The 144,179-nt window shown below is 36.0% G+C and overlaps 1 protein-coding gene and 1 long non-coding RNA gene across 3 annotated transcripts; both read left to right on the top strand.

Moving 5' to 3' along the window:
- The first annotated feature begins 39,182 nt into the window (after positions 1 to 39,182).
- On the top strand, positions 39,183 to 122,895 carry LOC110828210 (limbic system-associated membrane protein). Of its 2 annotated transcripts, none has more exons than XM_022060706.2 (6): positions 39,183 to 40,043; positions 94,087 to 94,313; positions 100,565 to 100,669; positions 107,424 to 107,532; positions 108,762 to 109,052; positions 119,133 to 122,895. In XM_022060706.2, the coding sequence occupies exons 1-6, from the start codon at positions 39,959 to 39,961 to the stop codon at positions 119,294 to 119,296; spliced, it is 981 nt and encodes a 326-aa protein (XP_021916398.1). In that variant the 5' UTR covers positions 39,183 to 39,958; the 3' UTR covers positions 119,297 to 122,895. The 2 variants fall into 2 exon arrangements, with proteins under 2 accessions (XP_021916398.1, XP_087200318.1); XM_087344192.1 differs by lacking the exon at positions 119,133 to 122,895 and adding an exon at positions 109,150 to 109,229.
- Positions 122,896 to 139,361: 16,466 nt separating this feature from the next.
- Positions 139,362 to 141,436, top strand: LOC147874598 (uncharacterized). Its single transcript, XR_015533923.1, has 2 exons — positions 139,362 to 139,699; positions 140,710 to 141,436. It is a non-coding gene; the product is annotated as an uncharacterized LOC147874598 (long non-coding RNA).
- The last annotated feature ends 2,743 nt before the right edge of the window (positions 141,437 to 144,179 follow it).

Below are 144,179 nucleotides of genomic sequence, written 5' to 3'. Positions count from 1 at the left end.
TAATTTAGTTTGCACCTCAAAGAAAACACTTCATCATTAAAAAGATAATTTTTTTAAAAGCTTTTGAGAAAATAATCGCTGATTATTCTGAGAATGTTACGAAACCCATAAAACCCACGTGACCGAGCAAACGATCGGCTTTTGATTTTACGGCATTTCTTTTTAATGTGGGCGACGTTTTCATTCTGACATCGATAACTTAGAATTACTATGGGAACTGCAATTACTCAATTCGCTGCCTTTACTCAAGATCTACAGAGCTTTAGAATTTGAGTACTCTGCTACCTTAAAAGCATTGTTTTCTGTAATGAAACCTTTAAAGTTTCCCAACACATTCTTCCACTCAGATGATTGAAAGAGACTTTTCCTCTACTTTTCTCTATTTTTCTTCGTTGATTCTTCTTGACTCTTTATGGAGTGTTCAGCCAGCCTCCTTTCAGTATGCAGTACCAATCAGGGCCAATATTGTTTACCCGGAGAACGACTGATTGATTCATCTGCTGTTTTAAAGGCGACCTGCCGATGTAAACACAACTAGTGTCTAATAAATTTCCTTAGCGTCTAGTACAGAAGTCTCCAAACACCCTTCGCTGCGCCGAAAGGACTGACGTTAATGCTGTATCCGTCGAACACTACAATTCACTTCGCCTTCGTAGACCTGACAGTAACAGGGTTCTGCGCTGTGCTGTGCTGTGACGTATGCATACGGTTGAATGAAGGAAAAGGATCTGTAAATCTGAGACGATGATAAAACCGAAATCTTACGTAAAAACGGGTATAAACTCGTCTTTAAATTTTACAGTTGTAAGATTTGAGGTTTCCACTCGTCGCCCTGATGATGGAACCAGCAAGGACCTCTGAAACGTCGGTAAACTTTTACCAGACTATAAGGCGTAACAACACAGAAGACAGCAATCTTATAATTTTATACTTGTTAGAACATTAATTTTCTGCCTCATTGTTTACAAATATGATTCCTAAAGTGCGAGCGTAATGTTTTTTCTGAATAACATATATGGGAAATTCACATCCCATTTTGAAATTCCCATAGGACTATCTATGGGAAACACACCCCATTTTCATACTATGACGAAATCCATGTTTGATGAGAATTAGTCAAGGCTAATCGGGTTGAGCAATGTAAAGGTTAGTGGTTTTCAAAGCTCTTCCCTGCATATATAATTCAAATTTGAGACGTGTTAGCCTATGATATTGTTCGTAACATGGACAGGACGTTCAGACGAATACTCGAATAATGTTGTAAATTAACATCGAAGATTATCTTTCCATAACATGTTTTGTGCTAAGTTACAATAACCCTATTTTTACAGATAGTGATATATTCATGTGTATTATTTCTAAAGATTTAAACTATGTAACTGGAACTTCGTAAGTTTATTCTGAAAGATTTCAGTCAGAGAAATGTCCGCATTTTTGGACACACAAAAATTACCGTTATGTTTTTAAAATATCCGCATACGTGGAACGAAACGTGCATATACAACGGTCCATTAACTATGTCTCACTACGTGTTATAGCGCTTCAGTTAAACCGCTGATAGTAACTTTGTTTTCTGAGATATTCCCTCTTTTACTAGACTCCAAAGTTTCTTAAGAAATTTGTAAAACGTATCTTTATCAAGGTGAAATCTAATTGTAAATTTACTGATACAGTAATCGTGTCACATCGCATTCTGTGATAAATAATAAGTTTAATTTAAGTTTTGTTTTTACAAGATTTTCGAAGTTAAGTTTGTTGTGGGATGTTGCGCCATGTACTCATTTACAGGCGGTTCAGAGATGCTTGCTGTCCGTATCATTACGGGTGGTTGGTACTAAGCCCCAGCTTAGCACCTGAAACGTCGGTAAATTGCTATCAGGTTACACGGCCCTACAACCCACAAGATAGTCACTTTCATGAGGACATGTAATCTTAATAAGTATTGAAACAAATTTTAAAGAGTCTAAATTACCTCCTCAAAAAGTTTATCATAGTGAGGTTTAGTGTGTGTATTTCATACTACATGCGACATTATGTTGTTATGAGACTTTGAGAGTGGAGGAAATATTAAAATGTTAGACAGGAAGATCACGAAAAACTGTACCAGTTTGGATCAATTTGAAAACTTCGAAACCAAAACGTATTCTAAACTTTAATTAGATTGGGGGTGAAATTTTATAAATTTTTGCGTACAGAATACCTAACTTAAGGACTTAAGCAAATATGTCCTAAATCTTTACAAATGCTCTTGATTATAAACATCGAACAGAGAACGCGTCACTGAAATTGATTCGTCGTGTTAGCGATGTATGTTCATATTTATATTTTTCTGAAAAACGTTATCATTAAGGTAACAGATTGTGAGATATGTACTTTCATAAAATACCCTTTGCTCTTTGGAGCTCAGAAAGAGTTATGGTAGTCCATAAAGCTGGAACTGATCTAAGACCTCCGCAGACAATTTAATCTCTTTTTGCAATAAAAGGAACCCCACCACTGGCCTCGCGAAGGCGCTTGATAGCTGAGAAAGTCTTTACCAGAAGTGGAAAGAATCATCAGACATCGCTTGCCGTCATCTTGCTAAAGTAGAAAGTCGAGTGACCTCCCCCTCATTTCTGGTAGATAACTTTTATTTGTTATATTATCTGTTAATTACAACTTACACTATTTATTATTACAAAGTATATTTTTATCTAAACTTGCTGTGTATAAACTATTTATTATTTGCATTCAGATCATCAAGGGTTTAAATTTCAGTCCGAAACGTCGCGGTAAAATGATTTGTGTACAGACGTATGGAGTTTAAATACCTAATTGCAGAACGCCTATTGCAACCAAGAGGTTTTCCCCAGTCACTCCAAATAAATGCTGGTTTAGTGCACTGGCAACAAAGCCTTTCTTCGACGCCCTTTCAAATAAAATATTCACCAATCATTATCGTGGTCGAAAGCAATGGCAGCGTTGTTGCAAAAAACAATAAATGGACTGGAGATCCTGCTTCAGTGATTAAGGATTCAATACTTTTGTTATTTAAATGTCCCTTTACGTTTTATAGTTTTACAGCAATAAATATCCTGACTTACCATAGAAATATAAAACCAAATAAATGTGCTTATTTGTCCTTAAATCAGTGTACAGAAGTCTAGTTGAGTAATTGTCATCTCGTTTTTTAATCAAATGAAATAAATGTATTCACGATAATTTGGAAGAAAATTTTATAAGACAGGGTTGCAGCCTCTTATATCCAGACATTCTCTTGGAGTGCCTTTCGAAAGCCATTGAGAATACTGAGGCATGATACACTATGTTGTGGCCGAGACTGATGATACATTTATAACTTCATTGGTAAGAAAATAAAAATTATTTTTTGAAGGTATAGTATTACGACACGATTTTAAAAATTCTAGCAGCTTGAAATAAATACGTAGTTGTCTGATGAACAAAGTTCCTTTATGAACTATTCTTTAAGCCCTTTCATGCCTCTTTCTTTAAGCTCTATCGTAATTAAAAGTTTTTGAAACAAGTGCTCTTCTGACTTATCACGTACAAAATGGTATATGAAGCTCTAGCCCGACTTGGTCAACAAGTGCATCAAAGTACGAGCAGCTTCGTACTTTTACTTAACTCTAAGAGGTTCTGTAGAGTGAGGACAACTTAAGGTGGCTCTGAGATGAGGGGGATTCTTCAATTTGTTTTAGTTATAGAGGGAATCTACAATACATGTTATCGCCTTGAAAAAAGCAATTACAAGCGGACGAAGAGCGAATTAGCGTTTCTAAGATTTAATCACTGAAGAAAAATAAACTAAAATAAAATTAGATTTTGACTTTTATATAAACATGTATGTTCAGTTTCTATGGAAACTTCTGAAGACAGGCTTCCCTCAGTACAATAATTCAGTGTGGTATATACAAGCAGTAAACCACTTCATGCTGTTACAGAAAGGCATATTCATCCACATAATGCAGAATACTTTTTACAATTGAAAATTATACAACATTATTTTTTGTTAAAGTTACTAATGAATTACAGACGTCCTGTCAGAATTTTTACAGCAAATTATAAGTACATTTTTAATTGCATTTAATACTTACGCGAATCAGTAGAAAGTCGCGTTGTATCATTTATAAATGGCCAGCTATTAACACACCATTCAAAGCATGACGCATTTTATTTCAGTGTTCAAAAGTGATCATATTAAAACCTGATTTCTTGCCTAAACATAAATATTACAACAAGGTATAAATGATTATACTTCGCAGAAAGAAACTTATTTTTTTAGCACCACATCAAGAAAATAAAAATTACGTTATGCGCTTTTAATTGAAATATTTCCTCTTGTGCGGTGTCCAGTAAATATGACACAGCTGCTTAAACCCTTCATTCAAACCGCAGAAATCTCTGTCCTCCACCCTCTCTCGAAGAACACATGGTTTTCGCATCACTGGCTCTTACCCCTTCTAGCTTTTACCCCATTACTCCAAGACTCGAGAAGTAAAGCTTCTGTGGCATGTCTGATAAAGCTGCTCATGGATTAATGCGTTCTCTGTTTATTCGAGCATGTTAAGTAGAGCCAGCAAGTTTCAGGTCAACAACGAAACCTCTTCTAAGTAGATTCAAAATAAACACGGGGTGCCTTCTTAGATGAAGAAGAAGGCAATATCATACCTCACAGATACCTCCACACCCTCGATAATTATTATTTGTATTTCATAATCACCGTTAGAAAGATAATCAGTTAAAACGAACCATATCAACGTTTGAAATTTTATGGACAGAAGGTGAAAAGAGAATCACATAAACCATAGAACCTTTTTGTTATAGTGAGACTGTATTTGTGGAAATCAAGCCTCTAACAGGTCCACTGTTCATCCGCCAGATGACGCAAGAAAAGATATGGAGCAACGGTGAAATGATACTGACAGGGAAAACCGAAGGCCTCGGGCAAAAATCTGTTCCAATATCACTCTGTACCACACATTGACTACCCTGGGCAGGGAACCCGGACCATCGCGGAGAGAAGCCAGCGACTTACCGCATAAGCACGTCTGATATGACGTACTTTATTAAGACCAACAGTGGAGTTCATTGGTAGTTACTAAACTATTACGATCTGGTACCTCTTAGTTACACTGACACGTAAACTACAGCTGATACCACACTGTAGTAGGAGATCTTCTCAGCTCCCTGAAAATGAGATCTTCATGGGAATAAAACGGGAGCAGACTTCAACAACACTTCTTTCTTTGTCCGCTTTACTATTTTACTTTACCAATGACCGGCATCTAACGGGTGTTTCTAGCAACAACACCGCCCTCTGCTTTAACCTCGCTCTGTGTTAAGTACGCCTGGTTTAATTCCACAGTTTCTCAAAATCCCTAACCTATCAGAAAACTTCTTCTATTCTAAGCTCGTTAAAGCCGTCTAGTTTGACCTCAGTACAACACAGACTATATATATATATTTTTTTTTCTGCAGTTAATGTTCTGTCCGTCTACAGTTTATGCGGGAGATGTGACGGAAACACACATTATATCAACGAGAATACGTAAAGAAGCTACTTGTTTGACCTAGAAGTAGAAATTAAAATATATCTAAAACACACAGAATGACAGGTTAGACTGGATTCAACTGGCTCACGATACAAAGAAATAATCTACCTCCATAAAAATACTTAATTTTAAGACTAGTTGAGCAACTACTAGCTTCTCAAGCCGGAGCATATTAAATATAGTTAGTTATCAGTTACTTAACTTGATGTTTCTAAATTGCGTAATTAATTAACCTGGCCACGTGTAAGTCGCGTCTGCCTTAGCACTGTTGAATTATTTCAAGAGGATGAAGCGAATGTCAACCGTTTGCTACATAAGTAATGAAGTGAATTACCTCACCATCCTGTCTAACCCCAAATGCTCCAAATAGACTCGTGAATATTTGAGAGAATGAGATGAAATTCGCTGAAATATGACTGTGTAAAACACAAGAAATGAGAAGAATTTACCACCTCGAATCCCTAGTGTCACCGTGTATGAATGATTACCAGGTTGCCTAGAGCCAAGGCTGAGACGTGTCTCACTCTCCTTCATTAATCACTGCACAACTCACAGCCCTCCCGTTACATACGACGGGCTTTCAGACAGAAGCCGAGGACAGAATATAATCTCTCAAAAAAATAACGAGTACTATAAAAAACATACCTTAAAATGGACAATAATTATTATCATTCCGATCAGGTTATTACAATAAATAATTTAGAATCTCTCATAACGACAAAAATTTTATTTATCCACATAATATTCTTTTGCAAAGATAAAGGGGGACACAAGGTGTGCGTACAGAATTTTGGTAGGAATCCTTCAGGTAAACGACCACCGGGCAAACCAAGAAGACGAAGGGAGATTAACATCAAGATGGATCTTGGAGAGGTGGGCTGTGAGGATGGCAAATGGATGGAGTTGGCTCAGGATCGTGGACGGTGGAGGGCTTTGGTGTTGTCGGTGTTGGACCTGCGTGTTCTGTTACCAGGGAGTTAGAAAACTACGATGGGATGGGCACCGGAGTACAATGTTCCAGCGTTATTCAGAATGAAGCAGAGCCGTTTCAAGAACTTACGCCAAGTGGATATTGCGGTAACGAAGGCTGTAAGAACAGGCCCAATGCTCTTTAAATGGTGCAGTGAAACGAAACCAAAAATACTAAAACATCCAACATCAGACACGAAGTTCATTTTTATTAAAGAATACTTTTGAACGCCCGGTAAAATAAAGCCTTTGGGGGTTGAAACATAGGTACAAAAAATATTGAAATTTCTATCACAAAACTCACGTAAATCATTTCATTTTGAGTACTGACGCTATACGTTCTAGACTCCAATTCTAGAACAATTGTCCTAAAGTGTTAGGCGTATGTATATTAATCGAATTACATGCGCGTAGTGCTTTTAGGATCGTCAACCGTGTGTTGTTGATTCCCAATCAAACGCACCTCAACGAATTTTGTGCATCAGTCATACACTTGATGTTGTACAATAGCCAATTTCAGATATGAAAAATTAAAGCATTATTTATACAAACCGTGCTTCAGTTTTTTGAGTGCTATCACAACTTTCACTCTCTGGGTCCCGGCTGGAACTGCACGTCCCATCACTAGGCCCTACAAGGTATTTCCAACACAGTCTAGCACTTCTCCACAAAACAATAATATCAACGTTCCTTTGTTATAAGAGTTCCGGGAAGAGATAGTTGCGTTCAACTTTATCAGTGAGAATCATAATTACAGGAACGAGGTATCATCAATTTATCACTTATCTCATAAATACCTGAGACTTCAAATGACAATTTATTAAATAGTTAACTAAGGTAACAGGCTAATATTTGTAGGAGCAAATACTTGTCAGTTATAAAATTTAGCCGCATCTTCGTTTATAAAATTGGATATCTTATTTATAATAACGCTCTAGAATTAACATATTATGGCCTAAAAACTTCACAGGAATATCACTGTGGAATATATGTCTACCGAAAGTGTTTTCTGTTATCATGCATTTATCCATACTTTTTACGATGGACTCCGTGGCATTGAAGCCACTCAGATGATACATAAGTGAACATCGAGCAGCGTTGATATGATAGTGACAGAGGAAAACCGAAGGATTTGGAGCGAAATCTATCCCAATGTCACTTCGTCCACCACAAATCCCATATTTACCGCCGTGGGAGCGAAACCTGGCATCAGTGGTAAGAACCCAGCGATATTTACCTCTAGCTCAGCAATGACCGTTTATTATTTTATAGTTCCTGTTAGTTTTAAGGCACCCTGAAAGAATGTAGCGTCATATATTCTCTTTTGGAGTTCTTGTTTGATATCAATGGAAGAAGTGAAAGTCTGTAGATGAATTATTACTCCTACAAACTTAATTAATCACGCTACAGTTGATCTCGCATGTCATTTCAAGGTCACCGTCCAAGTCTGGAGGAAGAAGACAACGTTCCATAGTTCTTTACAGCTAACTTGTGGCTTTCATATAAAAGTTTGGAGGGTCATTTGTGAAACTTCACATGGACTTTTGAAAACTCTTCAAAAGAAGCCTCCGAAATGTGCCTCACACGTCTCACGTGATGCAGCTTCAAAATTTAAAATATGAAACTTTCGTGTACTAGATAACAGTTGAAGGATGTACTCTTTTCATATCTCATAACAAATTACTTCCTTATAGTTCACGTCAAACATCTAAGTAATGATTGTGACATACAAAACATGGGCGGTTTGTCGCTGGCTTCTCAACGCTTCCAAGGAAGTTCATATGGGATTTGTTGTGGAAAAATAGGCATTTGGACTGGTTATGCGGCCGTAACGTAAATCTATTATTCACATCCATCTAACGTCAAGGTTAAGAATTAGTGGAGCTACACCTCCACTGTCATTTTCGTCCTCATAGCGCGGTGTTTCTCTCACTGACGCAGATTAAAATTTTATTTATGTGATTTAAGTCTTTGTAGTCTCTGGTTCAATGACAGTTCATTCTCTAAAGTGTCGTAAAAAGACCGAAAGTTACAGATGAATAAGATACAAAGCGAAGTTTTGCCCACTTTCGGATGCGGAAATGTTTCCAAGTCAAGCCTTCTGGTACAAAGAACATGTGACAAGATTTAAATTGCTACGTAGATAAATTGCACGCATTGGATAAGCCACCTCACCAGACCAATTGCAATTTAGGTTTGTTTACAGAACAGAATTCCCTTTTCCTCTCCTACTACTGGGGTTCTGCCAGAATGACATCCGGTATAAAATGGCGGAACTCAGGCTTGGACCCATTGACTTACTCGTTCTCCTTTCTAGAAGGATCGAACTTCCTCTGTTCGCTTCCCTCTTGTATTCTGATTCATAACGAATGGACCATCCATGTGCTGGGAGCCACATATTGAGATAAGACTTGCCAACGAGGACGAGAGGAAAGTGACGCAACATAAATACATACTAGACGAAAGAAGGACTGTGGGAGAGGAAGCGAGAAAGAAGAATGGGCACAAAGTATAAGTAAAGAAACCATTTCTTCTCTTCCTTGGCGTGGCTTTATTTGGGTCGAATGAGAAGTCATAGAGCAATCTTTCTTTGTTCCGGCAAGAAAGAGTCAACGGTGCTGGAGTGGAAAAAAGCATGGTGGACCACTTTTAACGTCCACTCCTCCCTTCACGATCCACTCACACGAGCTTGCCCATTCACCATATGCCCCCTTATCACCGTTCGAAACCCCCCCCCCCCCCCCCCACACACACACACACACCAAACCGAAGTTTTTGGGGTTGCTTATAGGGCAAGCTTACACCGTGGCTTGCCAGAATTTCTTGGCACAGATTCAAATTTCTGGAAGGGAATCAAGCCAACCGGAAGCACCCTAAACCCGGAATAAACCACAAAGGCAAAAATTCACCTCACTGTTCTATGTTACCATTCTTAACACTGTCTCCTGAAAGACAAACATTCGCTTACATATAACGGCGGTCGATAATAAGTCCGAGTTGATTCTTTTATTTCATCGAGAAAGGTTTATAGCGCTAATAGTTACATAATCTCATAACAGAGGGTCAGTTGCATATACTGAGGCCATTATCCAGCAAGTAATGTATTCTTCTGGACAGTACCACAGTTTTTTTTTCCTACCTCAGTGTCAGCTGTTTCTTACTACGTGAAACGCGGGCAATACGGAAATGAACCTCTGGCTTTCACAACAGTAGCAAAATTTAAATAGCTGAGAGACTGCTAAATTCTCAAGAAGAACTTCAATTCACAGATTTGAACAGTTGGTTCAGACATTCTATTTTTATCGCTGTCTCTCATAACTATACTGTCACGCACAGACCAATTGTACTGAAAAGAAAAAAAATGGGTGTCTATAAGCGAGATAATTCGTCCTTGGGAAGGAACAAACAAAACATTATATTCAACGACTTATTGTTATTAAACAAATATATAAAACTTACAATAAAATATCTTTAAGTGTCGAGTTTTTTCTGAATTTTGACAGCGTGTGGACTGTAGGTAAATTCCAACACCGTATTCGTCTTCACCCTGAAGATCCAGATAGTATGTTTCTCTGTAACGTTGATTAACTATCTACGAGTCCACAGAGCGTCAAAAGCCACCACATCATCATCATCAGTATGTAGTCGAAACTCCATAGATTCACAGAAATTCTTCAGTTCAGTTCCCAACTTCAAAACCAATTTCTCTAAAATGCATTATATATTAGCTTAATATCTGCAGGTAGTGTTCCGAAACAGTCTGATCACCTGAAATTGTTTGACTAAAATCTTCTGTGTATTTCTTTGTCTCCCTCACATGACCTACATGCCTTCACATTTCACCTCCCTTAACATGAATAACAATTTTCGTGAAGAATTCAAATTATCACGCTCCAATTTATGCCATATTTTCTATCCTCTTGTCAATTGCTTTTATTAGGTTCGCGTTTCTGCTCACCTTCCTTCTAATGCCAAGTCACGACCTAACAAACTAATAAACTAACCATCCTTTTAAGTCACAGCTCTCGTTGGCAATACACCAAAAACATATAGAAAGGCGAAAAACACATAAAAGGAGTATTGAACTCGTAACATACTTTGACGTCAACCCGTTAAGGCAGCGTTAGTTACATTTAAAACTGAAATTCTACTGAATAAAACCTGAAATCTCATTTTGTATCTTTAATAAAGACACGGAAATAAATCTCAAATATTTTTACTTTAATATCAACGGTTTTACGATTCATTCAAATGACACAATTTAATTCATTCGGCTCATAAATTCACATACTATTTATCTAAAAGCCATTTTAATATTACCTTCGCAATATTTAATCTCCTGAGATTTTTAGACTAAAGATCTCGTAGTTTTACCATGTTTTGGTGTACGTTGTGTTATAAGCAATACGATTTCAACTATAAGCATCGAAATACGACATCACACATTTTTAAAAATACACAATAGCATATCCATTTCCTTTAATCCAGTGGTTTTTCTCAAATTCGGATACACGCATAGCCCTTTGTACCTATAAGGGTTTCCAATTTCTCTGGTCTGGCTGACAAGTACAACTGAAATATATGTGTCTGTTACATGTAAATTTGAATTCGACTATTTCTGGTCTATAAAATAATAACCAAATAACCAAAAGCAAATTCTGTGCAAAGTACACCAATTAGTACTGCTAGTTCGTTAAAAGGTATTAAGCTGAATCTGTTTGCTTCGCTGGTAAGAGAAGCTACGGAGATTTATGTTATATTGAATCACTCCTTCTCTTTTACCCTTCCGACTTCTCTCTCTCTCTCTCTCTTGTGGATGATTTTTAATGATCGACTTGGCTGAGCCTTATTCCACTGCAAACAAGAACGAGTGTTTACAATATGCGCTCAAGAGTTCGAAACGCCGTTCTATGTTTCGTACAAACAATGAGAAATTTACAACAGGCAAGCAACAGAACTGAGACAGGGAAACATAAGGAAACAGAAGACATAAATCTGGACCAATATATATGTTAAGTTTAGGTATGTAGGACTACACGAACAAAATACCTTCCTGCTTCCAATAAACATTGCGGAAACTCACTCTCTGTTTGCAGGCCTATATTCAGGGAATATTAAAGAACGGCAATGATTAAGACATAAGCAGGAAAAAAGCTGAAAGCTGATTAGAACTGAACACAATGGTGCAGAAAGGGGGAAACTGGCATAATTTTTAGGAAAGACAAAAACTGTTTCAAATATTCAGTATTTCATGTAGACCAATTGCCAAATTTTTGTTACATTAACAAGATAATGAAATAATTATTATATTTGTTTACCGTCAAATCACAATAAAATAGTAAGATAAGATAATTAAAATGATTAAAATATCATCTTATTTTCCATATCGAGCATTCGATTTACATCGGAACATTCACAACATGTTTCGGTTTATCAAACCGTCATCAGGTGTAAATTATAAACTTTTAAACTCAAATTACAATTATTTATAGTTTTTACAATTTTATAATTTTATCATCTTTCTCAGTATATTTTATGGAAGTTGTGTCTAGATATTATTAATATAACATTATTGTTGACGTGGTGTTATTGATGTTTATACCAGTCTGTGAAGTAAAGGATTCGAAAACATTAATGAAATATGATTGAATATAGAAAACAAAATGAACTAAAATAATAAATAATAGCAAATAAACATACCATATATGAAATAGCAAACGGTTCAGATGTGTTCAGAGGAGAGATCCAGAAGTGTTACCATCTCGGAACTAGGTTCGTTATTGACTTCGGTGTAAGTGGGTGAAAGGTGGTTTGTCAGGGTTGGGGTCAAGGTACTGGAGTGCATTAAAAAAATCAAAAGACACAGAGATACAATAGAAACATATCACATACAACAAACTTATAAACAAAACATCTGCCTAAACGACAATAACATTTTTCTTAATAACCCCATTTTTGTTTCAAGTTACACCCTTTGTGTACCAAAGCTTTCAACTCGTCTCGAGGGACTGCTATATATATGCGTTTTTCTGTTCTGTCATGCTTAAGTGTAGACCTCGCATTCGGTCATCCTACACACGAAGATGCTCTACCAAATGCCTACCGGAAATAAGTTCATGAAACAGAAGTCTCTGCTCCGTTAACTAAGCGCTAGATGATGACAGAAAACGTGATAATTGTTGAAAGAATTAAGATTTCGTTGCGAGAAATAGAGAAACCATTTCGATAAATCGAAGTTGGCTGGAAAGAGACAAGTTACTTATTTAACAAATATAATATGATAATGGTATCCCAAGTAAGGATGTGACGTGTCTGAACAAGTAAATGTAAAAAATAGCTGTTTCATTTCGAATTATTCAGAACTGTGTAAGCCTGCTTCATATGCAACCAGTACAACAAAATCATTTTGAAACCGTTTCTCATTCGCGTCTTAAGGCGCCATCTGAAGACGTTGCAAACGTCCAAAGTGTTTGCGTTATTTCAGATGAGTTGGTAAACAACACAAGTAAGTAAACGTGGACCTCGCCACGCTGTCAGACACGATTAAAATAAAGTAGAACTTATCGTAGGCTCAAAACCAGAGTTCAAGGCTTGGCTGTGGGGACAGACATACGAGAAACGAGTGTGTAGGAAGTTGCGAATAATGGCGAGGTCAACAGAGCGGAAGAAGGAGAAAGCAAGATTTGGGACACAGGGCTCGCAAACTCAACCTCAGACAAGAGCAATATTCCCGGAGGCAGATCCAGCCTCTGGGAAAGGCCATCCCTGAATCTAAGTGGAGCCCTCTGGTCCTATGACGTTTCATTAATAACAGCGAAATATCTGGCAGTCGCCCAAACTGCAAGTAACAAAACGCAACTTACAAGAATTGAATAGTTTGTGTCTGCCTTCACCCCAAGGACGCTGCCTCTTGGAGCCATAGTGTTGCCTGAGGATTAGGCTATCCTCTGAGCCACCGTTTAATCGGGTATAAAATTATGACAAAGAGGTACAAATCTTGGGCTGTAAATGCAAGGCTAATCATGCATTCACAATTTAAACTGTATTTTGCAGCCTATATTTCGGCTAGCAACGTACTTTAACTAAATGCAGCTTCGATGATTGAATCATTACTGCCTAAACATTCCGACTGATTGGAAAACAATATTATTTCATAATTACTTTAATTTATTCATATAAATGCATCCATTCCATCTCAAACAGGAAGAGAAATTACAAATTCAATGCCAAGTGCCTTTTTTATTTATTTCAAGAAGGTTCAGTTAATCTTTTTTGATGACCTTGAATCATATCCTTTAACCCAGATTTATTTTTTTCCTTTGTGGTTTATACGAAACCATATAAAGGTTCAAGAACTATCCTATCTCTGTCTTAATTTCGTCACCTGTCAACCAATTATGTATATATCCAGAGTTATTTCTTTGATTGGTGTCAATTTAACGCATCAAACGATCACTAAGCATCGCTGCGTCGGTTGATAATAGAACAATAATCAATGGAAATATACATATTTTTATTTGAATAAAATCGACGGGATTTCCCTTGGTCGATACCAGTAAACACCGGCCGCAGTTTAAATCACTTACGAGGAAGGAACACGGAGAGAATTAAAAGCAGTACCAGTCTTACAGTCCAGAAAACACTGAAATCGCGGTAGGGAGGAAGAAATTCTAAAATAAATTTGTTACGTATTTTCCCTATTTTTCGAAAAAAATACCGTAAAATGCTTTAGAATATCACTACGGACCTACGGACCCCTTCGTCTTCTATCCAAATCGTCGTTCACCACACCCCTAAAATATATAATTAATCCCTACATAAATTAAACAATTGGAGCATTGGAGCAACAGTACCGACGGAAATTAACTAATCCGGGCCTTTTAACCATTGCACGGAGATTTGGAAGTGCGTTGTATCAACCGCAGCTGTGAAATTAAATTGGAACAGAGAGACTGTAAAAGAAACGTCACACAGGTATTAGCATGTCCCAGGCAGGATTAGCAATCCAAACTCCGGAAACCTAAATCGTTAACGCTGCGCTCTGCGGCTTTGCTTAGTCAGTAATTCAATATCCTGACTCTTTGCACGGTTTTATCCTGCTGAATGACACGCCACTTTTCATTCCACTCGTTACTACTGTAAATAGACCGACGTTCCAAATCAGAGGTTCCGAAGGACAAAATAGCAGACACCGAATTTTTGAACTGCTTTTGTGCAGCTGCATTTGGGAATACCTGTAAAATAATATTAAAACAGATCTAAAACAATTAAATGCTAGCTTGGATTGATACACGAAAATAAGCCCGGATACTTTACTCAGTGTACAGAGATTCGATTCTCGACAGGGTATGATTTTTCCTTCTTCGTAACGTCCAGATCGGATGTGGATTCACACAGCCTTCTATCCAGCGAGTACCAAAATTCTTTCCTTGGAAGTAAAGCGGAGAGCAATTCTTTTAATATTAAACCTATTCAATTTATATTTGACTGATATAACAGTACAGTGGACCGTCATAAACTAAAATTTAGTCTTTGGTCAATGAGTTCTGTTAAGCCCCAGTGACAATTTAATCGAAATATATTAAGTTTTTTTAAGGAATGAAACACGTGGACGAACATCATAAAAAACACAATCACTTCATAACGCGTTCATTTTAAGAAAGCAGCTTTGTGTAAAGAACGCATGAAACGAACATCCGACTTATTTTAATTCTGACTCATATCAGAGAGCGCTTGATAAGTTCGTGATTTGGAAAGAGTCCCTGAAACACGCAAAACTTCACTGGCTGAAATATTACAATCCACTGTCTCCTGATCGCAGTTTAAGCGGATGAAGCCCTGGATATTTTATTATTATCAGCTGCGTTAATTTCGTTTCGTTTCACATTACATTCATTTTCTCTGTTTCTAATTTATGTAAATTTTCTGCTTTCACACTCCACCTCCTTCCATCACAGGTTCTAATACCATCCTGTTTCCTTTGAATTCCCTTATTCTTGTAACCTGCACTTACTTTATTAAGGTGAGTTTCTTGTTATGTTTTCCCTCGTTCGATATTTCATACTTCATATCATTTTCTCGTCTCTCTTTTACTGTCAGTTTCCTATATTTTATTCTGTTACCAGGTTTTCCTATTGCCTGGAGCACTATATATTTCTTTACAAGTCCCGCATCTTTAACCCAATTGAAGTTTTCCCTACAAAAAAGTCCTTACGGCAACTGAAAACGATCGATTTCAACAAACATAAGACGGATCTTGGTACGAACTGTTATAATGCAGAAGCAGAGGCAAGCAAACCTCGTCTATACACGACTCAGGCCTGGAGGATTAGTCAAGGAATGAGGAAGGAATGGAACGAACAGAATTCATTCCTACGGGATAAAAAAGAACAGCTGTAGCTTTACAGTTCCCATTTTCATCGAAAACGGAAATGAAATCTCGTCACCAAAACACCATTTCTTGAAGAGCTATTGCTATGCTTCGAAGCATCACAAACAGCCCAGAAAATAGGTCTAGTGTTATAATCCTGACACCGATTGCACTATTTTACACTCTCCCTAACACTTTAAACAAGCTCTTATAAAACATATTTACATTTATCTAAAAATTATCTCACTAATACACTTACAGGAATTGACGTATATGATAACCAGGAATTAAAAAGTAATCTCTGTCTTTCTTAATCAAGAAAAACATTCTCTGACTAAATGATACAGTTATGCAGAGATTACGAAGATAATCTGTAGGTTAAAATCAAGTTAACATGAATGTCATGCAAGCAATAACGGGGACTTGATCGCTAACATCATATACTGATTGATTAAGGTAATTTGATGTCACGTACTTCCGTAATGGCGCTAATTTACGTGTTGTATGTGAGTTTCATACCGCATACCGTAGAGGTATCCGTGACATGGTTACGGATCAGTTATCATCTACGTTTGAAGAGCCAATTTCTGAAAATGACGACACATACTAAAAGAAAAGCGTATGAATGCACGGTTTCTTCAAAGACAGTCATTTGTCTTCAGTGATTATAAATTAAACCACTAAAACGATCGATTGCATGGGAATGAGTAAAATCAGGGGCGGAACTATTAACCTTTTGTACGACGTAACAAAGTTAATATTGGCCTACATATCGTTGATATGCCAGATGTATGACTGGTTTAACTTTTCTAATGTTAGCATATTAATACTATCTTTTATAAATTTTCAATCCCTTTCAATTGCGTCTAATACGAATTGCATTATTCAATACTTGCAGAGACGTAAAAGAAATGTCAGAGGTTTTTCATTTTTAAACTATCTTCCTCAGAACCAATTTCACCACACACACTGCAATTAAGTACAGATGTTTCTGGGAGGATATGGGAGTTTGTTCAATAGACTCGATATCTGAAGCAGAAAGAAACAAACAGCGAACCTTTGATCAGTTCTGATAGAGATCAAGGGGAGATTCTTCATTCACATTTACTCTCTCCTACCTTAAGGCATCGATTGAAGCCTCAAATCAATATACCAATATTTGTAACAATGTTTAGATTAGTTGAACGCAAGAAATTCTACAGAAGCATACTGATAAGAGTTATAAGAAAACGCGATATAATAAATTTATATTTTACATTTACATTCCATTTTTATGTACTTTCCTACAAAATGAGAAGTTATGTCGCTCGTCTTCCTTATTTAACATTTTTAGGACTTAATCAGTGAGCACTTAATGGCGGATGCTGCAGGAAGAATGGGATTAACAGAAAGAGAGGAACAGGAGACGAATACTACACAGTGAGGACATTTACAGTTTACATCAGACTCCATATTCATCAAATATTACTAGTGTTTGGAAGTCAGAGAGGATGAAATGTGCTAGATATTCCTCACGCGTAGATGTTACGACAAATATGTACACAATTTTAGTCGGAGAGGCTTAGGAATAATATTAAATCTGATCTTAAAATAAGAGGCTGTGGATTTGTGTAATGGATTCAAGTGGCGCAAGGCTGGGTACGATGTTATATTATATACCAACACGCTAATGAAACATTTTATTACCAACCGCAGAGAATTCTTACAACATCTACTGACGCTATCAAAGTTTCAATATGTCCCTTCATGCTCGGTTTATATGAATTATTAGAACAAAGCATATACAATTAAAGTATCATGCGGGATGCTGCCCGCCTATCAGCACGTTTAACATATTTCCCATTCGGCATATTTCGGTGAAATGTATTAAAGGTCTTATTGAATTTACCTACGGTTAATACATAGAGTAATAATTTCAAATTAATTTTTGGAATCTTGTTAATTATGAATCTGCATAGATCTAAAATACCAAAACGCCTTCTACGAATCTCTAATTTATTCTGCTAAGGAATTGGGTGCGTGCTTAATATTACATTTCGTGTTAATGGAGAGGCTGGCTTACACACCACAGAAGCAATTACGAATAATTAAGTTCACTGAAGGAGCCGCTTTACGTCGAGCTTTGAATGTCTACATATTCATAGGCTAATCAACAACGCTGGGTCAGGTACAGCGCGTATGTAGCTTCAAATGACACTAAAGGGTAGTTATTCTTGTTGAATAACCCAGAAGCAAGCGACAGTGGCCTCAATCAAGACGCTCATTTAAAATTTGCCTAGGCTGGAGTGTCCGAAGATCATCATCGCAGAAAGGACAGATTCGAACTGTTTACTTCAAATACGTTAGTCAGATGCTTTCTCGCCTTCTCTGTGTTTAGATAAAACGCCACGGGCTGCGTTTCAGACCCGAAGTCATTAGGAAGAAGCCAACTTCTATGTGGAGTGATACGGTTCTGAACAACACGCCTACAGGTATGATGACGCTATAAAACAAGCACAATTTTTTCTTCTGCCTAACTTGATCATCATATGTTCCTTCTCATTCTATCTACTTTCCTTTTCCACGCTCTTTTCCTATTCTTCTTGTTTCCCTTCATACTATTTCTTCTCTTTTTATGTCTTTTCTTTTAGCCACTTTAAGATCTTCGTCTTCTCTTCTACTTCTTCTTCTTCTTCTTCTTCTTCTTCTTCTTCTTCTTCTGAGACTCACATTTCCACTCCTTTATCTTCCTCATCCCTTTATCAATTCTACTTTCGTATCTTCACAACTAATTTTCTCCTCCGTTTTATTCGCTTCTTCCAATTTTCTTCTATATTTATTTATTTCCTCCAAACCGAACGTCTCGACTAAATGGTTAGCATTCCATGTTCGTATTCCAGACTTCACGGGTTAAAATCTCGGATCGGTGGCACATTATCCTGACTCAAGTCCCTCGTGATTTTTCCTCAGTCCCTCCAGGAAAATGTCCAGATGAGATCTTGAACAATTCCACGTTTGTTTCCTTCTATGCTCTTTCCGATTCGTTATTAATAATTCAAAATTTTTAAAGTCTGAGCTATTGGCAGCGTAGTTACATAAACAATATAAATGTTATTTTTCCTTTCACATTTTCCTTTCTTGTTTGTATTAAGTGTCACGTCCCAAACAACAGCATTCAATGTCTTAAAAGGTTATGGTTCCGACTGTATCTGCTCGAATATCAAGCGACATCAGACTCCCCAGAAGTCAATAAAGCATATTTATTGTATACCAGCTTGAGTATCATCTTTTCCATCATCAGTACCTTGAGATCCTATCAGAAGTCAGTTGGCCAATTCCCGTCTTATCTTCGGGATCATTACAGGAACACCGAACCGTTCAGCATAAAGGTAGAACTGTGGACTTCCGTTCGGGAGAATCCGAGGTAATTGGGAAGGGAGATTTGTGTCTATTGTGTGACAAACATGGCCGTCATGAAGCCGTCTATTATTCTGCGCATTATAATCAAAGCTTTAGTACTGATTCAGTTGTATGCATAATACTACGACATTTCATTTCCAGACATTATTAAATCCAAGGCACAGAATCAGTTTAACAGGAATCTGCAAAGTGTAAATTCAATATAACAAACCCACGGAGGGTATTTACAAAATCCAAATTACATCCACGTGGCTTGTTCAGACGTCTGCAGTTTGCGAAGTCGCACTCTTGTCAAAGCACTTATATCTCTATAATACGTAGAGGTGAAGAGGAAATGTTTTCAGCATAATTTACTAAAATGTGAACTACCAACATGATTTCGCAGACACGTTTCTTGCAGAGAAATATAACTAACTAACTAACTAGATGGCTTACCGAACCCGAAGGTTCATCACCGAATTAACCAAAGCCCTCCACCGGACCCTGTCCTGGGCCAACAAAATCCAGTTTCCTTCAACTCCTATCTCCCATAGATCCCGCCTGAGATTATCCTCCCATCTACGTCTAGGTCTCCCCAGCGGTCTCTTCCCTTCAGGTTTCCCAACCAGTACCCGGTGCACACCTCTTGTCCCATCCATGCGCGCTACATGTCCCGCCCATCTCACTCTTCTCGACTTAATCACCCTCACAATACTGGGGGAGCAGTACAGATTTTTAAGCTCGTCATTGTGCAGTTTTCTCCACGCCCCATCGTCTTCCCTCTTAGGCCCAAATATCCTCCTCAACACCCGATTCTCAAACACCTGCAATCTGTGTTCCTCCCTCTGAGTGAGAGACCATGTTTCGCACCCATACAAAACAACAGGCAAGATTATTGTTTTGTATACTTTAATTTTCAGGTTCTTAGAAATCAGACGGGAAGACAAAATATTTTGGACTGAGAAGTAGCAAGCATTTCCGGAATTTAGTCTCCTCCTAACTTCCTCACAAGTATCATTTTGATTTGTTATTGTTGTTCCCAAATATTTGAACTTTGTAACCCTTTCAAAGGATTTATTAGCTACCCTAAGATAATTTTGCCCGCCTGTCTTCTGATGACGAGATACTAACATGTACTTAGTTTTTTCTGAATTTACTTCCAGCCCCACTTGTCTACCAGCCTCTAGTAAAACTTCTGCGTTCCTCTTTATTGTATTTATATCGTCCCCCAATAAATTAACATCATCAGCATATGCCAATAGCTGATGTGTCCCGTTCAATTGCAAACCCTCCTGCCTACCTTGGACCTTCCTGATGGCGTATTCTAGCGCAAAGTTAAAGAGCAAGGGAGACAAAGCATCTCCTTGTTTTAGACCGTTCTTGATGAGGAATGTCTCAGATACATATTTACCTACTCGAATTTTGCTGCAGGTTTCATTTAAGCACATTTTTATTAGACCCACTAGCTTCTTTGGTATACCAAATTCAATAAGAATATTATATAGCACTTCTCTCTTCACAGAGTCATAGGCTTTTTTGAAATCTATAAATAACTGATGTACAGTCCCACCGAACTCCCATTTTTTCTCTAGTATCTGACGAATGCAAAAGATCTGATCAATCGTTGATCTGTTTCGTCTGAACCCACACTGATGATCCCCAATAGTTTCATTCGCATATGGGGTTAATCTTGCCAAAAGAATGTTGGATAGAATTTTGTATGAGGTTGATAGCAGCGATATTCCTCGGTAATTACCACACTCAGTCTTGTCCCCCTTCTTATAAATAGGAATAATTATGGATTCCTTCCATTGATGTGGCATCTCTTCCTTATCCCAAATTAACTGAATAAGCTTATGGATCCTCATATGCAACCCTTTGCCACCTGCTTTAATTAATTCGGCCGGAATCTGATCAATTCCTGGAGATTTATAACTTTTCAACTTCCCAATGGCTAGTTCCACTTCATCTAAGCTAGGTTCTGGCACCAACAGTTCAGCTGTATGCATTTTAATCTGTCTAATATCACCAGTATTATGAACATTTAAGAGCTCGCTAAAGAAATTTTTCCACCTATTCACAATTTTTATTGGATCTGCAAGCAAATTGCCACTATCATCCTTTACCAAATTAGTCTGGGGTTGATATCCTTTCTTAAAGTTATTAATGCCTCTGTACAGGTCTCTGATGTTTTTTTCCTTATTATTTGTCTCAAGTTCAGCAATTTTGCCCTTCAGGTATTCCCTTTTCTTAGTCCTAAAGGTTCTACTAGCCTCACGTCTCACGTTACATAGATTATCCGCATTTGTTTTGTTTGGGTTCTGCAACCATTGAAATTTTGTTTGCTTCCTTCGATCTATTAATTTTGAACATTCTTCATCAAACCACGGTTTATTTTGCTTTCTCCTGTAGTATCCTAGTTTCTCTTTTGCTGAAATTTTGATGCAGTTTCTGACATTTTCCCACTCCCTGTTGATGTCCACACTTTCATTATCCTCATTTGTCTCTAAAATTTGAAACCTATTCGAAATTTCAACTTGATATTGTTCCTTTGCCTCTCCCTCACTTAATTTTTTCAAATCAAATCTTTCTGTGTCAAAATTTTGTTTAGTTCGTCTACTTACTGAAAGCCGCTCCCTCACTTTTGCTACCACCAGATAATGATCAGTGTCGCAATCTGCTCCTCTGAATGATCTCACATCAATTACATTTGTCTGCCTTCTCTTATCTACTAAAACATGATCTATTTGATTGTGTGTTCTGCCATCTGGGGAAGTCCAAGTGTATTTATGAACATCACGGTGTGGAAATTTTGTACTTTTTACAATTAAATCTTTTGACGTAGCGAAGGTCACTGCTCTGACGCCATTATCATTACTAAGTGCATGGAGACTCTCGCTGCCTATTGTGGGTTTGAAGACATCCTCCCTCCCAATTTTTGCATTGAAATCTCCTAGCAGAATTTTCATGTGATACTTGCCAAATGTATCAAATACAAATATAATGGTCTGAAAATAGTTAAAATATTTTACACAGAGATATCTTTACAAATCTGTGGACTGAGACATTATCCTAGATATATTTTGGACTATAATTAATATTGTGTACTCCTATATATAAATCCATTAAATTTTAAAAAAAAACTTTAATTTACTGTCGTGTCATTTACAGGTTATTATTGGCAGCTGACTGAGATAATTGCGCGCGTGTCTTCGCTCAGAACATTTATGAATCTATAAGTAGTCACAAACTACCCAAAGACGCAGTACTATGAAGCACAGTTTTCTTGAGAAGCTAACAGTCGCTCAGTTAGTAAAGAAATTCCCATCCTTCTATGGAACCGTACAGTTGTGTTTACTAACCCCTATTACTAGCCAGATAAATCCAGTTTACTGCAATTTTTAAAAATCCTTTTTAATATTATTCTTTGGCAAATCGCGTATGATTCATATTTGCTTTCAAAACAGCAAAATTTTGATAGAGGTAAGATGAAAACAGAATACAAGTTGGAAACATTTTAATTATCTGAAAAATTCACTTGTTCCCAGGAAGAAACGTAGTAATGCAAGGATAAACAAAATGTGTAATATGAACACAGAGTACAATGTTCTTTGTAACGTAAAACGCACGACCACAAAAGCATATTTTTTTAGAAACTAAAAAACAGAGCGTTACATATGATAATGCTTCTTTTGACTCACTTTTTACATTTTATACTACATGACTTCTGAACAATGCTTTAACATATGCCACGTATGAGAACAATGGAAAATTGTTCACACATATTTGGACTAAGGAATATCAAGTTATAACATTATTGTTAAATAAATCACAAATGAATAATAAACCAGGTTTAGAATATGTTTCTGTGATTTCTTTTTGCGAAACGAATCCAAAGAACTAGACACAGCAGGAATTTGGATCGGGTCTGTAAAATATCTGCGGCCTCTTCGTATTCCGGTCCACAAAACACCGGCTTCATGTGTAGAGCACGGACGGACAGACGGACGTACTGGAATTTTCGAGTTACTGTGACTTCGCGAATTGGAATTTGTTACAGTGCTTCAAGCATCCGAGTCACTAAAACGAAAATACCGCCTGTTCGCCTTTCCAATACCCAGCCCTTTCGCATTGCAGGCAACAGAAAGGAACATGCAAATACAGATATACAGAAGGCCTTAAGATCAAACTGAAGATCAAAGAACAAAAAAGCTTAAATTTATGACAAGAATCTACTTTTCATTTAAATACAAACTCAAATGTTCTTAGAATTTCATCTTCTCATCTTCTGTTTTTATTCCGGGAGCGTGTAGTCAAAATAACAACGTTGATTTATTTACCAATTTGTTCTGAACGAAAGTTTCACTAAAAAAAAAACTTTTACTGTCCGTGGTTCTATCTCACGATCTACCACCGCCTGAAGACACGTGTTTTTTTGCGACGTATTCTAGTTAACAAGTTGTTCGTTTGTTATATGGCATTAACCTCTTTGTCAATGAAGAACATAACAAACAAAGTATCTAAACATGACATTAAAAACAGCTAAATACTTACTCTCCGTATTAAAGTAATAAGTTTTATAGATATTACGAACGTTAATATAAAATAGGTAACATATAATTAAGACTTTTCATACTAACTAGACTTATTCCTAACTAACTAACTAGATGGCTTACCGAACCCGAAGGTTCATCACCGAATTAACCAAAGCCCTCCACCGGACCCTGTCCTGGGCCAACAAAATCCAGTTTCCTTCAACTCCTATCTCCCATAGATCTCGCCTGAGATTATCCTCCCATCTTGCCTGTTGTTTTGTATGGGTACGAAACATGGTCTCTCACTCAGAGGGAGGAACACAGATTGCAGGTGTTTGAGAATCGGGTGTTGAGGAGGATATTTGGGCCTAAGAGGGAAGACGATGGGGCGTGGAGAAAACTGCACAATGACGAGCTTAAAAATCTGTACTGCTCCCCCAGTATTGTGAGGGTGATTAAGTCAAGAAGAGTGAGATGGGCGGGACATGTAGCGCGCATGGATGGGACAAGAGGTGTGCACCGGGTACTGGTTGGGAAACCTGAAGGGAAGAGACCGCTGGGGAGACCTAGACGTAGATGGGAGACTTATTCCTAGCTTTACAAATACAGAGACACACCTCAGCAACAAAATATATTCCAGAATATGACGAATCTAAGTAATCTGAAAGTATAGATGGTTAAAACGAATATAATGGAAATAGGTTTTGGGAGTGTAACTGGTTCAGAGTCATATTAAACAGCGGGTTTGGCAATGGCGGTGTTAAACTTTCGGGTTCTGCCACCAGAGGTTTAGAAACATCGTAACGAAATTTATGCATTACTAAACTTATAGGATTCGTAGAACATTCTGCTCATCACTGACATAGACAACTTACTTTCCTTGCTTGACGGAAAAATCGATTAAGCACACAACAACATTTACACAAAAGGAACATCACAATTTTCGTTTTGCGTGTCTGGTAACCATCTATTCTCACTGCACGGATTCCAGACACAGTCTGGAACTATGATGACTGTAAAGCATGGCAGAGGGCTTTTAGCCAATTCCGCCATTGCTTAGGCTGGCATCTAAAGGCAACAAATTTACGTAAAGGCCTGTAGTAGAACAAATTAATAATCTTCTTTCTCCTTCATATCTCCTTAACAAAACACAGTTAAACTCTATAAATGCTCTTGAAACAAGACATGGTATTCCGTAATATGATATATTAAAGTATATTTTTGTCTACATAAGAAATTTTCATTATATATTAAATAAAACAATTACATAATTAATATGTAATTAACATTTATTATGTAGAAGAAGTAAGTACTTAGTGTATCTATAAATGTTGTCAAGAGAGAGTTTCAAATTTATTTCCGACCGAAAATAAATTGTTGCGGTAAATTTGCTTTGATATTCTGTTACGATCATTCTACACTATGGTTATATATGAACAACCCTTGAAAATCGAAGCCCGTTTAAGTAACATTTAAGTATTCAGTCCTGATAGCATAGAAAACACAACCGTTGACTATTAAGAATATCGACTTGCTAATGCAATTTAAGGAAATTACTACCACTTATTGCCAAAATCATACGAAACACGTATGTACAATATAAAGAATTTTTGGTGGTACATATAGTTACCATTATGTTTTAAAGTATTCATTGTCAGTTCACCATTTTATTCTGAGAAATAAATTATGGCGAGAAAATACGCGGTAAAAACGTGGATATGTGATTAAGAATAAAAACTAGGAGGCCTGTAAATACGAGCAAATTTGAGGCATATAAATTCACCTGGGAAAGAAGTAATATCTTCCCTTTGTACATACATGCTTTAATATTTTAGCTAAAATATGGTTATAAACAGAAGCATCAGTGCATTTGTTTATGTGAAACAAGAGGAGTTGTGGTGATTGGTCTCCGTGGAGACGTTTTATTCCTCTCTTAATTTAGTCCGTGTGATGTTGTGACACCCGGACAGCGCGAAACCTCCCAGGGAAAACTCAAAATTAGCTTCTGCTTTTATCAATGCAATTTCGACTCGTCCCTCCCTCTCACTAGCCACATGACCCCCACATACACACTCGAAACTCCGCCTTTTATGGACAGTGTTCAACCAGATGGAATGCGATTTGGGAAATATGCCAACACTGGAAACAATATATTTCATACTTCATTAACAAAAACAATAAATTAAAGTGAGAGAGTATGAAGCTAGCTATTCATGTAATTCTTCAGTCTATAATTAAATATGACTCCCTAGGACAGTAAATAATTAAAAATGATACAGTTTGTGTATCAATATTTACTGTCCTTTTCCAATTTTCTACTTTAGAACAAACATTTTTGTGCATTTTTTAATCTCCTCCACGTAAGTTAAATGCATTATTTATCCTATTCTCTATTATTTGATTATAATAATAATAATAATCGGTTAATAGTAGGACTACACGTTATGAAGCTCCTCGTTATGCAGGTGTTCATAAAATTTAGTATTCTCTTAATTTAATCATGAATGATCTTCTAAAGTTGTTCCTAAATGTTAACTCTGCTACATTTTCAAACATCCAGAATGGTTCTATTCGTCTTTACTTAATTTTTACCGAATATCAGACGTCTCTTCAGTCCAGAAATTAACTGCACCTATCGAGATTCTTAATAGTCTTCTCAGACCCTCCAGACAAATAATGCGACAGTAACATGACTTTATTTGGACACTCTCACTTATTCTATCATTCTACATTAAAACTGATGCAATTAGATCAATGTTATTTAAATACCCCGAAAATCAATTTGCATTGAATACAAATTATTAAATCATACTTTAGGACTATTGCTATTCCTTTACTATCAGCAAAAATAATAGGTTCATCTAAACATTGCATGTGAATTTTATCTATCCATCTCACAAATACTGAATTAAAACGACGATGGTGGTACAACTGCCACCATTTTTCATTTCTGTACTTGAAATATAATGACAATCTACCGTGGCAAACGGAAGACATTTAATATAAAGCCACTACAGTTCAAACACGGTCGACAAGTGTCAACAAGTTCCCGTTTTCGTCTGTTTATAGCGTCGAGAAGCCACGACAATTCATCCCATACAAGAACGCGTAATCGAATATTTCTCCCATGCCCAGATCAGTAAGAGGTTTCGGAATTTCAGTTATTCAGCAGTCTCACCAAAATACCACGTCCACTCTTAGTGGCCATTCAGTGCTCTTATAATAGAGGATCACCCCCCCCCCACACACACACACACACCGCCAAGGAATGTTGAACTGCTCATAGGTCAAAAACGTACTTGAAAGTCCTTACTGTTGTCACTTTTTAGTTCGTAAATTAGAAGGTGCATGATTTCAAAATATCATTCCAGACCATAGTGTGGAGATTAAAACGCAAACCAAAATCAATCATATACTAAGGTATAAAAATGCCGCCCCCGTGCAACCGACTTCCCAAACACTAATGTTAAAGTCACCTTTGTTACTAGGCCGCTGCTCACGTCAGTTGCGCAAAAGCTGTACACTTGCGAAACATCGTCTATTCTCGAACATTTTTTTCGCGTCGATACAAATTGTCTGCTGTTCGTGAAATGTTTGGTAATGCACGTATCCTGACATAGAAATACCGAATAAAATAGTAATACATTAACTGACAATAAAATTTCGCGATACAGATCCTGTTTGTCTGCTGCAAGTGCTCAGTGAACCGACAAAACTGCTGAAATTATGGCCATGTCGATCTATTTGATGCTACATGGATTACTTTTTTACAATTGGTTTCGCCTCTCCTGCGTTAAGTGTTTACATGTAGTAGTCGGCGCTGCGTTTTAAATAAAAATAACTGTGTTGGAATATTCCAATTTACGTTTCCAACTAACATACCCTTAATGTATACATTGAGTAGTAATAGTAGTAGTAATAATAATTCAATTCATTTCTTTATTATTAGAGTGCTGCATCAAAAGCCAGATGGCCAACTACAGATACAGCACAAATAAAAGAAAGTAAATATAATAATCATATAATAATAATAATAATAATAATAATAACTACAGACATGAAGAGCATTATGAAAACAGAAAAATCTACAAATATACCTATAAATCAATAAATGCATTGCATCGAAATATATAATAGTTTTAAAATGATAAAAACGACGATATAAACCTGAAGATGATGTCATAAAACATCGAAACATGTCGTGCAATTAATAATAAGCCCCATAATAAATGTAACATCATACTACGATAAAAGCGCCATAATATAACATAATATAACTTATTGTAATATTTTATACTACAGATGTTATAGTGTTATATAAATTTTAACAACAACATTTTAAATACGTTTGTGTATAGACTGCGATAATAAATATATAAATAATAATAAAGTTCCTAGCAAACAGACAGGTTAATAATTAAAACAAAGCAAAAAAACATGATTAATTATAGATGAAGCAATACCATCTACTTTGGGATAGCCTAAGAGTAAGCAAATGGTTACTAAAGATGTCAAAATCATTGCAAAGAGTATTCGCAGCTGGTGCGCATTTAGCAACAACAGCAACAAGAATACATTCAGACGTGAAAGTTGTCTCTCTAGAGGAACAAAGCCTAACCACGGCTCTGGACAGATAACTTCTTCGTTGTGCTGCAAATTGAGTTGTAGGAAGTCACGAGCGGCAGACACTGTAGCAGCTCGTGTTCATCATACGGATATAAGTGTGACATAAATAAAATTTACAGACATACTCAGTTATCTGGGGTACGTGAGAAAAATACTGAAAAGTAGCATCAGCATCCTACGTCACGCAGCGAGCTCTGACACCTGACAAAACCGCTGAGTTAGACGCTTAAGGAACAGTTCAGCTCATGAAATCTGATACTTACATTTCACAGATTTCTGTATACACTACGCGAGTGATGATATAGCTTCTATAATGTAGCACACACCTCTGAAACGTCGCTAAAATTCAACCAACAACACCGCTTTCTTTATACACGATGTCGTGAGAATCTCAAATCTACTCAGTATTAATGTTTTGAATTCAAAAGGCCTCGGGTTCAGATCGTGGTCAAATGAGATATTATGACTGAAGAAATACTGGTTATCATCAGTCATTCCAAAAGAATTATGTTATAATACATTAAAATAAACCACAATGTCTTCATTACGTATTCTTCCCAATTCACGATTTATCAGTTTGTCTGTATGTAACCTAAGCTTTTGATAAAGTGTCATTAAAATAAAAAAGAAGAAATGCAGACACAACATCGAATACCGGCGCCGATACAATATCAAAATTATCGTACACCGCTTCTATCAAAAACATAAAATTATTTTAAAGTGATAATTATGAAATAAATTTAGCATTGTAATTTTATTTAACGTATCGACTTGGGTAACACCTTTTATCTTAACGTAAATTACTTTAAGCTAATATTTAGAAAATAAATTTTTACCACACAGTATGGATCTTAACATGTACAAACTTTATTTGAAATATGTTTAGATAGATGAATATTAACGATTTACAAGAAAATGTTTAGTCGTGAGTTTTGATATCTGTAATTCTAGTAAAGACGAATCTGTGTCTGCAATAACAAAATTCGAAGGTTAATGATGTGCGAGTAACAACCAAAAAATGTAATGTAGTATGCTTTTCAGTTTTGTGTAAAAGTTAATAAAACAGAGACATACAATTTAAAAAAAACAAATGAACTGTGCTATCCGTCAGTATCCTGTCTAATGGCGGCTTCGTTGTAATTATTGTAATGGTTAAATTCTGGCTTTTGCTTTCAAAGTGTTAATTTTGTTAAATCATTTGGTGTGAATGTGGATATTAACGTATATTTTTCCAGTAAATATCGAACGATGAAAAGTACTTTAGTTGCAGACTGAAACTTGCTTCTTGAAGTTAAAAATTAATCTCTGATATATCTGGTTTAGAGAAGAAAATGTAATGTCGCCTTACATAAATCATAAGCAGATGAGATACTTTTGAAAGACACGTAATTAATTTTAAACGTTAAATGCCTAATCCATTATTTGTATGAGGCTGTTACTTGACACTGAACTCGCGTGTCTGTTTCTGCCGACCCAACTTGTGAATTATGGTTCCGGCTCGCAGTCCCTCTTTAAACATTTTATCAGCTTACGTGCACGGGGTCGTGACTGGTAGAGAAAAAACTCCTCTACCCACCTTAGTCACCTCTGTGAACACGAATTTTCCATTCGTTTTGGAACTGCGGTAAACTACACTTTTACAATGTATATTTGTACTTGTATTTATTTACGATGAACCTAAAATTTGGTATCGTATGTTAACCAAATACACGTGATGATGCTTTTACAGAAATTCAGTTATCAGAAATACTAACATGATTGAATATATATATATACATATATTTTTTGTTATATATATATATATATATATATATATATGCAAAACACATTACTGAAAAAAGGAAATTTATATGTATACTGCACATCTTGGCTGTAAAATCTCAAAAGAATGAACCATTTTGGAGACGCTGTATTTGAAACGTAATACAAAACTTGGATAAGTTTATGTCATAGGTATCTGGTTAGCCTATTTACCCCACTGCACAGAGATTCCAGTAGTATTACAAAAAATACTCGTTTTTGGCAATTAAATTTTCTGATCTTTAAAATAAATTACCGTGCTTGTATTGAGTAGGGAGATGTGTTACAAAGCCAGTTATTATAACATGTTGAGTTAAGTAATAACACCATTTAATTACAATGAAAATTCCTTCCTCCTATTCCTGTACTTTTATTTGGTCATTTGCAATAACGTGTCGGTTGAAGTAGATAGTATTCTGTGCTACTGAAATAAATGGTATTAAAGTTATCTTGGATCGGGTGAGATGTGTGGAAAAGGCAATTCGGTAATGGATAGACTTCGCAGTACGGCATGAATTAATATGATTACAGCATCTCAGAAAGACCGTTCTGTAAGAAATATCCTCTTTCCGTTGTAATTCTCTTTTCTTTTCTTACAATGGTATTAGGTTCTTCTGTATAGAAGAAGGGCAATTCACCGGGTTTCTGCTTCTGGGAGAAGTAAAACGATGGTCTCGGAGACCAAGAAAACATTTGAGAGATTCGTGGCATAAAAGAGCCATTTCATAGATTGTCCACGTCTTGCAGGGAATGAAAGAACAGGTCAGCATACCCTCCTCTAATAATTTTTTTATTCACAACCTAGTAGGTACTTTTATTTCAAAGTAATGTTCCTTAAACTTTGCCATCGGTAGACGAATTAAAAAATATTTATATTGATTTATATTATACCGATTATCATCATATAATAATTGAGGTTGCTACATATTATTCTTTTTAACAAAGCGTAGGTAAAATATACGTATACAACGAATTCGTTTAAGATATGGTTTAATTTCTTAATTTACGTCCTGGTTACGGCTACACAAATTGCTTCTCTTCGCTTTAGGATTACCCTGAACGTATCACTGCAATTAACAAAGTGATGCAAAAAAAAAGTCTCTTTCGTAAACATTTTATACGCGATAGCGCCCAAAGTCAGTACCAGATTCCAAAAATACGAAACAGATAAAAAGTTAGGTTAGTGTTTCTACAAATATTAAAAATATAAGTGGAAGTGTGTTTATATATTGTGTGTGATTACGAGATAAAACATCCGTCTGAAATACATGAAACTAAATGTATTACTTTTAATAGTAGTGGAAAATTACGCTTCACGGACACATGACTATGCCCAGTGTCGTGATGAAATATCAGGGTTTAAAAGTAGTTTTATAATTAAAGTCAGAATGAGAAGGCAGTCATGTTATATTGACAAATATTGACGGGTAAAGGTAATGTACAAGTTCACGATATTATCATGGTATTTACTCGGAAAATACAAAAGAAAATAGCTTGAACTCAAACCGCAGCTAGTGGCGGGGAGGGCTAGAGGAAGTGTTGACGTTATCTGTTGGTCCCTTGGGATTTCTAAATTCTAACTAAAAGGGGCTAAAATGAGAGCAAAGTTCCTGATAAATTTTGTATGCGTATAAAAGGAATTAGCTTTTAAATAATCGGTAGATTTAATACGTAGTCATTAAACAATAGTCTGTGAAACAAAACCTCGTGTTCCAGGTTCTTTCCATTCTACGAAACGACCATCTGCACGTGACATAACATAATCGTCTGAGACATACTCGTCTATGTTTCAAATATATGACAAGAATTATATTATTTCGTAATTAGGCCCAATGAACGCTAGAAGCCACCAATCATTTAACGAAATGTATACACATTACAACAGCATGTTGCTTTAACGCGCCGCGAACATTATTTTACTTTAAAATTTGTAATAATAAATAATTATAACATAAGTACTGATTAATATAGTTTTATTTTACATCAAATCGTGTACAAGAACTATAAAACGACAGTTCCCAAGGAAACGTTCAATAAACATGCCTTCATTTTAAATAAAACTCTATGGCTGCTACAAAATACACACTTATAGAAAGCGTCAATCGCTGTTCATTTACACAAATATCTGCTGCCTTTCTTCAAGATATGAGAAACAACACGAAACATAACAAAACTTTACATCTGTCCTGCTATGAGTCTTATTACGATTAATGTAAATAGCTGGTGGCCATAGTTGAGGACTGGCTGTGAAAAATACTTGTAATTTTCATACGGCCTTCGTTTATAAATTAAACACACGTGTTATTACTGTGTTCAACACGGAAAATTAGAACAGGCAACAGTGCACTTGGACGTGCCTTGCAGTTGAGTGCGCTAATTTTGCAAATTGCATTCAGACAAAATTTGCATTTTTACAAAAAAAACAATGTCTCATTTAAAGGCACTTTCTCTGCTCTGTGTAGTGTTTAGATTGATTATTTATATTTAGATTACATTAGTTTTCATTTGTTCTTGTTTGATGTCTAGAGTCCTATTGTATATTGCTTGCCCGTCATAGGCTCTTTGCTGTTGAAAAACACTGTACCCGTTCAAAGTCGAGTGGTAACTATATGTACCATCTACCTCAACAACCAGCAATAATGCTCTTTGCGTTTATAGGTGTCATCAGTGTAAAAAGATATTATTTCCTTTAAAGAGTATTAATCCATTTAATGTCTGTAACGTTGAAGAGCTGTGTTTTGTTTGTTGTAATAATTTACAAATACTATGTAGACGAGTTGAGGCTTAAGAGGGTTTGTAAAAAAAATTGAATTTATTTATCACGAGTTTTTATTAATGAACATTGCTCTGAATGAATAGAAGAATTGAACTATGCAAGATCAAACATATGCAAGTTAAAAAATTACAGTCGAAATGTGATTGCTATTTCATAACCTACATTTCATATTAACTTTAAATTAAGAAAATTATCATTTTGGCCAAAGTTTTATAAATTACGTAATCATATTTGTGCATTTCCTTGAAAATTTGATGCATGAGAAATTTCTGAAAATTGCCAAAATTCATTAAAATCTGTTCGAATTGTTTCATCGGTATAAACAGAAGAACAGCGATATTACTAGGCAATTTATAAGGATCCAAACGCGTTTATAATGGAATATAACGCAAAAGAAGTTGGATAGAGTAACATTAGTAAATGTACTCTAGCATTTTATGTATCAAAGTAATAAACTTCTTAAATTAAAATTACATATGTAATAACAGTGTCATAAATCAGATAATTGTTTTATTATCAATAAATAATTTTACGTGCGGCATTGTGACTCCCTCTGCTAGGGTTACAGCTGAACCAAGGAATTCCATTTGAAGCCAGCAAACGAAGCGACATGTAAGTTTCAATTCAACGTGAGGCGAGATAAGACTGCTCCTGAGGGTGTCGGAAAGGGTTAGACACCGCGACATGTTTATACCTCCATATACCCCTTTAGTCCTACTTCAGTCCTCTTCAAAAAACATTTGATGCCAGTTTAGATTTGCAGTTTCGACCTACGTAATGCACAGAATGTATAAAATTCCTTTCTTTCCCGTTCATTACACCCAAAGATTAACAGAGAACAGGTATTTCTAATATAAAACATCCATACAAACAAAACTGTTTACACTTTGAAATTTTCCTTTAAGCTAGATTGATCGATATAAGTTAACTGAATTGAAATACGGTTCGAACTCACAAAGTGTACAGGAGGTTAGCTGTACCTTGGGCATGGCATGTCCGAAGGAACCAGCAAGTCTTCTTTCCTCAACGATATTTCCCGTCTGGTTAGAGATGGCGCCAGTCGATACTATAACACAAAGTAGATTCTACGTGGAGTGTCCGATCCATTTACCTGAGTGCCTTAATTACCTGAACCAGCCCGTAAGAGAACCAAAACCCGTTTGATGAATTTTGCTCCTCCATTAATTTACTCGATTCCACGTTCAAAGTTCAAAGAGAGAATAGGCAAATGTGTGGGACGAACGACCAAATTCCTCAATACTAGGAATACAAACGACGAAGCCAATATATTCTTGAAATATTGTTTTTTTGTGAGCAGCTTATTAATGATGATGTACGATAATAGTAAAAGAATGACATATATATCGTAACCTGTAAAACTACAAAAATTCCATTAAGAAATAGAGTCAGTTTGAAATTTTTAAACATAGATATTATTATATTATATAATCCTAAGAACAAAAAGATATATAAAATATTAAGATAATTCGTAAAGTAATCTAACCTATGTAACAAAACAACTAAAAATTGAAATTCGCTTGAGTAAAATGTAAAATAATGTATCAGAGTAACATGTAGTGGGATCGACTCCAGGAGACAGAACATCACGGAAAAAAGCATGTCACAGACAACGCTTCTAGCAGAAACAGAATATTCGTGATCATGGGTGTACAGCCGTTGGAAACAATGAAAAAACAATTTGCCTGCGGTTGTTTCTACCTCCAACTTCGTTTCTTTCCAAGTTGATAAATTCACAGCAATGTGTATTTTTATTTTAATGCGATTTCGTTGCTCTACATTAAAATCGCTGAGAGCCATATACATACACGCCTAAAGAGTCATCTAATTACAAACTGAGGTATGCTGAGACCGACTGTATTCATTTGAGCCACGAGGGAAATTAGCATGATCACATTATACACAGCTCATTTATAATTACGTTCAAACTGCAGTCCATAATCCGTTAAAATGAGAATAAATTGAGCAATAGCAATTCTATAAGCATCAGAAAACCTAAATATAAACTCGATGACAATTAACGTAGGACAGAGCCGGTTTAATAATAATATCGTGCTGTAGGGATTTGGAAAAATCCCCGCAGCACAAATAGGACTTCAGTCTGACAGTATGTAGACAGAACGAGGGATTCATATGGCTTCCTGCAACTCACAGTATGTTTCATAAGCAGTTTTTATTCTCACGCACTCGGCTGTAAAACCGAAGTATTAATAAGATTTCTACATCCAAATTAGTTTCTAATTTTATCTTTTTATGCAATTTTCATTATGACGCAGTGTAATTTAGTAATTAACGTTTGGGAAGAACGTACAATCCCAATCTTCGGGGTTGACTGTATCTGTACAATTACGAAATCTAGTTCCCACCCGGAAATCAAACCAATTCAATCTTAATGACAGTCATACCAATTACAGAATTATAGACCACCTCGTTTTAAAAACAAAGCAAATACGGGTTCGGAGTAAATATTTCCAGGCAAGCGACACTGAAGTTAAAAAAATATTCGAAATAAGTCTTCTGAAATATTTATTTTGTTCCTATTCTCCTTTTCGACTGTCATTCGCAAACTTATGGTCTCTCATAAGCATACGGTTCCATAAAATGAGGTCATGTTTATGGAAATCAGACTATATACAAGAAACTGAGAAGAGATTCATAGAGGTTTATCTGTTTGATGCAAAATATGTGTAGTCTGTGTGGGGGGTAAAGAACTGGCTAGCAGTAACCATTACACCACCCTACATTTCCAGTCGACTGCTTCACGGTAGTGGGTGGAAAGTCGATAGGTATCGAATTACATCGCTGACATGAGAGCAGAATATTTCTTCATGCCCACACAGACCACCGTTTGGTGTTCAACTCCTATGGACATTGTCCTCAGGACTAACGTTAAGATTCATGATTAACCCTTTGAAGCAAAACTCAACTAAATAATATTTAAACAAAACCATATACACATTATGTGGGTTCAATATAGAGTCACTGAATTTCAATATTCTGACAAAGAAGCCTCACTGTCAATACACACCCCTGAAAAATTATGCAGTGGTTCATGATGATAAAGTATGTAACTTTTACTAAGGCCGTTTTAAAATGTCAGTATGGCAATTGTGAGAATAACGCATTTAATTCAATTCAATTCAATTCTTTTTATTAAATCACACTGATAATGATAAATGCTGGAGAAACACGTGACACAGTAATGTCGTATACAAAAAAAATATCCATAAAAATTTATTATCAGAACGACCTGCTATATGTTCTTTCTAAGTTCCTTGTACCCAGTTTAAAATTCTACAAACAAATCTGGAAAGTGTTGAATGTAATACGCAAGATTCAACTGTTCCGGTAACAGAGTTGTCAGCGTATTGTAACAATACTGCACCAACTGCAAATTTTTTTGGCTTAATCTCAGAACTATTATGCAGACGGGGTACTTAATTAAGTTTAATATTACATAAGAACTCCTTTTCAATCACATGTATTAAAATGAAGAATGAAATGGAAGATATAAAATTAATGGCGTTTAGTTACGAATTCTAAATGTGGGAGACATGGCCTATTTTATTGTCCTATCCAGCAAGAGACTTTGGAAAACCACGAATGGACTCTTTGTGGACAGAAGGTAAAGCGAACAGTTTTCGACGAGAACACCTCCGGAACTTAAGGGCACTACTGCAAGAGGACGAGACTGATATTAAAGGAACATCTCAGTGCCAATACATGGTTACAAAGTGATTATTGAAAGAACGTAGAGAAAACTACTTTCATTACTCCACAAACTTCGGAACTCCAAAATCTGTTATTTTATCGTAAATCGGATTGATATCTGATAAAGATAAAGGTATTACACTATAACAATTTGTTTTGCCAAGATTGTAGATCGGTTACAACATGATTTTTAAAAAGTGGGACAAAATTTACGAACCTCGAAAGATTGCCTCTATATTTCTTTGAAAATGACTTAGAAACAAGCATTAAGTTTATACTAAAACACTGTCACAAAATCTGCAATGCCATTACTGTAAGGTCCTCAGTCGAGAACTTCCTTAATGACTCTCTTCCCCAAGCGTATATCTTTATTCTCTTTCTACACTTCCTTCTAACTTTCCTCCTTGTAATATCCTACAAAGTAAAATTCCATTCAGCAGAATAAAGACATAATTTCAATCAGCAATACCAATATTACTTACGCTTCAATAAATACGCCTAACTTCCAACGACTTGGCGACAAAACATACATCGCAATATTTAAAATTTCTTTACGAAATACAGATTGCTATCGTGGTTCACTAAACCAAGAAATATTACTTAAATCACAAACTGTCAAGCGTAAAACAGAGTTGATTCGTCACTCGTGAATGAAGAGACACATTTTTTTCATATTAGTGAACATTTCATGGCTAAAACATCGTTGCAAATTACTAATATAGTTACAAGAAAGCTGAATAGAATTTTAAGGCATATGAAATACGAAGTCAGAGTGTCTCAAATACTGTTTAATACTTCAAAATTTAAAGCCAAAGTTTATCAACACAAGCAATATTTAAGGATTTTAGTCCGTACCGCAAAGAAAACACGATACTTTACAATTACAAAGATCGACAGGTTAATACTGTTTTATGAAACTCGTGAGTGAAAAATGCAAAGTCGTTGTACTTAAAAATTTTACACGGAAATTTACAAATTTTTCTTTCTTTTTTTTGTAATTCTAATGGCTGAATCTCGTTAAGGTAATGTTTGATGGGGCGTGTATCTTTATCAGGTTGAAAGTAGAGCAGACGACCTCGGGTAGAGGGCAGATGCAGTTGCAATACATAAGTAGTCTCGAACAGAGAAGCCGATGAGAGGCGGTCATCCGTCATGGGGGGGAGGTTACCGTGTTACACAGTGCCTCGGACATGATACTGCGTCGTGTTTCTGTTACAAATATCAAGCGGTAAACAATACTGATGATAAATCCTAATGTAAAGTAGATAATAATCCTTCAAAAACATGGAAATACTTGTGTGTCCAGTAACGACAACAAAAAAGAAACAAAACATTCACAAGGAAGTTAAGAAAAATTTCTATGACTTCAGGTTCTCAGGGCGGATATTTTGAAGACTACTTCTGGTTTAGTCTGATAGCAATTTACAGAAGTTTCAGAAGTACTTACAGCCTCAATCATCACTCATCGCCCTGAAGATGGAGACAGTAAGCACCTCTGGAGCGTTTTTAAACTTCTACCAGACTGCACGGCACACCAGCTCACAAGACAATAGTCTTCCAAGTAGTTTGTGTTCCCAAAATTCTTGCTGCCATTTAGTCCACCACGCGCGGGGGGAAGTCACGAAATGCAAGCAAACTTTTAATCGGGAAACCCAAAGAGAGAAAACCTTTTACGAAATCTAGACGTAGATAGTAGAACAATATTAAAATAAATGCTGAAGGCAGAATGTGGAAGGATATGGACTGGATTAATCTGGATACGGTTCAGTGCCCGGTGGTAAACTTTTGTAAACAGTGTAATGAACCTTCAAATTAAATAATAGGGCAGTTATTTTTTGGCCAGCTGAGCGACGATCATCCACTCAAGAAGAATTCTTCAACCATCATGCATGCAGATGAATAAACGACCCATAATTTATTCTGAGAACCAAGAGAATATCTAAAATTAATTCTGTATGAAAAGCAAATAGAACTAATAATCATCACCGTTATATATAAAAAATTAGGTTTAGTAAAAGACAGAATATAATAAAAAATAACAGAGTGGTTCCATGCAATATAACAAGAGAAATAATTCTCATAAGAAGAAACGATGTTTTTTCACGGAAAATTTATGATTGCTCTAAAGAGTCCTTTACTCCCGTTTTAAATAGGCAATTGAGAAACGCCGATTAACCATTCATATGACAATTCGTGTAGAACCACGCTGGAAAACACGCCATGTTCTAGCCGTACTGGAAATTGGCGATTGAGTAATCACTCCATCGAAATTGGCTCTTGTCCGAAACTGAAGTGGTCCACTGTACCCATGACTTGACCTTAAATCGCCACAGGTGACCTCTGTTCCGAACCCTGATGCTGCCGATTCGGCAGCGTCTGCGCAGATATGAACACCGAGCCCCTCCCGAAAGACGACCGGATTGAGGCGCCAGTCAGACCTCGTGGTGCCTCGTGTGAATCAAGCGACATGTGTGACGCATACTTCGACAATGGTCAGGAACTCGCTGTAGCCATTATATCTGAAGTTCCCTCACCTTCCACTGCATTTACTTTCATTCTGTATTATTTCTTTACCCTCTTCTTTGAGAACTAGAGTATTTTAGAAAAAAGAAAGTTACAACTTACAATTGACTGTGTCTAAAGTAATTTCTAATCTTTGTAAAGCCTGTACTTTGCATTTCTCCTTGTGATATAATGTAATTATCTTCGTTACGTAACTTATTTCTCTCAGTAATTGTGTTAACGTTTACAGTGGCAAGAAATGTGTACAATTTTCTTCTCTGGCATCAACACGTAGAAATACTCCAGTACATGGTTCTTCTAAGGAAACGGGTAGTGAATCCCACGCGCCAGAGATTTTATAAACACAAAGTGGACTATTTAAATTTGCGTTACGCTGAGAATTTTAGTACGCGGAGGACATAGACTAATCTACGGGAACATTTACTCGATACGTGCAACGCATAATAATAATACTACTACTAATTATTTGTTAGTGCATCGGGAAAGTAGATCAGCTACTGACTGCTTCACGGTGTGACAAGTGTACTGATGTGTTGTGTGCTTAGTGATGTGATGTGATGTGTATCCGCCGAGATGGATAGATGTTTCTGGATCACAGTTAAGGATGTTATCGTGTTCCGATCACTTCCCAGGTGACGTGGACCTCAAGCCTGTGACACTACTCAGTTCTTAGTCCGCCAAAAACCTGGCAGTGGCAAAAATGGGCCGATGGACAGGAACGGCCACACATCTGCTGGTGGTCTTCGCCATCTACTACGTTTCCGTGATGGACGCTACCAGTCAAGGTAAGGGATTTAAGTTCAGCGACGTATAATTACGTGTAATTCACTGAGGGATACCCTCGGTCTCTTAAAAACCACAGACAAATGGTGGATATGTTTCGGTGAAGAAGTTAACACGCGAAGCGTAAAAAAAACAGTGCCCCACGTAACTCGGAACAACCTAGCGCCACGCCGCCTTCTGGCTGACTCATTTTCCGGCAGGTCCCTTGCTTCTGCTTCGTCGTCCGGTAGTGTCGGGTTCCACGTTAAGTGGGACATTCCATATATGTCCAGCATTCTCCCGGCAAAAATATTAAATACACATATACGATATATCAAATCCCTGTGCTAATTAATAGTCCTTTAAAAAGCGTATTAGAGACAGTCGATTATGCTAATTACCTCAACAAATATTAAGTTTTAATATTTTAAAATGTATGCATATTTTATACTTCGATTCCGTAATGGCGGTCTGTTATTTGTGCATGAATCTGTAATTTTTTTCCACATACATTTGAAGATTTTTTTACATTTTAAATTTGTATTGAAAGATTCACACAAATATTTTCATATTAAAATTATCTGAACATGATTAAATAAATTTCCACCCTTTTTATTTTGTCAGCAACTTCTTTGAAGAAACAAGCCTTATGCAAACATCAATAAAAATTATCTTACTTAATTTTTCTGAGCAAGATTTAATGTAAGCGACTCTTCTATTGGCGGTTATTATTAGATAATACCTCACACATTAATTAAAAATATTTAGGAAAAATAATGATTTTCGGTCAGGGTGAAAAGTGTCCGGACCAAGATTCGATCCCGGAGCATTTTTGAAACGAAGTTAGATATCCATAAACAAACGGATTCTCCTTTGAGCATCGTGTGCATTAGTTCGGTGAGCAGAGCCTGGAAAATATCGCTGAAGTGGAAATGTAAGGGTTTTAACTAAACACATTCCTATCTTTGAAGGTGTAACCTAAGCAAAGTAATTACATTCCCTTACGTAATGCAACTGCGCGCGAAGCAAGAAAATACTAGAGGAATTGGAACAGAGACGGTCTACAGGGAATTTCATATCTTGAATTTAATGAGTCTTTTTCCTTTTCTTTCTTTTAATGAAGTTAAACATGTTTAAAACAGTTTGGTTTTCATCCTCCAAGGAATCTGTCCATTAATAAGCCCCATGTTATCAGCACTGATTTTCTTTTGCCTCTAGATTTTTAATTCTTAAATATTAATTAATATTTCTTCCCTATAAATACCATGGAACATGGTGGCTATATGAACGAAACTTAAAAAGTAAAGTAAAGTTTGTCCCACTATACGCCATGTAGGCGTTTGGGGTGAGAGGACGTATAGCTCCTCTCTTCCTTGACCTCGGCACTAGATGGGGGTGAGTGGTCAGCATCACGTCCCGGCCGACTTTACCCCCGGGAAAGGACCCCGGTACCCATTGTAGAGGAGGGATCGAACCCCGGCCGTCCAGCCCGTAGCTAGTCACTATACTGACTGAGCTATATGAACGAAACGTACCAGGATAAAACGAGATGAAAGTAATTTTAATTATTCTGCAGATAACACTGCGTTAATATGACTGTTATTTAACCACATCGAAGAAATGGAAATAAAATTGTTTTCGTATTTCCTTAAGACTTCTCTATCAATCCTTATTATTTCCATAAATGGTCCATAACTTCACATGTGGATCTTCAAGTAAAGTAGCCGTTATTTTATTTTAACAAAAACAGAAATGTAGTAATAAACTTTAAACTGACGACATAGCATAAAACTTCATGAAAATCCATTCAGCAGGTCCCAAGATGTTAAATGCTGACAGACAAGCTGGCAAGAAAAGAGACGACAATGCAAATAGGCGATTTTTTGAAACAATTTCTTCCCCTTTTTTTTCTTTCCCGGACGCTCTAGAAAGAACAGCTCAAGAGATGAAAAGAGTTTCTTGGTAGTTCTCATAGTTGACTAATTTGGTTCTCACTTATTGCTGATAAAATATGTTGTTGATACGCAAATACCATTGCATACATACTGAATTACATTCCATAAAACCAGAAATAAGTATTCCTGGTATTTAATTAAATCTAAAGAACGCTGAAAATTTTTCAAATGCTTGTTTTATGACTTTCATGAGACCTGCATTTTATTTCACACACAAATATTCTGTGCAATGCGAGATTTTGTACGAGAATTAATAACTTCGATTTGAGATTCATACAAACTGTTGTTGCATCAGACGGATTCCTTCCAAAACAAAAAAAAATTTCGGCAGATATTAGTGTGTACAGCACAAAAGCAAATGTGACTGGACGCCATAAAATAGAGTGATTAAACAAGCTACTAAACTGAGAGGCGGAGAAACTTCCACTAAGCGCAAAGACAAAACATAAGAAAAAGAACAAATTAACAAAGAAAGAACAACAGAAAATATCAATGAAGGATTGTTTTAAATATAACAGCATGGGGAGACAAAGAAGAATGGTTTAGAGTAGGATATGATTTGTCTTGAACTATCTGCGGCTTAATTTTGAAATTACAACTTCGGATTTAGGGAATCAGTCACGTCGAATACCGGAAATTATACAACACTTCGCCAAATATTATATTTTCCATCTTCAGGGTGATTATGTTCATCAGATTCGCCTTCTAGTTGCCTAATAAAATCTTTAATAAAAATAATGAATACTTCTAAAACCTCGACGCTGGTCATCCCCGAAAGTCGAAGTTGTACACTGAATTAATATTAACAAAAGAGTTTAATTTTCTTAAACTTTGGATAATTTTTCTTTCACACAGATAACTAACTAAATCAATGGTGAGTAGTCTTTCTTGCGAATTTTATGTTGTATTTATTCATCCACTCCACAAAATTTATCCTTTGGGAGATACGATCGATTATTGACGTTGTTCAGAGAATCTCAACATTTGGGTTTATTACAAACCATTTCAAACAGGTCCATCACTTCACGACCAATTTATCTAAGATTCGTTACAGTATTATATTCACAGCCACAAACAGATCTTCTATATCATGTACACTAAAAATCCCTATTTTTTTCATAATTTTATTACCTATCTGAGGGGTTTATAATCTTCAATGTTCTCATTAAAGTGTGAGTGTTCATGACAACCATTTGAGGGTTTGACTTAACTTTGAAATTAAATCGCGATGTTATCACATGTATGCATTATATCAGCATTTCGTTCAGCTGAATAGTAAAAGACTTCCATGCTGATTACCCTTTATACAGAAATTTGCACGCTTTAGAATGACTATGAAAAACTGCGACCGTGTTAGGTTGAATACATTCAGTGTGACGTACATAAACCCAGAACTGGATTCATCAATCATTCTTTAGCGAGCCGTCCTTAATTTTCATGTCGTAGAAAACACCATCCAACATCACCAGTTTGTCATACGACACGGTATAATGATATGAAAAACATAAACAATTATAATCGTGTACGATATGGTTGAAAAAGCTTACAATGTTTAAGCATTAATAACTGAATTTCTATTTACGTTTATACAGGTTTTTGAAAGCCAAAAATTTGTATAGGATAGACCCTAGTCTACTTTAAAAGTTTTATTTTAGGACTCGGAGCTCGAAAATCATTTTCAGGTAATTTACTAATTACAAACCAGACACAGGGTTTCGTTTCCCGGCAGGCGAAGATAATTTTATCTTCGCAGTGACGCCCAGAATATTATCAACTATTATCATACGAACATGTGTTGGATAACAGTTGCGCTTTCTAAGAGAATAAAGCCATAAGAGCTTGCAGCTAGCTACTTATTTCTAGAGCAGAGGTTAGGTTAGGTTAGGAATTCGTGAATATCTATTGCAAGACCGCCTCAAAACACGGTGATTAAAGTAATCCTACCAATTACAACTACGTCTCCAAATATTTCTCTCCTGTTGAGATTTTCGGACTAAAATACTGAATACCTTTCTCATTTAATCTCTGCGTCCTACATGTATCCCAAATCTCTTTCTGCGTTTTATCAACATAATTCTATTTGGTTTAGGGAAAAAATTATAAAGCTCCCGTTCCATGTTACATTCATCTAGTCGTTGGATTTTTTTATGCGTAATTATGTTAGCTAACCATCCTGTAAAATGCACGGAACCTTTTCGAGCGCGCTGCTTAAAATGATCAGCCAACATCAAACTGCGACAGAATATGCAGCCCCTAGTCGCAAACTCTCTTTTGAAACAAAAATTTAAAACATGCAATATGCTTTATATCCTCTCGACTGAGAAACGGTGATTCACGAACTGATTTGATCTCAATCACTACACACATACACACAATCCATTGTGTCATCGGCTCATTCATTCGAACATGCCAACCTGACACTGTCGAGTAGCTGTTTTAATGATACGCGATGCGGATGGTATCAGTAAACACGGATTTAGCGCACAGTGATCAAAATCATTCCCTCATCCTACTACTGCCAACAGTTCATTACCCGCTGCAAAAAACGCAGAATCTGCACAGTTTACTCGTTTCGAAACGAACGTGTTCTAGTCGTGATGCTATAGAATTATAAATTCAAATTAACTGTTTTTTTTAAAACTCCTGCGTGTTTAAAATCGCTTCACGATACAAATAAAAAAAATTCTGTGAAATTTGACACACAATATTTATTTAACTTATGTGTCTACATACTGATGATAATAATAATCCATTGTTTAGAACACGGCAGTCGTCTGGGTTGTTAGGTCGTGTAGTCTGGTAGGATCTGTCGACGTTTCAGTGGTACTTGCCGTCTCCACATTACACATTGTCACAATCGCCACTGCTAAATACAATTTGTAAAGTAAATGAGATTTATAAAAATGTAGAAATTAAAAATACTCGAAGTGAGTACAGATTTCACCTACGATTAACTGATTTTATAACAGCTGTAAGAAGGTTTCAACATGAATTACAACATAAAAAAGATTTTATGAACGTAGGTACTAAAATTTACAATCGTTTCTGTTTTATTTCTGTGACTTTGTAGATATAAAATGTATTACTAAAAATGTGGTTTAAACTTTTTTATAATGAAATATTTCTAAAATCAATTTATTTTGTTAAATGACATATTTGTGCCTTATTTAGGTGTTAATATATTCCGTGATGGTTTTAGTATTAAAACACTAAAATAGATCTGTTTTATTTTTATCTTTAGAAATTAGGTGATTAATACTCCATGTGACCATAAAACACGTAAAATATATGAACAGTGAATTTTATTTTTATGTCATGACAAGTTTACTCTAATAATAACACTGTGTCAAATAAACTAAACACTTGTTACTCTCAGTGTAAAGCAGAGGTATTCAAAATATTTATACACACTTTAAAATACAAATAATCTCAACAGAGAATACGACTCCATAAAACTTCTGCGCAATTTCTGAAGACATGCTTACATTCGCTGTCACATTTACAGACTTGTAGCAAAACTAAGTTCTTTCAGAGTATGAAAACAGATATCTGCATATTGCCAACTTAACTCCTTAACTTTCATAAAACTGCTATGTCCCGAGTGATGTAATAAAAAAGCTTGTATTCTAGGAAAGCCAGATGAAGCTTCATGTTATGTGGACTTTATGATGGTAGTTTAACTTGTCACTCTCTGCATCTTATAAGGCAAAATGTGATCCAATCTCCCTTCTTTTCTTCTTTATACATATTTGTTATTACTTTTCATGTAGATGGATATAAAAATATCCAGTTGAAGTACAGGCTTCACTGTGAGATAAATGTTAAGTATGTATTCTCACCGAAAGTTATTTTACCTAGCAACTTGATGTGATAAGATCTTGCCTCCCCTCACCAGTGCCAGAAATTTTAATAGCGTAAATTTAATACGACTTTTGTATTGTTACAGTATCTATTCTTCTTTTTTGTTATTTTAATTTAATTTTATGTTATATGAATTATAGAAATGTTAGTTTTTCAGTGCAAATAGGTCTGTCGGCCACGTAGTTCGTGATGTGGTCGGTTTGATTCACGACAAGAAAATATTATTCACTTTGCTGTCTTACATTCAATGACTATTAAACCACGAACATTTTACTCAGCTTCGGTTTAATCGGCACAAACATCGAGTTAATGAATCTAGATAGGTTACATTTTGTATAAAGATGTTATAAATACACAACTTAAGTATCAGAGTTGCTTTTATATCCTTGCAGTTTTACATATGGCGACAAAACAAGACTTGAAGGCCATGTCTAAGAAATTTAAGGTAATTCCTTAAATCTGGAATCAGAGACAGTCTTAGAAATGTGGAAACTAATTCCGTAAGACACCGAAGATTACGGAGAAACCTTCATCTAATCCATTTGCCGTAAATGATTCGAATTTTTCAAATAAAATTTATAATACATACTAGTTAAAATTCTGCTCATAAACTGAGCAGCAAATTATTTAATTAATGATTTATAGTTTTAATACTGAAAAATATATTTGAACATAAGTGTCATAATTTATTTAAAAACTTATTTGAATTTAAGAAAAGGACACGTTATGCTCCTGATAGTTAGATTAGGGCAAAAACTTTAGAAGCAATGAGTGTAGTGATTTAAGTATGTGTATTAGGTTCGAGAAGAAAAAACGTGTTTTGGTAGCGCAGAAATTTAGTGCATAAAATATTTAATAATCCAGCAGCATTATAAACCGCTAGAGTAGGTGGTAGTAATAATTGATAGAGCCAGAACTTCGAGAAGAGGAAAATATAATAAGCATTAAAATTTATAATATAAAGAGGAAATGAAACGAGCTTAGACTAATGGCCTCTAATTTAAAGTACAGAAGTGCACATCTCAGCGTCAAGTAGAATTAGACAAAGGTAACGGTTAGGGAGGATACAACCCAAAACGACAGACGAGACGCAAAAAAGCTACGACAGTTACCGGGAACAACAAAGCAGTGGAGAAGTGAACGTGAAATAGCGCGGAACAAATGTATTCTGAGGGCTGTATTTGGGCCCCTTATATGAGACCAGTCCCATTCCAAAGAGCAGGCATTTTCACTTGAAGGCAGGAGCTCCCGAAACATAATGGTCTTGTTTTAAAATACTGAAAGAAGCGTTGAATCTAGTTAACAGAAACAACGGTTTAGAGGTACTTGCTGCCTCCATCATCAAGACGATGATTGCCAAAGTTGGTAAACTTCTACGAGACTACGCGGCGCATACAACCTAAAAGACAGCCATTTTTAATCCATATACGTTTATTTCCAATACTCGTTTCGTTACGTGTTAATTCATTCAAGTACATAGAATAAGATGTAATAAAGATGAAACGTATGTCCGTCCGCATGTCTCCAAATAATCGTAATTATCACCAAACATATTAATATATGTTACTACTTGTTAAATTTCATGGAACTTGAATTTGGAAGGACGCAAGAATGTAAACAAATACATGATAAATCTTTAAAAAGTCCTAAAAATTCTAATTATGCTGAGATTATTATCATTGACGGTGTGCATACTGTACAGTTTGATTTTAAGAAAACTTTTGAAACAACATGAGACACAAAACTCAACACATTTTTTTACCCCTTTAGGACCCAGTGGTAACTATATGTACCACCTGATTCACACAGTTTATAACTCTCCGTTTTGTATGTATGGGTTTCGTATTGTACTCAGTGTAAACAGGAATTATTTCCTTAAACAGCGTCAACCAGTTGTCATTTGTAATGGTGAAGTGGTGTGTTTTCTTCGCGGTACGGACTGATTTATTAAATAATATTTAGACGAGCTTCGGCTTCAAAGGGTTAACATACACACCTAGAATAAAATTGATTGAATGAAGCGCCTTTTCTGTGTTAATAGGAAATTTGTTATCCCTACACTCAACCACGTCGCTGCAATGCAGTGACTTATGACCATATTCAGACTGCATTGAGTTTTCTGAACACGCACAGTTAAGTTATCTCTTAAATGTCTATGTTTAAGCAACATGTCAGAAGGAAAAACTCAAACTCGAGGCAAATTAAAACATTTACCCTGAAGTTGTAGAAAACTTTACTACCTGTAAAATCGCAAATCTACGCTGCAGCACGTGAAAATTTACACAGAGTAAGAAATTCAAGAAATTTTCATTGGTTCAGTTGTTTGAAAGATTTGTTTTTGATTTCCCACAAATTTAATTTTGAACTCATGTCGTTTAGACCACAAACCCCCTCACTTAAAATATAATCAGATATTACTTAATTACAAAATGCTATACACGAAACCATACTAGGCTGAAAATAAAGTATACTGTAACAAAATATATGTAGAATCGATTGGCGATTGGATGGAGGTGGTAATGAACATAAGCACAATATGACATAGTGGATTAACTCCTTGGTATAACGCGATTCGCTCTGAAATGTAATCGGATTATGCTGTCCATGAAACCAGAAATATTGACTGTCTAGTATAAAATATGATCCACATTAAAATACAAAAAAGCACAGGTTTTATAGCTATTGCAATTTGTCTTGCTAGAGAGTTGAAAATATTTCATGTCGGAGTTGAAATAATGTTTTATTTCCATGCAGGACCTACTGACACTAAAGATACTAACATGAAGCATTACAGATACGTATTGCCTTGGCAATCATAAATTATAACTATTGAGGTTACACCTTATGTCAGAGCATCCACATTCAAACTATTTTCAGAATAACAATCCTTTTTCAAATTCTATAAACTTATTCGAAGTAATTGATGACAACATATTTGGTCAAGATTTGCCCTTCCCACTTCAAAACATTCGAACACACTTGAGCACTTAACTCTTCAAAAGCCAGTGGTAATTGTAAGCTATGTACCATCACAATAACTAAATCTTAAATACGTCTACAAAGTGTGTTTCTAAGTTTTTTAAATCTTTCAAAATAAACTGCTATTATTTTGTTAAACATCATCGACCAGATGATATTTATAATTGAGACGTAATGGGTCTTCTTTGAGGTAGAAAGTAAATTGTTAAATGTTATTAAGATGCTCTTATTTTCACCACTCCCAAAAGTCTTTCTCTGCACCTTTCTCAGAATGACAAGCGGGCACTTCCTGGGAACCTTCACAGCCGAAAATTTGTCTGTTTTCGCCATTAAATGTAGCTTCTCTCGCTACTCTATCTCTCTCCACTTTTTCTTCTCTCATTAACTAATTTAGCTTCAAAAGGTTAACCAAGCTAATTAATTTGCTTACAGAAGACCACTGTATGATACCAAAACTTAAAGTTAGTAGAACCTGTGTATTTGACATCCAGAGCTCAGGAATAATTCTAATTAATATAAATTTAAATAGAGTGGTGTATTCAAAGGGATATCGTAGAGGTATATAGTTCATAAATGCTTTATTATTTTTCGTATCTCACTTGTCTCTGTGATCATTTATTGCAGTTACTAGAATTATTCCGATGGTAACATCGCTAAAACACGTAGCACGAAGTAAGAAATTATTCTTTGTGTGCTAAATATTTTAATGGAACATCGCACTACAGTGTAATATTACGATCGTGGCTACGAAGCAAATTCCATAATACAGCTTCGAACATTCTCTTCATCACGAAATGAAATCCTTTCTGTAATAGAAATTCAACCGGAATTGCTTCACACGGACTAGAGAAGTGAAGAGAAGGGAGACCTCGACATCATAAGTTCGTATAACGTTCAGAAGTCGTTGATAATGGGACGCTAGAACAGGCGACGACGCCAAAGGAAGGATATGGGTAGACAAGGCAGCAATTTCGTAGTGCACGCTGTATGTTTGTATGACGAGAGCAGTAGATAATAAGAGACGCGATGTTATTGCAAATGGCTGCAGCAAGCAGTGATCCGAGAGCAGGGAATTGGTTACAGAGGAGGTCACAAACGAAGGGAAGCCAAATTGCAAGGTTGACGATATCAAAGGAATGGGAATTATATGGACTGAGCTGGCTGCTACCTGACAGCCGTGTTTGATGCAGGCGGGATGGACGTCCGGTGAGGATATCTTTCTCGCTTTAAATAAATTATTTGACGAGAACTGAAGCCATATGAAAATGGATGATGTTAGTCTGTGTTCTGGGACCGCGTACACTCATACGTAGATTCCAACTTTTCGGAGAAACGTAAGGGTTACGGATATCTAACGTAGAAGAGAAAACTTACTGATAGATACAAAGGAAAGATGAGTTTATTATTTAGCTTACATTTTATCCACCACACACTACGATTACGTTAAATTTTAAAATATAATTTGCACGCACAGATGGAATGATGATGTTACGTGGACATTAAACAGAGTGGTTGAGGGTATTCTGAATATAATAATAAACATCTGAATTATATTAAAATAAACACGAGAAATATTAACTGTTAAATGAAGAACAACAGAAAATTGAGGGAAATTAAGGGATATTCATTGCTTTCAATACTCCAAAGAACACCTTGTTACTAAACACTGACAATAAAAGTAAAATATAAACTCCTTCCACCGCAGTTATTTTCTACGTAAGAAAACTACATGATAAATGCCCTATTTCTCGCCGCTTGGTAGACTCAAGTGTTTAAATGAGAGAGAAAATAACAATACTTTTTAACATCATGGGCGGGAACCGTGTTAGCCAGGCTAACACGGATTCCCTGCCGGAAAATAAGATAAAAATTATTTGAAGACATCATCACATCCACAATAGTCTCAAACATATTTCATGTTCAGAAAATTAATTATATTTCTCTCTAGACACTACGTGACCATTGTGTCACAGAATTTTTTTTTATTTCCATTTCAATTTGCGGCAATCAATGACTACTACCACTTCAACCGTAGGCCGGGTCAAGCTGCTTTTCCTGGGGGTAGCTCAATTGCCCACCCTTTCAGTACGCCGGAACTGGTTGAGCTGCAAACCTTGGAGTAATAAAATACGGCAGCTTGCGGAACAAAGTCACACGAGATGCGTGGACCTGCACTGTCCGGTTGGGGCTGATTGGGTCCCCCGGCTTTCCGCCCACAGTACGATTGTGATTTACCGGGCAAAGCAACGGGGATGGACGTGCTGTCTCTGATTGGACTCCACACTACATCTCCCCACGTCTGAAACTAACAGCCTACCTAGTGGCACAAGGAAGGAAGTCAAAAATTGAAAGAGGGTTTATTTACACACAAAATGAGAAGTCTCAGACACAATATCGATGTAACAAATAATTCATTAACACAAATGTTAAAGAATCACAGTAGACAGTGACATGGGATGTCTTAGCAATTGGAAGTTTCTGACTGTTCTGCCATTGTCAAAGTTTTTATGACGTCAGACTTCTTTCGCTAAGAGACTAAGCAGGCGAGAAGCAAGTCGAAAGCAGCGAAGTGTGTGCGGGGGGGACAGCAAATACTAGTTTCTGGGTGGCATCGCCACCTCCAGTATTGCTAACCGAATTACAGAGGCGACGTTCTGAAATCTCGTTAAGACGTCTCTAGCAGAAGCAGCAGTTTTGAGAATCAGAACAACTGCACTGCTTTTCGCGTTTCCGTGATGACTCCTAAAACGCAAAGAAGCGGTTTCAAGTAATTCAATAGTTTCGTTAAATTTGCAACAGGGGATTTTAAGCGCGTCTTACTTAATATTTCGTGTCGTATTGTCTCACAACAAAGTGGGTTACTACCACCGCAATAAGTCGTGCATGAGTGAGACAAATAATGAACAGTGTAGGATTTGAGGTTCTTACAGCGGCGTATATAGATGGCTGTCTCGACTTGCAGTGTGGTGGAAGTTTACTAACGTTTCAGAGGTACTTTATGCTTCCATCATCACGGCGATAGCTCACCGACCTTATCGTCGAGGTAGAATATGAAGCTTCTCATAATGTCGTCATTTTTCTTGTGCAAATATGTGCATTATGTTTACCACAAACTTCCCCAATCTATGCCTATGTTCTTCCATGAAAGTAAAATTAAATTTCACGCCGGTAAAAATTCGTTATAAGGCTACAAACATATGGATATTTATGAATGGTTAGCTCGTACGTAACCAGCGTTTGAAGAAGGAGAAAAATAATATATACGTATTTGTGTCCGTTTAAATATTTATTTCATTTGAAAGTTTATTTAAAAGTTTCACAAATGAACTGCATAAAACATACATAAAACTTTCAGCGATTCAACAGCAGTTACTTAAAATTCAGTTTGCGTGAGTCAAAATTAATCGTAGCGAGTTTATACTATGCATTTGAAGCAGTGTACAGACGTTGGCAGAAAGTTAAGCAACTGTATAAATCACCACAAACTTCAGCATTGTTGTGTGAGACACAGAAGCGTATAAACGTGGGCTATCATCATGGGGTAAACGAATTAATTACAACATTCAGACTCAACGTTTCTCCGTCCTACTGAAAACGAAGTCCACATCAAAATTACGTACGTATATTTCTTAAACATGTCGTTAATCTATTATAAACTCAAGTCAGAACTGTAGCGTTTTATTTTAACAAAATCCGTAATATTTCAACGATATAACGTGTTTCTGCATACCTTTGTATGTTTTATACATTTATAAATAAAAAAATTAGTGTTATGTGCTACATAACATTGGTTTTAGCCTGGTAACGAAGCACGCACTTCGAGATTTAAAAAAACTACAGTAGCGTGTTATAAGCAGAACCACGTAGAGCCGTCCAGTTCTGCTGGTTTACCCGTCAATTTACGGGTTCTCTGGTCTTTCTGAGAACGGGAATAGACTACAGTTCAGCATTCTAATAAAATGTTTCCCAAAACCACAATGAAATGTGCATATTTTTTTTGTAACAAATTCTCGTGAAATAGCAGAAGGGATTAGTATTGTTCCTATTTCCAACAGAACTAAAAGAACTTTCAAAGGCAAAGAAGCGATAAATTTTGTTTGATATCACAAAGAAACTGTCTTCTAGATCAACCTTCCCGAAAAGGACAAGAAGCTGTTGATGTTTCTTGTGAAGTCTAGAATAAAAGCTTGACGCATTAATACTGTTCTGAAGCCCACAAAATAAAGCTAATCTACTATCAGACACGAAGAGAATAACGCAGTTTTTTAATGTCGCAAAAAAACGCTGCGTTAACCTGTAATGAGCTGCTTCCCTTTAAGGGTTTCTTAGTAGGTGTGGAAAGGATTCACTGTTTCAGAACCAAGTCTGAACAAGCCAAAAGGCCAAATTTCCAAAGACTAAGGAACAAGAAAAATGCCACATTCTATATGGTTACGGTTCAGTGAGGGTACAGGGTTAACCCTCGCTTTCTGAGTCTCTTTTATTTCGACACAATTCATAAATTTGTCAGCGGGGAAAAGAGAGTTTTGTGCATAGAGAACCCCGCATAGCTGCATCGTTTATCGGCACAATTTGACGCGTGTGGTCACCCTGGATCGACCTGAAAAACCCATGAAGACCTCAGTACGGTGTCTGGTGTTGGGGTGGGGGAGGGGGGGTTACAGCCCATTTACTCCCGACTGGACAGACCTTTAACCGCCAAATTTAGTGATCGTCGTAGCAGCAGAAGTGGCTAGTTTTGCTTTATACTCGTGAATTTTACGCACTGAGTCAGGTAACAAAAACAACTTTTTATGGCGTCTTCAGAAGCTAGGATTTTATTTCATTTCCAGCAGTGTATTTTATAATGGAGTACTGTAAATCTTGTTAGCGACACAGCGAAGGAACTTACGTTATGCATAACTGAGATTATAAATTTTTAAAAATAATGCAAAATGTTTTCGTCATTCTCGTTACCGGCCCATTGATCTTAACATAATATCACTTAACTAGGGCCTAGTACCAGGACTGACTTATCTTCACTTTTACATTAGAGCTCCACATAAGTTTCTTTATAAATTACAAATTTCTGCTTAAATTTGATAGATTAAAGAAAGTAGTGCCGTTGCTCTCTGTATTTGCAAATTTCAGTTTTGTTTTATCGCTTTCTTACGTTTATGTCATTACAAACATCTTATTTATTGTGTACTTCAGCAAGGAAGAGACCTCTGGGGAGACCTAGACGTAGATGGGAGGATAATCTCAGGCGGGATGTATGGGAGATAGGAGTTGAAAGAGACTGGATTTCGTTGGCCCGGGACAGGGTCCAGCGGAGGGCTTTGGTTAATTCGGTGATGAACCTTCGGGCTCGGTAAGCCATCTAGCTAGTTAGTTAGCTCCACACATGTTGTACGCAGTTCATGAATACGTATGTAGAAGAAAAGGCTAATACCAAGCGCAAAAAATAAATCTTATATAACATTTACCGCGTGAAATTAAATAAAATAAATAATGCAATAAAATTAACTTAAATAAAGTAATATTAAGACAAGTAAAATAAAAGATAAAATCAATAGATACACGACATTGTGGTTATAAAAAAGACAGTGTTTTAATTACCAATTATAATTTTGGTTTAATGCGCCTGTAATGACGTGTTATGGGCTGAAAGTCGGAGTTCAATTCCCATTAGGGGTATGCACACATTTGCTTCAGATGTTATGTTTACTTCCAATGGAGTAAGTATGCCTCGTCAACTGAATTAAATAAACTATATGTGTAAATGTGCTACGAATGTGCTGGATGCATCAACGCTTTTGAAGTACAGAAACATTAATTCTAGAGGGATTATAAGTTAAGGCGATTAAGTACTCATTTGCTCATAAGACTTAAGTTCATTCATATTACACCATACTAATGCACTAAAACTGTAGATACAATGCCAAGACTCAGTGCACATTATTTGTTTCTCTTGAATTTGATACAAGAACAGTTGCTTTCCTGTAACAGAAAGCATACGAAATAATCTGGTTCAGACAGAGTGCAAAGCTTTGCTTAAAATCATATTTGCTTCGCTATGTTGCTATGGTTACACAATTATAACTGAACTTTTATGGTAATGATGGCGAAATGACGAGAACTAAAAATATTTACGAAGTTTATCGCGTTTTCCTTCACATTTGTGTTACCAGCAGTAATGGGTGGTACCATACACAAACAAGAACAACATATTCTAAGAATTTCAACTATCGACTTCATTGTGATGCGGAATCGATTTCGAAAACATACTTTTCTATGCATCTATTTATTTATCAGGCAGATCATTCTGACGATGGAGACAGCAAGAACCTCTAAAACGCTGGACAACTTTTACCAGATTACACGGCGCAACAACTCATAAAACATCCAATTTTAAGGCAGGGAGGTTTACTTAATTCTTCCTTGTGCCAAGAAAGGTTTTCTGTTTGATCCTGAAACTATTTTTAAAACTTGTTTTTATTCTATTTTGAACAATATTTATTGGGAAATTACAAATTAAGGTAGTAAGTACCTGCGTTCATATATAATTGTATTGTAATTTGCACAAATTACTACATAGTTACATTATTTTAAATTTCTTTCCTGCTACATCTGGTATCTTATTTATTTTTACCTTAAAGATTTAACTTTTACGGTAGGCGTGGCGCTTGCTTGTAAAACAGCTGTCGAGTTACGAATCACAATTATATTCAGACCCTTCGAGGTAGAAAATAAACGAACTTATAGTAACTAGTGACAAATACACAAATAATTTTGAGGAAATTGTCAGAAGCGGTCTCGTGCCGACGTGACTAGCGAGCCGCCAGTTATATATACATTATGGATTAAGAAAATTATATACGGTGAACGTAATACCCAACGGTAGCCATAATCAAGGCTCCTTCAGTGTTCATAAAACAGAGGTAAGGGTTGAATTACATACAGGCCTTGTGCATTCGTGTTAGGAATTTTATTTAAAGAATTTTATTGAACGAGTTACTCAACTGGAGATAAATTCCATCAATCACATACTTAAGTACCTTTCAATATTCATCCTTCAACATGGTGTAACACTCAAGAAGAGATATTTTTATCAATTGTGTCTGGAAACAAGCTTAAGACGTTTTTTTATCCAACTAAAATCTATGTCCTTTCTTAGTCTTCCACTCCGTTTATTGTATTCACATGTGTGAATTTCAAGCATTATGTAACGAAAGTAAGTCTCTCCAGATAATAGAGAAGACATCAGAGATGGAGCGTTGAACAGCCGACAACGCCAAAGTGCCTTTCATCACCAAAAGCTTCATCCATAAATCTGGATCAAGAACCATGCGTATTCTGTACATAGTGTCAGGTATAAATTCTAGTCGGGGATTTCGCTTCCATTTAAAAATGAGAGAAATATGAAATTTAAACTCTTGTATTCAGACTAAGGTAAAAAGATATGTACATCGAAATTCGCTAAACTTTGTAATGTATAACATTTTTACAACCTGTTATCAGAATGTGCCTAATTTATTCAGATAATAAATAAATTTAAGACCTTGTACTTGTAATGACTCACTCGTTAATTGATTTTGTGTGATTAAAACTCGTGAGAATTATAAAGTTACGTGTGAGTATGGACTCACAAAACAAAAACAATAAACAACAACAAAGAAATCTAACCTCCAAACCCAAACGTTTAATAACCTGAATTTTGGCAGAAAAATTTCTCCTTCATAACAATTACATGCTACACACTCCTCAGACAAGAGTTTGACCGGTAATATATAAGGCATGATTTGAGGTCCAGAGAATTACGAAAACATTTTAATTTAGAAATAGATTATTGCAAGCTACTTAACTGACTTTACTTTCACCACTTTTACTCTTATTTGAGCTGTACAGAGCTGCCATCAAATCTTGGTTGTATTTAATGGCGTTTATTTGAGAGGCTAATTAATCTACAGAATAAGCGGCCTCTAGAATTAAGGTCCACCACGATAATTGCTGCAAGATTACACGTTATTATGTTAGCACCTAGGCATAATCGCTAGAACTCATAATTGGATCTGTAGTTGCTTTAGATTCCTGGTACAGTTAAAATATACATATATAAGGAAGGCGAAGGGACTGTTTTCAGAAGCTGGCTTTCCTAAAAGTAGAAGCAAGGGTCTTCTTATGGCTGGATATCAATATATATAACGAGCTATGTGTTGTTATTCTGCTGAAAGGTTTTTTTTCCCGTGGGTTGAAGTAATATAAACTGTTTTGTCTAGAATACAATTTTATATATGTTATTAGCAAGCCTTGTTAGCGAAGGTTACATTGAACTGAATTCTGAGTCGTTTGTATAAAGACAGTTGTTGGTTTTAATGTTAATTTTCTGGCTCAATGTAGCAGCGGACAAATTTACGCATACTGATAACGTAGTTAGTCTTTTCACATTGTTGAAAAACAGAAACAAACGACGAAAAGAAAGCGTGTGTTTACGCTGAAGTGTAGGAAAGTGAGGTGACTTTCATGAGAACAAAGTAAATGTTAAGTTACTAAATCAATGGACATCTGAGCTGGGTTCCGTCCTAGGTAAAATTCAGAAATGAATATCACGATTAAAGTGTGTAAATAGTTCGAAATATTGCTTCTTCGCCAAGTGGTAAAAATGCTCAGTTCATTTTAAATAAAAAAAAAATTTGGAAGTGAATATAAATGCTAGTGCGAACTTTAAAACTACGTGTTGCTTCTTTTATAAACCAGGGTGTCTAAATTAGGGTTTTAAATTTTCACTACGGTGGGTAAGAAGACAATCATCAGGGTATATTAAGATTTATGTATTTTATTTTTTCCGTTAACACTGATTATATTACTTTTCACATGAATTTATCTTACATTTTCATGAGTATTATTAATCAATAACATTACAGTTAATCTAGTTTATTTATTAAAATCTACTCTTCACAGCTAGAAACAGTATACTCTGGCTCGTCTATCTCATATGTAATGTACAATAGTTTAAATGTAGCTGAAATATTTCATGTTAAAAGCTAACAATTCATTTTTGCTATACTAATTCAGCATCAATTTACACAGACAATTAACATACAAAGTCTAAATTTATAGGTCGGAGAACACACATTAATTTGCTAAACTAGGACAAACAAGATATCCATTCTCACACGGAGTACTATTGCACAGAACGTTGATTCCAAATGGAATAACAAGTGATAACAAACCAGACGTTCATACATTTAGCTGCACATTTTGGTGCATAAATTATGCCCCGAAATACGTACAATAATTTAACAAATTTTAACAGATTTTGTTCGGTCGTAGAGAATCATCAAATCGTATTAATATGTTTTTAACGTGTAGGCGGATTCCATATTGCAGATGATAAACTTTTACACTTTAATATTATCATTTTGTAACGAATATTAAATACAAAAACGTATATTTTATTGAGTGAGATTTGAAATTCTTGCGGCGGCGAGAATGAAGTTAACTATCCCCTGGGTTACTGTGCCGTGTAGTCTGGTCGCCCTGATGATGGAGGCGGCAAGGACCTCTGAAACGTCGGTAAACTCCGAACAAACTACACGGCTCAACAACCCAAAAGACAGCCATTTTCGTGTTTTTTTCTTCTAGCAATGTTGCCAAGTAACACAAACATAAGCAATACGATTTACTACAAACATCAACCGGAGAATGCTATTTATATAAGTAACAGCTGTTTATTTGTAGGCTATTACGTAACACATGAATATACTCTGTGGACAAAATGCAAAGCTTGTGATTTTTAAAACAGGTTGTACATATAGTGACCATAGAGCTTTAAAAGTTTAAAGAAAATTATTTGACATTTTAAATTTTATATAACGCATTTATTAGTTAACGTAATAGCTTATACTGTCGGAAATATTGATAAGTTCAAACTGTTTTAATTTGCTGTGGTAGACTCTGAACTCTGTGATGAGAATAAGAAATGATTTCCTCATCAAAAAATTTATTTCTATGTCGGATGATACGCAGTGGACAGGAAATAATGTCCCAAAGAGAATGACTATGTTTACAGCGTTATATATTAGCACAAGAAACATCTGACCATCCCTATGGCTATGCAATTATGCATAACACGACTATTTATGAAATACTGTGATCGTCGTTAGCCTCTGTAAAGAGAGAGAACCTTGTACGGCATTCAAATTCTCCAGCGTAATAGTTCTTACTTAATTACACGTCTGCAAAGTAGGTACAAGAAACCGGAATAAATTTCACACAATTTCTATGACGACTACCAATTCATGGAAACTGCGTTGCGAATTCAGTGCCACAGCTGGAGAAAATGCATATTCCCACCGACTACCATTTTCAAGCAGAAGTTCTCGGGAGTCGTGTGAACGCGAATGGAAAGCTTAAGTAATGTGGAAAGTGGTCGCTATTACAACCCAGAGGCTTTCTCGACACAAATATCAATGGGTACAGGTCATATACATATTCGTTTCCTCCTTCTTTTCCTAGTTCTTCTATATCCTAACCTCCACGTTTTTCAACCCGTCCTAAATAGCCACCTGTCCTCTCCTCATCACTCCTTGAAAGCCTGGTTGTGCGTCTGCATTAACCAAGTCAAGTACTCACAAAACGATAAATAATGTAATGTAGTTTATATTTGAACACATTTTAACACTATTTATAATTTTCGTTAAGACTTGTAATATATCTTTTATGACTCACGAATGATGATCAGAGTTTATTCCACTTAAGACCCGTTACTAAAACGACTAATCCACATTTAATTTCCTGGTCCTTTCGAGAGCATTTTCGGATTAACACAACTAGATAGCAGACACGTACTTTGAATAGCACGTATGAAGAGTGGCTTAGCACCTTCTTTTGAGTGAACGTGTACGAAGCTATAAATCTGCTAAAAGCATATAATTACTACGTATAGGGTAAGCAATGTGTTTAAAAGGATTTACCTACCCCTGCTTTGTTCTGCATGCCACATGGAGGAAAGACACATAAATGTAATAACTTTATTACCGTTAACATAAGTGTAACAACATTTATATAGAATTGTAGCCATGATTACTTCCCAACAGAATGTCGAAACCCTAACTTACCTTACTTTATACAAAAATAAACTTCATTCTTTGAAATTTGTAAATAAAATAAATATAATATCATTCTAAGAAAAATGTATTTTCTAAACACCAATGTATGAATTCTGAATCGTAACAAGATTAATTATTTTTAATAATATTTTTTCTGTGATGTTTATATTCAAAGAAATGCAAAGAAAAATTTTAATGACGCACGAAACACATTATGAACGTAAAGTATGAATTAAAATGGAATGTGGAAGAAATTATTTGTAGCCCCTTTTAAGTGACTACCATAACATCTGCCTAAATAAAGTGCAGAAAACCACAAACAATTTCCATCAAGATATCCGGTGTTTCCGCCCGGAAACATCCAAAAATAAATCAGAGGTATAACTTCGAAACTGTGACGTACGGAGAAGTAAATTACATTGTAGGCTTATGGTTCTCGAAACAATGTTTTCCTTTATAAGTACAGAACGTGGTGAACATGGAAACGCACAAATAAAACAAACGCTATCAAAAATGCGATGCTGTACAAAATTACTCTGCAGAGATCATGTTGTTGTCTCTTTGTTTCATGCAAAAGTTGCGAATTTAAGGTAATAGAATTAATGACAATAGAACTGACTAGGACACAGGGAATTAAATTCATGTTGACAGTGTTACAGCGGACTTAAAATGTACGTCGTTTCAGTTATTATGGAACGCTCGTTGCGAAGTCTGTAAAATAACACAGTCCCGGTACTTTGAACTAAGGCTTATCAAAAAGTAACAAGTTGTTTTTTTTTATTTGAGGTAAAAATGGCTACTTTTTTGTTTAATTCCAAATATTATCGTAGCTACAAATATGTTATATGCCTATACATCAAACATTTCATTTTTGCATTTTTAATACATTCTCCGAATTGTCATGCATTGGGGTAAAGTGATTAAGAAATTTAAATTTCCTGTACTATGGCAGTATTTTGGATTTTGAGTCCGTTATTGACTTGTAATTCTTGCCCGAAACATTAATATTCTTTAATGAAAACAAGTATGTAACTTTTATTAACTTCATGGTGCTTAGCTATTTTTTTAAATAACAAGATATTTGTTCACGTAGAAGATACGAACCCTAGACGACAGCACCAATGATATGCAATATGTCAAGGATAAACCTTCAGAAAACAAGAAAACATCCAGTCAACAAGCACAGAGGTTTAGAGTAAAATATTTACGTCATTAGACCGAGTATAATTTCATATTTGCTTTAGGCACCATTAATTCTTAGTTAACAGATTTCGAGATATCTATTTCTCTTCTGCAGTGTATTTATTTCTCCCTTCTAAAAAATAATAAGCTGTGTCACAGCGAAACGAGGACTCTGTTTAACGTAGCGATATATCCTGAAAATCCCTGTTGTAAAATTATGACTACATACTTCTCAAGACAGAGTAGCTAGGAGCAAACTGGTACTGTTTCCTGTCTACTAAACTGGTGATGATGGCGTTTTGAAAATATTGAACGAAAGAAACGAACGTCCTAAAGTAAAATAGTACTAGTGGCACTTCTTGAAATGCTACAAGCTCTGAACTCAGGGGAAGGATAAAATAAACACGGGCAGGTAAATTTGTAGAGGTAGTTTTCCCTTATGTGTATACACACCTTTTGTTTCTTCTCTACATTCTATTCAAACTCAAGTTATCTGGAGCAAGTGAATGTCTACGGAGCGGTTTTTTTTAAAACAATACACTTACGGGAATACCTTAATATAAAAGCAAAAAACTGTATTTGTTTTTATGGTGTTATCTTTCATCTTTATCGTCTCTTTCTATATCCTCCGTCTTTCTCCGTGTATTTAAACCCTTCCATTGTTCTTCTGTGTATTCGTCAATGTCCTGGCCTACATAATTGAGCTTACAGAATCTGTAAGAGCTATAAAACACCAGTAACTAATATATTCTCCCACAGCCCATTTTAAGAGGTGAATATAAAACAGTAGACTGTCAAATACAATAAACACAATAATCTTGTACTGAACGTGAACCAGTATCTCGTCTTAGTACAAAGAAGACAGTAGAAGACTTTAATGCGATAACTAAAACTATTATGTTAATGTGCATAAAGTAACCAAGACTAACGACCGCTGTTATAACTATGATACGGGATGTACATCTTCCGCTTTCGGAGATTAACCACGTCGAATGTTGATAGTTATACAACGTTTCGACAAATATTTCTGTTGCCATCTTCAGGGTAAATATGTGTCGACTGGGCTTTTTGGGGGCGGCAAATGGGTATGATAGATCTGATTAGCGAATATGAAGAACGGGATGCAGGTGACTGAGGAAAATAAGTGGCGATAGAACTTTTGATGACAATGTGAATTGGGAAAGGTAGTGACCAAAAGATTTCAGCGAGTACGTGCGTAAGTAAAGAGGTGAATGTTTCTTTTTTTCCGTATCAATAATAGCAGGCAATGCGCATGTCCGTTTGCAGGAGCCGCTGTAGGCGATAAGTCACGTTTTCTCACGTTAATGAAACAATTAGACAGCGTACATTAAGAATTCACGAATTAACTCACTCCGAGCTAGGATCAGAGATTGAAGGCGTATGAGAACAAATTTCTAAGTAGAATATTTAGAACGAACAGAAGTGAACTAACAGGAGAACGGGGGAACGAAGAAAATGTATGACGAGAAGCTTCTAAATTTACAGCCTTACTCTGAACTAAGTTATTAGATATATTAATTTCGTGATACAGTGAAGCATGGACGTGTAACACTGCACGCGAAAGCAATTACGTCATACAAAAGAGAAATGGAAACAATTATGCGATTAAACTGCCAATAGTGTTCTTTGGTTTTCGGAGACGATATGTTCTTCCAAAAAAGTTGATAAACGTATAAAACCGTACTTCTTCGAAATGATCGATAACAAATATTCAAGCCACAACCGTGATATTTATTAAAGTTAATATATTTCTATGATAATGTATAAACTTCGACTGGGTAACGTCGGCAATCGATGTTTAATCCGATCGACCGCTGAAGGTGTTCCAACGTTTCAGAAAATAATTCTGTTGATATTGCTCATTGAAGCATAATGTCTGTGGGTGGTAAGTATTTAAAATTTTATACTGTTGAAAGGCCACGATTATAGCAGCCGTCAATAAAATGCATAGTTCAAGGTCACAGCAAAATTCTATAACGTTTGAACACGAACAGAGCAGACAGGCGAGTAAAGACAGCTCAGAAATTGCAGCTCAGCAAAGATGTGCTGGTAACTTAGAGGCAGGGCGGTAACCCGGGGGGGGGGGGGGTTGAAGTCCTTCCGTGGTTTTGAGTAAAACAATTTGATGACGGCCGGCGTAGTTTCTGCTAATAGTTGAAAGAACGCACATTTCATTGACCCCAAAAACGTAATAAATTCAGGCCAATGTAACATTTACTTCTACGTGAGTGAGTAACATGGAAATTGATAGTTGGTAGACATAAAAAATTCTATGTCCCTATGGTAAACGTCTACAGGTTAGACGGCTAAAGTTGGGTTATAAATCATAAATGAATTAAAATTGTGTTTATGACAGGACTCCTGCTTTTTGCATAAAATTAGGAGAAACTCAGAATTACTTGATCGTCAGTCACCTAATCTCCCTGATGATGCAGACCTCTAAAAAGTCGGTAAATATCTACCAGACTACGCCGCGCAAAAAACCAAGAAGACAGCCATCTTCAGGAAGAAAACCAGAGCCCTAATCTTCAAGTTGAACAGCCGCTGTAAATTCACAGGACATTTTGCTGTTCATTGTAAGGCTTCGTATCAACAAGGCTTTGAATTTCTTAATTTTAAATTGAACTCGGCTTTCCGTAGTTACATTCGGAGGACTGCATGTCAAAGTGACTCCCTCTGAACACAAGCTGAAAGTAAATAGCAAACGAACGCGATCGCTTCTCCGAACTGAGACTTTTTTTTTGAACTTTTGAGACTTGTCTGTGAAGACGCTTTCTAATGGACTAGCGATGCAGAAAACAGCTTCAAAAGGGCATGCAACTCGTCCTAACAAGCCCAGCATTAAAGGATACAGAAAGAAACAGAAGACGAGAACCCCCACGCAATTTCCGGTAACTGACTTTATTCAGGAACGCAATAGATGTCACAGAGTAGGATAAATGTTTTATATATAGGCTTTATTCTTATCCTGTATTTTTTTTTGAAAATGTGTGTTAATCGCTAACTTGCCTGAAACCGATTCAGTCAAAAGCAGATTTTACTTATAAAATGGCTAATTACGTGTGTTTGAACACGTGTATTCATATTTACACTACAAACGTTTCCACTCACTGTTCTTCGAAACGTAATATCTTCACTTTGAAACAGCCCCACCGGCCCCAAAGTAAAAACGATTTCACATCTCTGAACTAGAAGAACTGAAAGAAATGTATTGAAATGAACGACAGTTATGGAGCACGGAAACGGTGAAGCGATAATAATGGGTGAAGTACAAGCAGAATATCAATTCCTTTCACAAGGAAATGCGTTCAACATGCAAGCTTCTACGAGAACAGTAAATTACAGAACGGGGCAGAAATCTCTCTGGCACTGTATCATATAGTGATGTTCATGAAATTCTGTGTGTTGTTCGATACGAATAATTTTTTCTGCGCCATTTTATGGTTAACAAATTAAACATTAACCGCGAATCACGCACCTAACTATAGAACAATATTTTCGCATATCCGGGATTCAAAGTGCAACTTTTTCCATGTGACACATCTTGTGTGTCTTATGCAGAAGTTTCTAGACAGTGCAAGATGATTTATTACGTATATCTAAAGCTTTCTGACGATGGTATATCATTATAATGACAAACTTTTTGAACATTAACCAGTGCCTTAATTTTAATTAAAAAACGACAATGGATGATGTCCAAAACGTTTGTCATTGCTAATGATTTATTACGGTTTATTTGTTCACGGTACATTGAACGGCCGGCCAGTAACATGCAGGATTAAGAACAGAATAACAGGTGTGAGTTCTAGAAGCATCATTAGAACGTATCTCTTCACCGTTGAATAAGAATGACATCACAGCCCACACTCTCTTAGACATGGCGGTTAAAAACGTTGCCTCCACGCCCCCTACTTCTTCAATGGCTGCTACTTTCTCACAGGCATCCATTAATGTGTTTTGAAAGTTTTCATCAGAAAGAAACCGCCAATGGAAAAATGCCTAACATTTTAAAGTCCGGAGATCGTTTAAATAATATTTAAAAATTCAGTCCGTACCTCAAAGAAAACAATACGCTATACCGTTACAAATGTCAGATGTCTGATGCTGTTTAAGGTAATTATAAATGTTTATTCTAAGCATCATACGAAACTCATAAACATATTCTGCGGGCAAAAAGAAAACAGAGTTACTGACTGTTAAATTAGGTGGTCTGTATGCAGATGAGTTTTTCTTGAGAAAATAGTATTCACTCAAACGTATCCAATTTCTTTTACATCCAATTTGCTATTCAATTCTAATCTGCACCTACATCTCCCGCAAGTATCTTCTCATCAGACTTTCGCACTCACATTTATAGAAACCTTCTGTTTCACCCTGTGCCTTATGCCTCGTTCCATGCTGACGTCATCGTCCGTTACGTGCAGTAAAGGAAACGTATGGAAGTTTAGTTACTCCAGAGAGTAAACCGTTTCAGTCTTATTCATTAATAGCCCTATATTTCAATGTTTAGGTCTGAGCATAAGACAGTGTCGTTACAAAAATCATAAATAACATAATTATTATACATTATTTATCCTCCTATAGTTTTAATGATTATTTCTGTGTTTCTCGAATTTGAAGTATCGAAATTTGATTATAAACACATGTCACTTGACACATCTGTAATTAGAAACAAACGTAATAAGGAATTTTGAAACTTCATTTAATGATTACGATTTATTTACGAAATAAGAAAAACTGTGGGAAAAATTACGGTAAAAACACAATTCATAACAAATCACCAGTTAATGAATAAAATAAAATTTATTCGTTATTTAAACTAAGAAGATATTTTGAAAATCAAACATGAATGCCAATTAAACTTCAGGAAATAAAAGGATGAATTTTCGCTGCATTCATATAACCTATAAGCCTGTAAACATTCAATCCCTACAGAAGGACATGTTTGTGTCTTGGTGTTACTGTGTGTGTGAAGGAATATTGATCGTGTTCATTCCGTCTACAAAAAGTCACCAGTAATTTTTGATCTGTGTGGTCAGTGGCATGGCTTTATTATCTGAGACGGTGGGGTTGGATCGGGTTGGAAAGGAACAGGAGAGTAGAGAGACTCATTTACATCGGATGCTGCAGTGCGGATTATCAGTATCTTCGTATGATTTTCATCTGTCGCATTTTTAAGATTCACTCAAACCAACGCGGTTTGTGGGAACGGCAAATGAAAATCTGGGTTGTCACGTGAAGGCGGAGTGATACAAATGAGTACGCGGTAAAGAATGGTCACATAGCTGAAGGCTTTCTTTTGGATTACAAATGTAAATAATTTTCATCCAAGACAGAAGACATAATCTTCATCTGACAATGATTTTTGCTGGCGCAACTAGAAAATAAAAAAGCATCAGGTTTAGTAAAAATTGTTTTAGTCTATTATATTATACTGCACCGTAACTAATTATCGAATACTTAGGATAGACGATAAGTCACATTCTTGACGCGACAAAAATCCCTAAAAACATGGAACAGAGTTCTTGAAAATCTAACATTAACCTCAAATACCTAGTCGAGAAACTGCCCGAAAAATTATTACAATGTTCACAACAACAAAAAACCTGTGCCAGCTAAAACCAATCCACACCCCGAGCCCTGTTTCCTTAAGATCCATTTTAGTACCAACTTCCCATCTACGCCAAGGTCTTCCGAGTGGTCTATTCCCACCAGGCTTTGAACCCTCAGGGTTACGAACGCTATAAATTCTAACCAGTATCGAACATCCAACCATTCAATGTCTGTTCAGGTGTGTTAGTTCTTTCCATTCCATTTAAAATTATGAACCAATAAAATAAGAACGGCTGTTCAGAACCGCAATACAAGGTTTACACAGTAGAATAGTGGGGTTTTATGACCTTGTCATGAAGTTCCTACTACAATACCCAGCTTTAGGCGCGTGTTGACTTAATCAGTTATTCACATATTTTTCTAAAAAGTAGAATTTCTATATTTGCAGGGCTGTGTTGCGATGAGATCCGATTCAGAAAAAGTATCTGCGTTTTGTGGTTAATGACTTACATACAGACGCTGTGTAATACCGTTACAAAAACCTTTTGACATGAATAGAATCAACAATAGTACCATGAACAAAAACTTTTTTTGAAATTGCGATTCATGTAAACAAAACTACAATGTACAATGAGAAATTATTTTCACAAATCCGCTTACAAAACCCCACCATTTATTTTTACAACTTCTGTGTATTTTTTCCTCGATAAATTTATAAATAGTGTATTTAAATGACTCGGGGCTAAACTGAATTTTTCCTAAGTCACTATCTTGTGGGTAGAAGGAAAAAGGATATGCTATGTAAACCAAAAACATTACTAACAAAGGCGATGAAACAGCAAGCTATAAACTATTGTCGCTGGATTATAATGCTATTGTATCAGCAGTACATGCTACCCCTTACACCCTCTAAACCCCTTGTCATATACTTCTACGGACATGGAACGCAGAGATTTGCCCCGGCTACTGTACGTGTTTTCCTTTAAGTTTTATACCGCAAAACACAGAAAGGTATTCGTGATGCGCTGACAATGGATTAATCGTTATAAGATTACATACACTCGGAGGCTTCATTTAAAATTTCTTTGGCACTCATGGTTTCGAGTTTACGAGCAATTAATATTAAATTTCAATATTTTGTTAAAGGGATATCTCGTTTCGAATGTGGTATCAAATCACGACATGTACTGTAGAACGTAAAATAATTAAGATCACTTGCAGTAAATAACGACCATTAAAAGTGAAAGGGTGGGTTTCCGTCTGAATATTTAGAAAAGTAACAAAATATAGCATTATTCAAGCTACAACAGTGGGATGCCAGAAAGGCAATATATAAATTCGTCTGTCAATAAAGTAATGTGTTTTTGTAACAGCTGTGCCCAGCAATTTAATTAGGAAGGAATCTAATAGTGCTGGAAGCAACAGTAATTAATTTCACTGACGTCACTAGGATCTACAAATACAGGAGCGGTCAGTATCACTGACAGACCCTATAATGAGGCCATCTTGTGTCTCTGACGTAACAAATCGAATCAAACTGCCACCACATTATTGTGATTCACTTGTTTCCAGTTCATTTTACTAATAAATACGTCTAAGTCTTTTACTAATAAATATGGCTTATCCAGTTGTGGAATCAGATCTCACATTACAGGAAAAGAACCAACGTATTGAATATTTTTTTCTATTTTTTCTAAACAAACACTGCAGCGTGATATAAACATTACTGTACTGGATTCCCAGAGAAAATCTGTTTGTAGAGGACTTCCTCAGTCTATCCAAGCAAATACTGCAATATAACTTTGTTCCAAATTCCTTTCAGATAATCATTCAGATCACTGATGTATCAGGATCACTTATAGTACTTTGCCATTAGTCATGCACTTCCAGCCAGGAGCCGGGAGGTGTCAGTTGCATTCAACTTTATCACTGAACGCACTCAACTTCGATTACATACAGATCTGAACGGCAGAATTATTGTGAATGATGAATTAGAAAAGATGTAGAACATAACCTACTTTTACGTATTATCCCAGGCATAGAATGACAAGGGGAAAAACACGACAAATCTAAGGCAGGATGAGTCATATTCGGACTGAGGTTCGAATCCGGAATCTACCGAACACTAGAGACACATTATACCTCTACGTTCTGTGTTATTTTGCCATGGCACATTTAGTAAATGAACAGAGCGAATACTAATCCATCAAAAGTCTAATGGTAACTGCTTAATCGACTTCCTTGAATAATCGATAACTAAATATTTGTTTAGGGGAGTGGAAAGTACGAATATGAACCTTCTCATTATTCACTAGTTTAAGTACCGATGCACATTTTTCCAGATTACGTCTGATCGAGGAGCCAACTTGTCCAACCACCCTGCCGCTTATAATTTATGTATTACCGAAGCCCTTGGCACCGCAACCGGTTCATGATTAATGGGCTTATCTGTTCGAGAGGCAATTTCCCGGCCCTTTCCACGCCAAGGATGTTAAAAGAGAATTTGCCTCGAGTACTTCGTAATTCACCTACGCGTTCAGACGCATCATGACAACCCGATATGACCTGCTTTAGGAAAGACATTATCGCAAATTCGTCTCATAAACGCGTATTATTATTTTTTCAATCTGACGTTTCCGCGGCGGTGAGCATGTTAATGTTATTCTTTGGGATTTCGGCGCCGTGTAGACTATGTCGTAGATAACAACGTTTTGTGAAAACATACTGCCTCCAACTTCATCCCTAAAGACAGAGGCGGAGAAATTATCCTAAATGACAACACCTATCGACGAGTTTACACGGCGCAAAACCAAACGATTATTTTGTTGTTATTATTATTATTTTTCTATTTTTTTCCCCAGCAAACATTTAAATTGCAAGAATAACCGCCTACATAACTTCGGCTTTTAAGAAATCAATTTACTTTAGGCAACATGTTTAGATCTAACCAGGTCATCTTCAGGCATAGAAACTTAGATGCAAACGGTCTGCAAAATAAACATATTTATGCACGTATTTAAGTGTGCTAACCGGCGCTGTAACCCATGTTTGGGATTTACGTTCTTCTGCGTATGTATTGCAGTGGAAATTATTGTGTCATATGACGTGAAGGTATATACAGTTCCACGTTACGTAGGATTTTCAACTGATCACTTAATTTGCCCTTATTAGTCCAAACGTTTTACCGACAATTCGTGTTCAATCTACAAAGCTAATTATTTATAGATATGATATTGTTATAGTCGATATTAGATAATTATTTGTTGATGGTTGTAGCTCCTTGATATTCACTACCTTAATTTAATATAACACACAATTAATTAATTCAATTACATAGTCTATGACGTAAATATTTTAGACGGCATTCCACACACACACACCATTTGAAGCTGGTGATTCAGCATTATTTCCATGAAGCAACAACGTCAGGGGATAAATGTTATCGGTACAATTTCATCAGCTAAGTTTACTGTTACAGTAGATAGGTTCCAATCACGTCGCTGGGACCGCTCTAAATGCGCGTGTTTTCTGCTGATACGTACTAGTGAGCTGGTCAAGCAAGATAAATTTGAACGATCATCCACAAAAAATAATATATATATATATATATATATGTATATATATATATATATATATGTGGCGACAGCAGAAATTTTTACGAACTGTACCAGTATCACAAATGTAGCATCACGTAAGCTACTAAATTATTCCATCTGGCTTTACACGTTAACAAGACTTTTGTAATTTACTTCACCGAACAAGATTCTCGGCATGTGGAAAGGCTGAATGACATTTTTGAAAGATTTCATTTGTTTTAGAAAGAATTTTCACCAATGTTAATTCATTTTACAGTACGTCCACAGATAAACCGGAACACAATTGTGACCTTTTATTCAAAGTAAAACTGATTTCATTGCCTTTACGGACCGATACTTCATTCGAATCGGGGAAATCTTGTAGTCCTTGGCAACGATTCTACACGTCAAAGAGTATTTTTTTAAAATTCACATGATTATGTAAACAATAGCTTTGTGTAATCTACTGAAACATCAGGTATGGGTATAGGGATTTATGGACTTGCTCTAGATGTAAATGACCCTGGATGTGGCAGAACAGCGACCTCTTGCAGGTGAAAACGTCTTGACACGCCGCGTAATATCGGAGGTGTTTACCAAACACCACATAAACCCTGGCAAGACTACGCAGTGTGACAACATAGAAGACCACAAACTAGGAATGACTTCAGTAGCCATTACGTACTTAAACAAAATTCTGCTCCGCACAGTTAGTTGGTTAGTTAGGCAGTGGTTAGGGTATTCCAGTGGTTTTGCTGCCTAGGGTTAGAAATACTTCCATCACTTAATCGTTTGCAGTCTACTGGTAATTATATGTACCGCACTAAAACATTCACTAACACGGCATTTAAACCACAGGGAGTATTTATTGGTTTCGTATAATTCTCAGAATAATCGTACGATTATTTCATTATAACATTAGCGTATTTTTGTAATGCATACTTGATGTGTTTTCTTTTAAGTACGGGCTCAGTATTTAAATGTTATTTAGATAAAATATCAACACCTTTCTTCCAAGGTTAATAACAAAATTCAAAATTCTCATTTATGCTTAGCATCTCTCCTTATTTCACTTCTTATCGCTCTCTGTCTTATTTACTTTCGAACGCTGTATCTTCCCGTCAGCTAGAAGGACGAACGGGCATTGCCTGAAAATCAGCACAGCCGAAAAGTAATTTATGCTCCATTCCGAAAAAGTCTTGAAATTACTAATCCCAAGATGTTAAGTCATAAAACCTGTCTGAATATAATTTAGATGCACTCGAGCTAGCAATAAAGCTAAGAAGATTATTCCATTGTCTCTTTTCCTTACGTGCAGTTTAATAAATCAAATAAGGACGTGGAAGAAATCAATACTTAAACAAAAACGGGGTCATTTCATACTGATATCCATAATGTTACGCCTAAGAGCTATTTGTCATGCACTTCTAAGTGAAGAGCTTTTTGAATGTCGTAAAAATAATTCAAGTCTCTCGCCAGAATGAACCAAGTTTCTCAATCATCGACTTTGTCACATTTCACCTACTTCCTCTGTTCAATCTTTCATTCTCTTAATGTATTCACTACGCACCCTTTCTGCCAATGACATCAGCGTCACAAAAATATTGCATTTTACACATGACAGATTAATCTTTCAGATCGCAGCCGTCTGGGTAGTGACACAATTTAGCCTGAATTGGTCACAAACTTTTTCGAGGAATATATCTTTTCCATCTTCTACATACGAGACGGAGGCAGCATGTTCCTCCAATATTTGGGAGTTACAACCGCGAAGAATAAAAATGTAACTCCAGCGAAAAACTCAAATTCCATAAAAATACTCAGTACAGTAATACAGATGCAATGTTATTTACAACTACATTATTTAATAATTATGTTTTAGGGATATTTAATTTCAGATTAAATGTGTATCAGGCAGATAAAACAGTGGTAATATGACAGCTACAGACCCCTCTTCAAAACCATAAATTACGTAATCGCAGTAAAGTGAAAGAGTAGTACATAAAAATTCAAATTAGTTTCGTTATAGCATGCTAAAAAAATCCGTGTTTCATCACAAACATAAAGAGTGTAATTTTTAAATTCAATTTGTATCCATATGTTAATTTGTTTGATTAGATGTGTTCGTCTAACGCAATGGAGTAAAAAAATTAAACAATATTCAAATTAGCCTTGTTATTGTATGCTAAAAATCATAAACGTGATTTACCACAGTCAAATAAAGTGCCAGTTTCTAATTGAATTTGCATTTATGGCTAATTTTGTTATATAATTTTGAGTGAAATTATATACTTCAGCTTGTTTTTTCATCATCGTGCAGAGTCAAAACTACATGAAGTATATAAATCCATGTACGAGCCGTACGTAATTCAATACATTTCGGGTTAACATCTCGTCGATTCCGTAATAAGAACTATCTGATAAGTTTGTGTCAGAAAACGAAACAAACTAGTAGGAAAGTTTTTAATTTCGCTAGTTATAATAGTGTAGACTAAAAGAGAAATACAGGCTAGTGGACGAGTTTTCTGAACACAATTTAGTTAGACACGTACAGTAGCGAATAAAATTACCCCAGTACCGAGTGGTACATGAATACTTTACTGCATCGGCTCATCAATCAGCTGACGTGCATCACAGACGAGCAGAACGTATCTTGTCTGAAACAGTTCTAACACTTTAACGTGACAGATTTCTGCCGCACTTTGATATTTTAATTTGATTAGTACTTTGGGACTAAGCCAATACTTTCTAGTATTATATTATGATAAATAACGGAGGACGAGTATAGTCAATTTTGTTATTACATTCGTCAGTAGCACAGAAAATATTAATAAATAATGAATTGAAAAGGATATGAATGGAAACGTGGTCTATTTTAAGGTTCTACGTAGCATATGTCAGGAGGTACTGAGGAAACCCATAAAATTTCAGTCAGAAAGGCGGTCTGGGGACACACTTTCACCTGGAATGCCCGAAAATAAAGATGTAGGTATAAATATTAGGCCGTAAATTGTTTTAAATCAGAATAGTTCAGTTTGATTAATAGACACACAAAATAACTGCGATTACACAAAAGCCCACGTAGGTTAAGTCATGTTGCCTGTCAACAATCGAACTGCAAGGATGTCTATTTCTCAAGTGAAGAGTGTCCTTTGTCGAAAATGTCCTAGCAGCACGTTCTTTCTTAACTTTTCAGAACGAGTTTTGGTACACATTTCCCAATTCTCCAGTGCCGAAGAAATCGACAACATCTCGCCTGGCAAACAGTTTCCATGACACAGAACTCTTTAATGGAGTTGCAGCAAACATGAGAAAAAGAGTAAACGAATTCATCCCTGAACGCGATGGACATTTTCGGCTGTTTACATAACATTGTTTTTATTTCAGTGTAATTTATTTTCTGACAACAGAACATGTATTAGGAATGGGTTACATGACTTCCGAATCAACTTACATAAGGTTTAACTACAAGCGAAAACAACTACCGAATTTCATTCAGGTTTTGTCAGTGACCAGCAATTTTAAAAATTTATTCTCAAGGTACAATATTCCACTGTTAATTATATTTTAATAAAAATTCGTCGTATGAAAGAAAGAAAAAAAACATTAAAGGAATATCAGTCTTAATTAGGCACGCATTTTAGGACGGGTTAAATATTTCGTGAGATAAATCGTCTTTCAGACATTCTATTATGTATTATTTGAGCTTTATGAAACGTAGAAGCTTTATTGCACTGGGTCAACGTAAAATTAAATTAGCTTAGCAGCATTTAATTCTGATCCAATTATTAATTTTTTTTCGGAGTCCTTTTACTGCTTCTGGAGTTATAGCGTGCAGTTGTAGAGATACAGACGATCAAACGAACAGTCTTCAAAAATTCCTACATTTAAGTATTTGCTGCAAAGAACACATCAATAAAATCTCTATCTGCAACTCACATGGATTTTGAAAATAAGGTAGTGAGATTTGGATTATATTCTGAACATAAATCACTTTTTAATTCTATGAAAATTTAAGATAAAATAAAAATATTTGGCGATGATCGTCAGATATGTTACACTGATAAAATTATTTTACTGTTTTACAGAATTCTTGCGTATCGATACATTTTAGTGTTGCTTGAATGAGACCGCAACTGTTCCACTGATTGCTTGAAAAATGCAGTGGAATATCCGAAAGCAATGATGATTAAAAATTGCATTCATTCACATGTTACCGAAACGAATATTGGTTCTACGGTGTATCAAGTGGTTAGTTAACCTTCATATGTTTACGGTCATTTGGCCATGTAAAAATTAAATTCAACTAATCTATATTCAAAATATCCACAGTTCAGTGCACAAATTTTTGGTCAAACATTTTACGTACTGGTTCAACGCGTTAGCTACATGTACATTTGTGTATTATTAGATATTTCACGCGTTCGTGGCTACAACGATATGATATATATTTATGTATAAGTCAGACCGATATCAACACGAATATATGAACTCTAGTAACGTCAGACTTTTTATCAGTGTATTTGATAGGTGCAGTATTGACCAATTTAAACATAAAGCAGATTTACGCACAGTGTTAGATCATTTTATCATAAGAAATGATCAGATGTGAACTCAAATTTAGAGCAGGAATGCAAATTTTCGAAATTCCATTTTTTTTTACAAAAACACGTCTATTATATTACTTTATTTATTTATTTATTTAAGTTAAGGCGTAATAATAGTTTTAGACCAAAAATAGATATTTTGAAGCTTCTCATTGCAAAAAATTCATTCCCTAATCAACTATTTCCTCTCTCAACGAGAGGAATTACCTCAGTTATTAAGAGTAAGTATATTTTACTGTAGCACTTCACATAATTGTACTTGTTTAATCAAGACTGTGAATCCGACATGTTCCTTTAATTGTCCCAAACAAAACAAAGTATCGAATAACGATGGCTGAAGTTCATCTTCCCTGAAATGGCGCTGGTTTACAGTGCCGTCGCACCATTTTGTTGTTAACTTGAAGACACTTTCTACTGTAGCGATTACCTTAATGGATCAAGAGAGTCAGGTTAACATATTAAGGAGACAGTGAAGTTTCATTTACCTTGAACAAGTATCTTATCTGGCACGCTACTTAGTCGGCGTTCGTGCTTATAACTCTGTTATAGCATCAGCATAAACTCTAATATCTCACAGCTATTCCTACTTTCATGTCTTACATGCCTGTGGGTACGTCACAGAAACACACTTGTGCATTAATAGGTTCACTGTTTTACTCAGTCGGTAATCTTCTACGGCTTTAATTAACATACTTATTGAATCTATTAAACATTTGTTCGTCCCTGGGTCGTCAATTTAAGGGTATCTACAGTACGTCTCATTTAACTTGGCGTCGGATAGACGTGGTTTCAGAAGGTGGGTCAGAATGACTCACTCTACGCATGCTCTGCTCAGTGCCACCTACAAAAATGAAACATCTCCGTTGAACGCACTTTAAGGGCAGGGATCAAAAGAAAGGGTGCACCACCGCGCACAATGTCTTTTGACCGGTGAGCACGTGCAGACTTCAACTACACTGACGCAAACAACATGAACACAGGATAAAACACGAAACAGAGTCAAAACTTTATGACTTCAGTAAGATTTGAACAAAAAATCCATTATATAAGACGCCTTATAACCGAATAAATGTACATTATAGAAACATGGGTATGATATTTCAGAATCGATTTTGCTCTTCATGGTAGCATTAAAATTTAATAATTTTTCTCCTACGTCAAACAGGTGGCAGGACTGTTTATATAGTGGTATCAGTGCATCTTAACACTATGAAGTGGAGTTGTTGTACATAATATTTTAGAAATAATATCTTACCTCAAATAAAAATTCGTCTCCATTAGAAAGATCGGTTGGAAAATGACAGTCTTTTCGGTTATGACACAGTGTAGTTCAGTAGAAGAGTACAGACGTTTCAGAGGTGCTTGCCTCCTCCGTGATTAGGGCGATAAACACCTACTAAACGTCTGTAAACTTCAATGATACTACACGGAGCAGCAACCCAGAAGCAGTGAGAACCTCATATCCCTCTAAGTTGCAGATGTCTTTTTCTGGGAACTTGAGAAAACATATATAACCTTAAAGTTGGTGGTAAATGAAATTCGAAGATTCAACACGTCATAGGAGAACTCAATAAAGGGACTTAAAATCCCATCTGCTTTTTCCTGTCATCTCTCAAGATTATGACGACTTAATCACAATGGACTATCAAACGGCCAACAGAATTACTAAATATTAGTATAACTAGCTTGAAATCCAACAGGTTAATTATATTAACAAAAGGTGTCCACAAATGTTGCTCATACGTGTAACAACCACAATTCAGAAAGAATGAATCATTTTACATTGACACCTAAAACCACGAGTTCATTTCCAGCGGGGTGTAATTTATTAAAGTGTCTTTCTAATTACGGCATTTAAGTTGTAATAATTGATCTAAATGGCGTCAACTGACGAGTGTTACATCTGGCACTGTCCGCTCATTTCAGCGCAAATTAGATTAAGCCAATTGCATTGACGGCTTCTCTCCACACAGGACCCGCTTGTACGAGAGGTAATTGCTAGGCTGCGAGCTATTTTGTGTGACCAGCATGGGGTTGTTAACGTACTTCAAAGTTCAAAAATTAAACGCAAAACACAATTATCGAGTCTGGCTTTTTGTCACCATGCTCAAAATCCATTGATCAATTTTCTATAGCTTTTAGTATTGCAGTTTTTCAACGACTTTTGACAGAGTAAAGAGTTGTTTCTTGTTCAGTGTGATATAACGGACGCAAAAAACTTGCGAGACTGAGCTACGTCATAGATGGTAAATGGGAGATGGAAAGGGTAAGACTTCACTTCCCCTCCAGCTCCGTACCTTAGCTGCCTGTTCACCAACGTGTGTATGAGTAAAGGTCCACGAAGCTCGGAGATATATTGTGACACTTATAATTTGATTACATCAGCGTACATTGAATAAATTTCATTACATCAGGACACAAAAATGTCACACTTAAATAACAAACTCAAAATTAAATAATTCCGACGTTTTCACCGCCAGGTCCAGGAGAAGAGTTTATTTTTAAAAGATAATTATTACTCGATTATTCAAGACACTTTTTATCTTTTACAGAACTCAGCGTTTCAATTATCGTGTCCGTAAGACCCAGCCTTCAGTCCGACAAATCCAGCCCAAGAGTACATAATATGTGTAAGGTCCGTTTTCAAAGCCTATTTGGAAACACAACGTTATTCTTACAAAATTTCCTTACTCAATTACTGCTGCCTCGTTTTTCCACTTCGCCCCGTACCTCATCTACCCCACACTGTCTCTTTCCAAGAGGATTATCTCGAAGCCAATTCACCATACATGGAGCAGAAAGCAAGGCCCATATTGGCTGTCGCAAACACACAGTGCGGTAGCCACCAGAACCACTACCGATTTTATTTCACTCGAAACAAATTCCCTGTCCGAGATCTCGCCCTGAGCGTAGGCACAACCCCGAACAACCAACCCCCACTATCTCTTCGTTCTCTCAACCCCATCTCGCTGAAACGCTATCAAAATAACTCAAGAGCTTCCAGTGAATCACAGTCTAAAAGCCTTCGACATTATAAATATACACAAATAAAAAGTTAAACGGATACTGCTATTAAAATAAACAATGGCAGGGTATATTACACATGTTCGCTACATTTTCGCTGTAATTACCTGAAATCAAGTAACATAAATGAATAATTAAATGATATTTTCCGAGACACAATGAATTGGGGTACATCATTTTATGAAACGGCTTTACGTTCGTGGTGTACTGAGTTTCTCTCTGAACTTCTGTTTATCATGATTCTGCACCAACAAGGCAATTTTGTTTCGAGGACCGAGGGAGTTGTACTGACCTCACTGTGTACAAGATGTCTAACCCGATTATAATACAGTGCCTGTAGGCAGGAGGTGCTTCCCAGAGACTCAGATAACAAGATTTGCATGGTAAGGAGGCTTGTTACGAACATTTTAACAGTGTGTGTACAAAGTTCACTTGTATGGGGAAAATGGGTCTCTGTAAAGAGCCTGTTATCTAGTTAAGAAGATAAATGTGGCTTTCGGAAGTTAAAAATGACAAAGATTCTTAGGTAGAAGCTCTGTTTATGGGGAAACGTTACGTACGAATTTCTATGAGGCGCATTGCGTTAATATTTAAAGTCTTCTAAATTATTATTCTATAAAATACTTAAATTTTCAGTTCTTACCCCAAAGAAACACAACAGTTTCTCAAGTTCAAGTCAAGTGGTCAATGATGTTTAAGGAAGTAATCGATCTTTATTCTGACAATCGTCAGAGTTCCATAAATACACTTTGTAAGATAAATTATTCAACATTAAGGCACATAGTTCATATAGTTAGCGCTTAAAAGGGTCCAAATATAAACACAAAGTTTATGATAATGGAAGTAAATTATATGAGCACACAGACTAAATCCGTAGTTCTGGAGAATTCAATGTTGATACTGAATATAAAAAAATAAGGAGCATCATTAAAGAAAAAAAATTAAAATTAAAGATGACTTGTGTCTTAAAGATATTATTCTTACAAAAAGTAGACATCGTTAAGTTCTCCTATTCATAATGTAGGGATCATTAAACAAAGCTTCAGGTTTTACAAAGTGCGTTAATTATTTATTTATTTATTTCAAACGATAACAAATTACATTTCGATTTAGAGACGAGACGGAATAATTCGGTGACTAAGGCTAGTATTTCCATCTTAGTTCATATAAAGATGCATTTTCAAGTGCATGGTTTATATAATGTCGATTAGAATCAGATTTTTTAATTATGAAGTGGAGAAGTGTAGGTCTACAGATGGAAACGGTTGTAACTTATTATAAAATAAATTCAATATTTATTTAGCGGTACTGAGGTAAAATACCGAAACGTAACAATAAGGACATCTGTTCTGGGAATCAAAGTCAAAATGTGCTGAAAAAAAAATAGAATAGCAACATCTGGCGATATAGTTTGGGAATACGACAGTGAAAAATATTTCCTTTCGCTATTACAATTAGTCTGATATTAGTGACTAATTCCTGAAGGCTCAATGACAAGATTAAATCGGCCAGAGCAGGAAGCTGTCAACGCAATACACTGCCATGCCTATGCATGCAAATGCTAAGTGACACACCCACGTCCCCTACACGCCTTCTTTTTATGGTACATTTATTTACGTCTACAGAACCACACTCCTAAAGAGAGATAACAGATCAGTATGGAGAATTTTTGAACGGTAATTGGCACAGTTAAACCGTACCACTCGGAAGAATTTGTCAAATTGACAGCGCATTGATTGAAACCGGTGCTCCAATATGAGAATCTGGCATCTGACTACCTGACTTATAGGATGACGTCGTGTTATTTAGTCCGTGATTATTATTCTCATTTGACTAAGCTTATTACAGCCGAATTTGCATTTACTGATTGAATTACAGCAGGAAAGTGCGGTTCCAAATTCCATTCGAACACAACAGCGCGCTAAAGCAAGCCTTTAGAACCTGTTGACCTCAATTTTTTTCCCTTGATAGGCAAGGGGATGCTGATCAATCACCAATGAATCTGATCAAAAACTTTCAAATTGCTGGTGTTAATACAAGGGACTTAGCTTCAAATTATTCTATTCGTTTTCATGCTATGGCGACTTAAAATGTTGTGGAATACTAATTGTACTGAACGCGAAAAGACTCACGATAAGCGAAAAGTTAAACATCTTGTTACGATATGAAATATTTACTCCCATCTACAGACACACAGAATTCAGTTCAATGTGTTGTACCTTATCCTAGTACTTTGAATGCTGTATTTGGTCCGAAATTCATGTTCTCATAAAACTATATTTCTTCCTCTAGTTACTGTCATTTATACAATGAAGGCAAAACACTAATTCCTCTGAAATATTGGAGGCTTCTTCCAGCACTAAACGGTATCAAAACTCAGAAAATTCTATATCAGAATCATTATTATTGTTAAGTTCATAAAGAATTTGTAAATGAGTTCGTTAGAATATCAATAATTAAAATATTTTTTTATTTAAAACAATAAGTCATCACGCAAAAAATTTAATATTTCGATGTTTATGTCGAGAAATGTGTAGGCCTATATAGGGATTTTATATTAAAATATGTTTACTCTGTGGTTCCTCCTACAGCTTATTACATGCAGAACTGCCCATTATTTAACAACCTTTTTATACGACCTGCTAGAACAGAACTTATTCAATTTCTTCCATGTCTGAATTGACAGTCTTTTATCTCTTTAAGGCTGCAGCTTGTAATTTAATATTTCCTGTGGTAATCTCTTACTCAATTCTGGAAACATGCTCTTTCTGACTCTGGCTCTAATTGGATTTTAGATTCCATCTTCAGTTTCTTGTATCTTCATTTTCCGCCTGATAAAATAATCTATCCCAAACGATTACTGTTAAAAATTGTATTTTCCACTGCCTTGATACGCTCTTATGCGGTCCCTGCACTAATTACAGAAATTAACGCATATTAACAGGTCATTAGTGTCCGCTTATTCTTGCAAATTTAGGTAAAAAAGAGAGGGTAGAAACCCTAGTTATTGTACTCCCTGGTTGATCTACCCTATTTGTAATTTGGACGATAGACAAGTCAATAGGTAAAGCATGTTTACCGATTACAAATCACCAGTCTCATAAGAACTTAGACTTCATCATCATTAGATATACTTTGCTAACAAATGTTTCCAGATCAAAGTACAAAAGAACGTAGCTATATTTGTTCAGCCATCAATGTGGTACACACAACTAAAACCACGAAACAGATTACTCTGAAAAGTAATATTTTCTCAGTTAGTCAGAAAATTTCCTCTTTGAAGAACCCTAACTTTAATTAAATATTTCCGTATGCCATGTTTCCTTAACATTAATCTTAATTTTATCATTCCATTTATTCTTAGGTCTTCCATGTGTTCTCTTTCCTTCAGGCACTTTCTACAATTTTTTTATATATTTCTATGCAATGAAAAAAAAAACACTACTGTTAATTTAGCAGACCTCAATTTCACAGCGCAGCCACACATTAAACAATTATATTAACGTGTCCTCTACTTTGAAAAAGCACAATAATTGTGACGTAAAATCAGTTTAATTTAAATATGTCCAAGGATTACGTTTGTCCCCTCATCTATTCATATTCATATTAATGTGCATGTTTTAAAAACGTCAGTCTAATGTTGGTAAATTAATTTGGGGTATTTGTTACACCGATGAGATTGATTAAATGCCTCGGTCCATACAATCTATAACAAACGTTGAGGTCACCAATACCTTTCGCTTTTGGATGCTGAACCATAACCTATACTGCTTCATGGGCCTAATTATCGGACGGAGCTGTTTTACCCCCTATTTCACCCCCTCTAGTCTAACCCCTCTCGCAACATGGATCTACTGGACTGTTCTAATTAAACATCACGCATGAAACTGTATCAGTTCAGGTAGGAACTCGTCCACACTTTTAATTGAATAGGGCCAAAAACCAATGCAACACAGAAGCAGGAAACAAAATTAGTTTCAAATACTAAAAAATTTCGAGGACTGATATCCCTTTCAATTTCACAAATTTATAACTTTTGAGCTAGCAGTGCGTAGGAGAATATTAAGACATATATTATAGAACTCTGAATGGATTAAAATGCATAATAAGAGGCTTTATAATTTGTACTATTCACGAAATAATGTCAGGATGATCAAATCAAGCACGATGTGATAAGAAAAGAGTTACTTATTTCCATACTCATTAAAGTAATATAAAAATATCTGACTCTTTATTACTGTGTAAGATTTGAGGTTTTCACAGCTGTGAGAATGAAAATTTCTATCTTCTGGGTTGTCGCGCTGTGTAGTCTGGTCGATGGTTACCAACGTTTCAGAGGTCATACTGCCTCCGTCATCAGGGCGATGAGTGGATACATCTCTTTAAAGTGTTTATTACTAAAACCCTTCCTTCCTTCTGATTTAAAGTTCTTTTATATATATCTGTTAATCACAGCTAAAGATACTACCAAATAATGACATTAATAAAGTGTTTTGCGATTTCGAACAAGACGTAATTATTTTTTAAGTACATAGAAGGGTCACGGGTTGTAACCCGTTGTTTACTACATGTCGGCTCTGCTGCTGTCATGTTACCGTAGACAAGGCTTACTTAAATTATTTGTTTGTGAAATGATATTTTGAATCCTGTTTCACCTTTGGGGATTTGACTCTTCCCCGATTTATCCCCAGTGCAGAGCTACAGCTCGCAATCATTCCCCACGATCAATCACTGGCCTTTTTTCAATTGTTGGTGAGTCGGCTATGTCAGCAAAGGGGACTGAGGAAAAAGTGCGTCTTTCTCTGGCAAGGACTAATGTTTAAAGGGAAAGTCATTTACAAGACCCCGACGATGCAACGTAAAGAGGACAACTACAGAACTGTGAACAGACAGAATGGTAGTCTGTTTCACTTTCGAGGTTTTGCGCCGTCATACCTGGCTTTGGAATAATCCAACAAATTTGAAAAAGAAGCTCATCTGAACAACAATTAAAAATGCAGTTCCTAGCGAAAAATACCGGACGTTACCATTACAAACATCAATCGGTTAACGCTGTTTAAAGAAACAATAACTGTTTTATTTTTTTAATAAACATACGAAATCCACAAATAAATTGTGGACAAAATTAAGATCTACTTACTGTTAAAGCAGGTGGTACATACAGTTACCACCGTATTTCAAAGGATTAATGACTGGCTGTAATTATTATTACCATTATTATAAATAAATTAAAATAATAAATTAATGAATTACTATTACTCTTAATTATATTTTAAACTTTGGATGGTGTTAATAGCCTCTTATTAGTTTTATTTTGCTTACAATTATAATGTAATTGGTATTAGAATTTTCTTATTATTATTATACTTCTCTGTTTACTTTTATCTGTTGTATCCGTAATTGGCCAATCGGCTGTTGATGCAGCAGGCAAAAATAAATAATTGAATTGATTATCAACCCCATAAATATTTTCGTATTTATGCTAAGTAAACGAAACCTTCTACCCCTGATTCGTTTATTTTCATTTCGCCCTTACGTCACTGCAATGATTATTAACTTGCGACATAATCATCCACGCAGTACATACAGAATCCATGGTTGCACCTTCTTCGCTATGTTCAAGAGCCTTCATATTGGCTTATAAGAACACGAAAACCCCTTGAGACATTCGAGAAGGGTGTTTTTGTGATCCTTCAGCAGTTGTTAGGTAGCGTAATTAATTAAGACCATGAACTATTACAGTATTTCTTATCAGTGTGAAAGGGCGCTTTTGCATATAAAACGACCCGAGGCTTGTCTAGATGCTAGACAGATATTGGATGCTGAAGGCGGCCCCAGACAGTCGCAAGAAGCAATATATTGCTCTCACAGGCAAATTTAGTTTGTGTATAGAAGGCAGGGAATTATTTTCGATAAGAAAAGAGCTATAACTCGTCTTAAATACGGAGATGTGTGATTCATTATTAATTTAGTACTGATAATTTAATCTTTATCTAAAAACCTAAGTAAATAAACCGCTTGGTAGACACAGATAAAGATAGGAGGATATTATTAAAGTGGATATTAAATAAGTCGAGTGTTAGTGTTTGGACTAGATTCATGTGACTCAGTATACGGACCAAAGGCTGTCTTTTGTGAAAATTGTAATGAACTTTCATGTTATATAAGAGACAGGGAATTTATTGACGATGTGAGCAAACCAAAACTGCACCATGAAGCTGTCCTTATTTTTTGTTCATTTTAAGACGTATATTCACGTTCTGCAGCGTCAAACAGTACGTTAACAATTTAATGATAAATTTAAAGATGTGGTAGGAAAGAAGCTGTCGTGGTCTATTTGAATGTTCTATCTCGCAAGACAGCAAGTGATGCGTTGTCGGCGTCTGGTTCCTTGGGATGCTTGCAAGGGCCACAATAGAAGTGCTGAAAATTTGACCTGAATCCAAAGCACCCTTCCTCTGATAGAGGGGGAAGGACAATACAGACTGAATGGTGCAAAACTTGTTACTGGATGATGAACGTTTGTTTCGAAATCTTTTACTGCCCCTTGTTACAAAGTACTCCCAGCGGAATGGCGTAGTCCAGGGGTTCTGAACATTTCAAGATTCGTGGCCCACATCCACCCCTTGATATCGAATAGCGAAGAATTTTACGAAACTTCGTCAAAAATTCGTTAACATTCCAACTAAATCATTACCGCATACAGGTTCATATATTACTCAGTCATTTTCTGCAAGAAATTTCTCCACGAATTATTATCAAAAAAAGTCAAATACTTCGCTTTGCTGATAACTGTGTTTCATGGGTGTCACATAAAACATCAGAGCGCCGCATAGAGCCCGTTGGACGTATGTTGAGAACCCCTGTTGTATTTCTCGCAGTTCCATGAAGTTAAACAAAGTCCAAACCTGGTGCAATATATAAAGTAGTCGGAATAAGTATATCTACAAACAAACCTCTCCGTTATTAGACGCGTAGTCCATGGGAAGGCATTCATATTAATATCTTGCAGGAATCATTAACGTAAACATAGATTCTTATATACGATGCCCCGTGTCTTTATCTGAAGGCTTCTGTGTCTCACCGTCTCGGAGATGAAGACTTTACCGTTAAGCAGTGCGAGTGAACAAGCGAAGGCATTGTATCAGAGACTATGAAAACTTCTTGAGTATTTCAATATCATTTAGTTTGTAAAATTAGACAGTGTCACTGTGGTAAAGACACTTAAGTTGGTCTTAAGCCGTAATTTTGTATCTAATTCTGTTTCAGAGGGACATACTGCCTCTGTCTTCAGAGCCAGCTAGAAACTTATTTAATGACACTGTAGTTTAGATTATATAGTATCAAAATGCAGGATGACTGACGGAAATTAACTGAAAAGAATACGGAAGAAAGCGGTGGTCATTTAATTAATGTACTATCCCGGCATTTAACTGGAAGCACTAAATGATACAATAAAAATATTTCTGTCGGCATTTTAATTCTACAGGCCGAGATTTTACCCACGTATCTACCTAAAACGAACGTCGTTTATAACTTTGATCAGCAACTGTGTATTTTACATCTGTCAGTTTCCTTTAATTCTCACTGTAAAGATTGATTATTTTCTTAAACAGCTTTAACAATTTCATCTTTGTAATGATGAAGTGTGGTGTTTTCTTTGAGGTACGGACTAAATTCTTAAACGTTATTTCGTCAAATTGTGGCTTGAAATGGTTAACTGTGTCTGTGTGTCTGATCATTAGGACATTCTATTTTATTTAAGCTGTTTCCTTATTGAGGTCAAATGCGTTTTTAATGACTATTGGAATTGCTACAAATTTCCTAGCAGATTGATGTCACCCATAAAAAATGTGTTTCCCCATATCTATCATACGCTGTACAGCGTCACGACCCAGAACACCACGACAGACAATCTAAAACAACTGTGCACTGAACAGCGCCACTACATCGCCTCTTCCTTTGATGTCAGAAACTAGAGAATTTCAAAGACAATGAATTAACATTATAAACCTTACACCTCACGAAATATGATATTAACACTTCAAAATTCATTATGCTATGTATTAGTCTACTGTTACACGTGATGCAGGCATCTACAGCCATTGTAATATAATATTAAAATTGGCAATCAGTAACGCCTTCAAATTGTCAGAGATATTTTCAGAGCTTATTTACTTACATCATATTTCTTCTGTTCCTTATTCAGTTTTACTCAAAACCATTTGAAATCGTTATAAAATTGCTAATAAAATATGAACATAATTCCTTAGATCTCTTGCGCTAATGTAATTTTGATTTCATAATTTATTATAAATCTAAATAAATTCATTAATATACATACGTTTTCTCCTTAGACAACTTAATTAATTACACATCAGATATTACACGAAAATTTTACTAATCAATAGCAAATTACTTATTTCTGGAGATAGGTCATATTTTAATAAAAGAGCGACTAATCTATTTAGAAAAATAAATAATTGTTTAACATGTACTTGATATTTATTCACTCGTCACATTTTGCACATCCTTTATCCTGACAAGACAGTACTGAATATGACAATACGTCTACTGGTGGCAACATTTCGGGACACAGAAAGTGTTTGTCCTGGACACACACAACACACTCAAAACACACTAAAAGACAGTCCTCAGATAACACGGCAAAACATCTAACTGAGCCACAAAGATACTAACGAGTTTCAGACGTTTTAATAATCAAAATATTTTATCAAAAACGCTTAATGTTTTAGAAAACATTTTATAAGACTGTCATTTGATTAAACAGAACGAAAGAAATTCTTGGTTTTTAGAAAAATGACTGCAACAATTGTGTTGATACATCGAACCTGAAGATGGGCGCATGAGTCCGAAACATGTAGTTCAACAAACACGCACGGAATACAAAATGTTCGATCATTCGCAGCAGTTGAGTATGTGAAAACGCTTCAAATTAATTTTAAAATTTTAATGGTGACTAATTGTTAATCCTGATCCGGTTTTGGAGTGCTTGCGCCTCTGAAACGTCGGCAACACATCTCCATTCACCACGCTGCAAACGTCCAAAAGGACGCTCAACAAACGAAAAGTTTTTTGTTTCATTTCCGAAAGACGTGAAAACCCCTTTTGATCCATTCTTAGGAAACAGTCCTCAGAACAAAATTTTTATTTCTCTTTCTCGTATTGAAGTAAGCTTCGCGTATCGCATGATTGAACTTAGATTGCTTCCTGTCATGTGTGTATCACATCCACCCTGGAGATTTGATCCGTTGATCTTGAGAGAAAATGATTGCCGAAAACATTAGGTTCTACAACATTAACAGATGACAGGTAACAGACGTAGAAATTCTCAACGTACACAGAATCTTGAGCCTCATTTCACATAAAGAGCTGTCTGTCATAGCAATGATTATAACTGCATATAACTATGACTGAAATCTCAAATGAATATCTCGACGCTGTGGCAATTATTCCTAATTTCTATTCGGTTAATCTTAAGTTAAAACCCCTGCCTTTTATCAACCATATTAATTCAGTGTCTCCATACACGTTCGATCTTTATGATTATTTTCCGTCTTACTCCATACTTTATAACTCTGACGTTGAAACACAAATTCATCACATATTATTAAAAAAAATATATAGGCTTATTTTCGGTCTGAAGTTTGCGCGACTTCGATTTTTTGTGTCCAGGATAATATTAATACACCACTGCCCTCAAAGTCTCTCCCAGTTGATGACCGCCATAACATCATTTCACTCGGCAATACGTATCATATATGATAGAAAACCTTTAAATAAACCAAACATTTATCGAGTATGTGCGATGTATTAACGAATTTCTACAAACTTGTGTCAGACTTTAGAAACGGCAGGTTTGAAAGGCTGCTGAAATTGAGGGTAAAATAGCCAGTAGTATACATGATAAATACACAATACTTAATTAATCTCAGCAAGAGACAGTCTTAAAACGTTGGCAGCATCATTTCTTTCACACGAAAGTCAATGCTTCAACAAACTGAATCTTCAAAAATCGGATAACTGAAATCAGTGGCAGATTACAGAAGAATGGTTAAAAAGAAAAAAAAGATAAGACACAATAACTAAGAAGAAGAGAGAGGGCTCGAACACGAAAGAGATGGAAGGATAAACTGGATTACCCTTGAGATATGAACGGGTTGAAAGGACTTGCAGTTTAATAATTCTGAAGCGAGAGGGATTTATAATACATAATGGCCCCAAATTTAATTCGCTTTATCAATAAAATATAGATATATTTTCCGATGCAATTTCTTTAACAATGTAAATGCCACACGAATCAAAATTCCCTCCACTGGTAGCAAGACTAGTGAGCAGGTCCAGCTACGGTATGGTAACAGGCAGAACAAGGCGAAGATGAGATTAGGTTTAAAAATGGCGGAGAACCTTTGTGTTGAGCTCATACCTCAGTTATACTTAGAATATCATCTTTAAAGGAAACTTTAAATGTACCCGTCCCCATTTCAACGAAACATCGAAATTAGAATTGCTTTATACATCCTATTTTTCATAGACAGACATCAAACTCACCAGAATACTGCTTCACTTTTTTCACCGAAGCAATATTCTTCCTACGTAGTGGAAATATTAACCTTGATGTAGTGCATAATGTTATATATTCGCTCTACTAAAATAACGCGTATCTCTTATATAGACCTGCTGTATAAATCTACAGTATTCATTTGCTGTATTCATGCGAAAGCATTACTGCGTCTATACTAAAAGTAATCTCTGTACTCATGAGAAAAATAATACTCTTTGAGAGCATAACACAGCATAAAACAGCTTCTGAAACAAAACGAGAGGAAGTAACATCCTGCAAAAGCAGCTTATGGATAGTCAAAGATTCCTAAAGAGACCGGTGGGGTACTCCCTGAGGCAAGAAGATGGATCACTTGAGAATCCGGGTCCTTCAAGTAGGATGGTCTTTGTAGCAAGGGAACTGCTCCAGATATTGACAAAGCTGACCAGTCTTTAGTTCGACAAAAGGTTTCTTATAATGCGTCTCTCTCCTTGCCTCCGAAGTCCGTACTTTTTAACTTTTTTGTTTTTTAATGGCGTCGCACTTCTGGATTTCTTATTTCCCTACAGTTCTTTACGCTCCAAAGCAGACTAAGATGAGACTCTGAATAATCGTGTTCCTATCGATGATGATGTTTGGTCTCGAATCGTAAACTCGAAAACGCATAAATATAACTTCACGATTGCATGTTCTATATGAATGTGGGGTTTGGTTTCTCGTGTTGGGGGAAAAGAATGCATTAAGAGTTTATGAAAACAAAGTGCTCAGTAGTAATTTGCTATTCGGTTTACGAAAAGAAGAATGATTAACTTTTATAAGACGTATATAACGCCTGGAGAAAATAAAAAAATACAAGAAAAATTTGACCGAAACTTCCAAGGAAAGAAGTCACTTCGGAAATCAAAACGCACCTAGAAATATAATATTAAAAAGTAACTTAGAAAAATGAAGCCCAAGTGAAATCGATCCAGTGGTGGATGTTCGTATGCACGGTGATGTTTTAAAAATTTTCCTTATTTTATACTCACAGTCTCAAACCCAAAGAGAATTTTACTCAAACTTCTGTGGAATAAATAGGAGACGTTGTTCAGTCTTTACTTTCGTGACTGCATTGTCAGAGATTATTTGAACGAAAAAGCCAATAGTCTATGAATAAACATCAACATACTGATTCCATAAGATTACAAGGCTTATATATATATAATCCTATAGGTGTATATGCATGTTTCGTGTTCCATAAATTTAAAATACAAGAAAACAGTGTACTCAATAATGATGATGATTCATCTTGTGGGAAGCAGTCGCAAATAAAGAACAAATTATTTACTTTATGTTGTTTACATCGCAAAGAAACTTATATGAAAGTGTCTGTAAGATACTTTGTTAGTCATCCAAGGGAAACATGTCTGTGTCACTTCTCGTATTAACAGAACTCTCTCGGGAATGAAATTGTGTTCACATGATCATCACAACGCTTCAGAGAGTACGTCGAATCGTGCCGAAGCACATAAACTTGTTTCCAGTCTCCTGCACGTCACAATTCATAAAAACCGCACTGTCCTAGTAGATTATTAGAGAGATTTCGTATAATAGGCTCACTGCCATTAAGTTGTCTAAAATTTCCCAGAGCCAAATTTCGGTATAAATTCCTTATTCACGACTGAGCGCCATCTCCACGTTTCACAATGCAGTTGCAATAGTATCAGTGAATAACTAAGCACTGAGACGTATAAATGTTAGACAGAGATGTGATGACGTTTTAGTCTACCATGGAGCTTCGACGGTTTATCAGAAAGAGGTTAATTACATCTGAGCGCAAGAGACCTGTCTAAATGCAAGCCAATATTAAATTACCTCCTATCAATTTCTTGTCGTTTCCTTTTGTAATCTACTATACCCTCACTACCCGTATCCACCTGCGAGTTGTAGTCAATAACAATCTACATTAACTCTCAGAATTAAACAGAAGTAACACGGCCACTTAAACAAATACGCTTAAAAGATCAAACTAACTAAACATGATAAAGGCAACTTAGGAATGAGCTATAAAAAAAATAGTCACTAACTATCACTACAACACGATTTTGTCAGGACTGGATGAACAAGTCGCCTGACTCCTTGACTAATAAATTGATAGACTGTTGTTAATGGAACGGAGTCATTGAGAATCTGACATTCCCTAATTTCTTTAAAAAATATTTCCGCCTTTTACGGAAACATAATATTTACCACCACATTAATTGAAATCACTGGTCTCCATCCTTTGTCACATTAAATTACTGCATATACTCATATCTTTTTCTTTATGATCCATTTTAACATTATCCTAAAATCACTTTACTATTTACAAATTGATCTGTTTGCCATTAGTTCTTATTTTATAACCACCTCTAGTATTCAGCCTTTTTTATTTTAAATCTCCTGTTCAATCCATTATTTATTATATATATTTGTATTGGGTCTAATAACTACGTTTGAAAATACTGATAATTATTATTAAATAGCTGGCACGCCCACTTTAAATTATCACTTTTATAACAAAACGGCAGAGGATACACGCTGCGATATTTTAAAAAATGTTCATCTTTTCCTTCATAAAATATGAGCGTAATTTAACGATTTCGAAGTACGAGTTACTCTCTCAACGATAATAAATATCACGAGTTCATCGCGTTGCTTACAGTAACAGTACCATCATTTACTTACTCTATTATTGCATCGTACATTACGCTTCTGTTTTCGTAAGTGTTGTTTCTCCAACAGTCGTTGCTTCTGGGTTTTTACGCCATGTAGTATGGGAGAAGTTCACCGACGTTTCGGAGGTAATTTCCGCCTCTATCTCGAAGGCTTGCGAAGGCAGGGACTTGAAATTAATTGGTTACGTCAACATGTAATGAGATGTAGTTAGGGCTTCTCGCATAAAGAATTAGTCTGTGTGTTAACCACAGAGAAGTAGGTGTTCTAGTTTTGAAAAAAGGCTCAACCCCCCACGCGTTTCACACATCCGGTTCAATTTCCCTTACTGTAACCTCAACGGAATGCAGACGGAATACGTGTACAGGGTTTCGAGAATGGCTGTTTAATATCCTACAGTGTTCAGAACTCTGTTATTTGCTAACAGTGGTTGCATTTGTGTGTATACTACCAAGCATTGCTCCGATCAATGAGGTATGTGTCCTGTTTATATTAGACCTTACTATTTGTTCTGTGGCATAAGTACGTGAGTCAGGTTAGTTATTTGTGCTGCTTATCATTCTATCAATTTTATCCAAATGTAAATATTAGAAACAAATCAACAACTCATACATTGTCTCTCTACATTCGAAAATATTTACTTTTCGCAGGCAGGATATAAATTTTCAATTGTGAAACGTACGACTTTTCACAAAAAAAAATTCAACATATATGTTGTTTACGCTAGCAGAAAGTTGCATACGTTTGAGAGGGGGCTTGCTGCCTCAGTCGTCACGGTTACCACAGGGTTGCACTGACTGATCCTCTTGTTAGGCAACCGAATCCAGACCACCACCATGGATCCGTATTCTCCTAGATACATTTTAATATTATCCTCCCATCTATGCTCATGTCTTTCTGTGGTTTAATCTTATGATATTCCATATTAAAATATATCAAAATATGCATCAATTTCACATATCCTCGATTCATACAGCGCAAAATGTTCTCCATATTGTTCCCCCAGGGCGGTTTATCGTACAAACTGGTACATAAATAAATAAAAAAATAAAATAAAAACTCCTTAGGTTGCACAGCTTCTATCTGAAAGATTTTACGATGTTAATATTTAATAAAGTACTTTAAAGAACGTTTCATTCTTTCTGTTTAACACCGTCATAAATAAAATTTTATGTTAAAGAGACATTACGCAGTGCAATCTTGGTAGACATTAACTGGCGTTTCAGAAGCGATTCCTGTTCCCATTATCAGGACGATATTAGACATGTGGGGTAATTATTAAAAAAATTATGTAAGATAGACTATAAAGTCAGCAGACTTATAGTTTGAGTAAGTTTCTATAACAAATGGTAAACGCCATTTGAAATACGAAATGTACCATTATATTCACAAGAGATCTGTGAACCAATCGCAAAATAGAACATTGTTCTGACAATGGAAATGCTTTCCTTCCCGTTATACGGGAAAAAATGTCTATAGGTTCTGATTTTCTCGGGACAATGATTTGTGGAGTCCATTAACAAGACACAGTAGTCATTTGTTTTTGTCGCTGATATACCCAGACCTAGCAGCGAAACTATTTTTGAAACCCTGGACTTGAGGAACAAACTGTATATCAGCGTTGTATTGTGACAGAACACGGTCTCAATTTTGTTAATACTAACAAAATATTTGGTGGGAACTTAATATGTTTATATACTTTATAATGGATGAGGGTATAAAAAAACTTCGTACTAATTAGTACACAAATTAATGATCCAATTTTGTTAATATTTACATCTAAACAGTAAAAAGTTAAATCTCTATATTATAACCGCAAAATTTCATACCGCAATCATGTTTGTAAACTTAAAAAAACCAAAACAAAAGTGTTTCATGCAGAATATGTAGGTAATATTACGGCATGCAATGAAGAATTCTGTTGAATTTGGAACAGGTTTTTTAATCATGGGGGCAGAGATTATAAAATAAATATTATAAATTTACTGCATAATGACATGGCTGATAACCCGAGAAATTTTCATTGCATTCAGTTATCATAAATTCTTAAAATCTCAGTACAATTGCATGGTACATTCGTATCAAAATTATCTGAGTATTTTGTAAGTAATCGCCTGTATATGGAGGCGTCTTCCATTCCCTGTTCACAACTCAAATATTTTTAACTTCGCTGAGCCCACTAATAGCCCTTAAAAATTCTTATTGAAAATCCTACAGTTGTAACTTAACTTAGGTATACAATTCAAGCAAAACAACCATCACATATCGGAAACTGCCCTGAGAGATTGAATTCTTCCAGAGGAAACATATTTACCTTTACTGAGCAAACTCAAATCTCTGCAGATGGAAAGTTTTTGTGCACAACCTGTGACATGTACACGGCGAATTGGTTTCGCTGGAGGCGACGAGAGGTCGGGGGGTGGGGGAGACATGAACGTGAGACCAAGATTTGGAATGAGAAATTGAGCCTGCGTGATTTTTTTCGTCTCAACAGCGACACGTTGCCGAAGAAGCCCATGTTCTTCTGGGTTTTAACGCACTTACAGGTAGATACCGGCGTACCAGAAGAACATACTGTTTCCATCTTCATAATGACGAGCTTCATAATTCAAACACGTTTTCCAGTAATAATGATTGGTCACGTTAAGAAGGATAATATAAGTAGAACAAGTATAAGCTGTTGTAAAATGAGGCATACATACGAAGTTTTCGATAATAAACTTATAGAAAATAATTTATTTAGGGTTAGACATGAGGATAATATTAAAATGGATCTTTAATATGGTGTGAAGTTATGTAGTGGATCAGTTGTAGGTTCTTGTGAAGACAGTAATGAATCTTATGGTTGCAAAAAAGACGCTGAATTTCATGACGAGCTAAAGAAACACAACTGAGTAGAACCTGGTGATGAGGCGCAAGTTCATCCATCTGTCTGACAGTCTACTTGTACTTCTTTTGCAGAAGCCAGTAGTACCAACAGCAGCAGCAAAGACAACCCGGACCGACGACCTCGTTCACAACCGGCGACCTTGGTCGGCACAGAGGTCCCAGTCGAGTGGAACGAATTATCGGCCACCTTCTCGCCTCAGCCGGTTCACTTCGCGACTCAGAACTCTAGTTCCGTAACAGCACAGACCGGAAGTACAACCCTCATCCCCTGCGTCGTCAGCAACATCGGAGACGGCACGGTAAGACAATGCTACCTCCTCACATTCATCATCAACTTTCATCCTGGTTACGTTAACCTCCTGACGCCGTGTAGGTAGATGACAAAGTTTCGGAGAAACATACAGTAAACCCTCCTCCACTGTAGGTTTGTCCAACGCGGATTCGATTATATGCGCCATTATAAATGCGAAAGTGGAAAATTCAATTATACGCGATCGCCCTGGTGATGGAGGCAGTAATTAGCTCTGAAACAACTTCTACCAAACACCACAGCGTAAGAATATTTAGTCGCACTCCGATTATAAGTGTACTGTGGACAAAATTATGGCTAATAATACCGTACGAACGGAAATGTTTCTCTCGTCGTGTCTTCAAAAAAATTGTTATTAAGTTATCACAACATTCTATGTTTGCGTTGAAGCCATAAAAACAGGAGAGATTTGTGAAAGGAAGCAAGTTTTGCTGCTGAAAAGCGATTTACTTTAATGGCGCCTTTTCACATCGCCTGTGGCTTCTAATGTTCCGCGATGCAGGTAGAGACGAAAACTGTCTAGAGTGGTCCATATCATTGCAGCCTGAGCGCCTGGTCTTAGGCTACACCGTTCAACTGAAGTCTTTCGGCAGGGAATATAATGTTCACCAAATAAATGCATGATGGGAGACTGTGTCTGTCCGTCCATGCGTTCGATATTCGTAGCTACAGAACATAATTGCATGAAATTTGGTACATACGAAGACAGATTCAGTATAATTATCGAGACCACTAGATTACATACTTAACCTACCAAATTATAATTTCAGCTTTTATCGATAATAAAAATAAAAATTCCGCCTTATCTTTTATCAAACTCTCATTACTTATCGCCCTAACGTCTTCTTTCTTATTCTAGCCTTAACGGAATGACGAACCAGCATTGCCTGGGAACCTTCTAACTATAAGATGCCTCCCCCCCCCAAAAAAAATAATAAAACCCCTATCACTTCTACAACCCAGTGAGAAATCGATTCTGGTTGCCCAGCCCGGAGTCTAGTAACAACGCTGACTAACCTATATTTGCTCCATTCTAGAACCAGAAACAAGTAAAAGTCTTAACATTCAGCAAATGTCAAATCGTCTTGATCTCTAACCACGACACAACCAATATTAAACACTTTTCCTGGCGTCTTGGGGAGAGAAAAGGAGTTTGTCAGAACTGAAAGCCTCAATTTCTGTGTATAAGAATAGAACCTTGATGATAATATTCCAAGACACAGACTCCTCCATTTGTCAAAAACCAATCGCCTCTAATGGCCTCATCGCTTTCAGTATTTTCTATTATTTGTACTTGAATAGAATGGAACTGACATCTGCAGCCGAAGCCTTTCAGCATGTTCTAAGGTTCTGTGCACTGACAAACATCCTACGATATTGTCGCCACATAAAAATTTTCCCTCGACCACTTAATAATTTGCTTTGACACTTCTGTGTAACAGCTTTTCTTCTGCATCGTTGCTACTTACGGGTGGCCGATTTCTTTTGTACTTGGCTGAATTCATTAAACACGTGTCCTTAAGCTCTGTAAACTTCAACTTCCACGAATACTTCTAATCATAACCATAATATGTTCCTATTCCGAATAAACTGATTGTAAATTAAGTGTGACTATTTGTTTAAAGCTTCAAAATTTGTATGCTTGAAAACAAGAGGCATGAGATGGATTGTGCATGTAGCACGTACGAGATGAGAGATACAAAGGAATGCGTTAGTTTAGGAATTATACCTTCTACGAAGTCACGTAGGCTCAAATGTCAGGTTGTTGTAAAGACTCTAATGAAGCTTACGATTAAATAAATGGAATATAATTACTTCATTGGCTGTACTTCCGTCAGCTTCCGATGGGCTCTATTTTAAGGTATTTTGCCTTTCACAGATCCAACGCTCTGTTTAATCCACTTGTCGTAAATTTACCACCCGCTGTGTCTAAACAAGCGTCAAAACATTACATGACACTGATTGTAACACGCGTTTCGTAATAAATTGTTTCTCGTGATCCTGTTACTGCCTCTTTGTTACATTTTTCTACACACACTTTCAATTGCTTCTCTTTCCCTCCCAAAGGAATTCTCGCGAAATGAGTACAGAATCTTCTCATTTCGTTGAAACTCTGTGTAACGAGAGATTCGGTCGCTGTAAATAACATCGCTAAACTTATCTGACCTCCCTGCTGGCTGCTGCCTTCACATTTTCCCGTTCTATTCCCAAGAAAGCATTGCTAGGCCCGCCCAAGTATAGCGAGTCGCAACATGGTTTTCTTTTTTACTTCGCAACAAACAGGACAACATTCGGCCATTCATCTCAGATTCTCATTGAAACTGCTTCCTTCGCAGATACAATCGACATGTTTATGGCCATCTGCTACGTAAGTTTATTTTATTTTATTTTATTTTATTTCATTTTAAAGTTACTCCGATGTAAACATGTAGCTTGGCATTCGTCATACACACGAAATTAAAATCGGTGTGATTAACGCATATAAAATTGGTCTGTATTGCGTATTTTTATCAAGACTAAATTAGTTTTATTTATAAAGCAATATATAAAAATACGTCCAGCAGAAATTATCTTAATATACACTTATTTTAGAAAAGATAAATAAATTTTAATGAGCGTCTTGTACTCACCAGCGTCTGATGGCCATGCAGTGAAATTACTGGTCAATCCTGTGAGAAGAACAGATGAAATTCAATGTAATGGTTGTACAACAATTACAATAAAGGAACAGGCGACTTTGAAAACTTAAACATTATATTTTATAAGTTGGATGGCAAAAGTACATGAGTGTTTAATCATTCAAACTGTAGCCAAGGAAAGCAGAATCTTTCTGCTCGAACAACCATCGACATGACGTATATTTAATCAAACTAATCGAAAAATAATATTTAGTTTCTATAGCTTTATAGTCCATCAGTTGCGCTTATTAGTTCTGTCAATAACATATGACAACTGTATTTCTAATGTCAGATGTGCGTTATACTAAAGAACGCGAAAACATGGCGAATACATTATTGCAAAATCCTACACTACCAGGATAGACGACATTTTCTTCGAGAATATAACCCAATATTTCACAAATAATAATACTAGTAATGGCTAGTTTCAGCCAATAATCTTGCAAGAAGAAGATCGCTTGAGATACTTGTTCGGAATATGGAAGATAATATTAAAACGGATTTTAAATAAATAGGATGTGAGGATGTCCACTTGATTCATCTAGCTTCATTATGTGGAGAAGCAGTGGGCTGTTGTGAACCCACTAATTAAGTTAATGACCACACAATAGGCAGGAACTTTCCTAACTAGATGAGTGACACTGTTTCTCAAGTATAACCGGGGACAAATGTTGCAAAACAATGTGAACCTGCTGTACCTGTTAGTCACATTAAGCTGGACTACCGTTTGTCCCCAAAAGCCTTTGTCTCCTATCGCTCGTTCCGCCATGTCATGGCGTCCTGCCCCTTGTACACTACCCCTCCATGCCTTAGGTATTCTAGACGTCCTGTGCCTCTGGCATCTCACATTACATCATCCAGGCCAAAGCAGGGTTTCGGAACTTTCGGGGAACCCCAAACGGGTACGATTTTCTAACACCTCGCACCTCGGACCACATCTCCCCAGTTTGGCTGCCAGGCGTGGGGCTATCGTACGATACTACCATCCTTTTTTGTAGAATTAGTTGAACAATGACCTACGTGATGTAGCGTGAAGAACACTTTTGAAATGTCAGTGTCCTCCAAAGAGTACACCTTTTCAATTAATTTTAGAGTTAAAACAACATTCTGCAGTTCTATGCCATAACACAAGAAACAACATTCGGATGAAGAAAATTGTGCAGAAACAACGTCGTTATAAAACACGATACGGTTCGTGCATAATGGCGCCCTACGGCTGCCGTAGCTTCCCGTCCGTCGATGGCGCACCTTCACAAGCCAGAGACGGGGTTGGCACACTGCCCTGAGCGAGAGACAACTTTCACTCCGAGTTATCAACTGCGGTTGAACCACTTTAATGAGGCTTAAGTGAAACTGAGATTGCATGGGACGAAATATCTTGCATTAAGAGTTGCCGTTTCTACAAAGAGGATTAAGATATGCTTAAAGTATTACCACAATTTCGTTTTCATTTTAATATTCGGCAGATACTCCGTGTAGTGTAGTAGATGTCCACCAACGTTTCAGTGGTCACACTGCCTCCGTCATCAGGACGATGAATTATCAAATAGAGCGAAAAATGCTAGGTTTATAGGGACCTGACAGTTTAACACAGCACAATATTTTGGGCTTAATGTCATGAAACGCAGACAGTCTATTCATGCAAGTAACAAAGTTAGTATAGAGGTAAACACAGACGAAACGAAGTAGAGCACAGGACAAAATTTTATAAAGGTAGCTAATATCTAAGGTTAAAAATAGAAACGCTCACACATAAATCTTAGCACACACATCAGAATGTTTATTGTCACTGTATTTCCGCTCCGTTGGAGACAATGTGAATATTAACGAAATGGGGTTGAGGTTATGTTTCGTGAGCAGACAACTTACTCTCCCAGGCGACATGCCAACAAGCGTGATGACCATACACCAAGTGAACGAGTCACATGCGAGCATCATTACCTCTTCTACTGACATGTTGTACGACGTACACACACGAATTACCACGTTTGCTACCGCGCATAAAAACTACATGCATATCCTACGAAGCATGAACATCACTGCGATAACCACGCTTACCGAAACTGTAGAGTTGCACTAAATGGATTCAACACTAATTCGAATCCCTAAACACTACTGCATCCATCGTGAAAACGTGTGGAATTATGGACAACTTCTCGGCCATGATTTTTGCATCTGTTCGTAGAGTTGCAGATGAATTGTGTGAAATGAAAAGAGGGGTTCGAGAAATTAAAGCCTGAGGCAGAAATTCAAAACGTATACCCATTGAAGCGAACTGAAATTTCCCATATTTAACAGTTATAAATGTCAATCTCAGATAAATTACTTGAAGTGAAAATCCGGAGATATTACAGCTATGCTTTGATGCATGAATGCTCAATTCATATATTATTAATGTAACAATTGATAATTTAGTGATGTGGCCAGACTGCCTCTATGCGTATGCAGTCCGCCATGAACGCATGCAGGCGCCGAAAGGAAGGAATAAACGCCATTTCGTAGGGCGAAGGTCTGAGGGGAACCTGAAGTGAAATTCTGCACGTGTGCAGTGAATATTATCCCAATCATTTTACTATAATTTTACTGTAGAATGAATTACGAATTAAATAACATCGCGTCATTTAAATTCGGCTTCATAAAAATCAAGGAGTCACCTTTTGCTGGAAATATCCTGTCTTATAACATACAGGAAATACTCATAAGAAGTCATATACACAAAATACACAGGAGAATGGAGAAACTGCGTAAGTCATAATATTTACTCTACATTTAGTGTCGTTAAAAGGAACAAATCAAGAAGTATGACGTGGAAGAAACACATTGCTAATATGTTTAGAAGAATTGAAAAGTGCTCTCAGAATTTTAGTTGGACTACCTGAAGGGAAGACACAGCTTGTGACGTACAGGCCTGTGCGGGAGGATAAAATTAAATTGCATCTGAGTGGAAAGATGTTAATTGGATTCGCACGGCTGATGATAAAATATCAAAGGCGGGGTCTCTTGAACACTACAAGGAATTCTCGTGTTCCATAAAAGATGCTTAATTTATTAACTAAGATTAAAATAGTGTATAATGTGTAAAATAATGTATTGTTGTAAAATCAATCTTTCCATTATCACACACAATCTAATAGTATGTCAAAAATTAGTTTAAAGTCACGATAAACAATGAAATAATTACAATAAACAGGAATAGAGCCAAGTCCCGAAACGTCGTGTGTCAAATATTCCTCAAAAGTAAACTCCAAGCTCCATGAAATGAAGTTCAGATACAAAAAGCGAGCTTATCTAGTTAAGAAATTCCCCTCATTTTTATGGAACTCTATGGCTCATTTAAAACAGCCAAAAATTTGCCGCTGTCCTGAGGCATATAAGTAAAATATTCACCCTTAAATCCTGTTTCTCTAAGATTCATTTTAAATCGACCAACATGTCTATTCCCCTGCAATCTGATTACTCTTTCTATCCTTATCGAATTAATGAACTGAAGTCGGGAATCTTGAAAGAATAGGCTTTAACGATTCTGTGTGCTGATCCAGTGGAATTTCGGTTTATGTTGCAGGTGTCCTGGATACGAAGGAAGGACTATTACCACCTGCTAACAGTGGGACTCACGACGTATACCGGGGACGAACGCTACCAGACCATTCACGCCCAACACTCAGAGGTAAAATCAAAGATCAAGCCAAATTTCATCACCACGATCTGGATTAGTCCCTGCCGAAATATAGCAGTTCATTTCACGATGATGAAGGCAGAAAGTAACCGAAACGTCGGTACACGTCTACCAGACTACAAGGCGCTACAACGTATAAGACAGCCATCTTCACATTCGAAGCCTTGAGAACCTCAAATGCCATGGGTTGATACGCCATGTATAGTCTGATACATTTTCACCGACGTTTCAGAGGTGTTACCGCCTCCATCTTCAGGACGATTAGTCAGTATCTGTACTATTTTAAATTATCCACAAAAATTAATCAGTAAATATTTTTAATTATTAACGTAGACCTCCTGTAGGTCTCACCAATTATCCTGAAATATTTAAAAGAAGGAAATTGGCTTAGATAATTGGAAGAAATTCTCTATATCAGATAAAGTAAAAGGATGACAGCTCATTTCAACAACTTGACAGGTGACGTCAGTCACACCAATCACAAAACGTCACCTGAATGGGGCAACAGGTGGGAATCGATATAGCCTATCGCATTTGGTAGGAAATGTCTACCTAGTCTGATGAAAACAGACTAATCACTTCAAGTTCCTGCAGCATCAAACTAGGTGTAGTAATTTCAGAATTCTGAAGTGAAACAGCTTCATTCTACTGAATGTGTAAAACAACATTTCTCAATTCAATGAATTATTATATCTTAATATAAAATTTATTGAGTTAGGGACCCATCTATAGAATGCTGTATATATGGGAGCGGTGTGCTGGCGGGGTGTAAGGAAGTTGATGTTGTTGAGAAGGGGTCTGGAAAGGTAGGACGCCTCGATGTCTAAGGGAAATGAATATTTCTACAGATTTTATTACAATATTTTGTGACGAGAAAGTAGAATAAATAATTTATTGGTAAGATATAGCTTACTTAACCGTAAAGTAGCTTACACATGAATGATGAACTGTACTAACGTAGAATAAATGAATATATGAGAATATCTGTTTAACGTTAGGTGGAAATGTAAAAACGGTATTAGTGGAAACAGGGAAGGTAGATTAAGTTTCATGTTATAAGAATAAAGTCGGTCCAATAAGAGAACACCGACATTAAGGTTAAATTAGTGCTTTAAATTACAAAAACCCCGATGGTGGACTTAAACAGTCTTTTGTACATGGAGTTAAACTCAACAAATCAATGAACTGATTCGTACAAGCCCATGTCTAACGCCTGTAACTCCAGTTCTTAACTGAGAAAGGCCTAGTGTAAAATTAGATAGTGAGCACACACGCCTATTTTATTGATAATTTAATCCAGGGCTACTCCAGGCACTACTTCAGCACTTTCCTGGATCGACGGCGGAAAGTGCTGGATGCATTTAATTACTAAAAGTTCCGGATACTTCTTGGTTACGTGTCCGCTGTTCTACTCCACTCGGTTCTTATTTTAGTGTCATTATATTTTATGGTACGCTACCTAAAACACACGTAAGTTAATAGTCAAATTAAACTGAATATTTTTAAAAGATCACAGGGCTGTAGAAATATGTCATGACACGTACGAAATCACATCCGTTCGCGAAGAGTAATCGACGAACCAATTTATTTATGTAACATTGTATATTTATCGCATGCGCATAAAGACAGACAAAAAAACAACTCTGAAGAAACAGTTAACAAGCTGTCTGTATTGGTTAACACGTGCATTTGACAGCAATGTTTTAGGTGGCACTAACATATTACACCAATCAAATGTAGTTTGCATCATATTCCCAATTTCAATAATGGCTCAGACTGATTTGAAATTTACTATGTTAAATTGCAATAAAATTATCCCTTGTGTCAAAAGCATCCTTTGTAATATTGCACATGTCTAGATCACTAATATTACTTTTTGTGATTAAAATAAATCTCCACAAACTGAAACAAGTACACGTTTGGGATGTCACATGTCTGTTGATCCATACGTTTCATCTACAAAGCATTTCGAAAAAAAATGTTACATCTACAGTCAACACAAATAGTTGTTACGTCAATTATGGTTTTGTCTGTATCAGTCTAACACAAATACAAATTTGCCTGAAGCCAAAATTATGTTACGATTTCCTGAGAAATTGACGTCCCTGAAAAATTTAATATATTAAATAAAACACAACTAGTCCCATTCTCATCCATAGAAGTAATTTAAAACTGTCTGTGTGTATATTTAATAAATTAATTTATAAATACAAGCAGTGTGATTAATAACTGTAACAATAAATTTGTAAATACAATAAAGATGACCACTAAAAATATAACTTAAACTACCTTTCTGGAAACGTATTGAGAATCAGCTACTTCGGAATATAGATTGGATTCATCTGGCTCAAGGTAGGGACCGGTAGCGGGTTGTTATGAACACGGTATTGAACCTTCTGGTTAGATAAAACTTTTGGAATTTTTCGACTAGCTGAGCGTACTGTTAGCTTATCAAGCGAGACTCAACTCCATGGAGTTACAATCTAGGTAGTTACTTAGTTAGTCATGAAGGTAGGTAGATTACGGTCTTTCAGGGCAATGGAACTTCTCGGTAGCCTGTAAGGGGTGAGTGGCATGCAAAGTTCTCAGTTCTGCTTGGCAGACTGAACTGTAGGGAACGCTTTCTTCATTGCCAGGGACTGGCAACATGGTGTGCTAATCACGAAATACGTCTTTCGCTCCACACTCCAAAGTTCGCAATAAACAATATACCTCATTCCGTTGTAACTAGAAATTCGTTTAACACAAATCTAAATTTTTTTAACATTGTAAATTAAACTTCGACTGAAGTAGCTTAATGCAAAACTTTATATAAAAATGAGGTTATTTTAAAGTGAGAGGCACAATGAGTAAAAGGTTGTATGGAAGGATATTTTGGTTCCTGAGGAAAGATGTGATAACATTTTATCTCCCTAAATAAATTTCATAAACTGAAACGGTTCGTGTTAATAAAATATAGAACACGGGATCATATTGATTACCATTTTGAGACCTATTTGTTACCACGTACCGTCAATTACATTTACTGGGGGGTTTCCCCTATTCTGAGTCAGAAGAATCTAATTCACATCCTCAAAACGTATCTTTGCAATATAAATGTTACTATTATTATTCTTTCATCCACGCCTACGTCTTCCAAGATGTGTCTTCCATTGAGCTTGACAAATTTGGTACGAATTTAAATATTAGTATTTACAAAACAATTTCTCTGCAGCTTACTATTCTTGATTACAATGGTATACAAACCAAGTGTGTGAAACTGCTCAGAAAATTACCCTACATAAATCTGTTCGTTCACAACAACGCCATGATACTTAAACTTCCTTAATATATCGATAGTTACTAAGCTGGTCAAGAAATATCCCACTTTTATGCACCTGTGTTTACGAAACCAAAATTTTATTTTTGATTTTTGCCTACAGCACTATAATTTGTTTTGTTATATGATGTAAAAGTAAAAATTACTCAATTCCACGTTACATAATTTTCTACACTGTTTCGTCTTCTTTTTTCTGCTAATAGTATAGTGTATTCGCCAACATCAAATAATATACGAGCCAACTATTATCCACTGTATTCGACTAAGAATATCTGAGCATTCGGAGGACTTTAATTTAACACCTCCTTTACCCTTTCATGGGCTGATGCTGGTTAAGGAGAGCTTCATCTCGTACCCACGCAAATTCGATTCTGCAGTTCGTATTTAGTATCGCAGAGCCGTAGGTTTGCTAATCAATCAGCGACAATTCCTTCTTATCCGGCCTTTAGGAAGGATGAAGTAGGTACTGAAGCAATTAGCACAGTTTACATACAGACTTGGGACAGAATGAAAACGAGGTAGGGAGTGTTTGGTGCTGTTAAGTCGGCCAGAACTAGAGTAAATTACAAAACAGTGTACATAGATCCTCCTTGGCTCTGTCCAGCCGGGACTCTTAAACATTTAGTGACGTTCTAATTACGTGCGTGTTTTGTATGTGTTTACAGCGTAACGTACTGCCACCAGTCTAAATGTCTACACCATTCTCCTGTTCCCTTGTAATGGAACAACAAGGAATATCATCTGTTAACACGAGCAACTGACGTGTGTAAGCGGGTTAACAATGGAAATTCACTAAGCCGTTCTAAGGAAAATATTTCGTCGGCAGTTGCAATGTCTAGGCATTTTGATCTAATCTGATATGCGGGTTTATCGAGTTGAGAGGAAAATTTATTGAGACAATAAAGATTAAGCAGTGGATGTGCTGTATACTTTATACTACGCATTGTATTGTACACCTAACACCAATGCTCCTTTTCGTGATCACTTATTTAAAAATATAAACACACGTTATCCGACGTTTAGACAAACATTGCTCTTACAAACTTTGGGGTTAATATGTAATTAATGGCTAGGTGTTCTTGGAAGATGTCTTATATAAAGTTTTTCAAAACGTACAGCAATTATATATTAACAATCAAGATGACAACTGCAATGTTTACTGAAACGCTGGTTAATTTTAAGCATTCGGGAAACCTATACCAGACTACAACAAGGCGCAACATCCCAGAGTACAGTTTTCTTAAAAACTGTAACTTGCAACACGAAATAACTTGCAAAATTAACATTTCTTCTATAACATAAAATTATCCCCTTTTCCTCGGCCCTTTTGCCTGAGATAGATATTTATCTTCGGGTCCTAATATGTAGAAAAGATTATGATCATCATTTGAAATCTTAACCCTTTACAGCACAATGACAATTGTTTGTGCTACCTGCGTCAACAATAAAGAACACGTCTTTTTTTATTTGTGGATTTTTTATGATTCCGACTGTAAACAATGACTTTTTATTCAACAGCATTAAACAACTCGTCATTGTGATGCCAAAATGCTGTGTTTTCTTTGCTGCAAGTACTGAAATCTTAAATATTATTTAGAGAAGCTTCTGGTTCAAAGGATTAATTTTATTGTAAGGTTATATCAGATCTATTAAACTTCATTTTGTTCCCAGATACTTTCACTTTGAAGTTAAATCGACATTAAAAGTTGTCTTACATTTTTATGTTTGACCTGTCCCGTCACTTTACAAAACAGATACTCTTGGCATTTCCCTGCGGTGTTTAGCAGAAGAATTTCATCTGTAAGAGAACAGGGTAGTTTAGAGGTTCCGTCCCCACAGCACTTTGTCAATAACAGCACCAATTCCTCGTGCGTCATATGGCAGAAGCAGCAGCCGGATATTAAAGACGCCCCCTTGAGCAAACAGTAGCGATTAATACACCACAAGGTCCATTGCCCCCAACAGCATCCCTTATTTGCAGTTTGCCTCTTTCACAAAAGACGCATATAAATGCCACTGAACTCTTAAGAGCGTGATAAGGAAAATAAAAAAAATAGTGCTTTATTCTCACAGATTGTAAAGTATAATATAATAACTTAGTACTCGCGTTTAAGAATTATTTAGAATGTCTCATTAGCAAAAAAGAGAGTTTCTAACATTTACTGCTAAAACCGAATGTATTTGCTATTACGTACAGTTTTTCTTGCGCCAAAATCCAAAAATTATTTCCTTCTTGAATGCAATCGATTTATCCAGTTATTCGATACATGACAGGTACTAACATGTGTATTCATTAACTTTCTGAAGCTGAAGCTCAAATTCATGAAGCTTAGGTTTTTGGATAAAATAAGTTGTCTTGTAAGTTCCTACGAAACTGTAAATGTATAGTTCATAAACAAAATTCACTCTACTTCGAGTTGCGAAATACTTTCCTCTGCTTCGAGCTTTGCAAATCTCTGAGCTCCTTACTATTAGAACATCGTTTTAATTTAAATCGGAGCCTAGATAACATTCCACCAGATAATGCAGTTTTCCCAAAATCAGCCTGAAGATAAACCTGTTTTGGAACAGAATATTATGATACGTCACATGCGTCTCACCATCTCATAAATTAACATTTATCAGAACCTGCAATAGTTTATAGTATCCATAAATCTCATACATAATTGAAGATCACACTGGGGGGGGGGGGGGGGGCATCACACTATCTTGATTCGTAGTAGTAAATAATTAGTCAGATTTCAAAGAAGTCCCTGTTACTGAACGTTCATTTCTGATACGGAACCACATTCTAATCCACTTAAATGTAGTCTGCAGTTTTAAAACGTATTTCTGAAAAACGTGTAGTCTCATAGGGTATTACTTACCTCGATGCTTCCCAAATATTTTGTCCTCGTGTACCGATCATAGATATTTTTCTTATTTTCCGAATTCTTTTTTCCCACTTGACATTAAAGTTTTTTTTATTATTTATCCTTACTGTGTTCTTCGCTCTAGTCAGCGTTTATCAACCTATGGTACGCGAGCCAATATTGAGTGATACGCGAACTAAGTAAGAAAATCAAAAGATAATATTAACATAAATAAGTTTTCCCTGAACGCATTTGGTTTGTGGTACATTTAGTGTGTTAAATTAGAATTAGTGGTACGCCAGCGAAAAAAAAGACTGAGAACCTCTGATCTAGATGAAAAACCGTCCTGATCATAATTCAGTGTTACATTTTCTGATCTTTAATCTCTTGTAGTGGAGCTGGAAAGATTGATTTTTTTCTGAATGGGTTTGACACAGGCATTTTACGAGTTTAATTTTTTAATCCCATTAAGACAATTTCTTCTAGATAAAATAGATACGCAAAGGGACTATTTACACACTATTTTATTAAACTATTCGTAATTCATGCCGGATGACGAATTGTTGTTTTGCAGGACTGGACATTGCAGATCAAGTTTGTTCAACACAGGGATGCTGGGCTCTACGAATGTCAGGTGTCTTCACACCCGCCTAGCAGCATCTTCATCGAACTCAAAGTAGTAGGTGAGTTACAGTTCAAATCTTTTAACTATTTAAGTACGTAATGATTCAGTTCAGTGTCTTAATCAGAGTATCTGTCAACAGGAAAACGATAAAGTATATGAATTATATTCCTAAAGCCAAAGGTCGCCAAACATAATTTAATTATTCAGTCAGTCCGCAAAGAAAACACAATTCTTTAACATTAAAAATATCAATTTGATAACGTTGTTTTAGAAAAATTAAATGAAAAAAAACTTAATACTTTCTTCAATCTAAACATTTCTTACCCAAAAATTGTCCCCAAGGGGTAGAATATGAAATCTAATCCACCTCTTTTAGAAAACTAAGTTCGATTTGAACGATTACGTCAAATATCTGTTATACTGGATTAACACAAAAGAAAATCATGTTCAACTCACAAATTCTGATGCAGACGTTTAAGACTATTAAATATAATCCCCTCAATTAGTTTCAGAAATAAAACAAAGACGGACTGGATACATAGACGAACATACGAAGTCATCCCTATCATGCGTTAATTTCAAACACTTTGTGCTAACAACGCATATATAACTTACTACTCCTGTAAAGAAAATTGTTTCAAGAATTGGATCCAATGAACTTTCAACGGAACCGAACTATTTCAAAGGATGAAACACAGTTTTTGTTACTAAGACTCGAGGAAAAGAAGTTTACGTTCAAGAGTCGATGTTTCTTTACCTAGTTTCAACCACAACTGGAATAAAAATAAGAAGTGTCGACATATTTCTTAGCACATTTTGAAATACATAAAATAATTTGCGAAGTATACAGCGTGGTTCCTTCCTGCTTCTGCCCTTAGTGGTTTCCTGGATGAAAAGTGTTTTTGAACAGTAACGAGTAAGGAAATCGACAGAATTTTTTTTTCAAAATGTATATACATTCTACTTTCCGCTGTATTTTAAGTAAGCAAACTTTGTACGAAAATGTTTCCTCTATTGTAGTAATTCTTAAGCCAAATGTACAAGCACAACTTCTGAATAGATATTCCAACACCCAGGGTTACATTAAAGGCAAAGTCTCGTAAGAGATTAAGGGAATGAAGTGCCCAAAAAAGAGTTAAAAGTAAACTTCACTTTGAAAACCACTAGTTTAATATATATTTAAGTCTCCCGTACTTGATACATTCATGATGACTTTTTTGGGAAGTTACATATTTCAATAGTTCGCACTCATAAGTTTTACGTAAATTACAACTCTGACTGTTTCAGAAGCTAGAGCCGAAATATCTGGTCCTGCGGAAAAATACTTGAAGCTCGGCAGCACGCTAAGCCTACAGTGCACTCTGGTGTCCAGCACAGAACCTCCCGTTTACGTGTTCTGGTATCACAACAACCGGATGATAAATTATGACGGAGACCGTGGTGTGAACGTCACAACTGACCGTCCTGCTAAAACCAGCACCTTGCTTATAAACAGCGCCTCACCAGAGCATTCGGGGAATTACTCGTGCGTACCAAGCAATGCCCAGCCCGCAAGCACGTACGTCCACATATTAAACGGTAAGAACACCGCTGGATGTTACCTGTATAAAACGGAACCGGGCTAAGCGGAAACATCACAAGTTAAACATTTCTTGTATTATTTATTACATTTCAGGTAACACACTGGCGCGAAGACTATGGAACTACTTAAAACAAAAAAGAAAAACTTTTTTTCCCCCTAAGTTGTGAAGCCAAGTAGCCTTACAGCTACCACTGTAATGACCTTGAACCTCATTAAATATAAATTGTACTTCACGTGTGATTTTCTAATAGTCCTTAAGGTTAAAAATCTTTTTCTATGTTACTGTTTTCTACAAATACACCTCAAATGAATTACTGGATCGACTATTTTAGACAAATTCGAGCAGTAATTTAAGCCCAATTGTTTACATACAAAAGACCGCTTCGAATACAAAACAAAATCTACGTTACAACGTTTTCAATTAATTCTATTCCAGAGAATAAAATGTCAGACAGCGTAGGACGACAAAACCAGATTAAGTTCTCTTGTAGTGAATAGGAACTTCATTAGAAGACAGGAAGGAGGAGTTTGCTGCCACATGGAGAGACCGCAATTATCTGTTCCCGTGAATCCTTCCAGCTTAGCCCAATTCCATGAAAAGAGTTTACGAGGTGTACGAGCCGGTAGAGAGTTTTCAGATAACAACGCTACAAGAGAGACTAAGAAAATTATCTCATGACGAAAAAACCAAATGTCAAGAACGTAACACGTATGCGGAAGCCGAGAAATGGAAACATAAACTTTTGTTGTAAGGTCAGAAGAGAAGTCACCGGTGTGGAGGCCAAGGCGAGATGAGATGATAATATTAAAATTAACCTTAACTGAAAAAAGTGTTTGGGAATGTGGACTGCTTTCATTAGGTTCAGGACAGGGACCCCTGGTCTGTTATTTTGAAGACGACAGTGAGCCTTAGGGTCCCATGAAAGGTGGGGAATTTACGAGGGTGAGTCAAATGAAAACCGTAAAACTGAGATAAAAATTCGAAATATCGCGCCATTGTCCTATAAGTTGGCAGACATGTTACCAATGCTATAAAGAGTATCCTATAGGTGGTAGTATAATGCAGACAAACATATCGCCATCACAGTGCCAATTTGAAAATGGCTGCTCCACTAGTTACGTGCACGAAAGAAGAACAACGTTCTGTAATTCGTTTTTTAATCAGTGAAGAATCTTGAAGAATCATCTTCGACCTGCAGTCAGATCAAAGCGACGTGGACTTTTGACTAGAGGTGTCCTTGACATGACAATGCTCGGCCCCATACTGCCCGTGCAACAGTTGCAACAATCCAAGACTAATATTAATATTTCAAATACCAAATTCCGTTAAAATCCATCCAGAGTTTCTGTTGTTGTTTTTGTGGACGGACAGACTGTTACTTGGCGAAGTAATAGGTGCACTTTTAAAACTATTGAGAAAGCGCCTACACACTTGTTCAATCCGCCATACTCACTAGACCTAGCCCCAAGTGATTACCACATGTTTGGGCCACTCAAAGAGGCGATGGGAGGAAAGAAGTTCCGTTCTGACGAAGAGATACAGCAGGCGGTGCATGAGTGGTTGCGCAGACAACCACAAGAATTTTTTTCTAGAGGAATCCATACACTTCGTAAACGCTGGAGGGCCTGTATTGAACGAAACAGAGACTATGTAGAAAAATGATATAGTTGTGTACCGCTTTCACTCAATAAATTAAATTTTAAAAAAAAATTACGGTTTTCATTTGACTCACCCTCGTATTTACATGCTGAATGTACTATCACATTCTCTAGAAAGACTGAGCTCGTTGGGATTAGTTATGCCAGCGTTTTTCTGGCCATATATTGTGGGTCTCTTTTCACTATGTAGGGCTAACCTAAAAACGTACTTTGTTACGAAATATTTAAAATCGCCTCGGACCTGGACTGATTCTTGACAATGGCAATGTAATTGGATGCATCTAGCTCACGATGGAGCCAGTGGTGGGCTTTTGTGAATACGGTGATGATCCTTCCGGTTACAAAAAGTAAATTGGAATTCTTTAGTATGCCGAATACAAATCGAATATTCAAGAAATATAATGCACCACAGTGTGATCGTTTTCCTGGAGGAATCTGGGGCAACCACAAAATATTTGAATAGTAGGTAACATAGCCGAGATTCAAGCCTTGAGTCTCCAGAACAGGTGTAATTAGCACAAGAGGTCGCCACTCAACAGAGACGGTGGTTCCTGTAATGGAATTTTTAATAAACAACTTTTAAGAAACTAGATAAAATCTAACTTCAACTTTACAAATAAGGGTTTGAGTTTATGACCGATTGACCCAAACTAAGAATTCTTTTAGCAGTATTTGGTGTAAACTCTTGTCACTCGAAATTCATATAACAGTTTCAAGATCGAAACATACGTGGACAGATATGTGGGGAAAAATACAACCTCTTAATCATACACTCATTTTACAAAACCTTGTTTAAATAACGCAGGAAAATTCCAGCATTGTGTTTCTCATTTATAGTCCCCAAAATATAAAGTAAATGTAGCATAGCAATGTTGGAGACTCATTAATTACAGGTTATCGTTAAATATGTGTGGTTTGTAAACAATTCCCTAATGATATCTCATTATAGTAGTAATTACATTGTGTGCGCACTTTTATCGTATACTGTAATAATCATCGCATTTTAAAAGAGAAATGGCTTTGGAAACAGAATAGCTGAATTGCATTTTATATATCGCATGTTGCGTGACAGAATCATATTTAATTATAGGCATAAACATCAGCGAAATTATCCTGTAATACTGATTAGTCTTTCTGTGGATTCGTGCGTTTATGGAAATTGTGGTGCGGATAGGTTTGTAAATATTACCCCAGAGGCATGAAAATACATAAAAATTGAACGGTTTATAAAACGAACAATGATATCATATTAATTTCGACGTGCGGTAGCTTAATTTATTTCAAAAAACCATTCTTATTAAATCTGAAATGGTGTAAAAAAATGTATTATAATTTAAATACAATGTAGTTTATGTACGTTCTCATGCACAGTTCTTTCAGGTCCTGAAATTAGAACTCTAAACATTTTTGATATTTTATGAACATATTAAGAAAAATAACTTCTTATTTCATGCTCTGTGCCCTCAGGTAAATACCTATGTCGGTTTTCGTGCGATGTGCCCCTTACCACTCTACAATATTAACCGGAATTGGAAAATTTCAAGAAATACTTGTAATATTTCAAATACCAAATTCCGTTAAAATCCATCCAGAGTTTCTCTTGTTGATTTTGTGGACGGACAGACTGTTACTTGGCGAAATAATAGGTGCACTTTTAAAACTGCTGAGAAAGCGCCTACACACTTGTTCAATTTCCGAGTCTACCAAGAACCATAGTATACGATGATATGGAAAAGAATTAGACATGTTACCTGCATGACATAAGCAGACAGAACGCATTACAAAAAGCCTCTATCGATTTGTAAATGAGTCTTTAATGCAGTCATATTAGGCATTCGATAGAACAAAAAAGAAACTTCTTTGAGCTGTAGTTTTCCTTTTCTAACTTGACAAGTATCTCTGTTTCCCATTTCCAATACCTTACATTTTCCAACTCTCTTCTATGACTTGTTGGAAAGTTACCCCTGATAATACGCCACCCACAATGCCTGAGGAGGAAATGGAACAACGATTTAAGCGCACGTGACAGAGTTACGTAATAAGGACTATCAATATGAAATGCCACATTCTGGTAAATGCCTTCCAAACGGAGAGATTCCAAAGGGGGATGTTTTTCATTCCATTGGCACGACATTACCTGTAGACCGTGTATGATTTATGGACGAAAAGTGTAAATGGTTTGACATATCTTATGAAGTTCTCTCGCCTTTCACAGCTTCCTTTGGTATATATTATTGAAGAGAAACATTTCCTGCTGCTCTGTTCAGAGGACACGACGCGATGGTATATTAAGTGTCAGGACAAAGTACCTTCACGTCTCAGAAATGTCAATTATCGTCCTAATATTCTCTGCCTGAAAACGTGTCAACTTATTTGCTTCCTACAGGTTCGTCACTGTTACTCGCTGACTACAAGCGAAAGGAACCGACGTAGGAATGTTATTGACGATCTGATATAAAATAGAAAAAAAATGTTAAGATACTTTTAAATAAGACTTTTAATCTACATTTCTTATTTTACGAGAAAAATAAATTGTGTGGGACATTTAGAACGCATGGCTGCAGATTAGAAATGCATGCAAAGAGTTAGATAAAATTTTGAAAGCAACAGGAAACTTGTGGCACTTCTCGAAACATTTTATGAAGGTTCGTCTTTGTACACACTACATTTCCCACGCGCACTTAATGTACATATTACTTACACTCGGTCCACACTGGAAAATTTATGATTTTCTAAGGGTGTGTGACCACGATTGGTTAAACTATCAAACGTAACTAAAAAAAATTACGAACGTATGATGAGCGTATAGCAACTCACCACCAGCACGCCTATTTTACGTTCAATATTTTTAAATTGTACCACCTTTCTAAAGACTGTCAAGATTTCTACATGTTTTATATAATTATAATTAATCTTTCAAAAACAAGACGTACGTCAGGAAATGGTTGTGTGACTTGTAGATCGCCCTGCATGAAACTGGAATTAATCAATACACTGGACATTCACAGAATATGTTATATTTTGGACGTGTATTACCATAAGTTTTAAGGTTGAAATAAAGTGGCTTATAACAAAGTCAAATGGCGGAATTTTATCATCACAGTCATCAACTTTCGTAAAAGAATATAATTTCTGGTCAGCTGAATATATGTCACTTGGGGACGAAGTATTCTGTACTACAAAATATTAAAGAAAAAACAGATTACACAATCAGTAACAACAGAACACATTGTTAGATTTTTGAGAATTGCTCCAAAAAACACGTTAATAAACAGGTCTGCCCCTTGTGCCCAATATTTTATAGCCTACGTTTATGAGTGTATGTTTTTAAATGTTATGCGTATGTAGGAAACATTAAAAAATTAAACTGTTTACCAAAATTATAGAGCCTAAAACCCTTCATAAGATACACATAACTGCTATTGCTCGCTAATCCCCAATTTTACTTTTAAAAATGTGATTATTGCTGTATAATGTACCCTATGTGTGAACAAAAATCAACATCATAAGCCAGAGGAAAACAAACAAAGTTATAAGAGTTGCCAAAATATTACATCAAATATACATCCATTGTTATTTGATTAATTTTACACTTCAAAAATGTTTCGTAGATTCGTTTTAATCATAATATTATTCCACGCATTTAATTATCTACTATTATCTAACAGATGAAGCAAATAAAAATATTTGGAGGCAATAAACTGCTAATTTGTACTTGTGCAACCTGACGCGTGGAAAATGGCATAAAATTGTTATCAACAACGACACAAACACCCTCGCCTAAGTGATCCATAATAAAGTTACGCACTTCTTGAAACAACGAGGCAAACTGGGATATGATGCAATCCGGATTATGTAATTTGCACCTAATTACTCTACAGTTTCCCGATCCTTTTAAACAAATATCAGCTTTATCTCATCATCAGTAAGGTACTGCCTTGTACGTTGCATAAAATCACTCAGAATTAATTCAATTTCAGCATCAGCTCTCAATATCGACAAAAGAATGGTATTTTGTATTGTAACGTCATGCAGACTTGTTGGTACATTCCAGCGTTTTATTGAAACAGATTGTCTCCTTCTTCAGTGTTGAATTGAGTATTTTTTGGTGGGTGGATAGTTTATTTGAAGTTAGGAGAAAAACTAGGCAAGGGAAATTGACTAACCAAAGTCAAGGAATGTGGAGAATATGATCCGGCCTAATAGGGAGACCCCAAATAGGACATAAGTGAGGAGGTCTGAGACGGGTGAAAGGAAAAAGAGGCCCTTTAGGGGTCTACAAAGTAGAATCAAGGTGAAATTTATTGCCAAGGGACGGGGGAAAGGCTAAGAGATGGCCCGAGAAATAAACAGACCAGTCGTGAAGGCTGTGGCGGGAGAGGGAGAATGGAGAAAAGCAGGCCTTTAAGGGGAACGGATGGGTGAAATGTAGGAACCTCCGAAGAGGTGACATCTGCCAACAAGTGCACAGGACATTACTACCCTGAGGGTCAACACCGATATCTTAACCTCAAAACTCATACAACACGCAGAATATTCGTTTTCACTCGTCATTTTCTTCGTTAAGAGCCCCGTTATACTATGAAGTCATTACTTAGCTGCTCCATGTACTGATAAACTGTAATAGTACGATTTTTGAAACAGAAATAAGACAAAAAATTAGGGTTTCCATTCTTTCTGTTTTGTGGTATCTCACCATGAACGTTCTTCCAATTACCATAAAATCCACCTTTGGAAGGGTACAGATAAACCAGCACGAATTTTTATAAAACACTCTAAACCGTGGGAAATTCGAAGCGTTGGACGTCAACCAAGGAAGAATAATATATGAGGCCTGGAACCAAATTCCGCGGTATTAAACTTTGGCGCAATTCCTGGCACGGAAGCACGTTAGCTATCTCCCTTCTGCCATGCCTAAAGAGACACTAAATCACTGTTAAAACCGGGAACTGATTGCTGAGAAAGGCCATTTAATGTCACGAGACTCGCTCTGAACACCCCCTGGTTTCCACCCTTCACGTTTCGAGTGAAGTCTTAGACAACGAACATTCGGAAAGGCCAACAATCTAGAACTAAATTCCCAAATTCTGGAAATGTCGCAGTAGTCGGAATGACTGCTACTTCTATTAATTCCCTCTTCTACCCACCCCTCCCCCTAAACTTTAACAGGATTTATCCTGGATTCAAATCCTCGGTTACTGGCTCCGAGTACAGCAAAGTTTGTATCGGAAGAAGTGGCATTCATATTCTTATATCCAAGCTATCCAAGAACGAAATTTAATGAAACATGGTTTAGGATCGACATTCTAAATTTTCATCCCATTTCATCCCACTTTTTAATATGCGCAGAAATTTCCATAACAAATCCATAAATCAGTAGAATTTGAGGTTCTCACGGCAGTAATTACGAAGACAGCCATCTTCTGGGTCGAAGCCCAGCATAGTCTGATAGAAGTTTACCGACGTTTCAGACATCCTTGCTACCTGCACCATACAAGAGCGATAGGCAAGGACCTCTTAAATGTCGTCGGTAAACCGAGAAGATTGCCATCTTCAACGGCATGCATTATTTAATGCCAGTTTTTCTGAATAGTGACTGTGTTCTATGGACACGGCAGACATTTTAAGCAAAGAAATGAAAACACTTGACGCGTGAAGCTTGTTTTAAAAACAGATTTCAATTACCAATTTAAAGCAAAAAAAATGCTTTATGAGACTTCAGGTTTACCGTATAGTGTCGTAGAAAATAATCGACTTTCCACCCTGACAACGTAGGCAGTAAGCACCTCTACAACATCGGACAGATTATACATGGCTACAAGACACATCCCATCATCTTTAAAGCAACGCTATGTTTTTTTGTTTTTTTTTAGAAATCTGGTTGACATACAAAAGGCTCACTTAGAGCAGCATATTCCCGTTCTGAGTTTCTGGTATCGGCTACTATCAGTTAGTGACGAAGTGATGCTCAATGAAATTTGTCACGAGTTAGTGGAACACGTTTAATTGTTCATGTTTCTGCGGAACTACAACGTGGAAAATTACGTAATGACATAATTCGCCGACGAACTGAATATTAAACAGTCACTAGTAACCAGACAGCACGCTATTTCTGTAGGTTTACACGGAATTTCACATTCCAGTACATCGATAAAGGTTGATACGTTGACCTAGTGACATATTCCTTGTAGAGTTATGTCGTCGGTCAATATTTGCCAGATTACACGGTGAAATATCCCAGAGGACCCCTTTATTGTGATGATTTTCTCATTTAACAAACTGTAAGGAAAACGTGGCATTAAAATTAAAAACTTATGATACGTGTATTTTAGTTACGTATCGCTTCTTAATAGACATGACGCATGAGTTAAATAACTGGCCGTGTACGGATTGGACAACACAGTTTCAGTTTCAAGGGTGGGGTAGGGATTTGTCACTTCGCTAACACATTCCGACAGGTTCAGGGTGACATTATCTTTGTATCCTGTGAGTACAGGAAGTAAACCGGACAAAGCACGAAGCTGAACCTTAATTCTATACTGAGGATAACAAGGTATGGAGCTATACATTAGATTACCAATATGTCTCCATGATGTGTTATTTAAACACAAAGTAACTTTTCCTTCACAGTTATTATAAATCTACTGTCATTATTTGTGTATTTTATAACTCAGATTACGTTAATTTAATGCAAATTTTGTTACTACCCTCGTCGAAATGAAATGTTATATTGATAAAATTTCTTAAAATAAAGAATAAAATATTCAGGGAAACAGTGGGGAGTAGAAAATTATAAAAAATCGAAGGGGTTCAAGATAAGAAGATGCTAAAGAAAAGTTTTATAGTGGGCAATATAAATTAAAAATTACATCACACTAAACACCCTATAGCATATAGAATATTGACTTCGATCGTTTTACCTTCAAGACGATTTGTTACATTTATTATAGTTGTTCCGAATCCTGTAGCTTCTCAAGAACTATCTTAAAACTATCTTAATTTAAACTAGACCTTCATGTAAAATAACCCCCGTATTTAAGAAGAACTATCTACATTTAGAAACCAATTATCACGCTGGGACACGCGAATACGTGCTTTCCTGAAAAGCGAACAATTTTATTGGTTAAGGGACCAACTGTTATGTCTGCGACAAAATTAAATTGTGGATCGATGTAAAGTGGGTTAGTTGAAGCGCAAGGTTAAGTCACTTGAAAGTTCGGGCTCTCAGACAGCGAAACTCTTATTAAATTTCCAAATGCGAGCTTTATTTTAATTTTATCCACAATTATTCAAAGCGAATGTTTCTGAGAACAATTACTGTAGAAGTTATTTTAATATTCGACATATGACGTAACAATGGACTGAAGAATTTTCAACTGATGAGAATTTTCCGTCAAGAAATACGGAAAACCTAAATTGTTACTTAACACACATTTTTAATTAAAATCTAACAATGCAGCATAAAAATAAAAATAATTATTTGACTTTACTTAACTATTTTTTGCTGTACATTTAGCTTTATATATTAAACCAGTACATTGTTTTCACAAATAACAGTGTGAAAATTAAAATGAAGCAAATTTACTTTTCACAAAATAACATTGTCTTTTATCCTTCTTTAATCTTATATATAAAGTTGAAATTATGGGTATATTTATTAATTAGGATTTCAGGTTTCTCACGGCGATGAGTTGTAGCCCCGTGTAGTCTGGTAGAAATATTCCTTTTTTTTAGCCCTACAATGTGATTTCCAGTTAAACTAAATTTAAAACTCAGCTATTATGAACAACTGGAGCAATTGCTTAAAGCAGCTAACACTGTTAAACGCTACGGGTTGGATATTAGCCATTTCAGTTTTAACAGCATTCGGTAGCAATATGTGGTTATTGGAATGTTTCGCTTATATTTGTCCGATTCGAACGACTGGCTACTATTGGTGGGCTTAATTTAAACTGATCATGGCTCGTAACAACACTGTCAGAAATATATACTCGTATGTCTCATTATTGCTAGCTTTGAAACTCCAATCAGCTGAAAATCAACACAAACAGCTGTTATCCAACAGCGATTCAGGTATTTAAAAAAATAAAAAAAAGTAAACCGACAGTCTCCTACGTTATAAAAGAACGCCGTATAAATTGCAGAAGTTATGTAGATCGAATTCAATGCCATGATCATAATGAATGCTTTGAAGGTAATTATTTTAAAAGCGACAATCCTTGTCTATTTCAATTACTATCCTTGAATGTGAGGACCATCGCAGAAACCTCATTCAAGATAACCCCTTTGGGATTTGAACCGACAATTTCAAAGTACAATTCTATAGTGTTACCACTGACGTCAGGTTAGTTAAAGATTAAAGCCCTTGTTTCCGGTGTAAGTGTTTAACGAGATGCACGTTTTGTGTCAACTTACAGGCGAGAACCCAGCAGCAATGCAACATGGAGGTCGCGGTCTCTCCTGGTTGCACTGTCCGTCCGCTTGGTTGCTCCTGGCATGTGTCGTGGTTTCCGCTCTCTCTGGACGTCTAACTACGCCACCTCCCGAGAAGATAGCATCTGTGTATGGATACATGGCATAACAAAGCGGATCGGCGCGAAATTGCGGTGAGGTTACATCGTCTGACCAGACCGCCACCTACAGCGGAACAAGACGTGAAACAAAAGTGAAAATTCCTTCGGTATGTGAACACAATTTATTGTACAGCAACACAATTTTGTTTTCCATGTAAATAAAAAAAATCTAAATATGTCATCTCGAGAATTTCAAACAAAATTAACAGTGAATTTTACAACGAAACACTTTAATTCCCATTTAAAAGAATAATTCATAAACACGTCGAACAAGTTAAAATAGACAAATTCCGTTATTCACACCGGTTTCAAAATTCCATATGAAATACCTCAAATTAAATCTATCACGCAAGCCTACCATCATAATAAACATAAATTCCACTGAGAAATGTAATCGCATTTCATGAAGCTAAGAACTTGAAGATGTTTTGACGGGCATATAATTAAGCACATGGGCGAGACAGTAGCAAAGTGACTCATTTCGAGAGTACAATTAATGGAGATATTTCTTTAAATGTTTGTGACAATGGTTGCTTTGGCAAACATGTCTGACGTCCCTTATACGAGGTACACAGCGTTTTGGAGGGTGCTCGATTCACTACCTTAAGCGACTCTGTTGAGCGAATATGACTTGTTATTTATTGCATTTATTTACGGTTTTAGTGACAAGGCAGAATTTAAGGACAAACCTTCTGTATACTAACATATTCTGACAACACCAGAAAATTTGGGAAAAATAAAAAACAAATAGTGTCTGCCAGTATAATAACAAGCAATCACCTGAAGAATGAATCATAGCCCACTCCCGAAACATTTTTAAACATTTATCAACGAGTCGAGATGTTTCAGGTTTTTTTAAAGCAGGGAGAAGAAATGTCTTTGCGAAGAGATAAGTTTGCGTGACACAGGAGCTCAATTGTTACCGTGGTTAGACGTACACAGCACAGTGACAAACCAATGTGCATAATCAATAGACTTTGTAAAACACAATTACGAACTTCACCTCTTGTAATCGCCAATATATAAACCTCGTATGCCAAAACATTTCACGTAGCTAAACTATGAAGTTTAATAACGGAAATGTAATTAAATTAAAAATCCGTGCGTAACATGATTGAATCGCCATTCTGAAACTGTTGTTCAGAAAAAAACAGTTATTTTTTAATCATTTCTACAACAATTTTATGTTTTAAACATTTTATAATGCGATACATAAACTCAGGAAACACATGTCATTGTTTATTTTAGTTGTAATGTTTTAATATGGAATTTATAATTATATAAAATACTTCATTATAATTCCGTTGCATCGTTTTTAATTATACTCCAATCTATAACACAGAAAGGGTTGAAGTAATTAAGTCAGAATTATGCGCTGTCCGTGTCTTCAACGGGTAAATGTCCGACCGTGTTTCTGCTGCATTACAAATTACGCGAAACACAAATCAATATAACTCTAAAAATGAAGTTTCCTCCCATGTGTTTTTGAACTGAACAGACACCAAGGAACTGACTTAAAGTAAGCCGTGATAACTGATTTAAATTTCAGTTTTGTATTGTATAAAACATTATGAGAATAATCTAACTGGATGACAGTGTGTGTTTCAAAACAAAACTCGGCCAAAATTCGAGTGACAGTCAGCATTTACTTACCTGACTCAAAGTGTGAGTACCAGAATATAAACTGCATTGCAAGATAAGATTTTATATCATGAATTTATATATAACATATACAAGATGGCAAATGTCCGCTGTGGATATATAATCATGAACTAGCGTAAAAAGACAAAGGAAGTGATTTTGTGTTATGATTTTTATTCTTGTCACATTTCCCGCCTTCCTCATTTATTCTCGATCCCCTCATGCTCAAATATCCTCTTTAAATATCTTGGTCTACGTCTTTTTTGTGATCTATGTGTCAAAGTGATCTCAAGATAATGGTTTGTTACAACAACACAGTTGTGGTAAGTGTTTAAAACAAGGTTCGTTATTTGCCTTCATAAAGTAATTGAAAAACGTGTCTGGACCTTCGACGGATAATTTCAGTTGACATTAAATTATTGGGTATGTCATTATTTCCTTAATAACAATAAATTAATAGACCTTACTGTTATTATACAAAATGTTTGGGTATTTATTAAGAAAAATCTTAACTGCCATGAATTTGTAGCTCCTTCTTGAATTTGTATCATATTTATGCACATTGTAATTCTATATAATGTTACATTTTTAATAGCCTAATAATTACAGGATGATCTAAAAATTATGAAACCCATTTCTGACACATTTTTTATTCGTAAAAATAAAATACAATGAAATAATAAAACAAAATATGTCATTTTGTATCTTATATGCGTCATGTTTGTGTTTGATTAAATATATTTATTTTGTACAGTCGACCGGAAACGTCGATTTGTTCGACACCGGAAAACCGAGAAATGTGTCCCTGAACTCATGCTAAGAAGTTACGTAAGAACAGGGCGCCAGGCAGTTTTTTTCAATTAAAACTCTTTGCACTAGTGAAAAATACATCTTTCATCCCTGCACTTCGACTATATGAATACAGGTGACAGGCTGGAGAGAGCAGGTTACAACATGACGTGACTAATATGAGCTGTTGTACAGTCAAAGCGATACTGTATCTTAAAAATAAAATTATATTGAATTGTAACGATCGGTGTATATTTTAATATGGATTGCAAAATGTTTTGATCATTCCATATTTTCACTGGTGAAGTGTCTAAATTTCTGAACAGCGATTTTGCGGCCAATAGCTACCCCTTAAGACACAGTGGTAACTTTATATACCAATTTTTTAACATCGACTTACTGTGCATTTTCTTGACAGAATGGACATAAATCCATTCTGCTGATAAAATTCAAGCTTCTAAGAACAAAAACCTACAATTTTATTGAACAGAATAAAACAAGTGACCTTTATAATAGATTACTCTTTTTTATTAAGGTACGAAATCAATTCTGCAATATTGCTTAGATGAGCTTCAAACTTCTTCCAGTGAATAAATGCAAATATTTTTGTATATTAAGTTAAAATGATCTATTCTACTCCATTATACTATTATATTCTATATTATGTTATGCTAACCTGGCCTACATCCTAAACACTAAACCAGCACGTTTATTACAAGTACCTTAATTTATTTGTATTAAACGTGTAACCAAAATGTTGAGTCGTTGAAGGTCTAGACAGTGGGTTCTGCCAGAATAGGAAATAAATACGGAGTTATAATGGCAAATGCGTATAAAGTTACGAGTGTGTGCTAATCCGTGATATTACTGCGTGTGAAGGTCTTGTAGACAGATTATAAAGATGTCGGCCTATATTAGGTCAGCATTTAAGCTAATACTTACTCTATCCGTTGGGCGACAGAGACAGAGACAACATTTGTATACGAAAGTAAATAAACCAAATATTGAACAAATTTGAGTAATTGAGCACAAGGCACGGAGGTTCCACGCAGTGAATTCAGTCTGGGCAAAACCCAATATATAAAAAAATGTGAGTTCTATTGTTGAGAGCGTAAAATTTAAGCAAGAAAAATGTATTATTGTGTATAATAATAAAGTGTCGTATTTTAATAGTAAATCTGCATGTTCTTTCAAAACGTATCCTACCTCTTCTTTTGTGCATTATTTACGTGACACATTATCTGCGTATTGCAAACAGGGACAAAATAAAATGCAAAGTGTAATAATTTCAAGGTCTGCTTCCTGCAATATAACCACGTTCGCTACTCAAACACTAAGCAAGAATCACCCTGTAGAAAACACGTGGGTACGATGAATTAATATGGCAGTGTTATATACAAATGGTACGATACTAAATTCACTTTTAATTTTTATTTTCATCTAATATGTACACATCATCCTGTTTGAATATGATTTGTGGCGTAAAGTTGTTACCGATATTGAACCATGTTCATATAAACTGACAAACACATGTGAGGTGTATGTTACGAGTTAAAAAATACGATACAAAAGTGAAACAAATTAAAACAGATGTACATGAAATTAATAACAATGTAAAACTTAGATATTTTATAAATCACCGAGCAGCAAGTGCTGATTGAAAATACGGGTAAATAATTGATTTATGTATTTAGTTTACGTGTGTGAAAAACACGTTATCGCTTGGATACTCAACACACGGTCCTGTGTTCGAAGCTGAGCGGTTTATTGCTCTGACACGAGTCTCATTATAACAACTGTGAAAATTATGAATAAGCAGCGGCGGACAGCCGACAATGGGTGATATAGCAGTTTTGAGTTTCGGTGTGAGGCTAAAAATTCATTTAAGCACGTACATTGACATGGCGCAGTGAGCAATATAATGATACATCTAGGTTCCAAGTTCGTATTAATATTAGTCTCTGAAAGTAATTATAAGAACACATTAAATAAATAAGTGTCAAAACCAATAAAATCTTTTTAAACAAATTGCAATAATTAATATTTAACAAACCAGCACTGAATACTATATATAGACTTGTGTGTTAACAATCATATTATTATAATTTTAATGTTACACGCCTGCTATAACAAAGAAAACCACGTTTTTTGTACTCCTGTTTATGCCTGTTTTAAATCTAATCTTTTCAACCACATGATACATTAAAAAACCTAACTTTTAACGATTATATAATCGATTGATACAACTTCATACTTTTTATTTACAAGTAATAACAATAATAATATCACAGCGAGGATGAGAAATGATTACAGAATTCTAGTCTGGAGGCTTGAATGGACGAGAACAATTCTAAGACCTAAACACAGATTGGACGGAAGGTACATTGTTCGTGTACAGATCTAGTACTTGCTGTAGCTAAAGATAAGGACGATAATGTATTGTAGGGGGAACGCTGTAGGAAGACAAAGGATAGGTGGAATTATAAGTTCGTATTAGCTGCAGTATATATTACCCTCACGCTAAAAGAGAGACTACTACAGTTCCTCTTTTCCGTCTTTTTCTCTCTCTGAACCATGTTCAGGGCGTGTAGAAGCCTACGAAGGCCCAACATAAAGTCAACCGCCCCATATTATCTTACCAGAAGCACACCGAGCGTCGGGATGGGGTTCTAGGATTGCTGGATTAAATAAAGTCTCTTCCCATGCCTAAGCTTTTGACTTTGCTACTCTACGAAGGTGGGCTCAAGGGAATCGATCGGGCAACGAGAAGGCACATTCACACATGCAACTATATTGCAGTTCTCTTCAGCTTCATACGTCGTGTTTCTGAATGAAAGGACTTAAACTGCGGTCAGCGGGGTGAATCTAAAATTTGTGGAGTAAACAGGGCAACGATTGGCGATAATACAGAATAAACAACAGCGTTGTATAGAGCTTATTAAACATTTAAATAAAAGCGAAGTTTCAAATTTCTTTAAATAACCACTTAATTCAAGCAGTTTTTAATAATATGACAATTCTTACTGTGATACGTGTTCAAATTGAACAAATTTATATATACGTCTAAAGTCAAATTTAGAAGTATTAATATTTTAACTAGTGTAAAATCAAGATTCATACCTACATAAAGCGACAAGTAAATTTATCGTTTGCAAATCGATAACAACGGGAAATAACGAAGCAGAAATTCAAACAATACAATTTTATTAAAAAATTAATTATTTGACTTTGCTTAATTATGAAACTTTCGAAGCATTAATACAAGACATATCATTCAACGTAAAACGTAACAAAACAGTTTCTTGCAAGTTTCAGTGCATTGTTTCCACAAAACAACTTAAAAAATTAAATTAAATTAATGACGCATAACAACAAATTTAAAATCGCTACATGTATTTGCTTAATTAAAGATTATAGTATGATTTACTGTAGTTTAATCTGAAGTATAATCATATATTATGGTTATAAAACCTTCGACATTCTAATAACTTGTGCACTGTACACACGTACATGTATGTAATAGGCCGTGGATAATCACACAGATACAGCCACATCATGTGACAGAAATAATTACGATTTATAACTTTTATTTGCGATTATTTAATTTTGGTGAATATTTAACAAAATAAAGAGTAACAAATTTCCTAACTCTGTACAGTATAGAACACGAATAAATATCTAACACTCCAGGATTTTAGGCCTTAAAACGTCGGATTTTCGTTTCCTGTTCTGTGAAGCCGTGTAGTCTTCTAGAGTCTTACAAACTTAAGTCCCCAATATGCAAGTCCTTTGTTAACCCCAGTCGTTGGCAAACGCCTGCAAGACGTCGGAACCCAAAATAGCACAATCCTGATGCAATTAAAGTAACAAGAACATATTTCAGTCCACATTAAATAAATATGAACTTCCATAAGTTTTACGGAGCAGTACACAACATAATTAAAAATGTGCGTACCCTGTCTATGTAAATCATTTCACTATAGTTTCCAACTTCATCTCTGAAGCACTTTCACCCCGTTACCAAAACCTTTCTTCTCCCTCAACGTGAATTTTCTTTTATAGGTACAAAAGAATAATGGGCAATTAATGAAATCATTCACCTGTAAAATGAGAGCATCACCTGCAGTTATGCAACCTGCAACCCTTCCTAGTTCGTTCAATGACAGCGACCGTTCAGTTGTGACGTCACTTCATTATTGAAGCTAATTACTATAGGAAACCAATCTAGAATCGTTGGGTCTAGGAAATTTCGTATCACGAGCTGCAACTTTATTGCCACGATTAACATACTTGGGAGTCACTGTATTTCGTTATTATGCCATTGGCTTCTATTTAGTGTTCCTGCCAGTATGAGAGTCATGGGTTCGATCACTTTAAAGCCAGTTTAAAGCAAATTAGTTGTGTTGCAGCGAGATTACCATTATAATAATTACCAATTACCAATGTCATAAATTTCTTTCAAGATCTAAGACACCTGAAGATATAGGCAGAGAAGGGTGCGTTAGTTTCTGACCTATAATGTTGTAATCTATTGATCAAAATGAAATACGATATTGAATACGAGAAGAATCACGGTTCCTTCCCTTCAGGGTTTCCAATCTAAATTATTCATGAATTTCTTATTTCTCCGTGCGTTTCACATCTCCAAACTAAACACAACTATAATAATACAAAATAAATTGTATTCATCAAAGAAGTAACTTCAGAAAAGAACTAATGAAAATTTATATCAATTACGGTCGTCTGGGCTGTAAATTGTGTGGTATTAATGATTACCAGCGTTTCTGAGAACAAAATTAAATTCTAAAAAAAAAATTAATAACAGAATAAAGTGACGATAGAAATACACAAGGATTAAAAAATCTACAGAACAGAAACTGCATTTCGTCTTCAGCTGAACAGGATAAATATTAAAGATTATCAAAATTATCTAATTTTACTGTCGCGTTAAAAAATAATTCCACTGTGTAGAAAGTCAGATACGCTCTTCTCTATATTATCGTGAAAGTAATAATTAAAATCTGAATCATTTGTAACAACCTTCCAGTTTTAATTAAAACTGCAAGTAATTTATTCTGATAATTAGCTCGAACTTCGTTCGTCAAAATATTTGACCAGTACTAATTAGGTCACATGTTTCATAAAGGAACCATATTCGTTAATAAATTAACGCACCATTAATTTGTATATTTTACCACCTTCAAGTCCCCAGAATTAATTTAAAGTAAGCCATTCTGTAAGTAGTCTCCGTTAAGTTTTCAGAGCTTTGCACAGTGATGTATTCATAAGTTAAATGTTCTGCATCTCTCTCAGCTTCATGCACATTTATTAACCCAGAGAAGTGAAATGTGGCATTCATGCTTTTAATGCTACCGACATTAAGCCTGTCTTGTTTAAACAGCGTTTTAAATTACGTGCTATACACAAGACATCCAGATAAGATTTTAATAGAGTTTACATGCGTGAGTAAAAAGGGAGGAGCAGATAAGAGTACTTCGAAAAATATATTTTATGGCTCACTTCATCAAGAGTATAAAGAATTTTCTTCACAGATACATTAAATGTATAAGGCTATAATTTTTTACCTATGTATGATATCGAAAAATATTTTGTATAAAATTTGTTGACATAGTAATGCACCTTCCTGTTGCATTAAAGATAGGGAAAGTCTTGGCCAGCTAACAAAATATCAGCTTCTCGATTAAGACTCCTCTCTGCGGAGTTCGATATAAATACTTTCTTGAGCGATAAACCGTTACCGGCAAATTTCTGTGCTAAGTTAACTCGACATAACATGTATTGTAACTAATTCAAGTTTAATTATCATGTAAAATACCAATATAAAAATACAAGTTTTATAAGTTTAGAAGTTATTAAAATCGTTTATACACTGCGCACTGTCATTACTTCATCCTACCAACATCATTAACAAGACCGAATAAAACCACGTAAAGTCTCACTAAAGACAAATGTTAACCCCTGCAGATATTTCATATGGATAAATCCCGTACACAAGCATTGGTCGTTACACGTCCATCAAAAAAAAGGTGAACTGACATACGGAATGTGAAATTTTAACAAAGTCTGAGACAAACAGAAATTGTCTGCAATGGAGATGTATAAGCGTACGTGTGAATGCAAGGGTTCAAATAATCTTCTACGTGAAATTCCACCTTCAGGTCAAGCTTTGACCTCGTCTTTTCTTCGCGTGAGGAGGCACTGAATAAGAGGAGGACAGAGAGAATAAAAAGACGGCTTGATTCTGTTGTCTCTCTTCGGATGCTTCGTTTGCAAGCTTTCCTCTTTGTGTGAGCCGAGCTGAGAGGCGCTACCAGCAGCTCAAAAACTTGGTAATTTAGTTTTAACCGCTCTCTCAACAATTCACTGGCAGTCTCTTCAAACAAAATTTCTATCTCTTTGTTAGAAGCAAAAGACGAGTCACAATAGCCAATATTTTTATAACAGAGCCAAGACGTTAAAATCAATTCAGAGATGATAGTGGCTGGGAACGAATTCTAGACTCTTTAAATAAACTTTAAATTTATGTGTGTACAGGCAAACAAACAAACAAACCTGCTAACACAGACAGATCGACGGTAACACCGACGAGCACAGATTCAATGGAGCAGAGTTCTTGTTGAGAAGCTGATAGTCAGTCACTGCGCAAAAATGCATCATATTTTATTTAAACCGAAGGTTCATTTCCACATTCACAGAATCCCACCAATGACCGATTATCCTGAGGCAGATGAATACAGTCATAAACGCAAAAAATATTTTATATCTTTAAACTGATTTACGTTCCACGATAAACATTAGATTCACATATTTATATCCAGTATTATTGTCAATATTTAACTAATATTAATTAAAAACAAGGTAATGAAAAAAATTACTATTCGCTCGGCAACTGTCTACTGTTTACTGTTAGACCTATATAACGAGGCAAAGCCGATGTGCCCACGACGATGGTAGACCAATATGATGTAATTTCGTAACTGTCGTTAGTCTGATGGCAAACATTTGTTTTCCCTAATATCAGGTCGACGTCAGCCTTATAGTGGGAGGTAGTTTGCCCTTTTGGGGCATCTGTTCGCTCCACAGTTTCAATAACCTTACACAATTCTAAACACAAACTAGGAAAACGAGCCGATGCAATCAATGGGACAAATTATCAATACTGGGTAGCTGACTGCTTAGTAAAGCAAACCCTTAATCTAAACATCTGAATGCAAATGAGTTAGTGAAATCATATAATCGAGGAGTTGTCAACTTTCGACTCCAACTACACTTCTGTAATACTGTATATCTCTGAATGATGAAAATGTTTTCAGTGATAAACTTAAACATTTAATTTCATGCAAATACCTGATAAAAATAAGAAACAAATTTATTAAAAAATAACTGAGTAAATTTGAAACTCTTCGCCGAAGCTCATCTACATAACTTTTAAAAATTTATTCAGCTTTCGTCAAGAAGAGGATACTTCTCACTAGCAAGTTGGGCTTGGAGATGAAGAAGAAACTAGTGAAGTGTTACGTATGGAGTGTCGCGCTGTATGGAGCAGAGACTTGGACACTCAGGAAGAAGGAACAGAAATACCTGGAGAGTTTCGAAATGTGGTGTTGGAGAAGAATAGAGAAGATCAGGTGGACGGATCGAGTGACCAACGAAGAAGTATTGAGGAGAGTCAACGAGCAAAGAAGCATTCTGCAGGCGATTACACGAAGGAAAGCTAACTGGCTGGGACATATTATGAGAAGGAATGGATTAATGAGTGATATCACCGAAGGCCAGGTTGAAGGAAAGAGAGGACTAGGAAGAAGATTGATACAGCTAACCGACGACCTTAAACAAGGAAAGAAGATGACGTTCCAGGAATTAAAGCGAGAAGCCGAGAATAGGGACAACTGGAGAGCTCTTTTTGGGCAGAGCAATGGACCTGTCGTAAGACAGAACACTTAATAATAATAAATTACGGCAAAGAAAACTCCATTACACTGTTCTTCTGGTCAATGCTGTTTAGGGAAAAAATTTATTTGTTCACTGTGAATCGTGTGAAACTCGTACATACAATCTGTGGGCAAAACGAAGAATTTAAAATTGTCTAATCAGGTGGTGCATATAGTAAACACTGGGCTTTAAAGTTAAACTGTCATGACGTTTCATTAAACGTCCTACATTATAACTCGACTGCCTAAGTGTGGTTAAGACTGGCCTAATGTGACCCCATACTCTTAAGGGTCTTGAACCACCGATATACTCCTAAGATTATAAATTTAGAAAAGTTTTATTAAATGACAATCATTATAAAATCGAATGTAAGAGAGTCTGAATAGGTGATAACAGATATGTCGTCTTCGTCAGGTTGTAAACGTGTTTCAGATTATAACAAACTTTACAGTAGCCGAGTAAACACGAACCTTCTTAAGGCTTCTGGCTTTCAAGTGTGATGAAACATATAAACTGTCGTGAAAATATTTAGACATCGTCACACTAATTACTAGAACGTTGCAGAAACAGCATTGTCCTTCCCTTTTCAACACACTAAATTCTGCTTCATACGTTACAATGGCGATGTTTTTATCACCGGAGCTCCTGCTTTTATTATAGTGCAGCGTAGGGTGGACATTGTACATAAATGTGACATATACCATAAAGTAACTCCAGGTTCATTGCTTGAATCCGGATGTAAAAAATAAACGACAGTCCCCAAGCCACGAATTTCTCCCACATGCTGGCACTACATATTCTGACGCCTCGCTGTGGCTTCGTCTGAATGCATTAACATTTATACGTGCATATGCGCTTTAAACCACTGCAGTATCAGAAAAGTTGCATTATGTGTTTATTTATTTACGTGTAGTTTATTAGATGACAATGTAAGCAGCTCACTATAAACACCGTCGAATGATAGGGTTAATCGTGGATAATGAGGTGGGAAATATATGTAAGTAAGCGGTAGTGACCTAATTTGAGGTGCTGTCTCTGAATTTTCTTGGAGGGACTGAATAAAACCATCAAAACCCTTAATCTAGATATCTGGTCTCCGGGCCCAGATTTGAACCTGGAACTTGCTAACCACTTTGCTGCGACTTTATCGAAACTCATCCAAACTAAGAAAAACAATTATTAAAACTCACATCCTCGGCGTGGGATATTTAAAATATCTCTACTCGGTCGTCAGCGCCTCGTTGTCGACAACACGCACTGTATGAAGGGAATATTAGGACTAAAGCAGAAAGTCTTAAAGGAATGCATTATTCTCTTTACACTTCTCTATCACCATGGAAATTAATAACTCCAAACTGCAGACATTAATCGCCATTAATGGACTATGCCAGTGTTGAAGGAGACAGTGTGACAGAAGAAAACATATTTTAGAGCAAGGTTTCTCTACCAGGGGTCCGCAAGTTGTGCCTAAATGCTTCAGAAGTTCAGAATACTCTACTCTTTTCTTTCATGATGCTGTAAGTTTTAAGCTTTTTTCATCACTTGTTTTTATTTCCACACTAGAGATAAAGACAGCAAAACTATACATACTGTGTGTAATCTACTAAATCGAAATGTTTGGGATAACTTTGGGGACGGAGTCCGCTGTACCAGAAATGTTGATGCAAAATGTTTTCGAGGTTTCTGCGTCAAGCCTTTTATTTGCATCCAACCCCCTTCTGACAAAAAAAAAAAAAAATACGTGGACCAACATCCCCAACTCTCACGAGGACTGTGTTTAACAGAACTCCTTTTCGTTCCAGTATCTTGTTGTACAATGCTAAAGCAAAGTGCTGGAACTGGGCTGTAAGAGGCACGGGAGGTTAGATTTCGAGTGAGAGGTCTTGTCCCCTGAGGTTTACTTTCTCCTCCTCAGTAAAGAGTCAGACAAAGAGAGTAAGTAAATTTTTACTCTCCCGGCTGCAAACTTTACACTCATTGCGGCAAGCTGGCATTAAGTGAATGCGACCATCGATTCCAGCTTTTCTTCACTCCCACCCCTCACTGTGAGTGCCCGGCGGACTCTGTGGGCAGCTGGTCCCGACGGCTCAAGCCAAGAATTGAGTGAATATAAAGTCAACTAACTGTTAGCTTGAGATCCTTCCCTGCAAGGATCAAGGGAACAGTGAGACTAAATCGAATTCTGTAATATAATATAACGGATCACATTATCAGCAGAAGCTGGAAATGGTTTTAATAAGTCCAGAAAGAAATTCAACAACAAACGACGGCTATAAATATTTACTCAGTTAGTATGACGACTGACTACGGGCTGAAAAACGGTGGTTCGATTCCCGGCAAAGGCAAATGTTTTATTCTTAGCTGTATCATCTACACAGACCCTGGTCCCCCATTCAGATTCCTATCCAGTGGATACCGGGGAACGTTTCCCCAAAAGTGACGATAAACTTTACTATCCTATGCCCCTTTATGCTGTGGGCAACTTTACCTGTACGTAATTGTATTTCTCATTACTTCCAGGTTAATTTAGTCAAATAAAAACGTTTTACTTGATAATTCTCTGAAGCTTTGATCTTATATAATATTCCACAATTATACATTGTATAAAGTCATGGAATAATTTGAATTTTTGTACTCAGAATGGAAGTAGAGAGAACATCTTCGAGCCTCGTGCAGATACATTAATATCATTATTATCAGTACACGTAATGGTTACGTAAACAAGTCATTCTGGACAACTTCCTTCCACCCCGATTCCTAAAAATCAACTTTAATATTATCTTCCCATCTATATTCGGATCATTTTACTAAAGAGAATGAAGAAGCCGATTGACCGGTTAGGATTCAAACCCGGATATCACCAAATACAAAACAAAGCTCTAGAACCTCTCAGCAACGAAGTTTGTTGTGGCCATTGTAAAATTCATAATAATTTATTCTAATTATTATTGAGCTACGTATTAGTGGAGAATAATTCACTTAAATCAGATTACTTAAAATCCTGTCATATAAAAAGATGTCCAAAAGCTTTAAAAAAGATTTTGAAACAATAATAAATTTTCAGTAAAGAACTTAGGCTCCAGTATGCTAACCCGCATTACAGATATGGAGAACCCGCATGACTCATGACTTAAGAGACTTAACGGATTGCCCTGGAATTTCATTAAGTTCAACACAAATCACATTTGAAACTCCGGAGTTAGGATTTTTTTACATGTCCTCTCTTTGCTGTTGCCAAAATAAACTATTTATATAGCAATTTGTTAACTTTTCGTTCTTAGATGTTAACATATATTACAGTGAAGAAAGGAATTTTGTATAGACGCTGTTTGAAGCGTCACTCTACTACTCACAGCCTTAATTACGGACCTCGTTCGTTCCGCTCTCCTAACGACATTTCAAAGGATTCCCGTGTTTTGTTTACGTTCTAGAAAGTTCAATCTAATTAAGCTACAAAGAAATGAGAAGAGATTTTATGCAATTATTCTTCAATTAAATTGTCTAATTTTGTACCCTGTACTAATCAATTCTCAATCCCCACTCAGGGAAACCCTTTTAAAGAGATAATTCTAAACTTAACTATATTTATCGAAAGTAAAGACGTCTTTGTTTCAGTGTTTTTACTTATTTATTCGTCTATTTATTTTATCGTACGGTTTAATTAACGAAGCTGTCTCAACAGATTATAATTTTAGTGTGGATTGACAGGACGATTAATGTAGAATTAAAAAGAGTATTAAGAGATTACTAACAGTCGTGTTCTAGTTCAGGCACTCTCCTGTGACTTTCCTGGAAGGTCTGAGAAAATCTATAAGCAATTCTTTTGTCAGGATGGCCATCTTTATGCCTTGGTGCTTAATAAATTTCCGACAAGCAGACTTTTAATCTTCACTCTAAATATTTTATGTACTTATAATTTTTTTGTAAATAATTCACCAGCTTGCAAAGAAATTAACTGCATTTATGGATGATAGCAATGTGGAATATTTGTGAAAATAATTTAAGGCGCTTCAGTTAAGCAGAATCAGTGGCTCTTTTGTGAGACATTCATTTGACCTTAACGTATTCAGAATTAGATTAAATTACGTGGAAATGGAATATGGCACTTTTGAAAGTTCCAAGAGAGAAAAAAGCGATTTACTGCAAAGGCAAAGGAGTGCAGAGTTTCTTTACCTGGCTTAATAAAGACTTCCGGGTTTTTAAAATTTGCTACCAAGTTTTCAGTTCCTATCCAATGTATTAGTGAATACAATGATGTAATTGAGTATCAGGGTCTCAGGTGAATAACAGGATATGAAAGTCAACAAAATCTTCAGCCGCGGTTAACTGGTTACCGTAGTCAAGTATTGGAACTGATGAAATGAATTCCGAGACATCAAGCTATCTTCACAAAAGCAAGTCGCCGATCCATATCTTGGATGAGATGAATCTATCCTTTCACGCTACATCACTGAGTTCCATTTTAATATGAACATCATATCTAAGAATAGTTATTCCAAATTACCTCTTCACTGAGATTTTTCAATCAAAAATTTATATTTGTTTCAAAAAAAATTTATGCGCCATGCATTTCCAGTGTTATCATCTTAGATTCAATGACCCCCGTAAGCATAGAAATTTCGAAAAACATTATATTTTCTAGATTTTCGTGTGTTGTAATTCTTTATTTGATACAATTTTCTTAAAATACAGTAATTATTTTGTTCTGTATAATTTATTAAATATATATCAGACTGTAGCATGAGACGTTTCGGCCAAACACCACGCTCGAGAAACAAACTAGAATTCTACACATTTTATGCTCATACTATAAACGTTCTGTGACATATTTTGTGTACTTGAGAAGTTTTAATTAATTTTATAGAGACGCATAATTTTACACGGTAATACATTTTATTTTTATAACTGAAAAAAGAGAATTTCTATAATGTTGAATCCATCACCATATATTTAATCTGGTGAATTTTAAATTACATATTTTTATACTCTTAGAAACGCAAACACATAATAAGTCATGCTTTTAGTGTAAGCCTGCCGTGTATTTTGATAAAAACTTATATTTTTAATAAAATCTGTGTTTCATTAACCCTGAAATCTGCCCTTCTTAGAGAAACATGTTGATCGGGTACATTTAGTTATGTTGATAAACAAATAATATTGTTTTGTGTGATAGTGCTACAAGTGATATTATATTTATCTTATACGTCCGTAAGAAACCCCAACAAAATGATGCTTCAACGTAACATTATACTATTGTCATTTAATATCTATGATTTAATGATCACCACTAATGAACCATAACGTTAACATAATAACTATCCACTTAAACTTGAAATACACTCCTTTGGATTCTTTGCTTTGACCGCTTTCATTTACCTGACAGAATGATTTTCTATGGGCTTCAGCTGCCACGTAAAATGAAACTAATTAAACGTCTAGTTGGTGTTAGGCTTGTAGCATCGGGTCCAGTCCTTCACCCTCCTCTAGGTACGATGAGGCTAGACGAGGCGAATTCTGCCACTCAGGACTTGACAGTTTGCAATACGTCTGTGAACACACCGCTATTCTGAGGTAATTAATTTCTTCTCGTGCCAACTACATATCCATCCTCCCATGTCGCTACTGCCTCTAGTAGTTTCCACTATGACGAGCAGTGGTAGACAAGACTTCTCAAGGTAGTATACAATTCAGGGGCATAAATACAGCACACCTTAACCATTCGCAGGGTTTACGTTCTTGAAAGCCCTTTCGAATGGCATGACCGAAGTTCGGACCTTATGGATAAAATATGGTTAAGACAACGAGAAAAAAGCAAAGCATGATACGTAAATCCTAATGTTTTTATTCCATTACTTTTACTACGAGGGTGTCAAAGAGTAAGTCTGTGAATATAAATGCTTACTTTAACATTGTGAATCAAATAAACAATAAAATTTCTCGGTAACTTTCCAACTTTTTTTAAAAACGCATGTCTCTCGGCTGAACGTAATGTGTGTGACATACTGTAGTTCTTAAAACCCGATGGGGTCCACACTCATTTAACTTTGATACGAGCAAGCCCAAATTATTTTTCTAGTTTGCAAATAAAGGAGAGTTTTAATATTTGTTACAAAAATAACAAAAATATTATTTTAGGTCTACGTGTTATGAAAACTAAGTCTTGAAGATTAATTTGAGGGTTTTTTAATATACCAGTTAAACGTAGGTCCGCTAAAGTAAATATTAAAACACATATACGGTCTGCATTAAAATATAAGATAAAAATATTATCAGTTTTATTTCACTCATAAAGGTAATCCTCTTTTTTTAGTTACAGACTTTTCCTTTTACTTTACCATTAGCGAACGCCACAGCCGACTTGATTCTTGGCATTTTGGTGAAATTTTCTGGCAGGTTTTCGAAACTTATATATATGACTCCTTTTACGAGGGCTTGGGTCTGCCGCAATGCCTCTAATGCACAGGACACCACGACAGAGAAAAAGACTGGTCACATATTGATACCTGGAGTGTGATCCAACCTACGAACCCTGTGTTCGAAAACCAGAAGACCCAGGCCTAATATCTGACGGCTTTTGTGATCGGATTCTAAACCGTCAATTTTTAAATGAATTTATTCTCATGTAGAAATACGCACTCTTCAGTCTCGTATTAGTAAGTGGTATAAGCTATGAATTTCGCAATATGAATTATATCACAGAAAAAAGAATGGAAACTCAATTATAATAAGGGAGATGGGCGAATTCTACGCAAATGCATCTACCAGCAATTTACGTCACGCTGAATGGCGCGACATACACATCTGACTTACGATAACACGTTCCAAAACCCGAACGCACGGCTGACTAATTAGCTTCTGAACCTGGTACGAATTCCAGAGAGCGAAGAAATGTGATGCGAATATTAAGTTTATCAGCTATTTGATATATCGTTTCTCTACGACTATAATTCAAATTACTTTGCACCAGAAAACGAAATACCGAAATTCTATAAACGTTGTACGATGAAGGAAATTTTATCTCTCTCTTACAAATGTTCTGTCGATTTTTAACTTCTTATATATTGCAGAAATATCTCACGTATTAACTTTGTTTTATTGTTTATTCTTCCACTTTTAAGAGGGTTTCAGTGAAGAATTAATCATTATATGTTATATAGTTCAAACGTTATGATAAATAAAGTGTTTTAGAGCAAAATTTAAATAACCACCACTCCTCGCCAAGCAGCGCGGAATTTAAATTCCCACGCAGAAGGGTTAAACGACGTTTCTACTCTAATGCGTGTGCTATAGAGCGTATCTGTTCTTTCTATTTTTATACAGAATTCACTTACTACTGAACATATAACAACGAATGGCTAATAAGTACTGATTTGAAAGAAACGGTAGAGGCTGATTTTAAAGCTGAGATTTCAGGTTCTTACTCCGACGAGTGTGAAGATGACTATCTTCTGGGACGTGCCGTCGTTTAGTCTGGTAAATAATTTAACAATTTTTTGAAGATATTTTCTGCCACCGTCATCAGGGCGATTGCCCTGCAGGCATCTCTGAAACGTCGGTAAACTTCCACCACACTATACAGTTACAACCCCAGAAGGCAGCAATTTTCATTGTTTTGGGAGATTTTTATTAAGCATTCTATTCAAGTGGATGAACTATTTTCCTTTGTAATTATCTATTCTAGAAATTACTTAATTAATATTATGTTCTTTGTTCATGTCTTAACTGTGGACGCGTTGGCAGTGAAATGTGCAAAAATGCGTCCATCACCTTCGTCACGTCCTTCTGTTTGTCCAGTCCACATAAAACAAGTCCAGAACAGCTATAAACGGATTTCCGTAAAATTTAACATTGAGAGTTTACTACAATTTCATGATACATTGCACCTTCGTTTAAAAATCTGACAACAGCGAACACATTACATAAAATAGTACCAACGTTTCTGCTCAAATCTCGAGTTCAGCTTTTTAAATCTATCAGAGAAAAAAGTGACCCCGAAAAAGAATTACTGACAGAAACGAAATGTCCACCAGACTTTTTACAAAACTCTGTTATCGATATACTTCATATGCTGTATCATCTCGTTACTCGAGGATCGATGGACTGATTTTGGTCAAAATTTACTCCTGTCCTCTTCACCGTCTCCTCGTGTTCTAAGGGGAAAAAACAACATGAGGTTTCATATTTTATATACATATATTTATTTTCACAGTCTATACAGTTACAGTTTATCGTCTCCTGCTATCAGACGTAGGATACGTCACACAATACAACTTGATAATGAACGCCTGAATACAGACACCAGATCATTATGAAGACAGAAAATTCTAAAAACATACCAAAAGATCAATAAATGCAATGCATTAAAATGTATAATAGTTTTTCAAATAATATAAATTGATAAACCTGAAGATGATGTCATAAAACATCGAAACATATCGTTCAAAAATAGAAGCGCTGAATAATGTAATGTCGTACTACGATAAAAAAGCGCCATAAATATAACATAATATACTTTATACTATAAATGTTATAATATTTTAACATCATCATTTTAAATAAGTTTGGGTATAGACTGTGAAAATAAATATATGTATTTGATTCAACACAAACATGACGCACTTAAGATACAAATTCATATTTTATGTTATCACAGCGGTTAAGATGTCTATGTAGGTCTTCTGTTTTGAGACGCCTTACAGATACATTGGCTGCATGCCATGTTTTTCCAAATCCTGAGTCCGAATGTATTGTATATTCATTTATGAGAGTACTCGGTATTTTGATAGGTTGAACTAGCCTGTAATTCGGTTCTTAGTTCGAGTTCAGTGTGTTACCCTATGTTACCATTCACTGGACTGGGAGAAAACCACAAAGAGAGTAAATAGTGAGGCAGTGTGCTACTTTAGCATGCAATTCATTGGAAATTTTCCACACGATCTCGATCTTTATACCCTCATTCTAAGTTATACTCTATAAGGTTTAGAGTATGGACAGTAAAAATTAATAATACCATAACAAATATGAAACGAGATTGCAATAAAATTTTGTAAGTATTGGCACAAACATGTCAGTAAAATCCAAGAAGTGAGACTGTAGCCTCTAGGAAGTGTCAAGGAATGCAGATCAGACAAAATCAACAAGTTAAACATGCATAACGCAACATTACTGAGACGTCCATACATTCGCTGTCTCTAGGATTTTAATCAACAGACTTTAACATTTTATTTTGGTCTTCTGGGTTGACTTCTAGGCAGACATCAACTTTCCAGACGAATACACTGTTTCCATCTTCAGATCAACACTGGAGATGGAAGAAGTATGTTCCTCTGAAACGCTGGCATCTACCTGCAAGTTCGCGAAAAATTCCATATGGACTGCCATTATTTTAAAGTGGCCAACCCGATTAAGATTCGGAACACGACCACTGCGAGAGTTTTACAGAACGAAGAAAATTATATTGTGTCATACGGGTTTATAATTTAACCTCATTTAACACTACTTAATTTTTTTAACTTTATCTATTATTCTCATTCCCTACAAATCACTACGTTTCTAAAGACGGATTTTTCTCAGTTTCTTGGTGAACAAGAGAAAAATAAACTTTTTATGTTTGATACTTTTCCAGGTGATAAATTACTACAAAGTATACTATAAATGTAATGTAAAGTGCAGATAATAACAGAGTCATTTATTCTAAACAAAGTAGAGTTAATCACACAGCTAAGTATCGTCCCTCATACATAAGTTCAATCTATCAGAAACTCTGGCAGAAAGTTATTAATGGTTGCTACCAGCTACCACATTTACCACCACTGTAACTATGGCCGTCTCTCCTTTTTTTACGTCAGCAGGAGAAACAAATGAGCTCGTTGAAGCAAAACACAGCAGGTATTAAGTCCTCTCTCGGATTGAAACTCACCCCACCACACTTTTCATGGTGCATTGCTGATAGTACCTCACCCGGGAACATACTACGCTTCAGGGAGAGGAATGTGGATTTCACGAACGCTACACGAACATTCCAAGAGGTATGTAACGTCTTGCAAATGCTATCAAAAGAGAACTTAACGAAAACTAATTACATGATAACACTAAGCAACATGTTGACAAATTCAGCGATGCAAAGAAAATAGCACGCATCATACACAGTGATTCTACTCCATTTCAAACTTTATTTCTGTTCGGTGGTTTGATTTAAAACCTATCTGTTTCAGAACAAGAGACAGTACTGTATTTAACAGAAAGAAAATTTGTGGAAGCCAAACACAGCGATGTAAATGTATCACATTACGAACTCATGCAGACTAAACTAAAAATATCAAAAGAGAAAAGAGGTTATAAAACGCGAAACTTCAAACTCTTTTATCCCCCTGCATATAAAAATTCCCTTCCTACTCGTCAGTTCTTTCAGGGATCCCCCCGTTACTTTCCTGCTATCAAATAACGTGTTGTTGAAAAATTCTAAAAGGAAGTTTTCATAAAATGAAGGGTTTTTTTTACAATACAGTATTGCATCACAGCGGCTCATAACATCGGAGAACTATATATATTCGTCTTATTTCCAAAAGTGTTTTCGGAGAGTGAAGGTAATCTCTTGTCTTCAATATATTCAAGGTCTGTACCTTATTTTAGCAATTTGATTTACATGTAGTAAATGTAAAGTTTATAATGTATCGCTGCACAGTAAAATATATTAGGCTTAATACAGGCACTGAAAACCACCTTTATTAACAGAAGATAAGAAGAGAAAAACAGACAACAAACAAAGAGATTATAATTTTTATAATCTCTTTGTTATCACCCTTCTATATTTATTGTTGTGTTATTGTATTCTTATCTTCTGCTGTGCCTGTAATTAACATTTTGGTTGTTACCTGAAGACTGGAATGTCATAGAATGAAATATTATTAAAGAATTTAACAACTATTACTGTAAAGCACGTTAATACATTATTTAAATTATTATCAGTTTCTGTTCTTTGCGCTTTAACTTTCATTTCCTTCAAAATATTATATACGAAATATTTTCTTCCGGCCAGTGTTTTATTGGAATGCTTCTCTGCGGACATCTCGTTCCTTCGTCATAAAGCCATCGTCTCCAGCCGTGGACCACAAAAACCATATCTGACAAGTCCAGCGAACTCGACCCCTCATAATGCGGCGGTCCAGAGGAAAACCAAACCGACGTTCGTATTTGAGGGAGAGACAGTGACAGTAAGATGCCACCCTGATTCTATGTTATTACCACAATACGTAGCTGTCCATAAGCACATTCCACGAAGCACAAATAATATCAGTGGCGGAACGACGGATTCTCCCGTTCTCATATTTAAGCATAACACAAATTATTTTTAATTTTAAGAAACATTGTGAATTAAAATTGTATACATTTGCTTTGTAAACTTTTGCTGATGTTAAAACACTCAAATGTGTTTAACTGTTTCTATATTACATTCTGTTGTTCTGCAATCTTCATAAGACGATGCAGTATAATACACGTGTTTATTTATTTACTTAAAATGTATTTAAAGACGCTTTTTCAGTAGCTCAGACTACATAGAGTCAAGAGACAGATGTTGTTCTCTTATAATATAATAATAAGCGTCTCAAAGACTAAAATGTTACGAAGAACGTCAGTAAAAATGAATACATGTTCGAAGAAATAAGAATTGATTACTTATAATAAAAACTCTGTTTTTATAGACAAGAAATTAGTGTATTCAATATGTTCTCTGAGATGGAGACCACCGAGTCCCCCTCCTCCCCCCCCCCCCAAAAGAAAAATCACGTTCCTTTGCCAGTAAGTTCGTTTGTCCGCCATTTCTGTCGCTGCTAGCAGTGCACGAAGCAACAGCCCCTTCCATCTTTAACCATTTCGTAACCGTTTAAAGATGAAAGAAGGCCCCATACAGAGCGATGTCAATAAACAAGAGAAAATATACTTCATGTCATGCGATTTCGTATTTCTGCGAAGGAAAAAGTAGGAAGTCATTAATACATCGTATATTTCACGCTATCTGTCATTGTACAAAACTGTCTATTCAAACTTTAGTTCATGTGTAAATCATATAATTATATATATATATATATATATATATATATATATATATATAATCAATAAAACTATGACATGAGAAATTTACAAAAAAAATTATTTCCTTTTTCTGAACTCTCAGAATTTGTATCCATTTACCTTAGCACTGGCAAATCATTTATATAAGATTCTCATAATGAATAAGCTATTATGTTACTTTACTAGACCCAGTTTATATTAAGACAGATCCGTTTGTAAGAAGCGTACATCGAAACATATTACGTACTATACTAAATAGTAAGCAAAGTAGCAAAGTTAGAAAGCTATAATTAATATATGTAGTTCTACCTTACTATTATATAATTTTTGACTGTAAATTAGCTAACATATATTTACATTTAATTTTAGCATGGTTAACTTAAGTGTGTTTAGTTATTAAAATATAACCTGATCTTTGACTCTGTGATCACTTTTGTGCTACCACTTAAGACAAATTTATACTGATGCTGTAATCAATAAATGCAACAAAATAAATTAAAAATGTGTTGCTTGTTTCATGTACATAAAAGGGGTCAGGATTTGTGTTATAACACATGTGACGTGTGTGAGTGCGAGGGTATGGGAAGGGGTAGCGAAGTAATAGAGTGGAGGGTGATGTTAAATACTGAGTATGTGATGTGGCAGAAGAGACAGGGCAGAGAGGTGGCATAGCTAATGTAATCTGTTCCCGCCAGACTTTATTATTGATGGGAGGTCCTCTGCCGTACGTTCCGCACTTCTCAGAACAGCGACGAATAATGAACTCCTGGCGAACTACATTAAGCGAATTAATTACACCTCCTCACCGCCATTTCGAGTTATTCTCCGACGGTGAAATGTTCTCCTTCCAACATTACCTGCTCTTCTGTCCTCAAGGGAACACCCTAACGTACCTACACGGACGATTTTCTCTTCTTTCTGATATTTTCTTTTTTTCGTGTAAACTCAACTTGCAACATTCTTTAATCACACACGTTGTAAGCGGATTACTTATTGTGACATTAACACCAGGAGGTAAAGACTTCCAAGAATCTTCAGTCGCTTAGCTGGTCAAGAAATTCTCAGTCCTTTATGGAAAAACAAAGCTTGGTTATAATATTCTAAACAGCCAACTGCTGGCCTCTGAGCCAAATAAACCCAGTCCACACAGTGACAATACATTTTTAAAAACCATTTTAATATTATACTCCTGTGAAAGCGTAGGCCCCGAGTTGTTTCTTTGTTCTCGGTTTCCAGATTAGAATTTTGTACGTGTTCTTCAACATGTAAATGCGTATTATATGCAGAAACATTTGTATTATTGACGGAAAAATATGTCTAAGTATAATATAATATAGTTATAATTATAAAAATTAAGAGTACCTGTAGAGCAAATTGTATCTTAATTAATTCGCTAAGAGAATAGTAAATTTCAATGCTATATATATTCACAGATGCGCCACTAAAATCTAAATACAAGTTTGTTCTTCATATACTTCGTAACACAATATGTCATCCAGTAGCAGTGGATACGTAAATAATCCTGCTGTATTTCAAGGTACAAACAATAAAATCCAAGAGTTAAATTATAAACTGGTTCCATTTTGACAAAAAAACAGAAGGAATTAAATGTCTATTCTTTGTACATTTGTAATTCAAATTGAAGGAACGTATTATAATCCACTTTAATCCGATTTGAAAGTAAGAACGTGTTCTGGAGGCGGAAACTCCTGTAGCAAAGTAATAAATTAATGTTCATGCCTTTAATGGGGTTCTATCTCACCTCTACAAAATGTGTTTTGTTAAAATTAGGGAAACGACTGAAGAAAAGTCATTACAAACTTCTCGTGTCTATTCTGCCATGTTGAAATTCTTTTAAATATAAAAAAAATATTTTAATAACTTATGACGCCTGCTACAAACGCTTCAATCTACATAATTAAGATAAAATACCTATTACAAATTATAAACTTAATCATCAATTACTATGCATAATTCGTATTGGTTATTTCAACAAAATTGTCATGGAATTAAAGCATGAGATTAGAAGTTTTCACTGCGGGAAGAATAATGCTGCTATTCTTCTGGATTCTGGAACCCATCAGACTCGTCGATAGATACTAACGTTTCGGAGAGACATACTGTCTCCATCTTCAGTACTGAAGTCCTATCAGTGTCTGTCAAGTCAGCAGGAGGTTGAAATATTTCGGGAGATTATATGATAGTCTTCATCTTCAGATATTTTCTCCTGAAGACAGGAGCAGAGCCATCTCCCGAAACGAAATGCTCTTCCTTTAGAATAATGAACGATGGATGATGTCGAGATATTAAACCCTTGCAGTTACATTAACCTTTGGGAAAACACAAAAAAACGAAGAATCCTTGAATAGATGTTGGTGCGGCCGGAGGGTGAAGCTAATCACTCAACTCCATCAATCGCCGTTGTGCAGAAGAAAG

Source organism: Zootermopsis nevadensis, unplaced genomic scaffold, assembly GCF_977971745.1.
Source record: "Zootermopsis nevadensis isolate Lab colony 2312 unplaced genomic scaffold, Znev_1.0 Znev_ptg000007l, whole genome shotgun sequence".
NCBI lineage: Eukaryota > Metazoa > Arthropoda > Insecta > Blattodea > Termopsidae > Zootermopsis > Zootermopsis nevadensis.
Note: the sequence above shows the minus strand (reverse complement) of the source record. Positions and strands in the feature narration are given on the sequence as shown.

Bases quoted from the DNA above. Each gene is read 5' to 3' on its own strand.
- LOC110828210 (XM_022060706.2), top strand. From the start codon at position 39,959: ATGGGCCGATGGACAGGAACGGCCACACATCTGCTGGTGGTCTTCGCC. The intron at 94,314-100,564 runs GTAAGACAATGC...TTTATGTTGCAG, and splicing joins GCAACATCGGAGACGGCACG to GTGTCCTGGATACGAAGGAA. The intron at 100,670-107,423 runs GTAAAATCAAAG...GTTGTTTTGCAG, and splicing joins TTCACGCCCAACACTCAGAG to GACTGGACATTGCAGATCAA.